General features: G+C 58.7%; 3 protein-coding genes across 3 annotated transcripts in view; 2 read left to right on the forward strand and 1 right to left on the reverse strand.

The window, feature by feature from the left end:
• LOC311158834 (GPI-linked NAD(P)(+)--arginine ADP-ribosyltransferase 1-like) overlaps nucleotides 1–1348 on the forward strand; it is a 7622-nt gene extending 6274 nt beyond the window's left edge. The window contains exon 2 of the mRNA XM_084214483.1: nucleotides 1215–1348. The gene's annotated coding sequence lies outside the window, so the exon portion shown is untranslated. The remainder of the gene's footprint in view (nucleotides 1–1214) is intronic.
• A 35934-nt stretch (nucleotides 1349–37282) lies between these two features.
• Nucleotides 37283–121466, forward strand: CPSF1 (cleavage and polyadenylation specific factor 1). The gene is made up of 39 exons (XM_084215346.1): nucleotides 37283–37473; nucleotides 42364–42430; nucleotides 45816–45949; nucleotides 47425–47505; nucleotides 50778–50929; nucleotides 51008–51154; nucleotides 52337–52476; nucleotides 56652–56762; nucleotides 57826–57919; nucleotides 59640–59727; nucleotides 59822–59947; nucleotides 61214–61265; nucleotides 63180–63274; nucleotides 64398–64472; nucleotides 65523–65603; nucleotides 70192–70281; nucleotides 71195–71314; nucleotides 74091–74126; nucleotides 74827–74968; nucleotides 76556–76734; nucleotides 78786–78916; nucleotides 79609–79780; nucleotides 84649–84846; nucleotides 88626–88715; nucleotides 90077–90250; nucleotides 91698–91811; nucleotides 92725–92763; nucleotides 94049–94165; nucleotides 95596–95686; nucleotides 98557–98641; nucleotides 103193–103334; nucleotides 105954–106106; nucleotides 108767–108943; nucleotides 111694–111760; nucleotides 114435–114482; nucleotides 114565–114720; nucleotides 117171–117300; nucleotides 119559–119697; nucleotides 121214–121466. The coding sequence occupies exons 1-39, from the start codon at nucleotides 37330–37332 to the stop codon at nucleotides 121259–121261; spliced, it is 4425 nt and encodes a 1474-aa protein (XP_084071472.1). The 5' UTR covers nucleotides 37283–37329; the 3' UTR covers nucleotides 121262–121466.
• Nucleotides 121467–126658: 5192 nt separating this feature from the next.
• The window catches only part of ADCK5 (aarF domain containing kinase 5), a gene marked incomplete at both ends in the record, with an annotated part of 30932 nt that continues 23493 nt past the window's right edge, over nucleotides 126659–134097 (reverse strand). The window contains 13 exons of the mRNA XM_084215409.1: nucleotides 126659–126764; nucleotides 126992–127029; nucleotides 128132–128150; nucleotides 129122–129223; nucleotides 130563–130653; nucleotides 131250–131324; nucleotides 132182–132201; nucleotides 132299–132352; nucleotides 132625–132678; nucleotides 132859–132912; nucleotides 133052–133370; nucleotides 133481–133660; nucleotides 134008–134087. Of these exons, the coding sequence (XP_084071535.1) occupies nucleotides 126659–126764; nucleotides 126992–127029; nucleotides 128132–128150; nucleotides 129122–129223; nucleotides 130563–130653; nucleotides 131250–131324; nucleotides 132182–132201; nucleotides 132299–132352; nucleotides 132625–132678; nucleotides 132859–132912; nucleotides 133052–133370; nucleotides 133481–133660; nucleotides 134008–134087 (1192 nt within the window). The remainder of the gene's footprint in view (nucleotides 126765–126991; nucleotides 127030–128131; nucleotides 128151–129121; nucleotides 129224–130562; nucleotides 130654–131249; nucleotides 131325–132181; nucleotides 132202–132298; nucleotides 132353–132624; nucleotides 132679–132858; nucleotides 132913–133051; nucleotides 133371–133480; nucleotides 133661–134007; nucleotides 134088–134097) is intronic.

Raw genomic sequence — 134097 nt, forward strand, 5'->3', positions numbered from 1 at the left:
CATCCCTCTCTAACAATAACACATCCAATATCAATTTGGATATTTGCCAGAAGCCGATACTAAAATTCCTGTTTTTTACACAACATCACTTTGTAACATAACAAATAGAGTTTTAATTTGAATACTTGGGAGAAGCCAATAATAAATTCCTGTTTTTCACCCAGCATCCCTCTCTGACGCAACACATCCAATATCAATTTGGATATTTGCAGAAGCCGACACTGAAATTCCCGTTTTTCACCCAACACATCCAATATCAGTTTGGACATTTGCAGAAGCCGACACTGAAATTCCCATTTTTCACCCATCATCCCTCTCTAACTCAACACATCCAATATCAATTTGGATATTTGCGAGTAGCCAACACTGAAATTCCTGTTTTTCACCCATCATCACTCTCTAACCCAACACATCCAGTATCAATTTGAATATTTGCAGAAGCCGACACTGAAATTCCCGTTTTTCACCCAGCATCCCTCTCTAACCATAAGAAATATAATTTTGAATATTTCTGAGAAGCCGACACTGAAATTCCCGTTTTTCACCCAACACATCTAACATTAATTTGAATATTTGTCGGAAGCCGATACTAAAATTCCCGTTTTCACCCATCATCCCTCTCTAACCCAACACATCCAGTATCAATTTGAATATTTGCAGAAGCCGACACTGAAATTCCCGTTTTTCACCCAACACATCCAGTATCAATTTGGATATTTGCAGAAGCTGACACTGAAATTCCCGTTTTTCACCCAGCATCCCTCTCTAACCCAACACATTCAATATCAATTTGAATATTTGCGAGAAGCCGACACTGAAATTCCCGTTTTTCACCCAACACATCCAGTATCAATTTGAATATTTGCGGGAAGCCGATACTGAAATTCCCGTTTTTCACAGACCATCCCTCTCTAACCATAACAGATATAATATTAATTTGAATATTTGCCAGAAACCGACACTGAAATTCCCGTTTTTCACCCAACACATCCAATATCAATTTGGATATTTGCGGGAAGCCGACACTGAAATTCCCATTTCACCCAGCATCCCTCTCTAACCCAACACATCCAATATCAATTTGGATATTTGCAAGAAGTTGATACTGAAATTCCTGTTTTTCACCCAGCATCCCTCTCTAACCCAACACACCTAACATTAATTTGAGTATTTGCGAGAAGCCGACCCTGAAATTCCCATTTTTCCCCGCGCAGGCGCTGGCAGCCCTGCGGGACGCCCAGGGCCGGCGGTGTCACCGCGTGTTCCGCGGCGTGCGCGGGGTGCGGTTCAGGGCGCGCCGCGGGGACACCGTGCGCTTCGGCCACTTCGCGTCGGCGTCGCTGCGCAACGAGAGCTCCCGGAGCTTCGGCACGGACGCGACCTTCCAGGTGCTCACCTGCCAGGGCGCGGCCATCCGCGAATTCTCCTTCTTCCCGCACGAGGAGGAGGTGCTGATCCCGCCCTTCGAGACCTTCGAGGTCACCGATGTCACCGACCTCACCGAGGGCGGGGACAAGGCGCTCATCCAGCTCCGCTCCACCGGGACCTTCAGCAACTACAACTGCGAGTGGCTGCGAGGTGACAGCACAGGGGACAGTGCTGGGGGGATGGGGACACTCGGTGAGGGGACAGGGACATCCTGTGCTGGGGACAGGGGCATCCTGTGCTGGGGACACTCGGTGAGGGGACAGGGACACCCTGTGCTGGGGACACTCGGTGAGGGGACAGGGACATCCTGTGCTGGGGACAGGGACAGGGACATCCTGTGCTGGGGACACTCGGTGAGGGGACAGGGACACCCTGTGCTGGGGACACTCGGTGAGGGGACAGGGACATCCTGTGCTGGGGACAGAGACATCCTGTGCTGGGGACAGGGACAGGGACATCCTGTGCTGGGGACACTCAGTGAGGGGACAGGGACATCCTGTGCTGGGGACACTCGGTGAGGGAGCAGGGACATCCTGTGCTGGGGACACTCAGTGAGGGGACAGGGACATCCTGTGCTGGGGACAGGGGCATCCTGTGCTGGGGACACTCGGTGAGGGGACAGGGACATCCTGTGCTGGGGACAGGGACAGGGACACCCTGTGCTGGGGACAGGGACAGGGACATCCTGTGCTGGGGACACTCGGTGAGGGGACAGGGACATCCTGTGCTGGGGACACTCGGTGAGGGGACAGGGACATCCTGTGCTGGGGACAGGGGCATCCTGTGCTGGGGACACTCGGTGAGGGGACAGGGACACCCTGTGCTGGGGACAGGGACACCCTGTGCTGGGGGCACTCGGTGAGGGGACAGGGACACCCTGTGCTGGGGACAGGGACACCCTGTGCTGGGGACACTCGGTGAGGGGACAGGGACACCCTGTGCTGGGGACAGGGGCATCCTGTGCTGGGGGCAGGGGCATCCTGTGCTGGGGACAGGGACAGGGACATCCTGTGCTGGGGACACTCGGTGAGGGGACAGGGACACCCTGTGCTGGGGACAGGGGCATCCTGTGCTGGGGACACTCGGTGAGGGGACAGGGACATCCTGTGCTGGGGACACTCGGTGAGGGGACAGGGACACCCTGGGCTGGGGACAGGGACAGGGACACCCTGTGCTGGGGACACTCGGTGAGGGGACAGGGACATCCTGTGCTGGGGACAGGGACAGGGACATCCTGTGCTGGGGACACTCGGTGAGGGGACAGGGACACCCTGTGCTGGGGACAGGGGCATCCTGTGCTGGGGACAGGGACACCCTGTGCTGGGGACAGGGGCATCCTGTGCTGGGGACAGGGGCATCATGTGCTGGGGACAGGGACAGGGACATCCTGTGCTGGGGACACTCGGTGAGAGGACAGGGACATCCTGTGCTGGGGACACTCGGTGAGGGGACAGGGACACCCTGGGCTGGGGACAGGGACAGGGACACCCTGTGCTGGGGACACTCGGTGAGGGGACAGGGACACGCGGGACAGGGACACCCTGTGCTGGGGACAGGGACAGGGACACCCTGTGCTGGGGACACTCGGTGAGGGGACAGGGACACGCGGGACAGGGACACCCTGTGCTGGGGACAGGGACAGGGACACCCTGTGCTGGGGACATTCGGTGAGGGGACAGGGACACCCTGTGCTGGGGACAGGGACATCCTGTGCTAGGGACACTCGGTGAGGGGACAGGGACATCCTGTGCTGGGGACACTCAGTGAGGGGACAGGGACATCCTGTTCTGGGGACAGGGGCATCCTGTGCTGGGGACAGGGACATCCTGTGCTGGGGACAGGGACACCCAGGACAGGGACATCCTGTGCTGGGGACATCCAGTGTGGGCAGAGGGACAAGGACACTCCCTATGGGCATGAGGACAAGGACACTCAGAGAGGGGGAGGGGACAGAGACACACCCACTGTTGGGGACAGGGACAGCCAGTGCTGGGGACAAGGATGGGGACTGCCACACCTGGGACGGGACAGGGACAGGGACAGGCACAAGGACAGGGAGAGGGACAGGGACAGGGACAGGGACAGGAACAGGAACAGGGATGGGACAGGGACAGGGGACAGGGACAGGAGCAAGGACGGGGACAGGGACAGGGACAGGGACAGGGACAGGGACAAGGATGGGGACAGGGATGGGACAGGGACAGGGACAGGGACAGGGACAGGGATGGGACAGGGACAGGGGTGGGACAGGGACAGGGACGGGGACAGGGACAAGGCCACCCCAGCCCTGACGCTGTCCCTCCCCTCACAGAGCAGCGCTGCGGGGACGGGCCCTGTGTGTTCGACACGGGTGAGCTGGGACCCCCCCTCTGTCACCTCCTGTCACCTCCTGTCACCTCCTGTCACCCCTGTGGCACTGCCATCCCTCTGTCACCTCCTGTCACCTCCTGTCACCTCCTGTCACCCCCATGGCACTGCCATCCCTCTGTCACCTCCTGTCACCTCCTGTCACCCCCCATGGCACTGCCATCCCTCTGTCACCTCCTGTCACCTCCTGTCACCCCCCATGGCACTGCCATCCCTCTGTCACCTCCTGTCACCTCCTGTCACCTCCTGTCACCCCCATGGCACTGCCATCCCTCTGTCACCTCCTGTCACCTCCTGTCACCTCCTGTCACCCCCATGGCACTGCCATCCCTCTGTCACCTCCTGTCACCTCCTGTCACCTCCTGTCACCTCCTGTCACCCCCCATGGCACTGCCATCATTCTGTCACCTCCTGTCACCCCCATGGCACTGCCATCCCTCTGTCACCTCCTGTCACCTCCTGTCACCCCCCGTGGCACTGCCATCCCTCTGTCACCTCCTGTCACCCCCATGGCACCGCCATCCCCTCTGTCACCTCCTGTCACCTCCTGTCACCCCCCATGGCACTGCCATCCCTCCTGTCACCTCCTATCACCCCTATTGCCCTTGTCACCTCCTGTCACCCCTGTCACCCTCCCTGTCCCTCTTTGTCCCCCAGGCTGGAGCATCCCCAGGACCCCTCCCCACCTCGGGGGGCTCCTCTTGGCCACCACAGCCTTGGCAGTGGCCACCGGAACCTTCTGAGCCGTGAGGCCACCAAGGCCACCGAGGCCACCAAGGACACCGTGGTCACCATGGTCACCAAGGCCACCGTGGTCACCAAGGACACCGAGGCCACCAAGGCCACCGAGGCCACCAAGGACACAAAGATCACCATGGTCACCAAAGCCACCAAGGCCACCAAGGACACCGTGGTCACCATGGTCACCAAGGACACCATGGTCACGATGGCCACCATGGCCACCAAGGACACCAAGGTCACCATGGTCACCAAAGCCACCAAGGCCACCAAGGACACCGAGGCCACCAAGGCCACCAAGGACATCAAGGTCACCATGGTCACCAAGGCCACCGTGGTCACCAAGGACACCGTGGTCACCGTGGTCACCAAGGTCACCATGGTCACCAAGGACACCAAGGCCACCAAGGACACCATGGTCACCAAGGACACCAAGGCCACCAAGACCACCAAGGACACCGTGGTCATCATGGTCACCATGGTCACCAAGGCCACCAAGGTCACCAAGGCCACCAAGGCCACCAAGGTCACCAAGGCCACCAAGGACACCGAGGCCACCAAGGCCACCATGGTCACCATGGTCACCAAGGCCACCAAGGACACCAAGGCCACCAAGGACACCAAGGACACCGAGGCCACCAAGGACACCGTGGTCATCATGGCCACCAAGTAACACCAAGGACACCGAGGCCACCATGGCCACCAAGGCCACCAAGGACACCAAGGACACCAAGGACACCAAGGTCACCAAGGTCACCAAGGACACCAAGGACACCAAGGAACACCAAGGTCACCAAGGACACCAAGGACACCGTGGTCACCAAGGCCACTGAGGCCACCATGGTCACCATGGTCACCAAGGACACCATGGTCACGATGGCCACCATGGCCACCATGGCCACCAAGGCCACCAAGGACACCAAGGACACAAAGATCACCATGGTCACCATGGTCACCATGGCCATTGAGGCCCCCAAGGACACTGAGGTCACCAAGGCCACTGTGGTCACCATGGCCACCAAGGTCACCAAGGACACCGGGACATCCTGAGCCACAAGGTCACCAAGGCCACCCAGGTCACCATGGTCACCATGGCCACCAAGGCCACCGTGGTCACAATGGCCACCAAGGACACCAAGATCACCAAAGCCACCACGGCCACTGAGGTCACCATGGCCACCAAGGTCACCAAGGCCACCGAGGTCCCCATGGCCACCAAGGACACAAAGATCGCCATGGTCACCACAGTCACCAAGGCCACTGAGGTCACCATGGCCACCAACGTCATCATGGTCACAATGGCCACCAAGGACACCAAGGACACTGAGGCTACTGAGGCCACCAAGGACACTGAGGTCACCAAGGTCACCAAGGTCACCATGGCCACCAAGGTCACCAAGGATGCCAGGACAACCTGAGCCACGAGGTCACCAAGGACACCAAGGACACCAAGGACACCAAGGTCACTGAGGTCACCGTGGTCACCAAGGCCACCAAGGCCACTGAGGTCACCATGGTCACCAAGGCCACCGTGGTCACCAAGGCCACCAAGGCCACCATGGTCACCAAGGCCACTGAGGTCACCATGGCCACCAAGGCCACCGTGGTCACCAAGGCCACCAAGGTCACCATGGTCACCAAGGCCACCAAGGCCACCGTGGTCACCAAGGCCACTGAGGTCACCAAGGCCACCAAGGCCACCAAGGCCACCATGGTCACCAAGGCCACCACAGCCCCTGTGGCCACCAAGGCCAGGATAAGGGGACAATGGCAGGGCCACCGTGCCACCAGGGCGGGGAGGGACCTTGGACGTGTCATGGCCGCCGTTCTTGGCCTTTTGGGGAATTTTCCGTCCCTTTCCAGAAATTTCCATTTTTCTGCCAGATTTTATTAAACTGGAACTGCCTCAATCCATGAAAGGTCTCTGACTTTAACCCAAATTGAGGGGTTTAGGCCCAGTTTAGGAGATTTAGACCCAAATTAAGGGATTTAGGCCTGGTTTAGGGGATTTAGATCTGAATTAAAGCATTTAGGCCTGGTTTAGGACATGTAGACACAAATTAAAGGATTTAGGCCCGGTTTAGGGAATTTAGACCCAAATTTAGGGATTTAGGCCTGGTTTAGGGGATTTAGATCTGATTTAAGGCATTTTGGCCAAGTTTAGGGGATTTAGACACGAATTAAAGGATTTAGGCCTGGTTTAGGGAATGTGAACCCCAGTTGATGGATTTTGACCTGACCTAAGGGAATTAGACCTGGTTTAGGGAAACCAGTCTGGGTTTATGGGATTTAGACCGGGTTTAGGCCTGGTTTGAGAGAGTCAGGTCTGGATTAAGGGGTTTCAACCTGAATTAAAGGGTTTGGGCCTGAATTAAGGGATTTCAACCTAAACAAAGGGATTTCAACCGGTATTAACCGAGGTAGGCCTGGCCTAGGGGATTTCAACCTGAATTAATGGAGTTAGGTCTGACTTAAGGGATTTCAATCAAAATTAAAGGATTTCATCCTGAATTAAGAGGGTTGGGCCTGATTTAGGGGATTTCAACTGGAATTAAGGGATTTCAACCTGGATTAACAGGGTTAGGACTGACTTAAGGGATCTCAACATGAATTAAGGGATTTCATCCTGGATTAATGGGGTTAGGCCTGATTTAGGGGATCTCAACCAGAATTAAGGGATTTCAACCTGAATTTACAGAGTTAGGCCTGGTTTGAGGGATTTCAACCAGAATTAAGGGATTTCAACCTGGATTAACAGGGTTGGGCCTGATTTAAAAGATCTCAACACAAATTAAGGGATTTCAACCTGGATTAGCGGGGTTAGGCCTGATTTAGGGGATTTCAACCAGAATTAAGGGATTTCAACCTGGATTAATGGGGTTAGGCCTGATTTGAGGGATTTCAACCAGAATTAAGGGATTTCATCCTGAATTTACAGGGTTGGGCCTGACTTAAGGGATCTCAACATGAATTAAGGGGTTTCAACCTGGATTAACAGAGTTAGGCCTGGTTTGAGGGATCTCAACCAGAATTAAGGGATTTCATCCTGAATTTACAGGGTTAGGCCTGGTTTGAGGGATTTCAACCTGAATTAAGGGATTTCAACCTGGATTAACGGGGTTAGGCCTGATTTAGGGGATCTCAACCAGAATTAAGGGATTTCAACCTGGATTAACAGGGTTAGGCCTGGTTTGAGGGATTTCACCCAGAATTAAGGGATTTCAATCTGGATTAACGGGGTTAGGCCCGGTTCGAGGGATTTCAACCAGAATTAAGGGATTTCATCCTGAATTTACAGGGTTGGGCCTGATTTAAGGGATCTCAACATAAATTAAGGGATTTCAACCTGGATTAACGGGGTTAGGCCTGGTTTAAGGGATTTCAACCAGAATTAAGGGATTTCATCCTGAATTAACAGGGTTGGGCCTGATTTAGGGGATTTCAACCAGAATTAAGGGATTCCAACCTGGATTAACGGGGTTAGGACTGACTTAAGGGATCACAACACGAATTAAGGGATTTCATCCTGGATTAATGGGGTTAGGCCTGATTTAGGGGATTTCAACCGGAATTAAGGGATTTCATCCTGGATTAATGGGGTAAGGCCTGATTTAGGGGATTTAGACCAGAATTAAGGGATTTCCACCCAAACAAAAGGATTCCAATGGGAAGGGAAGGGCCGGATCCCATCCCACCAAAATGTCCCCTCTGTCCCCTTGTCACCAGTTGTCCCCTCCAGGGCAGTTCGGGGTTAATTACCTTTAATTACCCCTAATTAGGCTCGAGGCACCGTTGAGGGTGTGACAAGGCCCCGCGCTGGTGGCACTTCCTGGTGCCACCTTGGCTGGCGGTGTCAGGGGACAAAGTCCTCGTCCCCCTGTCCCCGTGGGACCGGCCGGGCTGGGCTGGGGTGGGGCCGGACTTTGGACATGGGGAGGGGACGTGGGGACAGGGGGGTGGATGGACAGGGGGACAGGGGGGTGGATGGACAGGGGGACAGGGGATGGATGGACAGGTGGACAGAGGGATGGATGGACAGAGGGACAGGGGATGGATGGACAGGTGGACAGAGGGATGGATGGACAGAGTGACAGGGGATGGATGGACAGAGGGACACGGGGACAGGGGGATGGATGGACAGGGGGACAGGGGGACATGGGGGTGGATGGACAGAGGGACAGGGGGACAGGGGGATGGATGGACAGAGGGACAGGGGGAGAGGGGGATGGATGGACAGAGGGACAGGAGATGGATGGACAGATGGACAGGGGGACAGGGGATGGATGGACAGAGGGACAGGGGGATGGATGGACAGAGGGACAGGGGGACAGGGGGATGGATGGACAGATGGACAGAGGGACAGGGGGATAGATGGACAGATGGACAGAGGGACAGGGGGATAGATGGACAGAGGGACAGGGGGATAGATGGACAGATGGACAGGGGGATGGATGGACAGAGGGATCGATGGACAGAGGGACAGGGGGATGGATGGACAGAGGGACAGGGGGATAGATGGACAGAGGGATGGATGGACAGAGGGACAGGGGGATGGATGGACAGAGGGACAGGGGGATAGATGGACAGATGGACAGAGGGACAGGGGGATGGATGAACAGAGGGATGGATGGACAGAGGGACAGGGGGATGGATGGACAGAGGGACAGGGGGATGGATGGACAGAGGGATGGATGGACAGAGGGACAGGGGGATGGATGGACAGAGGGACAGGGGGATGGATGGACAGAGGGACAGGGGGATGGATGGACAGAGGGATGGATGGACAGAGGGACAGGGGGATGGATGGACAGAGGGATGGATGGACAGAGGGACAGGGGGATGGATGGACAGAGGGATGGATGGACAGAGGGACAGGGGGATGGATGGACAGAGGGACAGGGGGATGGATGGACAGGGGGATGGATGGACAGAGGGACAGGGGGGATGGATGGACAGAGGGATGGATGGACAGAGGGACAGGAGATGGATGGACAGATGGACAGAGGGACAGGGGTATGGATGGACAGAGGGACAGGGGGATGGATGGACAGAGGGACAGGGGGATGGATGGACAGAGGGACAGGGGGATGGATGGACAGATGGACAGAGGGACAGGGGTATGGATGGACAGGGGGACAGGGGGATGGATGGACAGATGGACAGAGGGACAGGGGGATGGATGGACAGATGGACAGGGGGACAATGGGATGGATGGACAGGGGGACAGAGGGACAGTGGGATGGATGGACAGAGGGACAGGGGGACGGGGGACATGGGGACAGGGGAATGGACAGACATGGGGACATGGGGCTATAGGGGCACTGGGATGGACATGGGGACACTGGGACAGATGGACATGGGGACAGAGGGATACGGGGACACGGGGACACGGGGACACTGAGATGGACACGGGGACATGGGGACATGGGGACATGGGGACATGGGGACAAGGGGACACTGAGATGGACACAGGGACACTGAGATGGACACGGGGACACAGGGACATGGGGACATGGGGACATTGGGACACGGGGACACGGGGACACTGAGATGGACACGGGGACACAGGGACATGGGGACACTGAGATGGACACGGGGACACGGGGACATGGGGACACTGAGATGGACACGGGGACATTGGGACATGGGGACACTGAGATGGACACGGGGACATTGGGACATGGGGACACAGGGACATGGGGACACGGGGACACCAGCGAGTGGTGAGGCCGTGGTCGGGCTGTGCTGTCACCCTGAGCCAGGACGTGACGTGACACCTTGTGACACCTTGTGACACCTTGTGACACCTTGTGACATGTCGTGACATCCTGTGACACCCCGTGACACCCAGGTGTGAGCCACCACCCACGGGTGTCCCCAACACCCACAGGTGACACCAAAGGTGTCCCCAACACCCACCGGTGCCACTGACACCCTCAGGTGACACCGACACCCTCAGGTGACACCAACACCCACAGGTGTGCCCAGCACCCACCGGTGACACCGACACCCACAGGTGACACCAACACCCTCAGGTGACATTGGCACCCACAGGTGACACCAACACCCTCAGGTGACACCGACACCCACAGGTGACACCAACACCCACCGGTGCCACTGACACCCACAGGTGACACCGACACCCTCAGGTGACACCGACACCCACAGGTGACACCAACACCCACAGGTGACACCGACACCCACAGGTGACATTGGCACCCCGGGGCGCACCCACCTGTCCCTGCTGGAGCCGAGGGAGTGGCCCTGGGTGACACAGGTGACACCGCCCTGGGCCGCGTGGAGAGAGGGGGTGGCCTTGGGGACAAACTCCAGCCTGGCAGCGTGGCATGGAGTGGCACAGGTGACACAGGTGGCACAGGTGACATGGGTGACACGGGTGATGTGGAGTGGCACTGGGTGGCACCGGTGACACAGGTGGCATGGGTGACACAGGTGACACAGGTGACAGGTGCCAGGACATCGCCTGGGGGGACACGGGGGTCCCTGATGCCACCGGGGGTGCCCAGAAAAGTGCCACAAGTGCCACCTGTGTTGTGTCACACGTGTGCCACAATGTCACCCCTGTGTCACCTGTGCCACCTGTCCCGTGCCCTTGTCCTGGGGAGGCTGTGGGGACAGCCCAGCACCCAGAGGTGACACCGGGGTCCCAAAGGTGACACTGGAGTACCACAGGTGACACCGGGGTCCCAAAGGTGACATCAGCACCCAAAGGTGACACCGGGGTCCCAAAGGTGGCATTGGGGTCCCACAGGTGACATCAACACCCAGAGGTGACACCGGGGTCCCAAAGGTGGCATTGGGGTCCCACAGGTGACATCAACACCCAGAGGTGACACCAGGGTCCCACAGGTGACACCAGGTTCCCACAGGTGACATCAGCACCCAAAGGTGACCACAGTGACCAGAGGTGACATCAGGCTGTCCCCAGCCCCCCCCAGCACCTGGGGGTGTCCATGTCCCAGTCTCTCTGTCCCTGTCCCTCTGTCCCTGTCCCTCTGTCCCTGTCCCTCTGTCCCCTGTCCCTCTGTCCCTGTCCCTGTGTCCCTGTGTCCCTGTCCGTGTGTCCCTCTGTCCCTGTGTCCCTGTCCCTCTGTCCCCCTGTCCCTGTGTCCCTGTCCCTGTGTCCCTGTCCCTGTCCCTCTGTCCCCTGTCCCTGTGTCCCTGTCCCTGTCCCTGTCCCTCTGTCCCTGTCCCTGTGTCCCTCTGTCCCCCTGTCCCTGTGTCCCTGTCCCTGTCCCTGTCCCTCTGTCCCTGTCCCTGTCCCTCTGTCCCCCTGTCCCTGTGTCCCTGTCCCTGTGTCCCTGTCCCTGTCCCTCTGTCCCTGTCCCTGTGTCCCTCTGTCCCCCTGTCCCTGTCCCTGTCCCTCTGTCCCTGTGTCCCTGTCCCTCTATCCCCTGTCCCTGTGTCCCTGTCCCTGTGTCCCTGTCCCTGTCCCTCTGTCCCTGTCCCTCTGTCCCCTGTCCCTGTGTCCCTGTCCCTGTGTCCCTGTCCCTGTGTCCCTGTCCCTGTCCCTCTGTCCCTGTCCCTCTGTCCCTGTCCCTGTGTCCCTGTCCCTCTGTCCCTGTGTCCCTGTCCCTGTCCCTCTGTCCCTGTCCCTCTGTCCCTGTCCCTGTGTCCCTGTCCCTCTGTCCCTGTGTCCCTGTCCCTGTCCCTCTGTCCCTGTCTCTCTGTCCCCTGTCCCTCTGTCCCTGTCCCTGTGTCCCTGTCCCTGTGTCCCTGTCCCTGTGTCCCTGTCCCTGTCCCTGTCCCTGTCCCTCTGTCCCCTGTCCCTCTGTCCCTGTCCCTGTGTCCCTGTGTCCCTGTCCGTGTGTCCCTCTGTCCCTGTGTCCCTGTCCCTCTGTCCCCCTGTCCCTGTGTCCCTGTCCCTGTGTCCCTGTCCCTGTCCCTCTGTCCCTGTCCCTCTGTCCCCCTGTCCCTCTGTCCCTGTCCCTTTGTCCCTGTGTCCCTCTGTCCCTGTCCCTGTCCCCTGTCCCTGTCCCTCACCCAGGGAGGTCCCTGTGCCTCCAGGGATGTCCCAGGAATGTCCTGGGAGTGTCCCAATTGTCCCAGTAATGTCCCAGGTGTGTCCCAGGTGTCCCAGCAATGTCCCAGGGTGTCCCAGGTGTCCCAGGGGTGTCCCAGCTGTCCCAGGTGTGTCCCAGGTGTGTTCCAGGTGTGTCCCAGGGGTGTTCCAGGCATCCCAGGTGTCCTGGGTGTGTCCCAGGTGTCTCAGTAATGTCCCTGGGGTGTCCCAGTGATGTCCCAGGGGTGTCCCAGGTGTGTCCCAGGTGTCTCAGGTGTGTCCCAGGCGTCCCAGGAATGTCCCAGGGGTGTCCCCAGTGTGTCCCAGGTATCCTGGGGGTATCCCAGGTGTATCCCAGGGGTGTCCCAGTGATGTCCCAGGTGTGTCCCAGGGGTATCCCAGGTGTATCCCAGGTGTATCCCAGGTGTATCCCAGGTGTGTCCCAGGTGTATCCCAGCTGTGTCCCAGGTGTGTCCCAGGGGTATCCCAGGTGTATCCCAGGTGTATCCCAGGTGTATCCCAGGTGTGTCCCAGGTGTGTCCCAGGTATCCTGGGGGTATCCCAGGTGTCCCAGGGGTGTCCCAGGTGTGTCCCAGGTGTGTCCCAGGTGTCCCCGGGGTGTCCCAGGAATGTCCCAGTAATGTCCCAGTGATGTCCCAGGTGTGTCCCAGGTGTATCCCAGGTGTCCCAGGTATCCCAGGTGTGTCCCAGGTGTATCCCGGGGGTATCCCAGGTGTGTCCCAGGTATCCCAGCTGTGTCCCAGCTGTGTCCCGGGTGTCCCCCCGCTGTCCCCGCGCTGTCCCCGCTGCGGCGGGGCTGTGGCGGGGCTGTGGCGGGGTGCGGGCCGGGCCCTGCGGGGTGAATGAATCGTTAACCCGGGCCAATCTCAACCCGGGCCAATCAGGGCCGCGGCCCCGGGCGGGTTTTACAGCCCCGCTGTCCCCACGGTGTCCCCACGGCCACCAGCGCCGTCACCCCAGTGCCACCACCGCCGCCACCGCCGCCACCTCGCCATGCCGTGGCCCTGGCTGCTGCTGGCACTGTCGCTGCCCGCCGCGCCGTCCCTGCCCGCGGCGACACCGGCCCGCGGTGGCCCCGGGGTGGCCCTGGTGGCCCTGGAGGCGCTGGTGGCGTCGGGCGAGGGACAATTGTCCCGCGGGGCGCTGGGGGCCCTCGTGGCGCAGGCGGCCGGCCGTGCGCAGTGCCCGGGCGAGCCGTGCGGAGAGGTGAGACCGCGCCCGCCGCGACAGCGACAGCGACAGCGACAGCGGGGACAAAGGGCGGCTGGCACCGCGCGGGGCGGGGGGTGGGGGAGGGGGGGTGGAGGGGACAGGGGGGTCACCGGGGCGCTGGGGGTGTCAGATGGGCTGTGTGTGTGTCACCTGTGTCACCTGTGCTGCGTGTGTTACCTGTGCTGTGTGTGTCACTTGTGTCACCTGTGTCACCTGTGCCACCTGTGCCGTGTGTGGCAGGCCATGGGCACCAAGTGTCCTGAGTGTGCCGTGTGCACCGTGGGTGTCACCTGTGCCACCTCTCCTGTGCGTGTCACCTGTGCTGTGTGTGTCACCTGTGTCACCTGTGTCACCTGTGCTGTGTGTGTCACCTGTGTCACCTGTGTCACCTGTGCCGTGTGTGACGGGCCATGGGCACCAAGTGTCCTGAGTGTGCCGTGTGCACTGTGGGTGTCACCTGTGTCACCTGTGCCACCTCTCCTGTGCATGTCACCTGGGCTGTGTGTCACCTGTGCCACCTGTGTCACCTGTGCTGTGTGTGCCACCTGTGCTGTGTGTGTCACCTGTGTCACTTGTGTCACCTGTGCTGTGTGTGTCACTTGTGCCACCTGTGCCGTGTGTGGCAGGCCATGGGCACCCAGTGTCCTGAGTGTGCCGTGTGCACCGTGGGCGTCACCTGTGCCACCTGTGCTGTGTGTGCCGTGTGCCACCTGTGCTGTGTGTGTGCTGTGTGCCACCTGTGCCACCTGTGCCGTGTGTGCCCGGCCCTTTGTGACATGTCACAGTATGTCACCTGTGCTCTGTGTGTGTCACCTGTGCCACCTGTGCTGTGTGTGTCACCTGTGCCACCTGTGCTGTGTGTGCCACCTGTGCCACCTCTCCTGTGTGTGTCACCTGTGCCGTGTGTGCTGTGTGTCACCTGTGCTGTGTGTGCCGTGGGTGTCACCTGTGCCACCTCTCCTGTGCGTGTCACCTGGGCTGTGTGTGTCACCTGGGCTGTGTGTGTCACCTGTGTCACCTGTGCTGAGTGTGTGCTGTGTGCCACCTGTGCCACCTGTGCTGTGTGCCACCTGTGCCACCTGTGCTGTGTGTGCCACCTGTGCCACCTGTGCTCTGTGTGTCACCTGTGTCACCTGTGCCGTGTGTGCCCGGCCATTTGTGACATGTCACAGTATGTCACCTGTGCTCTGTGTGTGTCACCTGTGCCACCTGTGTTGTGTGTGCTGTGTGTGCCACCTGTGCCACCTGTGCTGTGTGTGCCAGGCCATGGGCACCAAGTGTCCTGAGTGTGCCGTGTGCACCGTGGGTGTCACCTGTGCCACCTGTGCCACCTCTCCTGTGCGTGTCACCTGTGCTGTGTGCTGTGTGTCACCTGTGCTGTGTGTGCCATGTGTGTCACCTGTGCTGTGCCACCTGTGCTGTGCTACCTGTGCTGTGTGTCACCTGTGCTGCGTGTCACCTGTGCTCTGTGTGTCACCCGGGCTGTGTGTGTGTCACCTGTGCTGTGCCACCTGTGCTGTGTGTGTGCCACGTGTGCCACGTCTCCCTGTCACCTTTGTCCCCCCTGTCCCCTGTCCCCCTGACACTGTCCCCATGTCCCCCTATGCCACCCTGTCCCCCCTGTGCCACTCTGTCCCTCCCTGTCCCCCCTGTCCCCCCTGTCCCCTGTCCCCCCTGTGCCACCCTGTCCCCCTGTCCCCCTGACGCTGTCCCTGTCCCCCTGTCCCCCGTGTCCCCCTGTCCCCCTGACGCTGTCCCTGTTCCCCTGTCCCCCGTGTCCCCCTGTCCCCCCTGACGCTGTCCCCTGTCCTCCCTGTCCCCCCGTCCCTCCCTGTGCCACCCTGTCCCCCCTGACACTGTCCCTGTCCCCCTGTCCCCCTGTCCCCCGTGTCCCCCTGTCCCCTCCTGTCCCCCTGTCCCTCCCTGTCCCCTCTGTCCCCCTGTCCCTCCCTGTCCCCCTGTCCCCCTGACGCTGTCCCTGTCCCCCTGTCCCCCCGTGTCCCCCTGTCCCCCTGTCCCCCTGTCCTCCCTGTCCCCCTGTCCCCCTGTCCCCCTGACGCTGTCCCTGTCCCCCTGTCCCCCCCTGTCCCCCTGTCCCCCTGACACTGTCCCTGTCCCCCTGTCCCCCGTGTCCCCCTGTCCCCCTGACGCTGTCCCTGTCCCCCTGTCCCCCGTGTCCCCCTGTCCCCCTGACGCTGTCCCTGTCCCCGCAGTGTCCCTCGGTGCCAGCGCTGCTGGCCCTGGCCGGGAAGGTCCCTGGTGACACCGCGGGGCTCGAGGCCACCGAGCTGTCCTGGCTGGGGGCGGCCGTGGTGGCCACGCTCAGGGACCCCCCGGGCGCCTGCGGGGACATCGATGGGGACACTGATGGGGACATCCATGGGGACATCCATGGTGACACCAATGGGGACATCGCTGGGGACACCGATGGCGACATCCACGGGGACACCCATGGGGACACCGAGGCCACCACGGGGTCCTGGGCCAGCCGTGTCCGTGCCCTGCACCGGGAGTTTGTCACCGATGTCACCAATGCCAGCGATGCCGCCGATGTCACCGGCGATGTCGCTGTCACTGTCGCTGGCCGTGGTGGCCCCGGGCTGCGGGAGGTGGCCGAGCTGCTGGCGGCCATCGAGCCCAACTACCGCGGTGACAACGGCCACCAGGTGAGGGGACACGGGGACACGGGGACACGGGGACACGGGGGGGTGTGCAGGGACAGGGGACACGGGGACACGGGGACACGGGGACATGGGGGGTGTGCAGGGACAGGGGACACGGGGACACGGGGACATGGGGGGTGTGCAGGGACAGGGGACACGGGGACAGGGAACGTGTGAGGGTCGGGGGGGACGTGGGGGGACATGAGGGGACACCAGGGGACATGAGGGGACATGGGGAACAAGGGGACACGGGGGGACACAAGGGACAGGGGAACATGGGGACACAAGGGGACATGGGGACATGAGGGTGGTGGGGGGACATGGGGACATGGAGACATGGGGACACGAGGGTGGCATGGGGACAAGAGGGGACATGAGGGGACATGGGGACATGGGGACATGGGGACACGAGGGTGGCACGGGGAACAAGGGGACACAGGGGGGATATGGGGGACACAGGGGGGACATGAGGGTGGCATGGGGAGGGGCCAGGTGGCCTTGGGGCACAGAGAGGTGACACAGCACGGCCACCTGTCCGTGGGGACACTGTGCCCTCGGGAGGTGACAAATGTCACGCTGTGACACGGGGAGGTGACACGGCTGTCACAGCCCCCGGTGCCACGGTGGCAGCGTCTGGGAGCGGGAGGTGGCACGGTGACATTTGGGTGACCTGAGGGTGACACGGTGACATTTGGGGTCACAGGCCTGCGTGGACGCTCGGGGGGTGCTGGTGGCGGCCACCAGGATGTCCCCAAGGGTGGGGACCGGCCGGGCGCTGGTGGCACTCGGGGTCCTGGTGCTGCGCGGCCACCGCCTCTGCCCTGGGGACATCGGGGACAGCGGGGACACCCCCAGCCCCCGGTGCGGGGACAACAGCTGGCACCTTGGGGACACCGGTGACACTGACACCACCCGCGGGGGCATGGACGCCTGGCACTGTGGGGACACCGGTGACATCAACGCCTCCCGTGGGGACACGGACGGCGGGCACGGTGACATTGCCACCCTCCTTGGGGACACGGACGGCAGGCACGGTGACATTGCCGCCCTCCTTGGGGACACGGACACCTGGCACGGTGACATTGCCGCCCTCCTTGGGGACACGGACACCTGGCGCGGTGACAGCCACCCCGAGGACATCGAGAGCCAGCACAGCCCCACGGCCCCCAGCTCTGGGGACAGCGGTGACAATGTCACCGTCCCCACGGCCACCAACAGCACCGAGACTGAGGAGCAGCTGAGTGTCACCGAGAGTGAGTGGGGACAGGGTGGGGACAGGGACAGGGACAGGGTGGGGACAGGGTGGGGACAGGGATGGGGACAGGGACAGGGGACAGGGACAGGGATGGGGACAGGGACGGAGATGGGGACAGGGATGGGGACAGAGGATAGGGACAAGGGACACTGTCCCTGTCCCTGTCCCCTGTCCCTGTCCCTGTCCCTGACCCCCTGTCCCCTGTCCCTGTCCCTGTCCCCTGTCCCTGACCCGTGTCCCCTGTCGCAGGGTGCCTCCTGGGGACACTGTCCCTGTCCCTGTCCCCTGTCCCTGACCCCGTGTCCCCTGTCGCAGGGTACCTCCTGGGGACACTGTCCCTGTCCCTGTCCCTGTCCCTGTCCCTGACCCGTGTCCCTGTCCCTTGTCGCAGGGTACCTGCTGGGGACACTGACGGCGCTGGCGCTGGCGCTGGTGCCGCTGGTGGCGCTGGCCCTGGTGCTGTGTCCCCGCTGTCCCCTGTGCTCCCGCTGTCCCCACGGGGCCGGATGTCGCCGATGTCGCCTCTGTCGCCTGTGTCCCCGCCGCTGGTGGCGCCCCCTGCTGGACGGGCTGGCGGCCGGGGCGCTGAGCGGGGACGCGCTGCTGCACGTGCTGCCGGAGGTGGGGACAGCGGGGACATCGAGGGGACAGCGGGGACAGCGGGGACAGCGGGGACATCGAGGGGACAGCGGGGGGACAGAGGGGACAGCGGGGACATCGAGGGGACAGCGGGGACAGCGGGGACATCGAGGGGACAGTGGGGACACCGCGGGGACAGCGGGGACATTGGGGACACCGCGGGGACAGCGGGGACACCGCGGGGACACTGGGGACACCGCGGGGACACTGGGGACAGCGGGGACATCGAGGGGACAGCGGGGACAGCGGGGACAGCGGGGACATTGGGGACACCGCGGGGACAGCGGGGACACCGCGGGGACACTGGGGACACCGCGGGGACACTGGGGACAGCGGGGACATCGAGGGGACAGCGGGGACAGCGGGGACAGCGGGGACATTGGGGACACCGCGGGGACAGCGGGGACAGCGGGGACACTGCGGGGACAGCGGGGACATTGGGGACACCGCGGGGACAGCGGGGACAGCGGGGACACTGCGGGGACAGCGGGGACATTGGGGACACCGCGGGGACAGCGGGGACAGCGGGGACACTGCGGGGACAGCGGGGACATTGGGGACACCGCGGGGACAGCGGGGACAGCGGGGACACTGCGGGGACAGCGGGGACATTGGGGACACCGCGGGGACAGCGGGGACATCGAGGGGACAGCGGGGGGACAGAGGGGACAGCGGGGACATCGAGGGGACAGCGGGGACATCGAGGGGACAGTGGGGACATCGAGGGGACAGCGGGGACAGCGGGGACATTGGGGACACTGCGGGGACAGCGGGGACACTGGGGACACCGGGGACATCGAGGGGACATCGGGGACATTGGGGACACCGCGGGGACATCGAGGGGACAGCGGGGACATTGGGGACAGCGCGGGGACAGCGGGGACATTGGGGACAACGGGGACACCGCGGGGACACTGGGGACATTGGGGACAGCGGGGACAGCGGGGACAGCGCGGGGACAGCGGGGACACTGGGGACACCGCGGGGACAGCAGGGACACTGGGGACAGCGGGGACATTGGGGACACTGCGGGGACAGCGGGGACAGCGGGGACACCGCGGAGACATCGAGGGGACAGCAGGGACAGTGGGGACACTGCGGGGACAGCGGGGACAGCGGGGACATTGGGGACACTGCTGGGACAGCGGGGACACTGGGGACACTGCTGGGACACCGGGGACATTGGGGACACTGCTGGGACAGCGGGGACATTGGGGACACTGCTGGGACAGCGGGGACATTGGGGACACCGCGGGGACATCGAGGGGACAGCGGGGACACTGTGGGGACACTGGGGACAGCGGGGACAGCGGGGACATTGGGGACAGCGGGGACAGCGGGGACAGCGGGGGGACGCTGCTGGAACACTGGGGACAGCGGGGACATCGAGGGGACACTGGGGGCATTGGGGACATTGGGGACAGTAGGACATTGAGGGGGCATCGGGGACATTGGGGACATTGGGGACATTGGGGACACACCGGGGGGATGGAGCGACAGGGGACTGGGGACACTGGGGGGACATAAGGGGCACGAGGGGTGACAGTGGGGACATGGTGGGGACACATGGTGGGGGAGGGGACATCGCTGTCACCCGCACGTGTCCCCGGTGTCCCCAACAGGCTCTGGGGGTGCACGGCCACCCTGGGGGGGACACGGGGAGGTGACACCGATGTCACCTCTGTGTCCCCGGTGTCCCCGCAGGCTCTGGGGGTCCCTGGGAGGGACACATGGCACGGGCGGGGAGGTGACACTGATGTCACCACGTGTCACCCGTGTCCCCGCAGGCGCTGGGGGTGCACAGCCACGCCGGGGGGGGGGACACGGGGAGGTGACACCGATGTCACCTCGTGTCCCCGCAGCCTCTGGGGGTCCCTGGGAGGGACACATGGCACGGGGGGGAGGTGACACTGATGTCACTGATGTCACCATGTGTCCCCGCAGACTCTGGGGGTGCACAGCCACTCGGGGGGGGGACACGGGGAGGTGACACCGATGTCACCACGTGTCACCCGTGTCCCCGCAGGCTCTGGGGGTGCACGGCCACCCCGGGGGGGGACACGGGGAGGTGACATCGATGTCACCGATGTCACCAGGTGTCCCTGCAGGCGCTGGGGGTGCACAGCCACTCGGGGGGGTGTGACACTGATGTCACTGATGTCACTCGTGTCCCCGCAGGCGCTGGGGGTGCACAGCCACACCGGGGAGGGACACGGGGAGGTGACACTGATGTCCCCTCTGTGTCCCCGCAGGCTCTGGGGGTCGCAGGGGGGACACATGGCACGGGGGGGAGGTGACACCGATGTCACCAATGTCACTCGTGTCCCCGCAGGCGCTGGGGGTGCACAGCCACTCGGGGGGGGGACACGGGGAGGTGACACCGATGTCACCACGTGTCACCCGTGTCCCCGCAGGCTCTGGGGGTGAACGGCCACCCCGGGGGGGGACACGGGGAGGTGACATCGATGTCACCGATGTCACCAGGTGTCCCTGCAGGCGCTGGGGGTGCACAGCCACTCGGGGGGGTGTGACACTGATGTCACTGATGTCACTCGTGTCCCCGCAGGCGCTGGGGGTGCACAGCCACTCGGGGGGGGGACACCGGGAGGTGACACCGATGTCACTCGTGTCACTCGTGTCCCCGCAGGCTCTGGGGGTGCACAGCCACGCCGGGGGGGACACGGGGAGGTGACACCGATGTCACTGTGTGTCACTTGTGTCCCTGCTGGCTTTGGGGGTCCAAAGCCACTCGGGGGCGGGTGACACTGATGTCACCACGTGTCCCTCGTGTCCCCGCAGGCGCTGGGGGTGCACAGCCACTCGGGGGGGGGCACAGGGAGGTGACACCGATGTCACTCGTGTCACCCGTGTCCCCGCAGGCGCTGGGGGTGCACAGCCACTCGGGGGGGGGACACTCGGAGCACGGGGACAGTCACAGCCCCCCCTGGGAGCTGCTGGCCGTGCTGGGGGGGCTCTACGGGGGCTTCGTCCTGGAGCGGCTGCTGGGGGGGCTGGGAGCGCCCCCCGAGGAGGTGGGGACACCCTGGGACACTTTGGGGACACCCCGGGGACACTGGGGACACCCTGGGGACACCCTGGGGACACCCCGGGGACACCGGGGACACCCTGGGGACACACTGGGGACACCCTGGGGGGATTGGGGACACCCTGGGGGGATTGGGGACACCCTGGGGACACCCTGGGGGGATTGGGGACACCCTGGGGACACCGGGGACACCCTGGGGACACCCTGGGGACACCCTGGGGACACCCTGGGGGGATTGGGGACACCCTGGGGGGATTGGGGACACCCTGGGGACACCCTGGGGGGATTGGGGACACCCTGGGGACACCGGGGGGACACCCTGGGGACACTGGGGACACCGGGGGGACACCAGGAAAACCCTGGGGACACCCTGGGGACACCGGGGGGGGATTGGGGACACCCTGGGGACACCCTGGGGACACCCTGGGGACACCCTGGGGACACCGGGGGGACACCCTGGGGACACCGAGGAAACCCTGGGGACACCCTGGGGACACCGGGGGGATTGGGGACACCGGGGACACCCTGGGGACACCCTGGGGACACCGGGGGGATTGGGGACACCGGGGACACCCTGGGGACACCCTGGGGACACCGGGGGGACACCGGGGGGATTTGGGACACTGGGGGGGACATTGAGGACAGAGGGGACATTCGGGACATTGGGGGGCTGGGAGCCCCCCCCGGGAGCAGGTAGGGATGGGGGGAGGGGACCCTGAACCCCCCCCGGGGGTGGGGTGAAGGTTTTGGGGGGGCTGGGGGGGATTTGGGGGATTTTGGGGGCGTTTTTGGGGTGGGGGCTCCAAGGCCGGGGAGGGGGTTGGGTTTGAATGAGTCTGGGGGCGTCCCCTGCCCATGGGGGAGGGGCGGGGGGCGCTTTTGGGGTACAGAATCCCCCCCTCCCCCCGCAGGTGAAGGACGGAGACCCCGCCCCTGACCCCGCCCCTGACCCCGCCCCCGGCCCCGCCCAGAGCACGCAGGAACTGACCAATCACGGTACGGCCTCGAATCCCCCCCAAACTCCCCAAAATCGGCCCTGAAACCCCCCCAAAAAAACCCCCCAAAATCTGCCCTGAAACCCCCCAAAACTCCCCAAAATCGGCCCCGAAACCCCCCAACCCCCCCCCCCCCAAATCTCCCCAAATTCTGCCCCCAAACTCCCCAAATCCCCCCGAACTCCTCAAATCACCCCAAAAATCCCCAAATCCCCCCCAAAATCCCCCAAATCCCCCCAAACTCCTCAAATCCCCCAAATCCCCCCCAAACTCCTCAAATCACCCCAAAACCCCCCAAAACCCCCCCAACTCCTCGAATCCCCCAAAATTTCTTAGATTCCCCCCCCAAACTCCCCAAATCTCCCCAATCCTCCCAAAACTCCAAATTCCGCCCCAAATTCCAACCCAAACCTCCTTAAATCCCCCCCGAACCCTTCAAATCCCCCCAAACCCCCCCAAAATCCCCGCAAATTCCCCCAAATTCCCCCAAAACTCCCCCAAATCCCCCCAAAACTCCTGAAATCCCCCCAAATTCGCCCCCAAAATTCCACAAACCCCCAAATTTCCCTGAGTCTCCCCAAATTCCCCCAGTGCTCCTCAAATCCCACCCAAATCCCACCCAAACTTCCCCAATTTTCCTGAAACTCCTCGAATTCCCCCCCAAACCCCCTGAAACCTCCCCAAATCCCCCCCAAAACTCCTCAAATCCCCCCAAATTCGCCCCCCAAATTCCTCAAACCCCCAAACTTCCCTGAAACTCCCCAAATCCCCCCAGAGCTCCTCAAATCCCCCCCAAATCCCCCCCAAATCCCACCCAAACCTCCCCCAAAACTCCTCAAATCCCCCCAAATTCCCCCCAAAACCCCTGAAATCCCCCCAAATTCGCCCCCAAAATTCCTCAAATCCTCCCAAATTCGCCCCCAAAATTTTTTTCCCTGAAACTCCTCAATTCCCCCCAAATCCCACCCCAAACCTCCCCCACTTTTCTCGAAACTCCTCGAATTCCTCCCCAAACCCCCTGAAATCCCCCCAAAACCCCTGAAATCCCCCCAAATTCCCCCCAAAACTCCTGAAATCCCCCAAATTCGCCCCCCAAATTCCTCAAATCCCCACCCCCAAAATTTCCCTGAGTCTCCTCAAATCCCCCCAAATCCCCCCCAAACCTCCCCCAAAACTCCTCAAATCCCCCAAATTCGCCCCCAAAATTCCTCAAACCCCCAAACTTCCCTGAAACTCCTCAAATCCCCCCCGAGCTCCTCAAATCCCACCCAAATCCCACCCTAAACCTCTCCCAATTTCCCCGAAACTCCTCGAATCCCCCCCAAACCCCCTGAAACCTCCCCAAATCCCCCCCAAAACTCCTCAAATCCCCCCAAATTCCCCCCAAAATTTCTTTCCCTGAAACTCCTCAAATCCCCCCAGAGCTCCTCAAATCCCACCCTAAACCTCCCTCCCCCAGTTTCCCCGAAACTCCTCGAATTCCCCCCCAAACCCCCTGAAATCCCCCCAAATTCGCCCCCCAAATTTCTCAAACCCCCACCCCCAAATTTCCCTGAAACTCCTCAAATCCCCCCAAATCCCACCCAAACCTCCCCCAAAACTCCTGAAATCCCCCCGAATTCCCCCCCAACATTCCTCAAACCCCCACCCTTCCCTGAGTCTCCTCAAATCCCCCCAGAGCTCCTCAAATCCCCCCAAATCCCCCCCAAACCTCCCCCAATTTTCCCGAAACTCCTTGAATCCCCCCAAGCCCCCTCAAATCCCCCCAAATTCCCCCCCCAAAATTCCTCAAATCCCCCCAAATCCGCCCCCAAAACTCCTCAAACCCCCACCCCCAAAGTTCCCTGAAACTCCTCAAATCCCCCCCGAGCTCCTCAAATCCCCCCAAATCCCCCCCAAATCCCACCCAAACCTCCCCCAATTTTCCCGAAACTCCTCGAATTCCCCCCAAATTCCCCCCCAAATTCCCCCCAAATTCCCCCCCAAAACTCATTAAATCGCCCCAAATTCGGCCCCAAAATTCCTCAAACCCCCACCCCCAAACTTCCCTGAAATCCCCCCAAATCCCCCCGAGCTCCTCAAATCCCCCCCAAATCCCACCCAAACCTCCCCCAAAACTCCTCAAATCCTCCCAAATTCCCCCCAAAACCTTTGAAATCCCCCCAAATTCCCCCCCAAAACTCCTGAAATCCCCCCAAATTCGCCCCCAAAACTCCTCAAATCCCCCCAAATTCGCCCCCAAAATTTCTTTCCCTGAAACTCCTCAATTCCCCCCAAATCCCACCCTAAACCTCCCCCACTTTTCTCGAAACTCCTCGAATTCCCCCAAAACCCCCTGAAACCTCCCCAAATTCCCCCCAAAACTCCTCAAATCCCCCCAAATCCCCCCCAAAACTCCTGAAATCCCCCCAAATTCACCCCTAAAATTCCTCAAACCCCCCCCAAACTTCCCTGAAACTCTTCAAATTCCCCCTGAGCTCCTCAAATCCCCCCCAAATCCCCCCCAAACCTCTCCCAATTTCCCCAAAACTCCTCGAATTCCACCCCAAACCCCCTGAAATCCCCCCAAATCCCCCCCAAAACTCCTCAAATCCTCCCAAATTCCCCCCCCCGAACCCCCTGAAATCCCCCCAAATTCTCCCCTAAAACTCCTCAAACCCCCACCCCCAAACTTCCCTGAAACTCCTCAAACCCCCCCAAATCCCACCCTAAACCTCCCCCACTTTTCTCGAAACTCCTCGAATTTCCCCCCCAAACCCCCTGAAATCCCCCCAAAACTCCTGAAATCCCCCCAAATTCGCCCCCCAAATTCCTCAAATCCCCACCCCCAAAATTTCCCTGAGTCTCCTCAAATCCCCCCAAATCCCCCCCAAACCTCCCCCAAAACTCCTCAAATCCCCCAAATTCGCCCCCCAAATTCCTCAAACCCCCACCCCCAAATTTCCCTGAGTCTCCCCAAATCCCCCCCGAGCTCCTCAAATCCCCCCAAATCCCCCCCAAACCTCCCCCAATTTTCCTGAAACTCCTCGAATTCCCCCCCAAAACTCCTGAAATCCCCCCAAATTCCCCCCCAAGACTCCTGCAATCCCCTCAAATTCGCCCCAAAATTCTTCAATCTCCCACCCCCCAAACTTCCCTGAGTCTCCTCAAATCCCCCCCAGCTCCTCAAATCCCACCCAAACCTCCCCCAAAACTCCTCAAATCCCCTCAAATCCCCCCAAGTTCCCCCCAAAACTCCTGAAATCCCCCCAAATTCGCCCCCAAAATTTCTTTCCCTGAAACTCCTCAATTCCCCCCAAACCCCACCCCAAACCTCCCCCACTTTTCCCGAAACTCTTCGAATTCCCCCCCAAAACCCCTGAAATCCCCCTAAATTCCCCCCAAAACTCCTGAAATCCCCCCAAATTCGCCCCCCAAATTCCTCAAATCCCCACCCCCAAAATTTCCCTGAGTCTCCTCAAATCCCCCCAAATCCCCCCCAAACCTCCCCCAAAACTCCTCAAATCCCCCAAATTCGCCCCCAAAATTCCTCAAACCCCCACCCTTCCCTGAGTCTCCTCAAATCCCCCCAGAGCTCCTCAAATCCCCCCAAATCCCCCCCAAACCTCCCCCAATTTTCCCGAAACTCCTCGAATTCCCCCCCCAAAACTCCTCAAATCCCCCCAAATTCCCCCCCAAGACTCCTGCAATCCCCTCAAACTCGCCCCAAAATTCTTCAATCTCCCACCCCCCAAACTTCCCTGAGTCTCCTCAAATCCCCCCCAGCTCCTCAAATCCCACCCAAACCTCCCCCACTTTTCCCGAAACTCCTCAAATCCCCCCAAATCCCGCCCTAACCCTCCCCCACTTTTCCCAAAACTCCTCGAATCCCCCCCGCACCCCGCGCGGTAAAAGGGGCGCTGCCGACCCAGGTGGGACTCGAACCCACAATCCCCAGCTCCGGAGGCTGATGCCTTGTCCATTAGGCCACTGGGCCGGGCGCGGGCCCGCGGCGCCGGGCGCCACCCAGGGGCGCTCCCGGGGACAGCGGGGACGCGGGGGGACAGCGGGGGGACGTTGGGGGGACACGGGGGGACATTGGGGGGACATTGGGGACATTGGGGAGAGAATGGGGACTTGGGGAGACATTTGGGGACAGCGGGGGGACATTTGGGGACATTGAGGGGATATTGGGGACTTGGGGGGACATTTGGGGACATTGAGGGGATATTGGGGGACACGGAAGGGACACGGGGGGACAGCGGGGGGACATTGGGGGGACATTGGGGGGACATTGGGGAGAGAATGGGGACATTGAGGGGACATTGGGGGGACATTGGGGAGAGAATGGGGACATTGGGGGGACATTGGGGAGAGAATGGGGACTTGGGGGGACATTTGGGGACGTTGGGGACATTGGGGAGAGAATGGGGACTTGGGGGGATATTTGGGGACGTTGGGGGGACATTGAGGGCATTGGGGGACACGGGAGGGACACGGGGGGGGACATTGGGGGGACAGCGGGGAGGGAATGGGGACATTGGGGGAACATTGGGGACATTGGGGGGACATTTGGGGAGGTTGGAGGGTTATTGGGGACATTGGGGGACACGGGAGGGACACGGGGAGGACACGGGGGGACATTGGGAGGACATTGGGGGGACATTTGGGGACACGGGAGGGACACGGGGGGGACACGGGGGGACATTTGGAGGGACATTGGGGAGAGAATGGGGACTTGGGGGGACATTTGGGGACGTTGGGGGGACATTGGGGACATTGGGGGGATATTGGGGGACACGGGAGTGACACGGGGGGGACACGGGGGGACATTGGGGGGACATTTGGGGAACATTGGGGACATTGGGGGGACATTTGGGGACACGGGGGGACATTGTGGGGACATTGGGGACATTGGGGAGAGAATGGGGACATGGGGGGACATTGGGGGGACAATAGGGAGAGAATGGGGACATTGGGGGGACAATGGGGGGATATTGGGGACTTGGGGGGACATTTGGGGACGTTGGGGATATTGGGGGACACGGGAGGGACACGGGGGGGACACGGGGGGACAGCGGGGGGACAATGGGGAGAGAATGGGGACATTGGGGGGACATTGGGGACATTGAGGATATTCGGGGGACATTGGGGGACACGGGAGGAACGGGGGGGGACATTGGGGGGACATTTGGGGACGTTGGGGGGACATTTGGGGACACGGCGAGGACACGGGGGGACATTTGGGGACACGGGCGGGACATTGTGGGGACATTGGGGGGAGAATGGGGGGACATTTGGGGACGTTGGGGGACATTGGGGAGAGAATGGGGACTTGGGGGGACATTGGGGGGACATTTGGGGACACGGAGAGGACACGGGGGGACATTGGGGGGACAATGGGGGGAGAATGGGGACATTGGGGACATTGGGGATATTGGGGAAATTGGGGGACACGGGAGGGACACGGGGGGGACATTGGGGGGGCATTTGGGGACATTGGGGGACATCTGGGGATGCCGGGTGTCCCCAGGTGTCCCCATGGGTGACCCGTGGGTGTCCCCACGTGACCCAGGGCTGTCCCCAGGTGTCCCCAGGTGTCCCCACGTGACTCAGGGCTGTCCCCGGGTGTCCCCATGGGTGACCCGTGGGTGCCTGCGGTGACCCCTGTCTCTCTCCCTGTCTCTCTCCTGTCTGTCCGTCTGTCTGTCCCTCCGTCTGTCCCATGTCCCGTGTCCTGCTGTCTGTCCCCCCTGTCTGTCCCGTGTCTGCCTGTCCATCCCGTGTCTGTGCCCGTGTATCCCGTGTCTGTCTATCCCTGTGTCTGTCCTGTGTCTGTCTGTCCCTGTGTCTGTCCTGTGTGTCCCTGTGTCTGTCCATCCCGTGTCTGTCTGTCCCCGTGTCTATCCCGTGTCTGTCCTGTGTCTGTCTGTCTGCCCCGGTGTGTCCCGTGTCTGTCCTGGTGTGTCCGTGTGTCTGCCCCGTGTATGTCTGTCCCTGTGTCTGTCCCGTGTCTGTCCCTGTGTGTCCGTGTGTCCGCCCCGTGTCTGTCCCGGTGTGTCTGCGTGTCTGTCCCGTGTCTGTCCTGGTGTGTCCGTGTGTCTGCCCCGTGTCTGTCTGTCCCGTGTCTGTCCCGTGTCTGTCCCTGTGTCTGTCCCGTGTCTGTCCCGGTGTGTCCCGTGTCTGTCCGTGTGTCTGTCCGTGTGTCTGTGTGTCTGTCCCCGTGTCTGTCCCGTGTCTGTCCCCGTGTGTCCGTCCCGGTGTGTCCCGTGTCTGTCCGTGCGTCTGTCTGTCCCGTGTCTGTCCCGTGTCTGTCCCGTGTCTGTCCCCGTGTGTCCGTCCCGGTGTGTCCCGTGTCTGTCCGTGCGTCTGTCTGTCCCGTGTCTGTCCCGTGTCTGTCCCGTGTCTGTCCCCGTGTCTGTCCGTGTGTCTGTCCCGGTGTGCCCGTGTCCGTCCCGGTGTGTCTGTCCCCGTGTCTGTCCGTGTGTCGGTCCCGTGTCCGTCCCGGTGTGTCCGTCCGTGTGTCTGTCCGTGTGTCTGTCCGTGTGTCTGTCCCGGTGTGTCTGTCCCGGTGTGTCTGTCGGTGCCAGGCTCGGGCCGCGCGCAGGCGCTGTTGCTGTCGGCAGGGGGCGCCGTTCACCGCCTGGCGGACGGGCTCGCGCTCGGCGCCGCCTTCGCCGCCTCCGGGAGCGCCGGGGCCGCCGCGGGGGCGGGGCTGGCGCTGCACGAGCTGCCCCGCGCGCTGAGTAAGGGGCGGGGCCTCGGGGAGGGGCGGGGTTACTGGTATGGGGGCGGGGCTGGCCCTGCACGAGCTGCCGCGCGCGCTGAGTAAGGGGCGGGGCCTCGGGGAGGGGCGGGGTTACGGCTGTGGGGGCGGGGCTGGCGCTGCACGAGCTGCCGCGGGCGCTGAGTAAGGGGCGGGGCCTCGGGGAGGGGCGGGGTCACGGGTGTGGGGGCGGGGCTGGCGCTGCACGAGCTGCCCCGCGCGCTCAGTAAGGGGCGGGGTTCCGGTGATTGGGCGGGGTTCTGGTGATGGGGCGTGGCTTTATGTGAGGGGCGGGGCTTCCCCAGCGAAAAGAGCCCGGAGTTGCGGAAGGGGCGGGATCTCGGGGAAAGGGGCGGGGCTTGTCCTGAGGGGCGGGGTCTGGGAGATGCGGGGAGGCTGGGGGAGCACGGGGGGCACGGGGCGGGAGGGCGAGGTTTGGGGGCGCAGGGGGTCTCATTGCGGCTGTCCCCGCAGGTGACACCTGTCCTTGGGGACAGTTCTGATCGCGCTGTCCCCGCAGGTGACACCTGGCGCTGAGTTTGGGGACAGTTCTGAGCGCGGCCGTCCCCGCAGGTGACACCTGTCCCTGGGGACAGTTCTGATCGAGGTGTCCCCGCAGGTGACACCTGTCCCGTGTCTGGGGACAGTTCTGATGGCGGTGTCCCCGCAGGTGACACCTGGCACTGTCCCCGTCCCTGGGGACAGTTCTGATGGCGGTGTCCCCGCAGGTGACACCTGTCCTTGGGGACAGTTCTGATGGCGGTGTCCCCGCAGGTGACACCCGTCCCTGGGGACAGTTCTGACGGCGGTGTCCCCGCAGGTGACACCCGTCCCTGGGGACAGTTCTGACGGCGGTGTCCCCGCAGGTGACACCCGTCCCTGTTTGGGGACAGTTCTGACGGCGGTGTCCCCGCAGGTGACACCCGTCCCTGGGGACAGTTCTGACGGCGGTGTCCCCGCAGGTGACACCCGTCCCTGGGGACAGTTCTGATGGCGGTGTCCCCGCAGGTGACACCCGTCCCTGGGGACAGTTCTGATGGCGGTGTCTCCGCAGGTGACACCTGTCCCGTCCCTGGGGACAGTTCTGATGGCGGTGTCCCCGCAGGTGACACCCGTCCCTGGGGACAGTTCTGATGGCGGTGTCCCCGCAGGTGACACCCGTCCCTGGGGACAGTTCTGATGGCGGTGTCCCCGCAGGTGACACCCGTCCCTGGGGACAGTTCTGACGGCGGTGTCCCCGCAGGTGACACCCGTCCCTGTTTGGGGACAGTTCTGACGGCGGTGTCCCCGCAGGTGACACCCGTCCCTGGGGACAGTTCTGACGGCGGTGTCCCCGCAGGTGACACCCGTCCCTGTTTGGGGACAGTTCTGACGGCGGTGTCCCCGCAGGTGACACCCGTCCCTGTTTGGGGACAGTTCTGACGGCGGTGTCCCCGCAGGTGACGCGCTGGTGCTGTCGCAGTCGGGGCTGGGCACACGGCGCACGGTGGCCCTGGCGGCGGCGGGGGCGCTGCCGGTGGTGCCGGGGGTGGTGGCCGGGCTGGCCCTGGGGGCCGCCCCCGCCGCCCGCACCTGGCTCGCCGCCCTGGGCGGGGGCTTCCTGCTGCACCTGGCGCTGTGCCACATGGTGAGGACATTGGGGACACTGGGGACATCGGGGGGATTGGGGACAGTGGGGACATTGGGGACATTGGGGCTTCCTGCTGCACCTGGCGCTGTGCCACATGGTGAGGACATTGGGGACATCGGGGACATGGGGACACTGGGGACATTGGGGACATTGGGGGGATTGGGGACATTGGGGGGATTGGGGACATTGGGGACATCGGGGACATTGGGGCTTCCTGCTGCACCTGGCACTGTGCCACATGGTGAGGGACATTGGGGACATCGGGGACATGGGGACACTGGGGACATTGGGGACATTGGGGGGATTGGGGACATTGGGGGGATTGGGGACATTGGGGACATCGGGGACATTGGGGCTTCCTGCTGCACCTGGCACTGTGCCACATGGTGAGGGACATTGGGGACACTGGGGACATCGGGGGGATTGGGGACATCGGGGACATTGGGGGGATTGGGGACACTCAGGGGGATTGGGGCTTCCTGCTGCACCTGGTGCTGTGTCACATGGTGAGGGACATGGGGACACTGGGGGGATTGGGGACATTGGGGACACTCAGGGGGATTGGGGACACTGGGGGGATTGGGGACGTTGGAGACATTGGGGACATTGGGGACATTGGGGGATTGGGAGGGTTGGGGACATTGGGGAAACTCAGGGGGATTGGGGACAGTGGGGACACAGTGGCATCCAGGGGACACTGGGGTGACCCTCAGGTGACTCTGAGATGTCCCAAGTGCCTCCAGGTGACTCTCAGGTGACAGGTGACTCTCAGGTGTCTCCAGGTGACTCTCAGGTGTCCCCAGGTGACACTCAGGTGACTCTCAGGTGTCCCCAGGTCACTCTCAGGTGACACTCAGGTGACACTCAGGTGACTCTCAGGTGACACTCAGGTGACTCCCAGGTGTTCCCAGGTGACACTCAGGTGACACCCAGGTGACTCTCAGGTGTTCCCAGGTGACACTCAGGTGACACTCAGGTGACACCCAGGTGACACTCAGGTGACTCTCAGGTGTCCCCAGGTCACTCTCAGGTGACACTCAGGTGACACTCAGGTGACTCTCAGGTGACACTCAGGTGACTCCCAGGTGTTCCCAGGTGACACTCAGGTGACACCCAGGTGACTCTCAGGTGTTCCCAGGTGACACTCAGGTGACTCTCAGGTGTCCCCAGGTGACACTCAGGTGACTCTCAGGTGTCCCCAGGTGACTCTCAGGTGTCCCCAGGTGTCCCCAGGTGACTCTCAGGTGTCCCACAGGTGCCGGCCATGCTGTCCATGCGCGCCCCCAGCCCCTGGGCACTGCTGGCGCTGCAGAGCGCGGGGCTGCTCGGGGGGTGGGGCTGCAGGTGACACCCAGGTGACACTCAGGTGACACTCAGGTGACACTCAGGTGACACTCAGGTGACTCTCAGGTGTCCCCAGGTGACTCTCAGGTGTCCCACAGGTGCCGGCCATGCTGTCCATGCGTGCCCCAGCCCCTGGGCGCTGCTGGCGCTGCAGAGCGCGGGGCTGCTCGGGGGGTGGGGCTGCAGGTGACACCCAGGTGACACTCAGGTGACACTCAGGTGACACTCAGGTGTCCCCAGGTGTCCCCAGGTGACTCTCAGGTGTCCCACAGGTGCCGGCCATGCTGTCTATGCGCGCCCCCAGCCCCTGGGCGCTGCTGGCGCTGCAGAGCGCGGGGCTGCTCGGGGGGTGGGGGCTGCTGCTGCTGCTGGCCCTGAACGAGCTGGGGGACGAGCACTGACCCACCTGGGATCGGCACCTGGGCACACCTGGACACACCTGGATACACCTGGAACACACCTGGATACACTTGGGACACACCTGGACACACCTGGATATGCCTGGATACACTTGGAACACACCTGGACACACCTGGACACACCTGGACACAGTTGGAACAGCACCTGGACACACCTGGACACACCTGGACACAATTGGAACACACCTGGACACACCTGGAACACACCTTGACAAAACTGGACACAATTGAAACACACCTGGTTGCACCTGGACACACCTGGACACAACTGGAACACACCTGGACACACCTGGACACAACTGGAACACACCTGGATGGACCTGGGCACAGCTGGACACAATTGGAACACACCTGGACACGATTGAAACACACCTGGGCACACCTGGACACACCTGGACACACCTGGGCACACCTGGGGCCAGCCGGGGGCACCCCCGGACCCCCCCGGGGGGACAATGGGGCAATAAAGGTGGAAATGGAGCTGGAGTGCTGGATCTGGGGTGGGGAACTGGGAGGGACTGGGATGGACTGGGATGGGACTGGGATGGGAGTGGGAGGGACTGGGAATGGACTGGGATGGACTGGGATGGACTGGGATGGACTGGGTTGGGACTGGGATGGGACTGGGATGGACTGGGATGGGACTGGGAGTAACTGGGTTGGGACTGGGATGGACTGGGAATGGACTGGGATGGGACTGGGAATGGACTGGGATGGGACTGGGAAGGACTGGGAGGGACTGGGAATGGACTGGGACAGACGAGGATGGACTGGGAGGGACTGGGAGGGACTGGGATAGACTGGGACAGACTGGGAGGGACTGGGGGGGAACTGGGGTGCAGCCCCTTTTTGGGGGGCTATAGGGTCCCTATGGGAGTCCAGCCCTTTTTGGGGAGTCCTGACTCCCCCCAGCCTCTCCCCATGGCGTCCAGCCCCTTTTTGGGGTGTCCAGGACTCCCCAAATCTCCCCAAATTTCCCCCAAATCCCCACAGAGGGTCGCTGGGGTTTTGGGGGGTCCCCCGGGGGTCCCCGGCTCCGCTGGAGGACCCCGCGTCTCTATGGTCGGTGCGGGAGCGGCCGGAGCGGCCCCAGGAGCGCCTCTCTAGCGCCACTTCCGGCCCCACTTCCGGCATCTCTGTGGTGGCGGCGGCGGCGGCGGGAGCGGGACGGGCCCGGCCCGCGTGGGAGCGGTGAGGATGGGGCGCCAATTTGGGGGGATTTGGCGGGTTTTGAGGAGTTTTTTGGGAGGTTCGGGGGAGGCTTGAGGGGGACTAAGAGGTGGAGGGGGCGGTGGAGGGAGATGGGGGAGTTGAGGCGTCTGAGGGGAGTTTTAGCGGGTCCGTGAGGGGAAAATGGGGGGACTGAGGGGGGAGGTTTTAGGGATGCTTTGGGAGGGGGGTTGAGGGAAAATTCGGGGGGTCCGTGAGGGGAAAAGTGATGGAACTGAGGGGGGAAAACGGGGAGGGTCCTGTGAGGGGTCTGAGGGCATGTTTGGGGGGTCTGTGAGGGGAAAATGGAGGGGGTTGAGAGGGGAGCTTTGGGGTGGTCTGAGGGGAAATTTGGGGGGCTCTTTGGGGTTCATAGAGGATAATTGGGGTTGAGGGGCTTTGAGGGGTCTGAGGGGAAATTTTGGGGGTCCGTGAGGGGAAAATGGGGGGACTGAGGGGAGAGGTTTGGGGGGATTCTGTGAGGGGCTCTGAGGGGTCTCAGGGGGAATTTGAGGGTCTGTGAGGAGAAAATGGGGGCGACTGAGGAGGGGAAATGGGGAGGGTCCTGTGAGGGATCTGAGGGGTGTTTTGGGGTGTCCGTGAGGGGGAAATGGCGGGAACTGAGGGGGGGAGGATTGGGGGAATTTTGTGAGGGGTCTGAGGGGAAATACGGGTGGTCAATGAGGGAAAATGGAGGGGACTGAGGGGGGAACTTCTGGGGGTGGTCTGAGGGGAAATTTGGGGGGGCTCTTTGGGGTTCGTAGGGGATAATTGGGGTTGAGGGGCTTTGAAAGGGCTGAGGAGAAATTTGGGGGGTCCGTGAGGGGAAAATGGGGGCGACTGAGGGGGGAGCCTTGGTGGGGATTTGAGGGGTCCTTTGGGGGTCTGAGGGGAAATTTTGGGGGGACATAGGGTGGGGGGTTGGTGAGAAGAAAATGGGGGGAGATTTGGGGGGAGATTTGAGGGGTCCTTTGGGGGGGTCAGAGGGGAATTTGGGGGGTCTGTGAGGGGAAAATGGGGGGAGATTTGAGGGGTCCTTTGGGGGGTCTGAGGGGGAATTTGGGGGGTCTGTGAGGGGAAAATGGGAGTGACTGAGGGGGGAGATTTGAGGGGTCCTTTGGGGGGGTCAGAGGGGAATTTGGGGGGGTCTGTGAGGGGAAAATGGGGGGAGATTTGGGGGAGATTTGAGGGATCTATGGGGGTCTGAGGGGGAATTTGGGGGGGTCTGTGAGGGGAAAATGGGGGGAGCTTTGGGGGGAGATTTGAGGGGTCTTTTGGGGATTTTTTGGGGGAATTTGGGGGGTCTGTGAGGGGAAAATGGGGGTGACTGAGGGGGGAGGTTTTAGGGGTCTGAGGGGAAAATTGGGGGGTCTGTGAGGGGAAACTGAGGGGGAAAAGTTTGGGGGGCACTTTGAAGGTGTTGAGGGATCCATGGGGATGAGATTTGGGGTGTTCTAAAAGGAAATTTTGGGGGGGCATGAGGAGGAAATGGGGGAGACTGAGGGGGAAGGTTTGGGGGTCCATGAGGGGAAAGTGGGGGGAGATTTGAGGGGTCTTTTGAGGGGTCTGAGGGGAAATTGGGGGGGGGTCTGTGAGGGGAAAGTGGGGGGAGCTTTGGGGGGAGATTTGAGGGGTCCCTTGGGGGGGTCAGAGGGGAATTTGGGGGGTCTGTGAGGGGAAAATGGGAGTGACTGAGGGGGGAGATTTGAGGGGTCCTTTGGGGGGTCTGAGGGGGAATTTGGGGGGTCTGTGAGGAGAAAATGGGGGGAGATTTGAGGGGTCCTTTGGGGGGGGTCTGAGGGGGAATTTGGGGGATCTGTGAGGGGAAAATGGGGGCGACTGAGGGGGGAGGTTTTAGGGGTCTGAGGGGAAAATTGGGGGGCTCTTTGAGGTTCATAGGGAATAATTGGGATCAAGGGGCTTTGAGAGGTATTAGGGGAAATTGGGGGGTCTGTGAGGGGAAACTGAGGGGGAAAAGTTTGGGGGGGCACTTTGAGGGTGTTGAGGGATCCATGGGGATGAGATTTGGGGTGTTCTAAAAGGAAATTTTGGGGGGGCATGAGGAGGAAATGGGGGGGACTGAGGGGGAAGGTTTGGGGGTCCGTGAGGGGAAAGTGGGGGGAGATTTGAGGGATCCTTTGGGGGGGTCAGAGGGGAATTTGGGGGGTCTGAGGGGAAATTGGGGGGAGATTTGAGGGGTCCTTTGGGGGGTCTGAGGGGAAATTGGGGGGGTCTGTGAGGGGAAAATGGGGGGAGATTTGAGGGGTCCTTTGGGGGGGTCTGAGGGGAGTTTAGGGGGGGTCTATGAGGGGAAAATGGGGGTGACTGAGGGGGGAGGTTTGAGGGGTCTGAGGGGAAATTTAGGGGGTCCATGAGGGGGAAATGGGGCGGGGGGGCTGAGGGGGGGGTGTTTGGGGGTTCCTTTTGGGGGGGTCTCGGGGGAAAATGGGGGGGCCTGAGGGGGGGAAAATGGGGAGGGTCCTGTGAGGGGGTGAGGGGAAAATGGGGGGAACTGAGGGGGGAGGGGGTTTGAGGAGCTCTGAGGGGAAATTTGAGGGGTCTGTGAGGGGAAAATGGGGGGAACTGAGGGGGGAAAATGGGGGGGTCCTGTGAGGGTTCTTAGGAGAAATTTGGGGGGTCCATGAGGGGAAAATGGGGGGGACTGAGGGGGGAGGTTTGAGGGGATCTGGGGCTCATTTTGGGGGGCCCATGGGAAGGGGATTATGGCCTTTTGGAGGGGATTGTGTGTCCCTGTTTTTTGGGCTGATTTCTCTCTTTTTTTGGTGGCAATTCCTCCCTCATTTGGGCGTTTTCCTGCCTTTTTTTGAGGATTCATTTTACCTCTTTTAGGCATAATATCCCCTTTTTTTCTCCCAATTTCCCCTTTTTTCAACCCCATTTTCCCTTTTTTAGTGATGATTTTCTTTTCTTTTCCCAATTTCCCCTTTTTTCAACCCCATTTTCCCTTTTTTAGTGATGCTTTTCTTTTTCTTCCTCAATTTCCCCTTTTTTCAGCCCCATTTTCCCTTTCTTAGTGATGATTTTCATTTTCTTCCCCAATTTCCCCCTTTTTCAACCCCGTTTTCCCTTTGTTAGTGATGATTTTCTTCCCAATTTCTCCTTTTTTCAACCCCATTTTCCCTTTTTCAGTGATGATTTTCTTTTCCTTCCCCAATTTCCCCTTTTTTCAACCCCTTTTTCCCTTTGTTAGTGATGATTTTCTCTTTCCACCCCCAATTTCCCCTTTTTTCAACCCCATTTTCCCTTTTTAGTGATGATTTTCTTTTTTTTCCTTCCCCAATTTCCCCTTTTTTCAACCCCATTTTCCCTTTTTTAGCGATGATTTTCTCTTTCCACCCCCAATTTCCCCTTTCCACCCCCAATTCTCCATCTTTTCCACATTTTCCTCCCCCATCTCTTTTTTTCCCCTCACATTCTCCCTTTCCCCCCAATTTCCCATTTTCACCCCGATTTTCCATTTTTCAATTCTCCCTTTTTTCCCCCCGATTCCCCATTTCTCACCCCGATCTCTCTCCTCAGAGCCCCCCAGGACCCCCCAGGCGGATTTGGGGGATTTTGGGGGATTTTGGGGGCCATGTACGCCGTGTACAAGCAGACCCACCCTCCCACTGGGCTGGAATTTTCCCTTTATTGCCATTTCTTCTCGGCGGCCGAGCGGAACCTGGTGGTGGCCGGAACCTCGCAGCTCTTCGTCTATCGCCTCAACCACGAGCCTGAGGTGAGCCCACAGAAATGAACCCCAAAAAACTCAGCCCCAGGGATAAAAACCCCAAAAATCAACTCCAAAAATGAACCCCAAAAAAATGACCCCCCCAGGAGAAATACCCCAAAATCAACTCTGAAATAACTCCCAAAAATGAACCCCAAAAACCTCAGCCCCAGGGAAAATACCCCAAAAACAACTCTGAAATAACTCCCCAAAACCTGACCCTCCCCAGGAAAAACCAACCAAAAATCCTTTCCAAAATCACCCCCCAAAACCTGACCCACCCAGGAAAAAACCCAAGGTCAACTCCAAAATAACCCCAAAAATGAACCCCAAAAACCTCAGCCCCAGGGATAAAAACCCCAAAATCAACTCCAAAAATGAACCCCAAAAACCTCAGCCCCAGGGAAAATACCCCAAAATCAACTCCAAAAATGAACCCCAAAAACCTGACCCTCCTGGAAAAAAAATCCAAAATCAACTCCAAAATCACCCCAAAAATGAACCCCAAAAACATCACCTCCAGGGAAAATACCCCAAAAATCAACTCTGAAATAACTCCCAAAAATGAACCCCAAAAACCTCAGCCCCAGGAAAAAATACCCCAAAAATCAACTCCGAAATAACTCCCAAAAATGAACCCCAAAAACCTCAGCCCCAGGAAAAAATACCCCAAAAACCTGACCCACAGGGAAAATACCCCAAAAATCAACTCCAAAAATGAACCCCAAAAACTTGACTCCCCAGGAATAAAAACAACCAAAAATCAACTCCAAAATCACCCCCTAAAACCTGATCCTGAGGGAAAATACCCCCAAATCAACTCCAAAATCACCCCCAAAAACCTCATCCCCCTGGAAAAAAACAACCAAAAATCAACTCCAAAATCACCCCAAAAATGAACCCCAAAAACCTGACCCTCAGGAATAAAAACAATCAAAAATCTCTTCCTAAATAACCCCCAAAAACCTCATCCCCCTGGAAAAAAACCCAAAAATCAACTCCAAAAATGAACCCCAAAAACCTCAGCCCCTGGAAAAAAAATCCAAAATCAACTCCAAAATAACCCCAAAAATGAACCCCAAAAACCTCACCCCCCAGGAAAAAATACCCCAAAAATCAACTCTGAAATAACTCCCAAAAATGAACCCCAAAAACCTCACCCCCCAGGAAAAAATACCCCAAAAATCAACTCTGAAATAACTCCCAAAAATGAACCCCAAAAACCTCACCCCCCAGGGAAAAAATACCCCAAAAATCAACTCCAAAATAACCCCAAAAATGAACCCCAAAAACCTGACCCTCAGGAATAAAAACAATCAAAAATCTCTTCCTAAATAACCCCCAAAAACCTCATCCCCCTGGAAAAAAACCCAAAAATCAACTCCAAAAATGAACCCCAAAAACCTGACCCACAGGAAAAAACCCCAAAATCAACTCCAAAATCACCCCAAAAATGAACCCAAAAACCTCACCCCCAGGGGAAATACCCCAAAAATCAACTCTGAAATAACTCCCAAAAATGAACCCCAAAAACCTCAGCCCCAGGGAAAATACCCCAAAATCAACTCCGAAATCACCCCCAAAAACCTGACCCACAGGGAAAGTACCCCAAAATCAACTCCAAAATCACCCCCAAAAACCTGACCCCCCCCAGGAAAAAAACCCCAAAATCAACTCCAAAATCACCCCAAAAATGAACCCCAAAAACCTCAGCCCCAGGGAAAATACCCCAAAGTCAACTCCAAAAATGAACCCCAAAAACCTGACCCTCAGGAAAAACACCCCAAAGTCAACTCCAAAAATGAACCCCAAAAATGAACCCCAAAAACCTGACCCCCCAGGAATAATAACAACCAAAAATCAACTCCAAAATCACCCCCAAAAACCTGACCTTCCCCCCTGGAAAAAAACCAAAAATCAACTCCAAAATCACCCCAAAAATGAATCCCAAAAACCTCACCCCCAGGGAAAATACCCCAAAAATCAACTCCAAAAATGAACCCCCAAAACCCTGACCCCCCTGGAAAAAAAATCCAAAAATCAACTCCAAAATCACCCCAGAAATGAACCCCAAAAACCTCACCCCCCAGGGAAAATACCCCAAAGTCAACTCCAAAAATGAACCCCAAAAACCTGACCCTCAGGAAAAACACCCCAAAATCAACTCCAAAAATGAACCCCAAAAATGAACCCCAAAAACCTGACCTACAGGAAAAAACAATCAAAAATCCCTTCCAAAATCACCCCCAAAAACCTGACCCACCCAGGAAAAACAACCAAAAATCAACTCCTAAATAACCCCAAAAATGCACCCCAAATACTGACCCAAAAAAATCCCCAAAATGAGCCCCAAAACCTGACCCACTCACAAAAAACCCCTGAAAATCCTTTCCAAAATAACCCTCCAAAATGACCCCCCCAAAAATCCTCCAAAATAACCCCAAAAGTTATCCCCAGAAACTGCCCCCCCAAAAATCCCCCCCAAAAGTTACCCCCAGAAACTGCCCCCCCAAAAATCCACCCCCCAAATTTTCCTTCCCCCCCAAAAATCCAACCCCCAAATTTTCCTTCCCCCCCAAAATCCAACCCCAAATTTTCCTTCCCCCCCCCAAAATCCAACCCCAAATTTTCCTTCCCCCCAATTTCCCCCCAAATTTCCCCATTTCCCCCAATCCCCCCCAAATTTTCCCATTTTCACCAATTTCCCCCTCAAAATTTCCCCCCAAATTTCCCTCCCCCCTAAATTTCCCAATTCCCCCCCCAATTTTCCTCCCCAAATTTCCCCATTTTCACCCTAAATTTTCCCAATTTCCCCCTCAAATTTCCCAATTTTCCCCCAATTTCCCCCCCAAATTTCCCAATTTTCACCCCAAATTTCCCCATTTCCCCAATTTCCCCCTCAAATTTCCCAATTTTCCCCCAATTTCCCCCCAAATTTTCCAATTTTCCCCCCAAATTTTCCCATTTCTCCCGGTTTTCCTCCCCAAATTTTCCCATTTCCCCCCAAATTTCCCCATTTCCCAATTTTCACCCCAAATTTTCCCAATTTCCCCCCCAAATTTCCCCATTTCCCCAATTTTCCCCCTCAAATTTCCCAATTTTCCCCCAATTTTCCCCCAGATTTTCCCAATTTTTCACCCCAAATTTTCCCATTTCTCCCGGTTTTCCTCCCCAAATTTTCCCATTTCCCCCCAAATTTCCCGATTTTCCCCCCAAATTTTCCCAATTTTTCACCCCAAATTTCCCCATTTCTCCCGGTTTTCCTCCCCAAATTTTCCCATTTCCCCCCAAATTTCCCCATTTCCCAATTTTCACCCCATATTTTCCCCATTTCCCCCCCAAATTTCCCTATTTCCCCAATTTTCCCCCTCAAATTTCCCAATTTTCCCCCAGTTTCCCCCCAAAATTTTCCCAATTTTTCACCCCAAATTTCCCCATTTCTCCCAGTTTTTCTCCCCAAATTTTCCCTCAATTTCTCCCCAAATTTTCCCCATTTCCCCCTCAAATTTCCCAATTTTCCCCCAGTTTTTCACCCTAAATTTTCCCAATTTTTCTCCCCAAATTTTCCCCATTTCCCCCCCAAATTTCCCCTTTCTCCCCAATTTCCCCCCCAAATTTTCCCAATTTTTCACCCCAAATTTCCCCATTTCTCACGGTTTTCTCCCCAAATTTTCCCCATTTCCCACCCCAAAATTTCCACCTCAAAATTTCCCCATTTCCACCCAAATTTCCCCTCAATTTTCTCCCCAAAGTTTCCCCTTTTTCCTCAGTTTTTCCCCCAAATTTTCCCATTTCTCCTCCCATTTCCCCCCAAATTTCCCCTCAGTTTCCCCCCAAATTTTCCCCATTTCCCCCTCAAATTTCCCAATTTTCCCCCAATTTTCACCCCAAATTTCCCCATTTCTCTGGGTTTTTCTTCCCAAATTTTCCCCATTTCCCCCCCAAATTTCCCCTTTCCCCAAATTTCCCCCCAAATTTCCCAATTTTCCCCCAATTTTCCCCCCAAATTTTCCCATTTCTCCCAGTTTTTCTCCCTAAATTTTCCCCATTTCCCCCCAAAATTTCCCCATTTCCACCCCAAATTTCTTCTCAATTTCTCCCCAAATTTTCCCCATTTCCACCCCCAAATTTCCCCATTCCCCCAGTTTTCCCCCCAAAATTCCCCTCAATTTCTCCCCAAATTTTCCCATTTCTCCTCCCATTCCCCCCCCAAATTTCCCAATTTTCCCCCAATTTTCACCCCAAATTTCCCCATTTCTCTGGGTTTTTCTCCCCAAATTTTCCCCATTTCCCCCACAAATTTCCCCATTTCCCCATTTCCCCCCCCAAATTTCCCCCAATTTCCCCCCCAAATTTCCCAATTTTTCACCCCAAATTTCCCCATTTCTCCCAGTTTTTCTCCCCAAATTTTCCCCATTTCCCCCCCAAAATTTCCCCCTCAAAATTTCCCCATTTCCACCCCAAATTTCCCCTCAATTTTCCCATTTCTCCTCCCATTTCCCCCCAAATTTCCCCTCAGTTTCTACCCAAATTTTCCCCATTTCCCCTTCAAATTTCTCAATTTTCCCCCAATTTTTCACCCCAAATTATCCCAATTTTTCACTGCAAATTTCCCCATTTCTCCTACTTTTTCTCCCCAAATTTTCCCCATTTCCCCCCCAAATTTCCCCTCAATTTCTCCCCAAATTTCCCCTCAATTTCTCCCCAAATTTTTCCCATTTCCCCCTCAAATTTCCCAATTTTCCCCCAATTTTCACCCCAAATTTCCCCATTTCTCCCGGTTTTCCTCCCCAGATTTTCCCAATTTCCCCCCAAATTTTCCCCATTTCCCCCCAATTTCCCCCCAATTTCCCCCCAGATTTTTCTCTCTTTTCCCCCATTTTTCCCCAAACCCCCCAGATTTGGGCTCCGTGCTGGAATTTCCATTTTCTCTCTCAGGCCGCAGGAAAAGGCGACAGGAATGGGGGTGAGTGAGCCCAGCTGGGGAATTGGGGATTTTGGGGGGGATTTGGGAATTTTTTGGGGGGATTTTGGGAATTTTGGGCAGAATTTGGGAATTTTGTGCAGGATTTGGGAATTTTGGGGGAATTTTGGGGAATTTTGGGAATTTTTGGGCAGAATTTGGGAATTTTGGGGAATTTTGGGAATTTTTGGGCAGAATTTGGGAATTTTTTGGGAGAATTTGGGAATTTTGGGGGGATTTTGGGAATTTTTGGGCAGAATTTGGGAATTTTTTGGGGGGATTTTGGGAATTTTTGGGCAGAATTTGGGAATTTTTTGGGGGGATTTGGGGAATTTTTGGGCAGAATTTGGAAATTTTTTGGGGGGATTTAGGGAATTTTTGGGCAGAATTTGGGAATTTTTGGGGGGGATTTTGAGAATTTTTGGGGGATTTGGGAATTTTTTGGGGGAATTTGGGAATTCTGCTCTTTTTTCTGGCTGATTTCCCCTTTTGGGGGAGAATTCTCTCCTTTTTTGGGGCGATTTCCTCCTTTTTTCAGCATTCTCCCGTTTTTTGGGGTCATTTCCTCCGTTTTTTGGGGTGATCCTCTCATTTTTGGGGTGGCTCACTCCCTTTTTGTGATGATTTGTTCCCTTTTTTGGGATGATTCTCCCATTTTTGAGGTGAATTCTTCCATTTTTGGGGGGATTCTCTCTTTTGGGGCTGATCCCATTTTTGGGGTCATTTCCTCCCTTTTTTAGGGTGATTTTTTTCCTTTTTGGGTTGATTTTCCCCTTTTTGGGATAATTTCTCCCCTTTTTGGGTTGATTTCTCATTTTTTGGGATGATTTCTCCCCTTTTTGGGTTGATTTCTGCCCTTTTTGGGTTAATTTCCCCTTTTTTGGGAAGATTTCTCCCTTTTTTGGGTTGATTTTCCCCCTTTTTGGGTTGATTTCTCCCCTTTTTGGGTTGATTTCTCCCCTTTTTGGGTCAATTTTCCTCCTTTTGGGATTATTTCCCCCCCTTTTTGGGGCAATTTCCCTTTTTTGGGGGATTTCCTTCCTTTTTTGGGGCAGTTTCCTCATTTTTGAGTTGATTTTCTCCTTTTTGAGTTGATTTCCCTCCTTTTTTGGGACAATTCCCTTTTTTGGGTTGATTTCCCCCCATTTTAGGGTGATTTCCTCCCTTTTTGGGACAATTTCTCCCCTTTTTAGGGTGATTTCCTCCTTTTTGGGGACAGTTTTCTTTGTGGGTTGATTTTCTGCCCATTTGGGGTGATTTTCTTCCTTTTTGGGTTGATTTCTCCACTTTTTGGGTTGATTTTCCCCTTTTTGGGAAGATTTCTCCCCTTTTTGCATTGATTTTCCTCCTTTTTGGGATAATTTCTCCCCTTTTTGGGTTGATTTTCTCCTTTTTGGGATAATTTCTCCCCTTTTTTGGGATGATTTCTGCCCTTTTTGGGTTAATTTCCCCCCTTTTGGGAAGATTTCTCCTTTTTTGGGATGATTTCTGCCCTTTTTGGGGTGATTTCTCCCCTTTTTGGGATGATTTCTGCCCTTTTTGGGTCAATTTTCCTCCTTTTGGGATGATTTTCCCCCCTTTTTGGGGCAATTTCCCTTTTTGGGGGGATTTCCTTCCTTTTTTGGGGCAGTTTCCTCCTTTTTGAGTTGATTTTCTCCTTTTTGAGTTGATTTCCCTCCTTTTTTGGGACAATTTCCTTTTTTGGGTTGATTTCCCCCCATTTTAGGGTGATTTTCTTCCTTTTTGGGACAGTTTTCTTTTTGGGTTGATTTTCTGCCCTTTTGGGGTGATTTTCCCCCTTTTTGGGTTGATTTCCTCCCTTTTTTGAGGTGGATTCCCCTTTTTTGGGCTGATTCCCTCCTTTTTTGGGTTGATTTACTCCCATTTTTGGGGTGATTCCCTCATTTTTGGGTTGATTTCCCCCTTTTTGGGTTGACTTTCTCCCTTTTTAGGGTGATTTCCTTCTTTTTGATCGATTTCCCCATTTTTAGGGTGATTTCTCCCCTTTTTGGGACGATTTCTTTGCTTTTTGGGTTGATTTTCCCCCTTTTTAGGGTGAATTTCTCCTTTCTGTGTTGATTTCCCCCCATTTTTAGGACGACTCTCTCATTTTTAGGGCGATTTCTTCCACTTCTGGCACAATTTCTCCCCTTTTTGGGCTGATTTCCCCTTTTTTGGAGCCATTTCCCCCCTGCTCTCCCCCTCCCTGCCATTCCTACCCCATTTCCCAATTAATACAAAACCATCCAATTAATTTTCACTCCCAATCAACACAAAACCATCCAATAATTCCATTTCATTCCCTTGAACCACAAACACAACAAAAACCACCCACAAAATCCCCCCAATTCCGAAATTCTCCCTTTTGGGGGGTGCAGAACTTTGAGGAAACCCCCAAAAAATCCCCAAAATTTCAATTTTCTCTCTGCAGAGGGCAAAGGGCAGCGGGAGAAGGATTTTTCCCATTCTTGGGTTGATTTTCCCCATTTTTGGGTTGATTTTTCCCATTTTTGGGCTGATTTTTCCCATTTTTGGGCTGATTTTTCCCATTCTTGGGTTGATTTTCCCCATTTTTGGGTTGATTTTTCCCATTTTTGGGCTGATTTTTCCCATTTTTGGGTTGATTTTCCCCATTTTTGTGCTGATTTTTCCCATTTTTGGGTTGATTTTCCCCATTTTTGGGCTGATTTTTCCCATTTTTGGGTTGATTTTTCCCATTTTTGGGCTGATTTTTCCCATTTTTGGGCTGATTTTTCCCATTCTTGGGTTGATTTTCCCCATTTTTGGGCTGATTTTCCCCATTTTTGGGTTGATTTTCCCCTTGTTTAGGCTGATTTTCCCCATTTTTGGGCTGATTTTCCCCATTTTTGGGTCGATTTTCCCCATTTTTGGGTCGATTTTCCCCATTTTTGGGTCGATTTTCCCCATTTTTGGGTCGATTTTCCCCATTTTTGGGTCGATTTTCCCCATTTTTGGGCTGATTTTTCCTATTCTTGTGTTGATTTCTCCCATTCTTGGGTTGATTTTCCCCATTTTTGGGCTTATTTTTCCCATTTTTGGGCTGATTTTTCCCATTTTTGGGTCGATTTTCCCCATTTTTGGGCTGATTTTTCCCATTTTTGGGCTGATTTTCCCCATTTTTGAAACCATTTCCCCCCATTCCTCCCCCTGCTCTCCTCCTCTGTGACATTTCTCCCCAATTTCACTCCCAATCAACCCCAAAACCCCCCAATAATTCCATTTCATCCCCTTCAAACTCCAAAACAACCCAAAAAATCACCTCAAAAATCCCCATAATTTCAAATTTCTCCATTTTGGGGGGTACAAAACTTGAAGAAAACCCCGAAAAAACCCCAAAAATCTGAATTTTTAATTTTTTCCTTTCCAGAGGGCAAAGGGCAGAGGGAGAAGCTGGAGCTGGTGGCCTCATTCTCGTTTTTTGGGAATGTGATGTCCATGGCCAGCGTGCAGCTGGCTGGGGCCAAGAGGGACGCCCTGCTGCTCAGCTTCAAGGATGCCAAGGTAGGGGGGAACTGATTTTGGGGTGCTCTGGATGATTTTGTGGTGCTGTGGATGATTTTGGGGTGCTCTGGATAACTTTGGGGTGCTCTGGATGATTTTTGGGGTGCTGTAACTCAGTTTTAGGGTGCTATAACTCAGTTTTGGGGTGCTGTGCATAATTTTGGGGTGCTCTAACTGATTTTTGGGGTGCTGTAGATAATTTTGGGGTGCTCTAACCGATTTTTGGGGCGCTGTTCCCCCAGCTCTCGGTGGTGGAGCATGACCCCATTTTTGGGTGCTGTAACTCAGTTTTAGGGTGCTGTGGATAATTTTGGGGTGCTGTGGGTAACTTTGGGGTGCTGTAGATAATTTTGGGGTGCTCTAGCTGATTTTGGAGTGCTGTTTCCTCACCTCTCGGTGGTGGAGCACAATCCCATTCTGGGGTGCTGTGACTCAGTTTTAGGGTGCTGTGGATGATTTTGGGGTGCTGTGGGTAACTTTGGGGTGCTGTGGATGATTTTGGGGTGCTGTGGGTAACTTTGGGGTGCTGTGGATGATTTTGGGGTGCTGTAACTCAGTTATAGGGTGCTGTGGATAATTTTGGGGTGCTGTGGGTAACTTTGGGGTGCTCTGGATGATTTTGGGGTGCTGTGGATGATGTTGGGGTGCTGTAACTGATTTTTAGGGTGCTCTAACTGCTTTTTGGGGTGCTGTCCCCCCAGCTCTCAGTGGTGGAGCACAATCCCACTTTAGGGTGCTGTAACTCAGTTTTGGGGTGCTGTAATTCAATTTTGGGGTGCCATAGCTCATTTTTGAGGTGCTGTGGATGATTTTGAGGTGCTGTGGATGATTTTGGGGTGCTCTGGATGATTTTGGGGTGCTCTAACTGATTTTTGGGGTGCTGTAGATAACTTTGGGGTGCTGTGGATAATCTTGGGTTGCTGTGGATGATGTTGGGGTGCTCTGAAGGTTTTTGGGGTGCTCTGAAGGTTTTTGGGGTGCTCTAACTCATTTTTGGGGTGCTGTTCCCCCAGCTCTCGGTGGTGGAGCACGACCCCATTTTGGGGTGCTATAACTCAGTTTTAGGGTGCTGTGGGTAACTTTGGGGTGCTGTGGATGATTTTGGGGTGCTCTAACTGATTTTTGGGGTGCTGTGGGTAACTTTGGGGTGCTCTGGATAACTTTGGGGTGCTGTGGATGATTTTGGGGTGCTGTAACTCAATTTTAGGGTGCTATAACTCAGTTTTGGGGTGCTGTAGATAATTTTGGGGTGCTGTGGATGATTTTGGGGTGCTCTAACTGATTTTTGGGGTGCTGTGACTCATTTTTGGGGTGCTGTTTCCCCAGCTCTCGGTGGTGGAGCACGACCCCATTTTGGGATGCTGTAACTCAGTTTTGGGGTGCTGTGGGTAACTTTGGGGTGCTCTGGATAATCTTGGGGTGCTCTAACTGATTTTTGGGGTGCTGTGACTCATTTTTGGGGTGCTGTTTCCCAGCTCTCGGTGGTGGAGTACGACCCCGGCACGCACGACCTCAAGACTCTGTCCCTGCACTACTTCGAGGAGCCGGAGCTGAGGGTGAGCCTGGGACCCCAAAATCCCCAAATTTATCCCCAAAAAGGGTTTGGGGGTTCCCTCGAATCCCAAACACCCCAAAATCCTGAATTTATCCCCAAAATGGATTTGGGGGATCCCTCAAACCCCAAACACCCCAAAATCCCTGAATTTATCCCCAAAATGGATTTGGGGGATCCCTTAAACCCCAAACACCCCAAATCCCTGAATTTATCCCCAAAATGGATTTGGGGGATCCCTCAGATCCCAAACACCCCAAAATCCCTGAATTTATCCCTAAAGGGGATTTGGGGGATCCCTCAAACCCCAAACACCCCAAAATCCCTGAATTTATCCCCAAAATGGATTTGGGGGATCCCTCAGAACCCAAACTCCCTCAACTTCCCCCCAAAAGGGATTTGGGGGATCCCTCAAACCCCAAACACCCCAAAATCCCTGAATTTATCCCCAAAATGGATTTGGGGGATCCCTCAAACCCCAAACACCCCAAAATCCCTGAATTTATCCCCAAAATGGATTTGGGGGATCCCTCAAACCCCAAACACCCCAAAATCCCGGAATTTATCCCCAAAATGGATTTGGGGGATCCCTCAAACCCCAAACACCCCAAAATCCCTGAATTTATCCCCAAAATGGATTTGGGGGTTCCCCAGATCCCAGGGTCATCCCAGAACCCCAAATTCCCTGAATTTCCCCCCAGATTTTGGGGTTCCCTTAAATCCCAGGGTTCTCCAGCATCCCAAATTCCCAATTTTCTCTCCAAAAATGGATTTTGGGGTTCCCTAAAATCTCAGGGTGATCCCAAAATCCCTGAATTTCCCCCAGAAAGGGATTTTGGGGTTCCCCTGGGTGCATTTTGGGGTTCCCCAGATCCCAGGGTTATCCCAGAACCCCAAAATCCCTGAATTCCCCCCAGAAAAGGATTTTGGGGTTCCCTCAGATCCCAGGGTTATCCCCCAATCCCAAATTCCCTGAATTCCCCCATAAAAGGATTTTGGGGTTCCCCAGATCCCAGGGTTATCCCAGAACCCCAAAATCCCTGAATTTTGCCCCAAAATGGATTTTGGGGTTCCCCAGATCCCAGGGTCATCCCAGAACCCCCCAATTCCCTCATTCCCCCCCAGATTTTGGGGTTCCCTCAGATCCCAGGGTTCTCCAGCATCCCAAATTCCCAATTTTCTCCCCAAAAATGGATTTTGGGGTTCCCTAAAATCTCAGGGTGATCCCAAAATCCCTGAATTTCCCCCAGAAAGGGATTTTGGGGTTCCCCTGGGTGCATTTTGGGGTTCCCTCAGATGCCAGGGTTATCCCAGAACCCCAAAATCCTTTTCTGGGGGGAATTCAGGGATTTTGGGGTTCCCCAGATCCCAGGGTTATCCCCCAATCCCAAAATCCCTGAATTCCCCCCAGAAAAGGGTTTTGGGGTTCCCTCAGATCCCAGGGTTATCCCAGAACCCCAAAATCCCTGAAATTCCCCCCAGAAAGGGATTTTGGGGTTCCCCTGGGTGCATTTTGGGGTTCCCTCAGATCCCAGGGTTATCCCCCAATCCCAAATTCCCTGAATTTCCCCCAGGATGGATTTTGGGGTTCCCTGGCTCTGGGGTCTCTGCCACCATCCCAAAATCCCTGATTTTCCCCCAGGATGGATTTTGGGGTTCCAGAGCCCCCCCAAATTCCCATTTTTTCAGGATGGTTTTCTGCAGACCGTGCACATCCCCCCCTGTGTGTTTGTGGGGTCACTCTGGGATGGATTTTGGGGTTCCCAAATCCCATTTTTTCAGGATGGCTTCGTGCAGAATGGGGCTGTGGGATGGATTTTGGGGTTCCAGAGCCCCCCAAATCCCATTTTTCAGGATGGCTTCGTGCACAGTGGGGCTGTGGGATGGATTTTGGGGTTCCCAAATCCCATCTGGGGTTCCCAAATCCCATTTTTCAGGATGGCTTCGTGCAGATCCTGCCCACAGGGCTCTGGGATGGATTTTGGGGTTCCAGCCCCCCAAACCCCCGGTTTTTCAGGATGGCTTTGTGCCCACAGAGCTCTGGGATGGATTTTGGGGTTCCCAAATCCCATTTGGGGTTCCCAGATTCCCATTTTTCAGGATGGCTTCGTGCAGAATGGGGCTCTGGGATGGATTTTGGGGTTCCCAAATCCCATCTGAGGTTCCCAAACCCCCTGTTTTTCCAGGATGGCTTCGTGCAGAACGTGCACATGGGGCTCTGGGATGGATTTTGGGGTTCCAGCCCCCCAAACCCCCTGTATTTTCCAGGATGGCTTCGTGCAGAACGTGCACACGCCCCATGTGGCTTTGGGGTCACTCTGTGATGGATTTTAGGGTTCCAGCCCCCCCAAACCCCATGTTTTCCAGACAGCTTCGTGCAGAACATTCACAGAGGGATCTAGAATGGATTTTGGGGTTCCAGCCCCCCTAAACCCTCTGTGTTTTCCAGGATGGCTTCGTGCAGAACGTGCACACACCCCTGTGTGTTTGTGGGGTCACTCTGGGATGGATTTTGGGGTTCCAGCCCCCCCAAACCCCCTGTATTTTCCAGGATGGCTTCGTGCAGAACGTGCACACAGGGATCTAGGATGGATTTTGGGGTTCCAGCCCCCCTAAACCCCCTGTTTTTCCAGGATGGCTTCGTGCAGAACGTGCACACACCCCCGTGTGTTTGTGGGGTCACTCTGGGATGGATTTTGGGGTTCCAGCCCCCCTAAACCCCCCCTGTTTTCCAGGATGGCTTCATGCAGAACATTCACAGGGTGATCTAGGATGGACTTTGGGGTTCCAGCCCCCCAAACCCCATGTTTTCCAGGACAGCTTCATGCAGAACATTCACAGGGGGCTGTGGGATGGATTTTGGGGTTCCCAAATCCCATCTGAGGTTCCCAAACCCCCTGTTTTTCCAGGATGGCTTCGTGCAGAATGTGCACACTCTCTGTGTGTTTGTGGGGTCCCTCTGGGATGGATTTTGGGGTTCCAGCCCCCCCAAACCCCTCGTTTTTTCCAGGATGGCTTCGTGCAGAACGTGCACACAGGGCTGTGGGATGGATTTTGGGGTTCCAGCCCCCCAAACCCCCTGTATTTTCCAGGATGGCTTCGTGCAGAACGTGCACACAGGGCTGTGGGATGGATTTTGGGGTTCCAGCCCCCCCAAACCCCCGTGTTTTCCAGGATGGCTTCGTGCAGAACGTGCACACACCCCTGTGTGTTTGTGGGGTCACTCTGGGATGGATTTTGGGGTTCCAGCCCCCCTAAACCCCTCGTTTTTTCCAGGATGGCTTCGTGCAGAACGTGCACACGCCGCGCGTGCGCGTGGACCCCGACGGGCGCTGCGCGGTGATGCTGATCTACGGCACCCGCCTGGTGGTGCTGCCCTTCCGCCGCGACTCCCTGGCCGACGAGCACGAGGGGCTGGTGGGAGAGGGGTGAGAGAGACCCCCCAGACCCCCCTTGGGCACCCCAAAACCCGGGCAGCCCCCCCTGAACCCCCCTCATCTCCGCAGGCAGAAGTCGAGTTTCCTGCCCAGCTACATCGTCGACGTGCGGGAGCTGGACGAGAAACTGCTCAACATCATCGACATGCAGTTCCTGCATGGCTACTATGAGCCCACCCTGCTGATCCTCTTCGAGCCCAACCAGACCTGGCCTGGGTCAGTTTTGGGGTTCCAGGGGGATTTCAGGGGGTTTGGGGTGTTTTGGGGGGGTTTCAGGGGCTTTGGGGTGGTTTCAGAGGGTCCCAGCCCATGCAGTTCCTGCATGGCTACTATGAGCCCACCCTGCTCATCCTCTTCGAGCCCAACCAGACCTGGCCCGGGTCAGTTTTGGGGTTCCAGGGGGATTTCAGGGGGTTTTGGGGCATTTTGGGGGAGTTTCAGGGGGTTTTGAGGGGGTTTCAGGGGGTTTTGGTGGTCCCAGCCCATGCAGTTCCCCCATGGCTACCATGAGCCCACCCTGCTCATCCTCTTCGAGCCCAACCAGAGCTGGCCCGGGTCAGTTTTGGGGTTCCAGGGGGATTTCAGGGGGTTTGGGGTGTTTTGGGGGGGTTTCAGGGGCTTTGGGGTGGTTTCAGAGGGTCCCAGCCCATGCAGTTCCCCCATGGCTGCTCTGGTCCCACCCTGCTGATCCTCTTCGAGCCCAACCAGAGCTGGCCCGGGTCAGTTTTGGGGTTCCAGGGGGATTTCAGGGGGTTTTGGGGCATTTTGGGGGAGTTTCAGGGGGTTTTGAGGGGGTTTCAGGGGGTTTTGAGGGGGTTTCAGGGGGTTTTGGTGGTCCCAGCCCGTGCAGTTCCCCCATGGCTGCCGTGAGCCCACCCTGCTCATCCTCTTGGAGCCCAACCAGAGCTGGCCCGGGGCAGTTTTGGGATCCCAGGGAGATTTGGGGCACTTTTGGGGTGTTTTGGGCAGGTTTCAGGGGGATTTGGGGTAGTTTGGGGGGTTTCAGGGGGTTTTAGGGTGCCCTGGGGGGGGTTTCAGGGTGTCCCAGCCCATGCAGTTCCCCCATGGCTGCTGTGGTCCCACCCTGCTCATCCTCCTGGAGCCCAACCAGAGCTGGCCCGGGGCAGCTTTTGCGTTTGGGGGGGGTTTTGGGGCATTTTAGGGCGTTTTGGGAGGGGTCAGGCTGTGTCTGTCACCCCCCCAGGTGACACAGAGGTGACAGAGGTGTCCCCACAGGAGGGTGGCAGTCCCACTGGGGGGGTCAGGCTGTGTCTGTGACCCCCAGGTGACACAGAGGTGACAGAGGTGTCCCCACAGGAGGGTGGCAGTGCCATGTGAGGGGTCAGGCTGTGTCTGTGACCCCCAGGTGACACAGAGGTGACAGAGGTGTCCCCACAGGAGGGTGGCAGTGCGACAGGACACCTGCAGCATCGTGGCCATCTCGCTGAACATCCTGCAGCGCGTCCACCCCGTGATCTGGTCCCTGAGCTCGCTGCCCTTCGACTGCACCCAGGCACTGCCCGTGCCCAAACCCATCGGTCAGTGACAGGGACACAGTGACAGGGACACAGTGACACAGTGACACAGTGACAGTGACACAGTGACAGTGACAGTGACACAGTGACAGTGACACAGTGACACAGTGACACAGTGACAGGGACACAGTGACAGGGACACAGTGACACAGTGACAGTGACACAGTGACAGTGACACAGTGACACAGTGACACAGTGACACAGTGACAGTGACACAGTGACACAGTGACAGTGACACAGTGACAGTGACACAGTGACACAGTGACACAGTGACACAGTGACACAGTGACAGTGATCTGGTCCCTGAGCTCGCTGCCCTTCGACTGCACCCAGGCACTGCCCGTGCCCAAACCCATCGGTCAGTGACAGGGACAGGGACACAGTGACACAGTGACACAGTGACACAGTGACACAGTGACACAGTGACACAGTGACACTGATCTGGTCCCTGAGCTCGCTGCCCTTCGACTGCACCCAGGCACTGCCCGTGCCCAAACCCATCGGTCAGTGACAGGGACAGGGACACAGTGACACAGTGACACAGTGACACAGTGACACAGTGACACAGTGACACAGTGACACTGATCTGGTCCCTGAGCTCGCTGCCCTTCGACTGCACCCAGGCACTGCCCGTGCCCAAACCCATCGGTCAGTGACAGGGACAGGGACACAGTGACACAGTGACACAGTGACACAGTGACACAGTGACACAGTGACACAGTGACACTGATCTGGTCCCTGAGCTCGCTGCCCTTCGACTGCACCCAGGCACTGCCCGTGCCCAAACCCATCGGTCAGTGACAGGGACAGTGACAGTGACACAGTGACAGTGACAGTGACACAGTGACACAGTGACACAGACACAGTGACAGTGACACAGTGACACAGTGACACAGACACAGTGACACAGTGACAGTGACACAGTGACAGTGACACAGTGACACAGTGACACAGTGACAGTGACAGTGACACAGTGACAGTGACAGTGACACAGTGACACAGTGACACAGTGACACAGTGACACAGTGACACAGTGACAGTGACACAGTGACAGTGACACAGTGACACAGTGACAGTGACACAGTGACACAGTGACACAGTGACACAGTGACAGTGATCTGGTCCCTGAGCTCGCTGCCCTTCGACTGCACCCAGGCACTGCCCGTGCCCAAACCCATCGGTCAGTGACAGGGACACAGTGACAGGGACACAGTGACAGTGACAGTGACACAGTGACACAGTGACAGTGACACAGTGACAGTGACACAGTGACAGTGACACAGTGACAGTGACAGTGACACAGTGACAGTGACACAGTGACAGTGACACAGTGACAGTGACAGTGACACAGTGACAGTGACACAGTGACAGTGACACAGTGACAGTGACAGTGACAGTGACACAGTGACAGTGACACAGTGACACAGTGACACAGTGACACAGTGACAGTGACACAGTGACAGTGACACAGTGACACAGTGACAGTGACACAGTGACACAGTGACAGTGACACAGTGACAGTGACAGTGACACAGTGACAGTGACACAGTGACAGTGACACAGTGACACAGGGACAGTGACACAGTGACAGTGACACAGTGACAGTGACACAGTGACAGTGACAGTGACACAGTGACAGTGACAGTGACACAGTGACAGGGACAGTGACACAGTGACAGTGACACAGTGACAGTGACACAGTGACAGTGACACAGTGACACAGTGACAGTGACACAGTGACAGTGACACAGTGACACAGTGACAGTGACAGTGACAGTGACACAGTGACACAGTGACACAGTGACAGGGACAGGGACACAGTGACAGTGACACAGTGACAGTGACACAGTGACAGTGACACAGTGACACAGTGACAGTGACAGTGACAGTGACACAGTGACAGTGACACAGTGACAGGGACAGGGACACAGTGACAGTGACACAGTGACAGTGACACAGTGACAGTGACACAGTGACACAGTGACAGTGACACAGTGACACAGTGACACAGTGACACAGTGACAGTGACACAGTGACACAGTGACACAGTGACACAGGGACAGTGACACAGGGACAGGGACAGGGACACAGTGACAGTGACACAGTGACAGTGACACAGTGACAGTGACACAGTGACAGTGACAGTGACACAGTGACAGTGACACAGTGACAGTGACACAGTGACAGTGACAGTGACACAGTGACACAGTGACACAGTGACAGTGACAGTGATGCAGTGACAGTGACACAGTGACAGTGACACAGTGACACAGGGACAGTGACACAGGGACAGGGACACAGTGACAGTGACACAGTGACAGTGACACAGTGACACAGTGACAGTGACACAGTGACACAGTGACAGTGACACAGGGACAGTGACACAGTGACAGTGACAGGGACACAGTGACAGTGACAGTGACACAGTGACACAGTGACACAGTGACACAGTGACACAGTGACAGTGACACAGTGACACAGTGACAGTGACACAGTGACAGTGACACAGTGACAGTGACACAGTGACACAGTGACAGTGACACAGTGACAGTGACACAGTGACACAGTGACACAGTGACAGTGACAGTGACACAGTGACACAGTGACAGTGACACAGTGACAGTGACACAGTGACAGTGACACAGTGACACAGTGACACAGTGACAGTGACACAGTGACAGTGACAGTGACACAGTGACAGTGACACAGTGACAGTGACAGTGACACAGTGACAGTGACAGTGACACAGTGACACAGGGACAGTGACACAGTGACACAGTGACAGTGACACAGTGACACAGTGACACAGTGACACAGTGACACAGTGACAGTGACAGTGACACAGTGACACAGTGACAGTGACACAGTGACAGTGACACAGTGATCTGGTCCATGAGCTCGCTGTCCTCGCTGACCATGACGTTGTCCCCATGTCACAAGGGGTGTGGTGATGGTGACCATGCTGCTGTCCCCATGACACCAATGTCCCCATGTCACAGGAGTGGGGTGACAATGACACTGACACTGTCCCCAATGTCCCCAATGTCCCCATGTCCCAGGGGGTGTGGTGACACTGACACTGTCCCCATGTCCCAGGGGGTGTGGTGATAGTGTGATGATGGTGACACTGTCCCCATCCATGTCCCCAATGTCCCCGGGGGTGTGTTGATGGTTTGGTGACACTGACACTGTCCCCATGTCCCAGGGGGTGTGGTGACACTGTCCCCAATGTCCCCATGTCCCAGGGGGTGTGGTGATGGTGTGGTGACACTGACACTGTCCCCAATGTCCCCAATGTCCCCGTGTCCCAGGGGGTGTGGTGATGGTGTGGTGACACTGACACTGTCCCCAATGTCCCCATGTCCCAGGGGGTGTGGTGATGGTGTGATGATGGTGACACTGACACTGTCCCCAATGTCCCCAATGTCCCCATGTCCCAGGGGGTGTGGTGATGGTGTGATGATGGTGACACTGACACTGTCCCCAATGTCCCCAATGTCCCCAATGTCCCCAATGTCCCCGTGTCCCAGGGGGTGTGGTGACACTGACACTGTCCCCAATGTCCCCATGTCCCAGGGGGTGTGGTGATGGTGTGATGATGGTGACACTGACACTGTCCCCAATGTCCCCAATGTCCCCATGTCCCAGGGGGTGTGGTGATGGTGTGATGGTGGTGACACTGACACTGTCCCCAATGTCCCCAATGTCCCCAATGTCCCCAATGTCCCCGTGTCCCAGGGGGTGTGGTGACACTGACACTGTCCCCAATGTCCCCATGTCCCAGGGGGTGTGGTGATGGTGTGATGATGGTGACACTGACACTGTCCCCAATGTCCCCATGTCCCAGGGGGTGTGGTGATGGTGTGATGATGGTGACACTGTCCCCAATGTCCCCATGTCCCAGGGGGTGTGGTGATGGTGTGATGATGGTGACACTGTCCCCGTGTCCCCAATGTCCCCAGTGTCCCCGTGTCCCAGGGGGTGTGGTGATGGTGTGATGGTGGTGACACTGACACTGTCCCCAATGTCCCCAATGTCCCCGTGTCCCAGGGGGTGTGATGATGGTGACACTGACACTGTCCCCAATGTCCCCAATGTCCCCAATGTCCCCGTGTCCCAGGGGGTGTGGTGACACTGTCCCCAATGTCCCCAATGTCCCCAATGTCCCCATGTCCCAGGGGGTGTGGTGATCTTCGCCGTGAACTCGCTGCTGTACCTGAACCAGAGCGTGCCCCCGTACGGGGTGGCCCTGAACAGCCTCACCTGCGGCACCACCGTCTTCCCGCTGCGTAAGGACACACCTGGCACTGGCACTGTCCCTGTCCCCTGTCCCTGATCCTGTCCCTGTCCCCTCTCACTGTCCCTGATCCTGTCCCTGTCCCCTGTCACTGTCCCTGTGTCCTGTCACTGTCCCCGATCCCGTTCCCTGTCCCTGTCCCTGTCCCCGTACGGGGTGGCCCTGAACAGCCTCACCTGCGGCACCACCGTCTTCCCGCTGCGTAAGGACACACCTGGCACTGCCACTGTCCCCTGTCCCTGTCACTGTCCCTGTCCCCTGTCCCTAATCCTGTCACTGTCCCTGATCCCATTCCCTGTCCCTGATCCTGTCCCCTGTCCCTGTCCCCGTACGGGGTGGCGCTGAACAGCCTCACCTGCGGCACCACCGTCTTCCTGCTGCATAAGGACACACCTGGCACTGGCACTGTTCCCTGTCACTGTCCCTGTCACTGTCCCAGTGCCCTGTCACTGTCCCTGATCCTGTCCCCATCCCATCCCCTGTCCCTGTCCCCATACGGGGTGGCCCTGAACAGCCTCACCTGCGGCACCACCGTCTTCCCGCTGCGTAAGGACACACCTGGCACTGTCCCCTGTCCCTGTCACTGTCCCTGTCACTGTCCCATGTCCCTGATCCTGTCCCTGTCCCCTCTCACTGTCCCTGTCCCTGTCCCCATCCCTGTCCCCTGTCCCTGTCCCCATACGGGGTGGCCCTGAACAGCCTCACCTGCAGCACCACCGTCTTCCCGCTGCGTAAGGACACACCTGGCGCTGTCCCTGTCCCCTGTCACTGTCCCTAATCCCATCCCCTGTCCCCATCCCTGTCCCTTTCCACATCCCTGTCTCTGTCCCCATCCCTGTCCCCATCCCTGTCCCTGTCCCTGTTCCCATCCCTGTCCCTGTTCCCATCCCTGTCCCCGTCCCCATCCCCATCCCTGTCCCCATCCCCATCCCTGTCCCCATCCCTGTCCCCACCCCTGTCCCTGTCCCCATCCCTGTCCCTGTCCCCATCCCTGTCCCTGTCCCCATCCCTGTCACTGTCCCCATCCCCATCCCTGTCCCCATCGCTGTCCCCAGGGATCCAGGAGGGCGTGAGGATGACTCTGGACTGTGCCCAGGCCACCTTCATCTCCTATGACAAGATGGTCATCTCGCTCAAGGGGGGAGAGATGTGAGTCTGGGGGTGTCCCCAAGGGTTTGGAGTGTCCCCAAGGGTTTGGGGTGTCCCCAAGGGTTTGAGATGTCCCCAGGGTTTTGGGGCTGTCCCCCCAGATTTGGGAGTGTCCCCAGGGTTTTGGGGTGTCCCCAGAGATTTGGGGTGTCCCCAGGAATTTGGGGGTGTCCCCAGGGATTTGGGGGTGTCCCCAAGGATTTGGGATGTCCCCAGGAATTGGGGTGTCCCATGTCCCCGCCAAGGTGCCACCCCCCGTCCCAGCCGTGTCCTGGCACTGATCAGGGATGGCGTTTGCTCTGTCCCCTCCTTCCCTGGGACAAGAGTGGGGGTCCCTGGGGGTCTTGGGTTTTCTGGGGGTGTCCCCAGGGATTTGGGGGTGTCCCCAAGGACTCGGGGTGTCCCCAAGGGTTTGGGGTGTCCCCCAGGGATTTGGGGTGTCCCCAAGGGTTTGGGGTGTCCCCTGTTCCCCCTGAGCTGTCCCTTTGCTGTCCCAGCTCCGTGCTGACCCTGATCACGCACGGGATGCGCTCTGTCTGTGGGACAATGGGGGTCCCTGGGGGTGTCCCCGGGGATTTGGGGGTGTCCCCAAGGACTCAGGGGTGTCCCCAAGGACTCAGGGGTGTCCCCAAGTGTTTGGGGGTGTCCCCGAGGGTTTGTCACCCCCCTGAGCTGTCCCTTGCTGTCCCAGCTCCGTGCTGACGCTGATCACGGATGGGATGAGCTCTGTCCCTGGGACAAGGGGGGGGGTCCCTGGGGGTGTCCCCAAGGGTTTGGAGGTGTCCCCAAGGACTTTAGGGTGTCCCCGGGGATTTGGGGGTGTCCCCAAGGACTCAGGGGTGTCCCCAAGGGTTTGGGGGTGTCCCCAAGGGTTTGGGGGTGTCCCCGAGGGTTTGTCACCCCCCTGAGCTGTCCCTTTGCTGTCCCAGCTCCGTGCTGACGCTGATCACGGATGGGATGAGCTCTGTCCCTGGGACAAGGGGGGGGGTCCCTGGGGGTGTCCCCAGGGATTTGGGAGTGTCCCCAAAGACTCAGGGGTGTCCCCAAGAACTTTGGGGTGTCCCGAAGGGTTTGGGGGTGTCCCCCAGGCTTTGTCACCCCCCCTGAGGTGTCCCTTTGCTGTCCCAGCTACGTGCTGACCCTGATCACGGACGGGATGCGCTCTGTCCCTGGGACAATGGGGGGTCCCTGGGGGTGTCCCCAAGGACTTTAGGGTGTCCCCAAGGGTTTGGGGGTGTCCCCAAGGACTCAGGGGTGTCCCCAAGGGTTTGGAGGTGTCCCCAAGGACTCAGGGGTGTCCCCAAGGGTGTGTCACCCCCCTGAGGTGTCCCTTTGCTGTCCCAGCTCCGTGCTGACGCTGATCACGGATGGGATGAGCTCTGTCCCTGGGACAAGGGGGGATTTTTTGGGGGGTGTCCCCAAGGACTTTGGGGTGTCCCCAAGGACTCAGGGGTGTCCCCAAGGACTCAGGGGTGTCCCCAAGGGTTTGGGGATGTCCCCAGGGGTTTGTCACCCCCCCTGAGGTGTCCCTTTGCTGTCCCAGCTCCGTGCTGACGCTGATCACGGACGGGATGAGCTCTGTCCCTGGGACAATGGGGGGTCCCTGGGGGTGTCCCTAAGGACTTTGGGGTGTCCCCAAGGACTCAGGGGTGTCCCCAAGGGTTTGGGAGTGTCCCCAAGGGTGTGTCACCCCCCCTGAGGTGTCCCTTTGCTGTCCCAGCTACGTGCTGACGCTGATCACGGACGGGATGCGCTCCGTGCGCTCCTTCCACTTCGACAAAGCGGCCGCCTCCGTCCTCACCACCTGTGTAAGCACCTGGGGACACCTGGGCACACTTGGGGACACTCAGGGGACACTCAGGTGACACTCAGGGGACACTCAGGTGACACCTGTGTCCCCAGATGGTCCCTCTGGAGCCGGGTTATCTCTTCCTGGGCTCCCGCCTGGGCAACTCCCTCCTGCTCAGGTACACGGAGAAGCTGCAGGAGCCCCCGGCCGGGCCGGGCAAGGAGGGGCCTGACAGACAGGTGAGACCCCAAACACACCTGGGGATCCCCAAAACACACCTGGGCACCCCAAAACTCAGCTGGGGATCCCCAAAACTCACCTGGGCACCCCAAAACTCACCTGGGCACCCCAAAACTCACCTGGGGATCCCCAAAACTCACCTGGGCACCCCAAAACTCAGCTGGGGATCCCCAAAACTCACCTGGGCACCCCAAAACTCACCTGGGCACCCCAAAACTCACCTGGGGATCCCCAAAACATACCTGGGCACCCCAAACCTCACCTGGGCACCCCAAACCTCACCTGGGGATCCCCAAAATTCACCTGGGGATCCCCAAAACTCACCTGGGCACCCCAAACCTCACCTGGGCACCCCAAAACTCACCTGGGGATCCCCAAAATTCACCTGGGCACCCCAAACCTCACCTGGGCACCCCAAAACTCACCTGGGCACCCCAAACCTCACCTGGGGATCCCCAGAACTCACCTGGACACCCCAAAACTCACCTGGGCATCCCAAAACTCACCAGAGAACCCCAAATCACACCTGGGCACCCCAAACCTCACCTGGGGATCCCCAAACCTCACCTGGGGATCCCCAAAATTCACCTGGGGATCCCCAAAACTCACCTGGGCACCCCAAAACTCACCTGGGGATCCCCAGAATCCTCCCCAGGAACCCCAAACCCTTCCCAACATCCCAAATCCCCATCCCAGAGCCAGGGGGGCAGCGAGGGGCCTGACAGACAGGTGAGACCCCAAACCTCACCTGGGCACCCCAAAACTCACCTGGGGATTCCCAAAACTCACCTGGGCACCCCAAACCTCACCTAGGCACCCCAAAACTCACCTGGGGATCCCAAAACTCACCTGGGGATCCCCAAAACTCATCTGGGCACCCCAAAAATCACCTGGGGATCCCCAGAATTCACCAGGGGATCCCCAAAACTTACCTGGGCACCCCAAATCTCACCTGGGAATCCCAAAAATCACCTGGGCACCCCAAAGTTCACCTGAGGATCCCCAAAACTCACCAGAGAACCCCAAAACTCACCTGGGCACCCCAAAATTCACCTTGGGACCCAAAAATCCCCATCCCAGATCTCCTGGCAGGTGAGACCCCAAATCACACCTGGGGACCCCAACCTCACCTGGGGACCCCAAAACTCACCTGGGGACCCCCAGAATTCACCTGGGCACCCCAAAACACACCTGGGGATCCCCAGAATTCACCTGGGCACCCCAAATCACACCTGGGCACCCCAAACCTGTCCCTGTCCCCCCAGGAGGAGCCCCCGGTGAAGAAGAAACGCTCGGAGCCATCGGGGCCGTGGGCAGGTGGGGACACCTGGGGACACCTGGGACACCTGGGGGACACCTGGGGGACACCTGGGGGATACCTGGGGACACCTGGGATACACCTGGGGGACACCTGGGGACACCTGGGACACCTGAACACACCTGGGGACACCTGGGACACCTGGGACACCTGGGGGACACCTGGGATACACCTGGGGGACACCTGGGGACACCTGGGGGACACCTGGGACACCTGAACACACCTGGGGACACCTGGGGGACACCTGGGACACCTGGGGACACCTGGGGGACACCTGGGGGACAGTGGAGACACCTGGGGACAGTGGAGACAGTTGGGGACAGTGGAGACACCTGGGGGACAGTGGGGACACCTGGGACACACCTGGGGGACACCTGGGGACAGTGGAGACACCTGGGGACAGTCTGGGGATGCCTGGGGACACCTGGGGACACCTGGGGGACACCTGGGGGATACCTGGGACACACCTGGGGACACCTGGGGGACACCTGGGGACACCTGGGATACACCTGGGGGACACCTGGGGGACACCTGGGGGACAGTGGAGACAGTTGGGGACAGTGGAGACACCTGGGACACACCTGGGGGACACCTGGGACACACCTGGGGGACACATGGGGGACACCTGGGGACAGTGGAGACACCTGGGGACAGTCTGGGGATGCCTGGGGGACACCTGAGGACACCTGGGGGGGCACTGGAGGCACCTGGGGGATGCCTGGGGACAGTCTGGAGACACCTGGGGACAGTCTGGGACACCTGGGGGACACCTGGGGACAGTCTGGAGATACCTGGGGACAGTCTGGGACACCTGGGGGACACCTGGGGACAGTCTGGGACAGCTGGGTACACCTGGGGACAGTCTGGGACGCCTGGGGACACCTGGGGGATGCCTGGGGACAGTCTGGAGACACCTGGGGACAGTCTGGGGGGAACTGGGGACACCTAGGGAAACCTGGGGACACACCTGGGGACAGTCTGGGACACCTGGGGGACAGTGGGGACAGTGGGGGCACTGGGGGACATACCTGGGGACACTTGGGGACATGCCTGGGGATACCTGGGGACAGCTGGGGGACAGCTGGGGAACAGTCTGGGGGCAGTCTGGGACACCTGGGAGGCAGTGGGGACACCTGGGGACACTTGGGGACACCTGGGGGGTGCCACCGGGTGACAGATGGGTGACAGAGGTGGCATGGGGCCATGGGGGTGGCCCTGGGGTGGCAGGGGACACGTGGGGACATGGGAGGGTGGCAGGGGGGTGACAGTGACAGCACAGTGGTGGCAGAGGGTGACAGTGATGGTGGCGGCAGGGTGGGGGTGACACCGGGGGTGACACAGGGGTGACACAGGTGGTGGGTGTGTCCCTGTCCCAGGGGGGGTGACACAGGGGTGACACAGGTGACAGCAGGTGACAGTGGGTGACAGTGGGTGACACAGGTGTGTCCCTGTCCCAGAGGGGATGACAGTAGGTGACAGCAGGTGACAATGGGTGACACAGGTGACACATGACAGGTGTGTCCCTGTCGCAGGGGGGTGACAATGGATGACACAGGTGACACATGACAGGTGTGTCCCTGTCGCAGGGGGGTGACAGTGGGTGACACAGGTGGCACAGGTGACAGGTGTGTCCTTGCACAGGGGGGGTGGCAGTAGGTGACACAGGTGACACAGGTGACAGGTGTGTCCCCGCGCAGGGGGGTGTGACACAGGGGGGTGGCAGTGGGTGGCACAGGTGACACAGGTGGCACAGGTGTGTCCCCTGCAGGGGGGTGTGACACAGGGGGGGTGGCAGTGGGTGACAGGTGACACAGGTGACAGGTGTGTCCTCGCGCAGGGGGGTGTGACACAGGGGGGGTGGCAGTGGGTGACACAGGGGGGTGACACAGGTGACACAGGTGTGTCCCCTGCAGGGGGGAAGCCGCAGGCCCAGGACGAGGTGGACGAGATCGAGGTGTACGGCAGCGAGGCGGCCTCGGGGACACAGCTGGCCACCTACTCCTTCGAGGTACTGTCACCTGTCTGTCACCTGTGTGTCACCTGTCTGTGACCCCCACCTGGCCACCTACTCCTTCGAGGTACTGTCACTGTCACCTGTGTGTCACCTGTCTGTCACCTGTGTGTCACCTGTCTGTCACCTGTGTGTCACCTGTCTGTGACCCCCACCTGGCCACCTACTCCTTCGAGGTACTGTCACCTGTCACTGTCACCTGTCACTGTCACCTGTCTGTCACTGGTGTGTCGCCTGTGTGTCACCTGTCTGTGACCCCTACCTGGCCACCTACTCCTTCGAGGTACTGTCACCTGTGTGTCACCTCCCTGTCACCTCCCTGTCACCTGTCTGTCACCTCCCTGTGACCCTCACCTGGCCACCTACTCCTTCGAGGTACTGTCACCTGTCTGTCACCTGTGACCTGTGTGTCATCTGTGTGTCACCTCCCTGTCACCTGCCTGTGACCCCCACCTGGCCACCCACTCCTTCGAGGTGCTGTCACCTGTCTGTCACCTGTCTGTCACCTGTGTGTCACCTCCCTGTCACCTGTCTGTCACCTGTCTGTCACCTCCCTGTCACCCCCTCCTGGCCACCTACTCCTTCGAGGTACTGTCACCTGTGTGTCACCTGTCTGTCACCTGTGTCATCTCTGTCACCTGTCTGTGACCTGTCTGTCACCTGTCTGTGACCCCCACCTGGCCACCTACTCCTTCGAGGTACTGTCACCTCTGTCACCTGTGTGTCACCTGTCTGTCACCTCCCTGTGACCCCAAGCTGGCCACCTACTCCTTTAAGGTGCTGTCACCTGTGTCACCTCCTTGTCACCTGTGTGTCACCTCCCTACCACACCCAGCTGGCCACCTGCTCCTTCGAGGTGCTGTCACCTGTGTGTCACCTCCCTGTCACCTGTCTGTCACCTCCCTGTGACCCCCACCTGGCCACCTACTCCTTCGAGGTACTGTCACCTGTGTGTCACCTCCCTGTCACCTGTGTGTCACCTGTCTGCCACCTCCCTGTCACCTCCCTGTGACCCCCACCTGGCCACCTGCCCCTTTGAGGTACTGTCACTGTCACCTGTCAGCTGTGTGTCCCTGGTGTCACCTGTGTCACCTGTGTCCCCTCCCTGTCCCTGTGCCAGGTGTGTGACAGCATCCTCAACATCGGGCCCTGCGCCAACGCCGCCATGGGGGAGCCGGCCTTCCTGTCTGAGGAGGTGAGCAAACAAAAACACCCCAAAAACCCCAAAAACACCCCAAAAACCACCCCAAAAACCACCCCAAACCCGGCCTTCCTGTCTGAGGAGGTGAGGGACCTAAAAACCCCAAATTCACCCCAAAACCCACCCCAAAAACCACCCCAAAAACCACCCCAAACCCGGCCTTCCTGTCTGAGGAGGTGAGCAAACAAAAACCCCAAAATCTACCCCAAAAACACCCCAAAAACCCCAAAATTCACCCCAAAAACCCCCCCAAACCCGACCTTCCTGTCCGAGGAGGTGAGGCACCAAAATCCACCCCAAAATCCACCCCAAAAACACCCCAAAAACCCCAAAATCCACCCCAAAAATCACCCCAAAATCCACCCCAAAACCACCCCAAAATCCACCCCAAACCCGGCCTTCCTGTCCAAGGAGGTGAGGGACCAAAAACACCCCAAAATCCACCCCAAAAACACCCCAAAAAACCCAAAATCCACCCCAAAAACACCCAAAAACCACCCTAAACCTGGCCTTCCTGTCCGAGGAGGTGAGGGACCCAAAAACACCCCAAAAACCCCAAAATTCACCCCAAAAACCACCCCAAACCCGGCCTTCCTGTCCGAGGAGGTGAGGGACCAAAAACCCCAAATGCACCCCAAAACCACCCCAAAATGTACCCCAAATTCACCCCAAACCCGGCTTTCCTGCTCAAAGGGGTGAGGGGGGAAAACCCCCAAAATGCACCCCAAAATGCACCCCAAACACCCCAAATGCACCCAAACACCCCAAATGCACCCCAAACACCCCAAATGCTCCCCAAACACCCCAAAAACCCCAAAATGCACTCAAACACCCCAAATGCCCCCCAAACACCCCAAATGCACCCAAACACCCCAAATGCACCCCAAACACCCCAAATGCTCCCCAAAAACCCCAAAATGCACCCAAACACCCCAAATGCTCCCCAAACACCCCAAATGCTCCCCAAAAACCCCAAATGCACCCAAACACCCCAAACACCCCAAACACCCCAAACCCCGCCCTGACCCCGCTGTCTCTCCGCAGTTCCAGAACAGCCCCGAGCCCGACCTGGAGATCGTCCTGTGCTCGGGGTACGGCAAGAACGGGGCCCTGACCGTGCTGCAGGTACCCCAAAATCCACCCCAAAAACCCCAAACCACCCCAAAAACCCCAAACACACCCCAAAAACCACCCCTGAACCCTAAAACCATCCCTGCACCCCAACCCTGCCTGTGCTCAGGGTACGGCAAGAACGGGGCCCTGACCGTGCTGCAGGTACCCCAAAAACCCCAAAAACCACCCCAAAAACCCCAAACACACCCCAAACCCCTCCTGAACCCTAAAAACACCCCATAACCCCAACCCCTGCCTGTGCTCGGGGTACGGCAAGAACGGGGCCCTCACCGTGCTGCAGGTACCCCAGAAACCCCAAAAACCACCCCAAACACACCCCAAACACACCCCTGCACCCCAAAACCATCCCTGCACCCCAAACCCTGCCTGTGCTCGGGGTACGGCAAGAACGGGGCGCTCACCGTGCTGCAGGTACCCCAAAAACCCCAAAAACCACCCCAAAAACCCCAAACACACCCCAAAAACCCCAAACACACCCCAAAACCAGCCCTGCACCCCAAAACCATCCCTGCACCCCAAACCCTGCCTGTGCTCGGGGTACGGCAAGAACGGGGCGCTGACCGTGCTGCAGGTACCCCAAAAACCCCAAAACCACCCCAAACACACCCCAAACACACCCCAAAAACCCCAAACACACCCCTGAACCCTAAAACCATCCCTGAGCCCCAACCCCTGCCTGTGCTCGGGGTACAGCAAGAACGGGGCGCTCACCATGCTGCAGGTACCCCAAAAACCACCCCAAAAACTCCAAACACAGCCCAAAAACCCCAAACACAGCCCAAAAACTTCCCATAACCCTAAACACACCCTAAAAACCACCCCTGAACCCTAAAAACATCCTATAACCCCAACCCCTGCCTGTGCTCGGGGTACGGCAAGAACGGGGTGCTCACCATGCTGCAGGTACCCCAAAAACCCCAAACACACCCCAAAAACCCCAAACACACCCCAAAAACCAGCCCTGAACCCTAAAAACATCCCTGAACCCCAACCCCTGCCTGTGCTCGGGGTACGGCAAGAATGGGGCGCTCACCGTGCTGCAGGTACCCCAAAATCCACCCCAAAAACCACCCCAAACACACCCCAAAAACCCCAAACACACCCCTGAACCCTAAAAACACCCCATAACCCCAACCCCTGCCTGTGCTCGGGGTACGGCAAGAACGGGGCGCTCACCATGCTGCAGGTACCCCAAAAACCATCCCAGAAACCCCAAACACACCCCAAACACACCCCTGCACCCCAAAACCATCCCTGCACCCCAAACCCTGCCTGTGCTCGGGGTACGGCAAGAACAGGGCCCTGACCGTGCTGCAGGTACCCCAAAATCCACCCCTAAAACCACCCCAAAAACCCCAAACACACCCCAAAAACCTCAAACACACCCCAAACACACCCCAGAACCAGCCCTGGGACCCCAAAACCCCAAACACACCCAAAAAACTCCAAATACACCCCAAAACCACCCATGAACCCTAAAACCATCCCTGAACCTTACAAACCCCCCCCCGAACCCCAAAACCCACAAAGCCTCAAACCCCAACCCCCCCCGAACCCCAAAAATCCCTAACCCCCCCTGAGCCCCACAAACCCCAAAACCATCTGAACCCCCAAAACCCCAAACCCCCCTGAACCAAAAAACCCACAATTTCCCCCTGGACCTCAAAAACTCCCAACACCCCAGAACGCCCCTGAACCCCAATTCCCCCCCGAACCCCAAAATCCCAAATTCCCCTTGGACCCCATCAACCCCAAAACCCCCCTGAACTCACAAACTCCACAAACCCCCCTGAACCCCACCAACCCCGAATCCCCCTTGGACCCCAAAACCCCCCTGAAACCCCAAACCCCCCTGAACCCCACAAATCCCCCCTGAACCCCAAAACCCCAAACCCCGCATAACCCCAAACCCCCCTGAACCCCACAAACACCCCTGAAACCCCAAACCCCCCTGAACCCCACAAATCCCCCCTGAACCCCAAAACCCCAAACCCTGCATAACCCCAAACCCCCCTGAACCCCACAAACACCTCTGAAACCCCACAAATCCCCCCTGAACCCCAAACCCCCCTGAACCCCACAACCCCACAAACCCCCTGAACCCCCAAATCCCCCGGAACCCCACAAACCCCCCTGAACCCCCAAACCCCCCTGAACCCCAAAACCCCAAACCCCCCTGAACCCCAAACCCCCCTGAACCCCAAATCCCCCCTGAACCCCAAATCCCAAAACCCCCCTGAACCCCACAAACCCCCCTGAACCCCAAATCCCCCCTGCACCCCAAAACCCCAAACCCCCTGAACCCCAAACCCCCTTGAACCCCAAATCCCCCCTGCACCCCAAAACCCCACACCCCCCTGAACCCCAAACCCCCCTGAACCCCACAACTGCCTTGAAGCCCCAAATCCCCCTGAACCCCACAAATCCCCCCCGCACCCCAAACCCCAAAACCCCCCTGAACCCCAAACCCCCCTGAACCCCAATCCCCCCTGCACCCCCAAACCCCAAAACCCCCTGAACCCTACAAATCCCCCTGAACCCCCAAACCCCCCTGAACCCTACAAATCCCCCTGAACCCCAAATCCCCCCTGCACCCCCAATCCCCCCTGCACCCCAAAACCCCAACCCCCCCCGCACCTCCGAGTCCCCCGCGGGAGGATCCCGGGGGCCGATCCCGGTGCCAGAGCAGGGCTGGGGTGAACCAGGGTGACCCCAAAGGCTGGGGAGCGCCTGTACCCCCCCAGCGACACCCCAAAACCTGTGGGGCACCCCAAAACTGCCTGTACCCCCCCAGCGACACCCCAAAACCTGTGGGGTACCCCAAAACCCACCTGTACCCCCCCAGCGACACCCCAAAACCCGTGGGGTACCCCAAAACTGCCTGTACCCCCCAACGACACCCCAAAACTGCCTGTACCCCCCAGCGACACCCCAAAACCTGTGGGGTACCCCAAAACTGCGTGTACCCCCCAGCGACACCCCAAAACTGCGTGTACCCCCCAGCGACACCCCAAAACTGCCTGTACCCCCAGGGACACCCCAAAACCTGTGGGGTACCCCAAAACCCACCTGTACCCCCCAGCGACACCCCAAAACCTGTGGGGTACCCCAAATCCATGGGGCAGCGCCCCATAAAGCTGAAACTGTCCCCTGATGGCTTTGCCTGCTCCCTGTCCCTCTGTGACCGCTGTCCCTGTCCCCATCCCTGTCCCCGTCCCTGTCCCTGTCCCCATCCCTGTCCCCATCCCTGTCCCTGTCCCCATCCCTGTCCCTGTCCCCATCCCTGTCCCTGTCCCCTGTCCCCATCCTTGTCCCGTTCCCTGTCCCTGTGACTGCTGTCCCCTGACCTCTGTCCCCTATCCCATTCCCCTGTCCCTGTCCCCATCCCTGTCCCTCTGTGACCACTGTCCCCGTCCCCATCCCTGTCCTTGTCCCTGTCCCCTGTCCCCATCCTTGTCCCCTGTTCCCTGTCCCTGTGACCACTGTCCCCATCTCTGTCCCTGTCCCTGTCCCCATCCCTGTCCCCTGTCCCCATCCCTGTCCTTGTCCCTGTCCCCATCCTTGTCCCGTTCCCTGTCCCTGTGACCGCTGTCCCCTGACCTCTGTCCCCTATCCCATTCCCCTGTGACCGCTGTCCCCCCGTGACTGCTGTCCCTGTCCCCATCCCTGTCCCCCTGTGACTGCTGTCCCTGTCCCCATCCCTGTCCCCCTGTGACTGCTGTCCCTGTCCCCATCCCTGTCCCCCTGTGACTGCTGTCCTTGTCCCATTCCCCTGTCCCCCCTCTGTCCCTGTCCCCTCTCCGTGTCCCCGTCTCCATCCCTGTCCCATGACTGCTGTCCCTGTCCCTCTGTCCCCTGTCCCTGTCCCCTGGTGGCTGTCCCTGTTCCCCTGTCCCTGACTGCTGTCCCCTGGCCCTGTCCCCATCCCTGTCCCCTGACCATTGTCCCCATCCCTGTCCCTCTCCCTGTCCCCATCCCTGTTCCTGTGACCGCTGTCCCCTTGACCCCTGTCCCCATCCCTGCCCCTGTTCCCTTATGGCTGTCACTGTCCCCATCCCTGTCCCTGTCCCCTTGACCCCTGTCCCTGTCCCTGTCCCTGCCCCCCTGTGATGGCTGTCCCCCTGTCCCCCTGACTCCTGTCCCTGTCCCTCATCCCCTGTCCCCACCCATCTCCCTGACTCCTGTCCCTGTCCCCCATCCCTGTCCCCCAACCACTGTCCCTGTCCCCATCCCTGTCCCCTGACTCCTGTCCCCACCTGTGTCCCCATCCCTGTCCCGCGACCACTGTCCCTGTCCCCATCCCCCTGACTCCTGTCCCTGTCCCCCCATCCCCCTGTCCCCTGTCCCCATGGCTGTCCCCCTGTGGCAGCTGTCCCCACGGCTGTCCCCTGTCCCCATCCCCCTGTCCCCTGTCCCCATGGCTGTCCCTCTGTGGCGGCTGTCCCCACGGCTGTCCCCTGTCCCCGTCCCTGTCCCCTGACTCCTGTCCCTGTCCCCTGTCCCCATGGCTGTCCCCTGTCCCCATGGCTGTCCCCCTGTGGCGGCTGTCCCCACAGCTGTCCCCTGTCGGTGTCCCCAGCGCAGCATCCGGCCGCAGGTGGTGACAACCTTCGAGCTGCCCGGCTGTTACGACATGTGGACGGTCACCGCGCCCCCCCCGCGGGAACAGGTGCGTCCCTGTGTCACCCCGTGTCACCCCGTGTCCCTGTGTCACCCTCCTGTGGCACCTGTGTCACCCCTGTGTCCCTGTGTCACCCCTGTGTCACCCCAGTGTCACCTGTGTCACCCTGTGTCCCTGTGTCACCCTCCTGTGTCACCTGTGTCACCCTCCTGTGTCACCCCAGTGTCACCTGTGTCACCCTGTGTCACCCCGTGTCCCTGTGTCACCCTCCTGTCACCCCTGTGTCACCTGTGTCACCCCTGTGTCACCCCAGTGTCCCTGTGTCACTCTCCTGTGTCACCGTGTCACCCTCCTGTGTCATCTGTGTCACCCCTATGTCACCTGTATCCCTGTGTCACTGTCCCTGTGTCACCCCCATGTCACCTGTGTCACCGTGTCCCCATCCATGTCTCTGTGTCCCTTCATGTCCCCGTGTCACCTGTGTCCTCACGTCCACCTCCCTGTGTCACCGTGTCCCCATCCATGTCCCTGTGTCCCCATCCATGTCCTTGTGTCCCCTTTTCCCCCACCCCCCCCGTCCCTGTGTCCTTCTGTTCTCTCATATCCCTGTGTCCCCATGTCCCCCTGTCCCTGTGTCCCCATGTCCCCATGTCCCTGTGTCCCCATGTCCTCTGTGTCCCCATGTCCCCATGTCCCTGTGTCCCCATGTCCTCTGTGTCCCCCTGTGTCCCCTCATCCTGTGTCCCCATGTCCTCTGTGTCCCCATGTCCTCTGTGTCCCCCTGTGTCCCCTCATCCTGTGTCCCTGTCCCCTCATGTCCCCCTGTCCCTCTGTGTCCCCCTGTGTCCCCCTGTGTCCCCCTGTATACCCACGTGTCCCTGTCCCCTCTTGTCCCCCTGTCCCTCTGTGTCCCTCTGTGTCCCCTGTGTCCCCTGTCCCCAGCGAGGCTCTGTCCCCACAGCCCGAGGTGGCCCCGGGGACCAGCGCGGAGCCCGAGGCGGCGACGGCGGCTCCGGAACCTTCCGAGGAGGACGGGGAACGGCACGGCTTCCTGATCCTGAGCCGGGAGGACTCCACCATGGTGAGGGGACATTGGGGACACTGGGGACATTGGGGACATCATGGGGACAGGGCTTCCTGATCCTGAGCCGGGAGGACTCCACCATGGTGAGGGGACATTGGGGACACTGGGGACATCATGGGGACATTGGGGACATCCCAGGGACAGGGCTTCCTGATCCTGAGCCGGGAGGACTCCACCATGGTGAGGGGACATTGGGGACACTGGGGACATTGGGGACATCATGGGGACAGGGCTTCCTGATCCTGAGCCGGGAGGACTCCACCATGGTGAGGGGACATTGGGGACACTGGGGACATCATGGGGACATTGGGGACATCCCAGGGACAGGGCTTCCTGATCCTGAGCCGGGAGGACTCCACCATGGTGAGGGACATTGATTGGGGACACTGGGGACATCATGGGGACATTGGGGACATCCCAGGGACAGGGCTTCCTGATCCTGAGCCGGGAGGACTCCACCATGGTGAGGGACATTGATTGGGGACACTGGGGACATCATGGGGACATTGGGGACATCCCAGGGACAGGGCTTCCTGATCCTGAGCCGGGAGGACTCCACCATGGTGAGGGACATTGACTGGGGACACTGGGGACATCATGGGGACATTGGGGACATCCCAGGGACAGGGCTTCCTGATCCTGAGCCGGGAGGACTCCACCATGGTGAGGGACATTGATTGGGGACACTGGGGACATCATGGGGACATCATGGGGACATCATGGGGACAGGGCTTCCTGATCCTGAGCCGGGAGGACTCCACCATGGTGAGGGACATTGGGGACACTGGGGACATCATGGGGACACTGGGGACATTGGGGACATCCCAGGGACAGGGCTTCCTGATCCTGAGCCGGGAGGACTCCACCATGGTGAGTGACATTGGGGACATTGGGGACATTGGGGACATCATGGGGACAGGGCTTCCTGATCCTGAGCCGGGAGGACTCCACCATGGTGAGGGACATTGGGGACACTGGGGACATTGGGGACATCATGGGGACATCATGGGGACAGGGCTTCCTGATCCTGAGCCGGGAGGACTCCACCATGGTGAGGGGACACTGGGGACATTGGGGACATTGGGGACATCATGGGGACATCATGGGGACAGGGCTTCCTGATCCTGAGCCGGGAGGACTCCACCATGGTGAGGGACATTGGGGACACTGGGGACATTGAGGACATCATGGGGACATTGGGGACATCATGGGGACACTGGGGACATCATGGGGACAGGGCTTCCTGATCCTGAGCCGGGGACACTGGGGACATTGGGGACATTGGGGACATCATGGGGGCACGGGTTCCTGATCCTGAGCCGGGAGGACTCCACCATGGTGAGGGACATTGGGGACACTGGGGACATTGAGGACATCATGGGGACATTGGGGACATCATGGGGACACTGGGGACATCATGGGGACAGGGCTTCCTGATCCTGAGCCGGGGACACTGGGGACATTGGGGACATTGGGGACATCATGGGGGCACGGGTTCCTGATCCTGAGCCGCGAGGACTCCACCATGGTGAGGGACACTGGGGACATTGGGGACATCATGGGGACATCATGGGGACATCATGGGGACAGGGCTTCCTGATCCTGATCCGGGAGGACTCCACCATGGTGAGGGACACTGGGGACATTGGGGACATCATGGGGACATCATGGGGACATCATGGGGACATCATGGGGACAGGGCTTCCTGATCGTGAGCCAGGAGGACTCCACCATGGTGAGGGACATTGGGGACATTGGGGACATTGGGGACATCATGGGGACATCATGGGGACAGGGCATCCTGATCGTGAGCCGGGAGGACTCCACCATGGTGAGGGACATTGGGGACATTGGGGACATCATGGGGACATTGGGGACATTGGGGACATCCCAGGGACAGGGCTTCCTGATCCTGATCCGGGAGGACTCCACCATGGTGAGGGACATTGGGGACACTGGGGACATCATGGGGACATTGGGGACATCCCAGGGACAGGGCTTCCTGATCCTGAGCCAGGAGGACTCCACCATGGTGAGGGACATTGATTGGGGACACTGGGGACATCATGGGGACATTGGGGACATCCCAGGGACAGGGCTTCCTGATCCTGAGCCGGGAGGACTCCACCATGGTGAGGGACATTGATTGGGGACACTGGGGACATCATGGGGACATTGGGGACATCCCAGGGACAGGGCTTCCTGATCCTGAGCCGGGAGGACTCCACCATGGTGAGGGACATTGATTGGGGACACTGGGGACATCATGGGGACATTGGGGACATCCCAGGGACAGGGCTTCCTGATCCTGAGCCGGGAGGACTCCACCATGGTGAGGGACATTGGGGACACTGGGGACATCATGGGGACATTGGGGACATCCCAGGGACAGGGCTTCCTGATCCTGAGCCAGGAGGACTCCACCATGGTGAGGGACATTGGGGACACTGGGGACACTGGGGACATCATGGGGACATCATGGGGACAGGGCTTCCTGATCCTGAGCCGGGAGGACTCCACCATGGTGAGGGACATTGATTGGGGACATTGGGGACATTGGGGACATCATGGGGACATTGGGGACATCATGGGGACATCATGGGGACAGGGCTTCCTGATCCTGAGCTGGGAGGACTCCACCATGGTGAGGGGACACTGGGGACATTGGGGACATCATGGGGACATCATGGGGACAGGGCTTCCTGATCCTGAGCCGGGAGGACTCCACCATGGTGAGGGGACATTGGGGACATTGGGGACATCATGGGGACAGGGCTTCCTGATCCTGAGCCGGGAGGACTCCACCATGGTGAGGGACACTGGGGACATTGGGGACATCAAAGGGACATGGGGACACAGACACTCCTTGCTCTCACCTGGTGTACTCATGTCCCCAATGGGGACAGTGCTCGTGTCCTGGAGGCTTCCTGCAGGATCTGTCCTGATGTCCCCCTGGTGTCCCCCAATGTCCCCCTGATGTCCCCAATGTCACCTTTAGAGACAGTGACCTGCATTTGGGGTCACCTGGGGGCTGGCCCTGACCAGTGTCCCCTCAGATCCCCATGTCCCACTTTGGGGACAGCACCCCTGTTCTGGTGGCTCTGTGGGTGCCTTGTCCCCAGTGTCCCCTGATGTCCCCAGTGTCCCCGTATGTCCCCTCAAGGGTCAGTGACCTGGATGTGGGCTCACCTGGGCCTGGCCCTGCCCACTGTCCCCTCGTCGTCCCCATGTCTCTCCCTGGGGACAGCAGCCCTGTTCTGGTGGCTCTGTGGGTGCCGTGTCCCCAGTGTCCCCTGATGTCCCCAATGTCCCCTGATGTCCCCAGTGTCCCCTCAAGGGTCAGTGACCTGGGTTTGGGCTCACCTGGGCCCGGCCTTGCCCAGTGTCCCCTCAGTGTCCCCATGTCCCTCCCTGGGGACAGCAGCCCTGTTCTGGTGGCTCTGTGGGTGCCGTGTCCCCAGTGTCCCCCGCTGTCCCCTGATGTCCCCCGCTGTCCCCGCTGTCCCCAGATCCTGCAGACGGGCCAGGAGATCCTGGAGCTGGACACGAGCGGCTTCGCCACGCAGGGCCCGACCGTGTTCGCGGGGAACCTGGGCCAGGGCCAGTTCATCGTGCAGGTGTCACCGCTGGGGCTGCGCCTGCTGCAGGGCGGTGAGTGACACACCTGGGGACACCTGGGGACACACCTGGGGACAGGGACACACCTGGGGACACACCTGGGGACAGGGACACACCTGGGGACAGGGCCAGTTCATCGTGCAGGTGTCACCGCTGGGGCTGCGCCTGCTGCAGGGCGGTGAGTGACACACCTGGGGACACACCTGGGGACAGGGACACACCTGGGGACACACCTGGGACACACCTGGGGACAGGGACACAGCTGGGGACAGGGACACACCTGGGACACAGCTGGGCCAGGGCCAGTTCATCGTGCAGGTGTCACCGCTGGGGCTGCGCCTGCTGCAGGGCGGTGAGTGACACACCTGGGGACACAGCTGGGGACACACCTGGGGACAGGGACACACCTGGGGACACACCTGGGGACAGGGACACACCTGGGGACAGGGACACACCTGGGGACACACCTGGGACACACCTGGGGACAGGGACACACCTGGGACACACCTGGGGACAGGGCCAGTTCATCGTGCAGGTGTCACCGCTGGGGCTGCGCCTGCTGCAGGGCGGTGAGTGACACACCTGGGGACACACCTGGGGACAGGGACACACCTGGGGACACAGCTGGGACACAGCTGGGGACAGGGACACACCTGGGGACAGGGACACACCTGGGGACAGGGACACAGCTGGGGACACCTGGGACACACCTGGGGGCACCCCTAGGGTGACATCAGGGGCTCACACGGGCCCAGGTGTGTCCCCAGGTGTGCCATCGAGGGGATGGCGCAGGAAGAGGTGACACCTGGGGGTGGCACCAGGGTGACACTACTGTGTCATTCTTGGCGGTGCAGTGACAGTGAGGTGACATTGGCAGGTGACACAGGAGGAGACACAGGGAGTGTGACAGGGCTGTGACCCTGCTGTCCCCACAGTGACCCAGCTGCACTTTGTCCCCGTGGGTTTGTGGTCACACAGGGGTGTGACAGTGAGGTGACACTGCTGTGACCCCCTGGTGACACGGCTGTCCCCTGACAGTGACCCAGCTGCACTTTGTCCCCGTGGGTTTGGGGTCACACAGGGGGTGTGACAGTGAGATGACACTGCTGTGACACTGCTGTCCCCACAGTGACGCAGCTGCACTTTGTCCCCGTGGACCTGGGCTGGCACAGGGGTGTGACATTGCTGTGACCCCCTGGTGACACTGCTGTCCCCTCACAGTGACCCAGCTGCACTTTGTCCCCGTGGGTTTGGGGTCACACAGGGGTGTGACAGTGAGGTGACACTGCTGTGACCCTGCTGTCCCCTCATCACAGTGACCCAGCTGCACTTTGTCCCCGTGGACCTGGGATCACACAGGGGGTGTGACAGTGAGGTGACACTGCTGTGACCCCCTGGTGACCCTGCTGTCCCCACAGTGACCCAGCTGCACTTTGTCCCCGTGGGTTTGGGGTCACACAGGGGTGTGACAGTGAGGTGACACTGCTGTGCCCCCCTGGTGACGCTGCTGTCCCCACAGTGACCCAGCTGCACTTTGTCCCCGTGGGTTTGGGGTCACACAGGGGTGTGACAGTGAGGTGACCCTGCTGTGACCCCCTGGTGACACTGCTGTCCCCACAGTGACCCAGCTGCACTTTGTCCCCGTGGACCTGGGCTCTCCCATCGTGCACTGCGCCGTGGCCGATCCCTTCGGGGTGCTGCTCAGCGCCGACGGCCACCTGGCCACCTTCACGCTCAAGGGGGACACCTACGGCGGCCGCGCCCCGCGCCTGGCCCTGCTGCGGCCACCCGTGTCACACGTGAGTGTCACCAACTGTCCCCAACCATCCACATCCCTGCCTGGCCCTGCTGCGGCCGCCCGTGTCACACGTGAGTGTCACCAATGTCCCCAACCCTGCCGGGCCCTGCTGCGGCCGCCCGTGTCACACGTGAGTGTCACCAATGTCCCCAACCATCCCCAACCCTGCCTGGCCCTGCTGCGGCCGCCCGTGTCACACGTGAGTGTCACCGTGTCACCAACTGTCCCCAACCCTTCCCAACCATCCCCAACCCTGCCTGGCCCTGCTGCGGCCACCCGTGTCACACGTGAGTGTCACCGTGTCACCTGTGTCCCCTAACATCCCCAACCCTGCCTGGCCCTGCCTGGCCCTGCTGCGGCCACCCGTGTCACACATGAGTGTCACCGTGTCACCTGTGTCCCCAACCATCCCCAACCATCCCCAACCCTGCCTGGCCCTGCCTGGCCCTGCTGCGGCCACCCGTGTCACATGTGAGTGTCACCTGTGTCCCCAACCATCCCCAACCATCCCCAACCATCCCCAACCCTGCCTGGCCCTGCTGCGGCCACCCGTGTCACACCTGAGTGTCACCTGTGTCCCCAACCCTGCCTGGCCCTGCTGCGCCCGCCCGTGTCACACGTGAGTGTCACCGTGTCACCTGTGTCCCCTAACATCCCCAACCCTGCCTGGCCCTGCCTGGCCCTGCTGCGGCCACCCGTGTCACACGTGAGTGTCACCTGTGTCACCTGTGTCCCCAACCATCCCCAACCATCCCCAACCCTGCCTGGCCCTGCTGCGGCCACCCGTGTCACACGTGAGTGTCACCGTGTCACCTGTGTCCCCTAACATCCCCAACCCTGCCTGGCCCTGCCTGGCCCTGCTGCGGCCACCCGTGTCACACATGAGTGTCACCGTGTCACCTGTGTCCCCAACCATCCCCAACCATCCCCAACCCTGCCTGGCCCTGCCTGGCCCTGCTGCGGCCACCCGTGTCACACGTGAGTGTCACCTGTGTCACCTGTGTCCCCAACCATCCCCAACCATCCCCAACCCTGCCTGGCCCTGCTGCGGCCACCTGTGTCACACGTGAGTGTCACCAATGTCCCCAACCCTTCCTAATCCTGCCTGGCCCTGCTGCGGCCGCCCGTGTCACACGTGAGTGTCACCTGTGTCCCCAACCCTGCCTGGCCCTGCTGCAGCTGCCCGTGTCACACGTGAGTGTCACCTGTGTCACCTGTGTCCCCAACCATCCCCAACCATCCCCAACCCTGCCTGGCCCTGCTGCGCCCGCCCGTGTCACACGTGAGTGTCACCAATGTCCCCAATATCCCAATGTCCCCAATATCCCAATGTCCCCCCAGTGTCCCCGGTGATGTCCCCATTGCTGTCCCCTGCAGCCGTCGCGGGTGACAGCGCTGTGCCTGTACCGAGACCTTTCCGGAATGTCCCCAATGATGTCCCAGTGTCCCCAATCCCCCAATGTCCCCAGTGGTGTCCCCAGTGATGTCCCCATTGCTGTCCCCTGCAGCCCTCACGGGTGACAGCGCTGTGCCTGTACCGGGACCTTTCCGGAATGTCCCCAGTGATGTCCCCAATGTCCCAGTGATGTCCCCAATGTCCCCAGTGTCCCAATGATGTCCCCATGTCCCTGCAGCCTTCACGGGTGACAGCGCTGTGCCTGTACTGAGACCTTTCCGGAATGTCCCCAGTGATGTCCCCAATGTCCCCAGCGATGTCCCCAGTGATGTCCCCAGTGATGTCCCCAATGATGTCCCCAATGATGTCCCCATGTCCCCATTGCTGTCCCCCGCAGCCCTCGCGGGTGACAGCGCTGTGCCTGTACCGGGACCTTTCCGGAATGTCCCCAGTGATGTCCCCAATGATGTCCCCAGTGATGTCCCCATTGCTGTCCCCCGCAGCCCTCGCGGGTGACAGCGCTGTGCCTGTACCGGGACCTTTCCGGAATGTCCCCAATGTCCCCAGTGATGTCCCCAATGTCCCCAGTGATGTTCCCAGTGATGTCCCCAGTGTCCCCAGTGTCCCCAGTGATGTCCCCATTGCTGTCCCTGCAGCCCTCGCGGGTGACAGCGCTGTGCCTGTACCGGGACCTTTCCGGAATGTTCACCACCGAGAGCCGCGCCCCCCGCGAGGAGCCCCCGCCCCGCCCCCACGCCGAGGCCGAGACCCTCATCCAGGACCTCAGGTGGGTCACAGGTGTCCCCAGGTGTCCCCAAGGTGTCCCCAGATGTCCCCCAGGTGTCCCCAGGTGTATCCTCAGATGTCCCCAGATGTCCCCAAGGTGTCCTGAGTCTCCAGGTGTTCCCAGCTGTGTGTCTAAGGATGTTCTCAAGTGGGTCCAGGTGTCCCCAAGTGTCCCCAGGTGTCCCCAAGGTGTCCCCAGGTGTCCCCAAGGTGTCGCCAGGTGTATCCACAGGTGTCCCCAGATGTCCCCAAGGTGTCCCCAGTTGTCCCCAGATGTATCCACAGGTGTCCCCAGGTGTCCCCAGGTGTCCCCAAGGTGTCCCGAGTCTCCAGGTGTTCCCTGCTGTGTGTCTAGGGATGTTCTCAGGTGTCCCCACTGGTGTCCCCGCATGTCCCCAGGTGTGCCCAGGTGTATCCCAGGTGTATCCCAGGTGTGCCCAGGTGTATCCCAGGTGTGCCCAGGTGTATCCCAGGTGTATCCCAGGTGTATCTCAGGTGTATCTCAGGTGTGCCCAGGTGTCTCAGGTGTCCCCATGTCCCCGCAGTGGCTCAGTGGACGACGAGGAGGAGATGCTCTACGGGGACTCGGGGGGTTTGTTAGGTGTGCCCAGGTGTATCCCAGGTGTGCCCAGGTGTATCCCAGGTGTGCCCAGGTGTATCCCAGGTGTCTCAGGTGTCCCCATGTCCCCACAGTGGCTCGGTGGACGACGAGGAGGAGATGCTCTACGGGGACTCGGGGGGCTCGGGCCGCTCCCCGCCCCGGGAGGAGCCGCGGCGGGCGGGACCCCCCGAGAGAGACCCGGCCCCGCTGAGCCCCGAACCCTCGCACTGGTGTGTGCTGGCCAGGGAGAACGGCAACATGGAGGTACTGGGGATACTGGGATATACTGGGATATACTGGGAATGGCACTGGTGTGTGCCGGCCAGGGAGAACGGCAACATGGAGGTACTGGGGATACTGGGAGGGACTGGGAATGGCACTGGTGTGTGCTGGCCAGGGAGAACGGCAACATGGAGGTACTGGGATGGACTGGGATGGACTGGGAGGGACTGGGAATGGCACTGGTGTGTGCTGGGAATGGCACTGGTGTGTGCTGGGAATGGCACTGGTGTGTGCTGGCCAGGGAGAACGGCAACATGGAGGTACTGGGGATACTGGGATATACTGGGATATACTGGGAATGGCACTGGTGTGTGCTGGCCAGGGAGAACGGCAACATGGAGGTACTGGGGATACTGGGAGGGACTGGGATGGACTGGGAATGGCACTGGTGTGTGCTGGGAATGGCACTGGTGTGTGCTGGCCAGGGAGAACGGCAACATGGAGGTACTGGGGATACTGGGATATACTGGGATATACTGGGAATGGGGCTGGTGTGTGCTGGCAAGGGAGAACGGCAACATGGAGGTACTGGGGATACTGGGAGGGACTGGGATGGACTGGGAATGGCACTGGTGTGTGCTGGGAATGGCACTGGTGTGTGCTGGCCAGGGAGAACGGCAACATGGAGGTACTGGGGATACTGGGATATACTGGGATATACTGGGAATGGGGCTGGTGTGTGCTGGCAAGGGAGAACGGCAACATGGAGGTACTGGGGATAGTGGGAGGGACTGGGAGGGACTGGGAGGGACTGGGATGGACTGGGAATGGGGCTGGTGTGTGCTGGCCAGGGAGAACGGCAACATGGAGGTACTGGGGATACTGGGAGGGACTGGGAGGGACTGGGAGGGACTGGGATGGACTGGGAATGGGGCTGGTGTGTGCTGGCCAGGGAGAACGGCAACATGGAGGTACTGGGATGGACTGGGAGGGACTGGGAATGGCACTGGTGTGTGCTGGCCAGGGAGAACGGCAACATGGAGGTACTGGGGATACTGGGATATACTGGGAATGGCACTGGTGTGTGCTGGCCAGGGAGAACGGCAACATGGAGGTACTGGGGATACTGGGATATACTGGGAATGGCACTGGTGTGTGCTGGCCAGGGAGAACGGCAACATGGAGGTACTGGGGATACTGGGAGGGACTGGGAATGGGGCTGGTGTGTGCTGGCCAGGGAGAACGGCAACATGGAGGTACTGGGATATACTGGGAGGGACTGGGAGGGACTGGGAATGGGGCTGGTGTGTGCTGGCCAGGGAGAACGGCAACATGGAGGTACTGGGGATACTGGGATGGACTGGGAATGGCACTGGTGTGTGCTGGCCAGGGAGAACGGCAACATGGAGGTACTGGGATGGACTGGGATGGACTGGGAATGGCACTGGTGTGTGCTGGGAATGGCACTGGTGTGTGCTGGCCAGGGAGAACGGCAACATGGAGGTACTGGGGATACTGGGGATACTGGGATATACTGGGAATGGGGCTGGTGTGTGCTGGCCAGGGAGAACGGCAACATGGAGGTACTGGGGATACTGGGGATACTGGGATGGACTGGGAATGGCACTGGTGTGTGCTGGCCAGGGAGAACGGCAACATGGAGGTACTGGGATGGACTGGGAGGGACTGGGAGGGACTGGGAATGGCACTGGCGTGTGCTGGGAATGGGGCTGGTGTGTGCTGGCCAGGGAGAACGGCAACATGGAGGTACTGGGATATACTGGGATATACTGGGAATGGCACTGGTGTGTGCTGGCCAGGGAGAACGGCAACATGGAGGTACTGGGGATACTGGGATATACTGGGAATGGGGCTGGTGTGTGCTGGCCAGGGAGAACGGCAACATGGAGGTACTGGGGATACTGGGATATACTGGGATATACTGGGAATGGCACTGGTGTGTGCTGGGAATGGCACTGGTGTGTGCTGGCCAGGGAGAACGGCAACATGGAGGTACTGGGATGGACTGGGAGGGACTGGGAGGGACTGGGAATGGGGCTGGGGATGGCACTGGTGTGTGCTGGCCAGGGAGAACGGCAACATGGAGGTACTGGGGATACTGGGAGGGACTGGGAGGGACTGGGAATGGTGGTGGGGATAATGGGAATGGCACTGGTGTGTGCTGGCCAGGGAGAACGGCAACATGGAGGTACTGGGATGGACTGGGGATACTGGGATATACTGGGAGGGACTGGGATATACTGGGAATGGGGCTGGTGTGTGCTGGCCAGGGAGAACGGCAACATGGAGGTACTGGGATGGACTGGGATATACTGGGGATACTGGGGATACTGGGAATGGGACTGTGGATACTGGGATGGACTGGGATGGACTGGGATATACTGGGAATGGGGCTGGGATGGACTGGGAATGTTTTCTTGCTGCAATTCCCCTCGTTTCCCTTCACAGTTCCCATTTCCCTCCTGAACTCTGCTGGCTTTCCCCCACAATCCCCATTTTATCCCCATAATCCCTTTTTTTCCATTTTTTCCCATTTTTTTCCATTTTTCACCATTTTTCCCATTTTCCCCATTTTTCCCCCAGATCTCCCAGCTCCCCGAGTGTCCCCTGCTGTTCCTGGTGAAGAACTCCCCTTGTTTTCCCTCTATAATCCCCATTTCTCCCCCCATAAATCCCATTTCCCCCCCATAATCCGCATTTTTCTCCCCCATAATCCCCATTTTTTCCCCACAATTCCCATTTTTTTTCCATTTTTCCCATTTTCCCCATTTTTCCCCCCAGATCTCCCAGCTCCCCGAGTGTCTCCTGCTGTTCCTGGTGAAGAATTCCCATTATTTTCCCCCCACAATCCCCATTTTATCCCCATAATCCCTTTTTTTCCATTTTTTCCCATTTTTTCCCATTTTTCACCATTTTTCCCATTTTCCCCTTTTTTCCCCCCAGATCTCCCAGGTCCCCGAGTGTCCCCTGCTGTTCCTGCTGAAGAACTCCCCTTGTTTTGCCCCCATAATCCCCATTTTTTTCCATTTTTTTCCATTTTTTTCCATTTTTTTCCATTTTTTTTCCATTTTTTCCCATTTTTTCCCCACAATTCCCATTTTTTCCATTTTTCCCATTTTCCCCGTTTTTCCCCCCAGATCTCCCAGGTCCCCGAGTGGTGCCTGGTGTTCCTGGTGAAGAACTCCCCTTGTTTTCCCCCCATAATCCCCATTTTTTTCCATTTTTTTTTCCATTTTTTCCCATTTTTTTCCCACAATTCCCATTTTTCACCATTTTTCCCATTTTCCCCGTTTTTCCCCCAGATTTACCACGTCCCCGAGTGGCGCCTGGTGTTCCTGGTGAAGAACTCCCATTATTTCCCCCCCATAAATCCCCATTTTATCCCCATAATCCCCATTTTTTTCCATTTTTTTCCCATTTTTTTCCCATTTTTTCCCCATAATTCACATTTTTCACCATTTTTCCAATTTTCCCCATTTTTCCCCCCAGATCTCCCCAGTCCCTGAGTGTCCCCTGCTGTTCCTGGTGAAGAACTCCCCTTGTTTTCCCCCTTATAAATCCCCATTTCTCCCCCAATAATCCCAATTTTTACCCAATAATTCACTTTTTTTTCCCCACAATTCCCATTTTTCACCATTTTCCCCGTTTTTCCCCCCAGATCTACCAGCTCCCCGAGTGTCCCCTGCTGTTCCTGGTGAAGAACTCCCCTTGTTTTCCCCCATAAATCCCCATTTTTTTCCATTTTTTTCCCATTTTCCCCCTTTTTCCCCCCAGATCTACCATGTCCCCGAGTGTCCCCTGCTGTTCCTGCTGAAGAACTCCCCTTGTTTTCCCCCCTATAAATCCCTATTTCTCCCCCAATAATCCCAATTTTTACCCAATATTTCACTTTTTTTCCCCATAAATCCCATTTTTTCACCATTTTTCCCATTTTCCCCTTTTTTCCCCCAGATCTACCAGGTCCCCGAGTGTCCCCTGCTGTTCCTGGTGAAGAACTCCCCTTGTTTTCCCCCCATAATCCCCATTTTTTTCCATTTTTTTTCCATTTTTTCCCATTTTATCCCACAATTCCCATTTTTCACCATTTTTCCCATTTTCCCCGTTTTTCCCCCCAGATCTACCAGGTCCCCGAGTGTCCCCTGCTGTTCCTGCTGAAGAACTCCCCTTGTTTTCCCCCCATAATCCCCATTTTACCCCCATAATCCCCATTTTCCCCCCAATAAATCCCCATTTTTACCCCATAATCCCCATTTTTTTCCCATTTTTTTCCCCATAATCCCCATTTTTTTCCATTATTTTCCATTTCTTCCCCACAATTCCCATTTTTCACTGTTTTTCCCATTTTCCCCATTTCCCCCCAGATCTCCCAGGTCCCCGAGTGTCCCCTGCGGTTCCTGGTGAAGAACTCCCATTGTTTCCCCCCACAATCCCCATTTCTACCACCATAATCCCCATTTCTCCCCCCATAAATCCCTATTCTCCCCCCATAATCCCCATTTTTTCCCATTTTTTTCCATTTTTTTCCATTTTTTTCCATTTTTCCCATTTTCCTTATTTCCCCCCAGATCTCCCAGGTCCCCAAGTGTCCCCTGCTGTTCCTGGTGAAGAACTCCCATTGTTTGCCCTGCACAATTCCCATTTTCCCCCCAATAATCTCCATTTTTTTCCCCACAATTCCCATTTTTCCCATTTTCCCCATTTTTCCCCCCAGATTTACCATGTCCCCGAGTGTCCCCTGCTGTTCCTGGTGAAGAACTCCCCTTGTTTTCCCCCCATAATCCCCATTTTTTTCCATTTTTTTTCCATTTTTTTTCCATTTTTTCCCCTTGTTTTCCCCCATAATCCCAATTTTTTCACCATTTTCCCCATTTTCCCCGTTTTTCCCCCAGATTTACCATGTCCCCGAGTGGCGCCTGGTGTTCCTGGTGAAGAACTTCCCGGTGGGGCAGCGGGTGTTGGTGGATTCGTCCTTCGGGCAGCCGCCGGCCGAGCCCCGCAAGGACGAGAGGGGAGAGCGGGAACTGCCCCACGTGCGGGAGCTGCTGCTGGTGGGGCTGGGCCGCGCCCAGAGCCGCCCCTTCCTGCTGGTACTGGGAGCACTGGGAGCACTGGGAGTGATGGGAGTGATGGGAATGGCCAAACTGGGAGCACTGGGAGTGATGGGAATGGTCTGGGAATGGCCAAACTGGGAGCACTGGGAGCTGCCCCACGTGCGGGAGCTGCTGCTGGTGGGGCTGGGCCGCGCCCAGAGCCGCCCCTTCCTGCTGGTACTGGGAGCACTGGGAGCACTGGGAGTGATGGGAGTGGTCTGGGAATGGCACTGGGAATGGCCAAACTGGGAGCACTGGGAATGGCCAAACTGGGAGCACTGGGAGTGATGGGAGTGATGGGAGTGATGGGAATGGTCTGGGAATGGCACTGGGAATGGCCAAACTGGGAGCACTGGGAATGGCCAAACTGGGAGCACTGGGAGCAATGGGAGTGATGGGAATGATGGGAGTGATGGGAATGGCCAAACTGGGAGCACTGGGAATGGCCAAACTGGGAGCACTGGGAGCTGCCCCACGTGCGGGAGCTGCTGCTGGTGGGGCTGGGCCGCGCCCAGAGCCGCCCCTTCCTGCTGGTACTGGGAGCACTGGGAGCACTGGGAGCACTGGGAGTGATGGGAGTGATGGGAGTGATGGGAATGGCCAAACTGGGAGCACTGGGAATGGCCAAACTGGGAGCACTGGGAATGGCCAAACTGGGAGCACTGGGAATGGCCAAACTGGGAGCACTGGGAATTGCCAAACTGGGAGCACTGGGAGGGGCACTGGGATGGGCACTGGGAATATCACTGGGCGGATTTTTGGACAGGTTTTTGGGGTTCCCAGGTGGGTTTTTGGGGTCCCCTGATCCATTTTTGGGGTTCCCAGGTGCACGTGGAGCAGGAGCTGCTCCTGCACGATGGGTTTGGGGTTTGGGGATAGATTTTGGGGTCCCCTGACCATTTTTGGGTTCCCAGGTGCATTTTTGGGGTTCCCTGACCCTTTTGGGGTTGCAGGTGCACGTGGAGCAGGAGCTGCTCCTGTACGAGGGGTTTGGGGTTCTGGGGTGCATTTTTGGGGTTCCTGGGATGGATTTTTGAGGTTCCCTGGCCGTTTTTTTGGTGTTCCCAGGTAGATTTTTGGGGTTCCCTGACTGTTTTTTGGTGTTTCCCAGGTGGATTTTGGGGTTCCCTGACCGTTTTTGGGGTTTCCCAGGTGTATTTTTGGGGTTCCTTGACCGTTTTTGGGGGTTCCCAAGGGGATTTTGGGGTTCCCAGGTGCATTTTTGGGGTTCCCAGGTGCATTTTTGGGGTTCCAGGTGCACGTGGAGCAGGAACTGCTCCTGTACGAGGAGTTTGGGGTTTCCCAGGTGGATTTTGGGGTCCCCTGACCATTTTTGGGGTTCCCAGGTGGATTTTGGGGTTCCAGGTGCATTTTTCAGATTCTCAGGTGGATTTTTGGGATTTCCCAGGTGCATTTTTGGGGTCCCCTGATCCGTTTTTGGGGTTCCAGGTGCACGTGGAGCAGGAGCTGCTCCTGCAGGAGGGGTTTGGGGTTCTGGATGGATTTTTGGGGTTCCTGGGATGAATTTTTGGGGTTTTGGGATGGATTTTGGGGTCCCCTGACCATTTTTGGGGTTTCAGGTGCACGTGGAGCAAGAGCTGCTCCTGTACCAGGGGTTTGGGGTTCTGGGATGAATTTTTGGGTTCCCAGGTGCATTTTGGGGTCCCCTGACCGTTTTTGGGGTTGCAGGTGCACGTGGAGCAGGAGCTGCTCCTGTACGAGGGATTTGGGGTTCCTGGGATGGATTTTGGGGTTCCTGGAATGGATTTTGGGGTCCCCTGACCCATTTTTGGGGTTGCAGGTGCACGTGGAGCAGGAGCTGCTCCTGTACGAGGGGTTTGGGGTTCTAGGATGGATTTTTGGGGTTTCCCAGGAGGATTTGGGGTTTCCCAGTTGGGTTTTGGGATTCCCAGGTAGATTTTGGGATTCCCAGGTAGATTTTGGGGTTCCCAGTTGGATTTTGGGGTTGCAGGTGTATTTTTGGGGTTCCCTGACCATTTTTTGGGGTTTCCCAGGTGGATTTTGGGTTCCCTGACCATTTTTTGGGGTTGCAGGTGCACGTGGAACAGGAGCTGCTCCTGTACGAGGGGTTTGGGGTTCCCCAGGTGGATTTTGGGGTTCCCTGATCCGTTTTTGGGGTTCCAGGTGGATTTTGGGGTTCCAGGTTCATTTTTCAGATTCTCAGGTGGATTTTTGGGATTTCCCAGGTGTATTTTTGGGGTCCCCTGATCCGTTTTTGGGGTTCCAGGTGCCCGTGGAGCAGGAGCTGCTCCTGTATGAGGGGTTTGGGGTTCCTGGGATGGATTTTGGGGTTCCCAGTTGCATCTTTGGGGTTCCCTGACCATTTTTGGGGTTCCAGGTGCACGTGGAGCAGGAGCTGCTCCTGTACGAGGGGTTTGGGGTTTTAGGATGGATTTTTGGGGTTCCCAGGTGCATTTTTGGGGTTCCCTGACCGTTTTTGGGGTTCCAGGTGCACGTGGAGCAGGAGCTGCTCCTGTACGAGGGGTTTGGGATTCCTGGGATGGATTTTGAGGTTCCCAGGTGCATTTTTGGGGTTCCAGGTAGATTTTTCAGTTTCCCAGGTGGATTTTGGGGTTTTCCAGGTGCATTTTTGGGGTTCCCTGACCGTTTTTGGGGTTGCAGGTGCACGTGGAGCAGGAGCTGCTCCTGTTCAAGGGGTTTGGGGTTCCCAGGTGCATTTTGGGGTTCCTGGGGTGGATTTTGGGGTTCTCCAGGTGCATTTTTGGGGTTCCCTGACCATTTTTGGGGTTCCAGGTGCACGTGGAGCAGGAGCTGCTCCTGTATGAGGGGTTTGGGGTTTTAGGATGGATTTTTGGGGTTCCCAGGTGCATTTTTGGGGTTCCCTGACCCGTTTTTGGGGTTGCAGGTGCACGTGGAGCAGGAGCTGCTCCTGTACCAGGGGTTTGGGGTTCTGGGATGAATTTTTGGGGTTTCCCAGGTGGATTTGGGGTTTCCAGGTGCATTTTTGGGGTCCCCTGACCGTTTTTGGGGTTGCAGGTGCACGTGGAGCAGGAGCTGCTCCTGTACGAGGGGTTTGGGGTTTTGGGATGGATTTTGGGGTCCCCTGACCATTTTTTGGGGTTCCAGGTGCACGTGGAGCAGGAGCTGCTCCTGTACCAGGGGTTTGGGGTTCTGGATGGATTTTTGGGGTTCCTGGGATGGATTTTGGGGTTCCCTGACCCATTTTTTGGGGTTGCAGGTGCACGTGGAGCAGGAGCTGCTCCTGTACGAGGGGTTTGGGGTTCTAGGATGGATTTTGGGGTTCCCAGGTGCATTTTTGGGGTTGCAGGTGCACGTGGAGCAGGAGCTGCTCCTGTACGAGGGGTTTGGGGTTCTGGGATGAATTTTTGGGGTTTCCCAGGTGGATTTGGGGTTTCCCAGTTGCATTTTTGGGGTCCCCTGACCGTTTTTGGGGTTCCAGGTGCACGTGGAGCAGGAGCTGCTCCTGTACGAGGGGTTTGGGGTTCTGGGATGAATTTTTGGGGTTTCCCAGGTGGATTTGGGGTTTCCCAGTTGCATTTTTGGGGTCCCCTGACCGTTTTTGGGGTTGCAGGTGCACGTGGAGCAGGAGCTGCTCCTGTACGAGGGATTTGGGGTTCCTGGGATGGAGTTTGGGGTTCCCTGGGATGGATTTTGGGGTTCCCTGACCGTTTTTGGGGTTCCAGGTGCACGTGGAGCAGGAGCTGCTCCTGTACGAGGGGTTTGGGGTTCTGGATGGATTTTGGGGTTCCCAGGTGCATTTTTTGGGGTTGCAGGTGCACGTGGAGCAGGAGCTGCTCCTGTACGAGGCCTTTGCCCACGACTCCCAGCTGGGCCAGAGCAACCTCAAGGTTCGGTTCCGCAAGGTGAGAGCGGGGCTGGGGGAGTGGGGGGATCTGGGGGGCTCTGGGGGGATTTTGGGGGGCTCTGGGGGGATTTTGGGGGGCTCTTGGGGCATTTTGGGGGGCTCCAGGGTCATTTTGGGGGGCTCTGGGGAGATTTTGGGGGGATTTTGGGGGCTCTTGGGGCATTTTGGGGGGCTCTGGGGAGATTTGGGGGGGATTTGGGGGAATATTGGGGTGATTTTGGGGGGCTCTGGGGAGATTTTGGGGGGCTCTGGGGAGATTTTGGGGGGATTTGGGGGTGATTTTGGGGGGCTCTGGGGGCATTTTGGGGGCTCTGGGGAGATTTTGGGGGGATTTTGGGGTCTCTGGGGGCATTTTGGGGGCTCTTGGGGCATTTTGGGGGGCTCCAGGGTCATTTTGGGGGGCTCTGGGGAGATTTGGGGGGGGATTTTGGGGGGCTCTCGGGGCATTTTGGGGGGCTCTGGGAGATTTTGGGGGGCTCTGGGGGCATTTTGAGGGGCTCTGGGGGCATTTGGGGGGCTCTGGGGGCATTTTGGGGGGCTCTGGGGGCATTTTGGGGGCTCTGGGGAGATTTTGGGGGTTCTGGGAAGATTTTAGGGGCTCCAGGGGAATTTGAGAGGATTTGGGGAGAATTTTGGGGGGTTTAGAGAGGATTTGGATGGGTTTTTTGGGGGGGGATTTGGGGAGGATTTTTTGGGACTTCAGGGGGATTTGGGAGGATTTTGGAGGGGATTTGGGAGGGATTTTTTGGGGGGCTCTGGGGGGATTTGGGGGGGAGTTGGGGAGGATTTTTTGGGAGGGGTTTGGGGGACATTTGGAGAGGATTTTCAGGGGGAATTTGGGGAGGATTTTGGGGGGCTTCAGGAGGATTTGGGAGGGGATTTGGGAGGGATTTTTTGGGGGGCTCTGGCAGAATTTGGGGAGCTCTAGGGGGGGTTTTCAGGGGGATTTGTGGAGGATTTTTTTGGGGGTTTGGGGAGGATTTTTGGGGGGATTTGGGGAGGATTTTGGGGGTTCCAGGAGGATTTGGGGAGGATTTTTGGAGGGATTTGGGGAGGATTTTGGGGGTTCCAGGAGGATTTGGGGAGGATTTTTGGGGGGATTTGGGGAGGATCTGGGGGGCTCCAGGGGGATTTGGGGAGGATTTTTGGGGGGATTTGGGGAGGATTTGGGGGGACTCCAGGGGGATTTTGGGGGGCTCCGGGGGGATTTGGGGAGGATTTTTAAGGGGAGATTCTGGGAGAATTTTTGGGGGTGATTTGGGGACGATTTTTCAGGGGCCATTTGGGGTGGATTTTGGGGGTCTTTAGGGATATTTTTGGGGGTCCCACCCCCTAAACCCCCCCGTCCCTGCCCCCCAGGTGCCCCACGGGATCAATTTCCGGGAGAAGAAGCCGAAACCGTCGCGGAAGAAGCCGGAGGGACCGGGGGGGGCTCCCGGGGGGGCTCCGGGCGCGACCCCCGAGGAACCGGGGGGACCCCGAGGCCGCGTGGCGCGGTTCCGGCCCTTCCACGACATCTACGGCTACTCGGGGGTGAGGCACCCCAAAAACGGCCCCGGGGACCCCAAAAACGGCCCGGGGGGACCCCAAAAACGGCCCGGGGACCCCAAAAACGGCCCGGGGACCCCAAAATCCATCAGGGACCCCAAATCTATGGGGGAGAGACCCCAAATCTGGGGAGTGGGACCCCAAATCTGCCCCTTCCACGACATCTACGGCTGCTCGGGGGTGAGGCACCCCAAAAACGGCCCCGGGGACCCCAAAAACGGCCCGGGGACCCCAAAATCCACCAGGAACCCCAAAATCCATCAGGGATCCCAAATTTGCCCCTTCCACGACATCTACGGCTGCTCGGGGGTGAGGCACCCCAAAAACGGCCCGGGGACCCCAAATCCCACCAGGGACCCCAAAAACGGCCCGGGGACCCCAAAAACGGCCCGGGGGGACCCCAAAATCCACCAGGGACCCCAAAATGCATCAGGGACCCCAAAACCCACCAGGGACCCCAAAATGCATCAGGGACCCCAAATCCGCCCCTTCCACGACATCTACGGCTACTCGGGGGTGAGGCACCCCAAAAACGGTTGGGGGGACCCCAAAATCCACCAAGGACCCCAAAACCTTGGGGTGGGACCCCAAATCTGTCTGCACTCCCAGGTGTCCCTCACCTGTCCCTCCCCTGTCCCTCCCCTGTCCCTCACCTGTCCCTCACCTGCCCAGGTGTTCATCTGCGGCCCCTCCCCGCACTGGGTGCTGCTGACGGGCCGGGGGCCTCTGGGTGTCCCCAGGTGTCCCCAGGTGTCCCCGGGTGTATCTCACCTGTCCCCAGGTGTCCCTCACCTGTCCCTCACCTGTCCCAGGTGTTCATCTGTGGCCCCTCCCCGCACTGGGTGCTGCTGACGGGCCGGGGGGCTCTGGGTGTCCCTGTCCCCAGCTGTCCCCATCCCCAGGTGTCCCCAGGTGTCCCTCACCTGTCCCCAGCTGTCCCCAGGTGTATCTCACCTGTCGTTTACCTGCGCAGGTGTTCATCTGCGGCCCCTCCCCGCACTGGGTGCTGCTGACGGGCCGGGGGGCTCTGGGTGTCCCTGTCCCCAGCTGTCCCCATCCCCAGGTGTCCCCAGGTGTCCCTCACCTGTCCCCAGGTGTCCCCAGGTGTATCTCACCTGTCGTTTACCTGTCCCAGGTATTCATCTGCGGCCCCTCCCCGCACTGGGTGCTGCTGACGGGCCGGGGGGTGCTGGGTGTCCCTGTCCCTCCCCTGTCCCTCACCTGTCCCCAGGTGTCCCCAGGTGTCCCTCACCTGTCCCTCCCCTGTCGTTTACCTGTCCCAGGTGTTCATCTGCGGCCCCTCCCCGCACTGGGTGCTGCTGACGGGCCGGGGGGTGCTGGGTGTCCCTGTCCCTCCCCTGTCCCTCACCTGTCCCCAGGTGTCCCCAGGTGTCCCTCACCTGTCCCTCCCCTGTCGTTTACCTGTCCCCAGGTGTTCATCTGCGGCCCCTCCCCGCACTGGGTGCTGCTGACGGGCCGGGGGGCGCTGCGGCTGCACCCCATGGGCATCGACGGCCCCGTGGAGTCCTTCGCACCTTTCCACAACGTCAACTGCCCCAAGGGCTTCCTGTACTTCAACCGCCAGGTGAGCACACCTGGGCACACCTGGGGGGGCACCTGGGCACACCTGGGCACACCTGGGCACAGCTGGGGCAGGGTCTGAACTGCCCCAAGGGCTTCCTGTACTTCAACCGCCAGGTGAGGCACCTGGGCACACCTGGGCACACCTGGGGGGGCACCTGAACTGCCCCAAGGGCTTCCTGTACTTCAACCACCAGGTGAGACACCTGGGCACACCTGGGCACACCTGCAGGGGCACCTGGGCACACCAGGGCACACCTGGGTACACCTGGATACACCTGGGGCAGGGTCTGAACTGCCCCAAGGGCTTCCTGTACTTCAACCGCCAGGTGAGACACCTGGGCACACCTGGGCACAGCTGGGCACAGCTGGGGGGGCACCTGAACTGCCCCAAGGGCTTCCTGTACTTCAACCGCCAGGTGAGGCACCTGGGCACACCTGGGCACAGCTGGGCACAGCTGGGGGGGCACCTGAACTGCCCCAAGGGCTTCCTGTACTTCAACCGCCAGGTGAGGCACCTGGGCACACCTGGGCACACCTGGGGGGGCACCTGGACACACCTGGGCACACCTGGGGCAGGGTCTGAACTGCCCCAAGGACTTCCTGTACTGCAACCGCCAGGTGAGACACCTGGGCACACCTAGGGGGGCACCTGGGCACACCTGGGGGGGCTCCTGAACTGCCCCAAGGGCTTCCTGTACTTCAACCGCCAGGTGAGAGCACCTGGGCACACCTGGGCACAGCTGGGGGGGCACCTGGGCACACCTGGGCACACCTGGGCACAGCTGGGGCAGGGTCTGAACTGCCCCAAGGGCTTCCTGTACTGCAACCGCCAGGTGAGCACACCTGGGCACACCTGGGCACACCTGGGGCAGGGTCTGAACTGCCCCAAGGGCTTCCTGTACTTCAACCGCCAGGTGAGCACACCTGGGCACACCTGGGCACAGCTGGGCACAGCTGGGGCAGGGTCTGAACTGCCCCAAGGGCTTCCTGTACTGCAACCGCCAGGTGAGCACACCTGGGCACACCTGGGCACACCTGGGGGGCACCTGAACTGCCCCAAGGGCTTCCTGTACTGCAACCGCCAGGTGAGCACACCTGGGCACACCTGGGGGCACACCTGGGCACACCTGGGGGCACACCTGGGCACAGCTGGAAATGGCCCTGACCCATTTTGGGGCAATTTTGGGGTGTTTCAGGCTGAGTTAAGGATCAGGATCCATTTTTGGGGTGATTTTGGGATATTTTGGGTTAATTTTGGGTTTTTTGGGGTCAGGGTAAGCTGAGGATCAGCGTGCTCCCGGCCTACCTGTGCTGTGACACACCTGAGCCATTTGGGTTCATTTTGGGGTATTTTGGGTTTTTTGGGGTCAGGGTGAGCTGAGGATCAGCGTCCTCCCAGCATACCTGTCCTGTGACACACCTGAGCCGTTTTGGGATATTTTGGGTTCATTTTGCGGTTTTTTGGCTGTTGCAGGGTGAGTTAAGGATCAGCGTGCTCCCAGTGTACCTGTGCTGTGACACACCTGAGCCATTTTGGGTTAATTTTGGGTTAATTTTGGGGTTTTTTGGGGTCAGGTGAGCTGAGGATCAGCGTGCTCCCGGTGTACCTGTCCTGTGACACACCTGAGCCCTTTTGGGTTAATTTTGGGTTCATTTTGGGATATTTTGGCTGTTGCAGGGCGAGTTAAGGATCAGTGTCCTCCCGGCGTACCTGTCCTGTGACACACCTGAGCCATTTGGGATATTTTGGGTTAACTTTGAGTTAATTTTGGGGTATTTTGGCTGTTCCAGGATGAGCTGAGGATCAGCGTCCTCCCGGCGTACCTGTCTGTGACACACCTGAAACATTTTGGGTTAATTTTGGGTTTTTTTGGGGTCAGGGTGAGCTGAGGATCAGCGTGTTTCCGGCGTACCTGTGCTGTGACACACCTGAGCCATTTGGGATGTTTTGGGTTCATTTTGGGGTTTTTTGGCTGTTCCAGGGTGAGCTGAGGATCAGCGTCCTCCCGGCGTACCTGTGCTGTGACACACCTGAGCCATTTGGGATATTTTGGGTTAACTCTGGGGTATTTTGGGTTAATTTTGGGATATTTTGGGCTGTTCCAGGGTGAGTTAAGGATCAGTGTCCTCCCGGCGTACCTGTCCTGTGACACACCTGAGCCCTTTTGGGTTAATTTTGGGGTATTTTGGCTGTTGCAGGGTGAGTTAAGGATCAGCGTCCTCCCGGCGTACCTGTCCTACGACGCGCCCTGGCCGGTGCGGAAGATCCCCCTGCGCTGCACCGCCCACTACGTGGCCTACCACGTGGAGTCCAAGGTGGGCGGGGCCGGGTCACACCTGGGCACACCTGGGTATGGGCAGGACACACCTGGGAATACCCAAAGCACACCTGGGCACACCTGGGCACGGCCGGGACACACCTGGACACACTTGGGCACGGGCAAAACACACCTGGGCATACCCACAACACACCTGGGCACACCCACAATACACCTGGGCACACCTGGGCACAGCCACAACACACGTGGGCACACCTGGGCGAGGTCGGGACACACCTGGGCACAGGCACAACACACCTGGGCACAGGCACAACACACCTGGGCATGGGCGGGACACACCTGGGCACACCTGGGTACAGGCACAACACACCTGGGCACGGCCACAACACACCTGGGCATGGGCGGGACACACCTGGGCACAGCCACAACGCACCTGGGTACAGCCAGGACACACCTGGGCACAGGCAAAACACACCTGGGCACAGGCACAACACACCTGGGCACACCCACAATACACTTGGGCACAGCCACAACACACCTGGGCACACATGGGCACAGCGACAACACACCTGGGCACACCTGGGTATGGGCAGGAGACACCTGGGCACACCCACAACACACCTGGGCACATCTGGGCACGGGCAGGACACACCTGGGCACACCCAGAACACACCTGGGTACACCTGGGTACAGGCAGGACACACCTGGGCACAGCCACAACACACCTGGGTACACCTGGGCACGGCCAGGACACACCTGGGCACAGCCACAACACACCTGGGCACGGGCAGGACACACCTGGGCACATCTGCATATGATCAGGGCACACCTGGACACACCTGGGTATGGGCAGGACACAGCTGGGCACACCCAGAACACACCTGGGCACACCTGGGGACACTCAGCGCACACCTGGGCACAGCCAGGGCACACCTGCATATGGTCAGGATACAGCTGGGCACACCTGGGTATGGCCAGAGTATACCTGGGCACACCTAGGTGTGGTCAGGACACACCTGGGCACACCCACAACACACCTGGACACACCCACAACACACCTGGACACACCTGGGTACAGTCAAGGCACACCTGGGCACACCCTGGACATATGTGGGCACACCCACAACACACCTGGGCACACCTGGGTACAGGCAGGACACACCTGGGCATGGCCAGGACTCACCTGGGCACACCTGGGCACACCTGGGAGCTGCCCAGAACTCCCCAGGGGATTCTGGGGGTCCCTGGGGGGGTCCTGGGGGATTTTGGGGGCTCGGGGGGGTGCTGGGGGGTCCTGAGGGGCTGTGGGGATTTTGGGGGGTCCTGGGGGGGTCTCGGGGGATTTTGGGGGGTCCTGGGGGGGTCTCAGAGGTGCCCCTCCCCCCCAGGTGTACAGAGGGGATTTTGGGGGGTCCGGGGGGGTCTCAGGGGGTTTTGGGGGGGTCTCAGCGTCGCCCCTCCCCCCAGGTGTACGCGGTGGCCACCAGCTCCCCCCACCCCTGCACGCGGATCCCGCGCATGACGGGGGAGGAGAAGGAGTTCGAGAGCATCGAGAGAGGTGAGGGCACCTGGGCACACCTGGGGACACCTGAGATACACCTGGGCACACCTGGGCACACCTGGGATACACCTGGGGACACCTGGGCATACCTGGGGATACACCTGGGATACACCTGGGCATACCTGGGTGAACCTGGGGACACCTGGGCATACCTGGGTGAGCCTGGGGGCACCTAGGCACACCTGGGTACAGCTGGGATGGACCTGGGCACACCTGGGTACACCTGGGCACATCTGGGTACACCTGGGCACATCTGGGGACACCTGGGATACACCTTGGGACACCTGGGATACACCTTGGGACACCTGGGATACACCTTGGGACAGCTTGGGACAGCTTGGGCACACCTGGGATGGACCTGGGCACACCTGGGGGTGTAACTGTCACACCTGGGGACACCTGGGTGAACCTGGGATACACCTTGGGACAGCTTGGGGACACCTGGGGGCACCTGTGCACACCTGGGGACACCTGGGCACACCTGGGATGGACCTGGGCACACCTGGGGTGTGTAGGTGTCACACCTGGGGACACCTGGGTGAACCTGGGATACACCTTGGGGCACCTGGGCACACCTGGGATACACCTGGGCACACCTGGGGACACCTGGGATACACCTTGGGACACCTGGGCACACCTGGGGACACCTGGGCACACCTGGGGACACCTGGGATACACCTTGGGACACCTGGGCACACCTGGGGGGTGTAACTGTCACACCTGGGGGCACCTGGGTGAACCTGGGATACACCTTGGGATAGCTTGGGACACCTGGGCACACCTGGGATGGACCTGGGCACACCTGGGGGTGTAACTGTCACACCTGGGGGCACCTGGGTGAACCTGGGATACACCTTGGGACACCTGGGGACACCTGGGGGCACCTGGGATGGACCTGGGCACACCTGGGATGGACCTGGGCACACCTGGGGGGTGTAGGTGTCACACCTGGGGACACCTGGGTGAACCTGGGATACATCTTGGGACAGCTTGGGGACACCTGGGGGGCACCTGGGGGGTGTAACTGTTGCACCTGGGCACAGCTTGGCACAGCTTGGGGACACCTGGGCACACCTGGGGACACCCGGGGTCACCCCCAAATCTCTCTGTGTCCCCCCAGTCCCAATCCCAGTGTGCCCAGTGTCCCAATCCCAGTGTCCCCAATCCCAGTGTCCCCAATCCCAGTGTCCCCAATCCCAGTGTGCCCAGTGTCCCCAGTCCCAGTGTCCCCAATCCCAGTGTCCCCAATCCCGTGTCCCCAGTGTGCCCAGTGTCCCCAGTGTGCCCAGTGTCCCCAATCCCAGTGTGCCCAGTGTCCCCAATTCCAGTGTCCCCAATCCCAGTGTCCCCAGTGTCCCCAATCCCGTGTCCCCAGTGTGCCCAGTATCCCCAATCCCAGTGTCCCCAGTTCCAATGTCCCCCAGTGTCCCCAGTCCCAAGTGTCCCAATCCCAGTGTCCCCAGTGTTCCCAATGTTCCCAGTAGCACTGTCCCCAATCCCATTGTCCCCAGTGTCCCCGCTGTCCCCAGTCCCAACCCCAATGTCCCCAGTGTCCCCGCTGTCCCCAGTCCCAACCCCAATGTCCCCAGTGTCCCAGCTGTCCCCCCAACCCGCTGCCCCTATTCCCAGTGTCCCCAGTCCCAAGTGTCCCAATCCCAGTGTCCCCAGTGTCGCCATTCCCAGTGTCCCCGCTGTCCCCCTGACACGCTGTTCTCAGTGTCCCCAGTGTCCCCAGTGTCCCATTCCCAGTGTCCGTGCTGTCCCCAGTGTCCCCAGTCCCAGTGTCCCCGCTGTCCCTGCTGTCCCCCTGACGCACTGTCCCCACTGTCCCCATTCCCAGTGTCCCCATTCCCAGTGTCCTCAGTGTCCCCACTGTCCCCAGTGTCCCCATTCCCACTGTCCCCAGTGTCCCCGCTGTCCCTGCTGTCCCCGCTGTCCCCAGTGTCCGTGCTGTCCCCAGTGTCCCCAGTACCAGTGTCCCCAGTGTCCCCGCTGTCCCCATTCCCAGTGTCCCCATTCCCAGTGTCCCCAGTCCCAGTGTCCCCAGTGTCCCCGCTGTCCCCCTGACGCGCTGTCCCCGCTGTCCCCAGTGTCCCCATTCCCAGTGTCCCCACTGTCCCCGCTGTCCCCAGTGTCCCCAGTGTCCCCGCTGTCCCCGCTGTCCCCATTCCCAGTGTCCCCATTCCCACTGTCCCCAGTACCAGTGTCCCCACTGTCCCCGCTGTCCCCAGTGCCCCCAGTGTCCCCAGTGCCCCCAGTGTCTCCATTCCCACTGTCCCCGCTGTCCCCTCTGTCCCCACTGTCCCCAGTGTCCCCGCTGTCCCCGCTGTCCCCATTCCCAGTGTCCCCATTCCCAGTGTCCCCACTGTCCCCAGTGTCCCCGCTGTCCCTGCTGTCCCCAGTGTCCCCAGTGTCCCCGCTGTCCCTGCTGTCCCCGCTGTCCCCAGTGTCCCCATTCCCAGTGTCCCCGCTGTCCCCAGTGTCCCCGCTGTCCCCGCTGTCCCCAGTGTCCCCAGTGTCCCCGCTGTCCCTGCTGTCCCCGCTGTCCCCAGTGTCCCCATTCCCAGTGTCCCCGCTGTCCCCAGTGTCCCCGCTGTCCCCGCTGTCCCCCTGACACGCTGTCCCCACTGTCCCCGCTGTCCCTGCTGTCCCCAGTGTCCCCGCTGTCCCCGCTGTCCCCAATGTCCCCCCTGTCCCCGCTGTCCCCGCTGTCCCCAATGTCCCCCCTGTCCCCGCTGTCCCCGCTGTCCCCAATGTCCCCCCTGTCCCCGCTGTCCCCGCTGTCCCCGCTGTCCCCAATGTCCCCCCTGTCCCCGCTGTCCCCGCTGTCCCCGCTGTCCCCTGACGCGCTGTCCCCCTGTCCCCAGACGAGCGCTACGTCCCCCCCCAGCAGGAGGCCTTCAGCATCCAGCTCATCTCACCTGTCAGCTGGGAGGCCATCCCCAACACCAGGTGGGACCCCAAAACCCCAAACCCCCCTGTGACCCCATCCCCAACACCAGGTGGGACCCCAAAATCCTTCAGGGACCCCAAAAACCCCTCAGGGACCCCAAAAACCCCAAACCCCCAGTGACCCCATCCCAAACACCAGGTGGGACCCCAAAACCCCAAACCCCCCCAGTGACCCCATCCCCAACACCAGGTGGGACCCCAAAAACCCCAAACCCTGCAGTGACCCCATCCCCAACACCAGGTGGGACCCCAAAAACCCCTGGGAACCCCAAAAACCCCAAACCCCCCCAGTGACCCCATCCCCAACACCAGGTGGGACCCCAAAACCCCTCAGACACCCCAAAAACCCCAAACCCCCAATGACCCCATCCCAAACACCAGGTGGGACCCCAAAACACCAAACCCCCCAGTGACCCCATCCCCAACACCAGGTGGGACCCCAAAAACCCCTCAGGAACCCCAAAAATCCCAACCCCCCCCAGTAACCCCATCCCCAACACCAGGTGGGACCCCAAAAACCCCAAACCCTCACAGTGACCCCATCCCCAACACCAGGTGGGACCCCAAAAACCCCTGGGAACCCCAAAAACCCCAAACCCCCCAGTGACCCCATCCCCAACACCAGGTGGGACCCCAAAACCCCAAACCTACAGTGACCCCATCCCCAACACCAGGTGGGACCCCAAAACCCCTCAGGGACCCCATCCCAAACACCAGGTGGGACCCCAAAAACCCCTCAGGGACCCCAAAAGCCCTCAGGAACCCCAAAACCCCCTCAGGGACCCCAAAAACCCCTCAGTGACCCCATCCCCAACACCAGGTGGGACCCCAAAAGGTCCTAAACATCTCTGGGAACCCCAGAATTCCTCCTGGGAACCCCGAAATCCAACCAGGAACCCTAAAAAATCTCATCAGGAACCCAAAAAACCTTTCAGGAACCCCAGAAATCCCTTCAGGAACCCCAAAAATCCCATTCAGAACCTGCAGGAACCCCAAAGATCCCATCAGGAACCCCAAAAATTCCATCGGAAACCCCAAAAATCCCATCAGGAACCCCAAAATCCCACTGAGAACGCCAAAGATCCAGTCAGGAACCCCAGAAATTCCACTCAGAACCTGCAGGAACCCCAAAAAAACCCTTCAGGAACCCCAAAAATCCTCTCAGGAACCCCAGAAATCCCATCAGGAACCTGAAACACCTTTCAGGAACTCCAATAAACTCTCTGGGAACCCCAAAAATCCCATCAGGAACCCCAAAATCCCACTGAGAACCCCAAAGATCCAGTCAGGAACCCCAAAAATCCCATTCAAAACCTGCAGGAACCCCAAAAATCCTCTCAGGAACCCCTAAAATCCCATCAGGAACCCCAAAAATCCCATCAGGAACCCCAAAAACTCCATCAGGAACCCCAAAAATCCCATCAGGAACCCCAAAAATCCCACTCAGAACCTGCAGGAACCCCAAGTATTCCACGGAGAGCCCCAGAAATCCAACCAGGAACCCCAAAAATTCTCATCAGGAACCCTAAAAATCCTTCAGGAACCTCAGATATCCCATCCAGAACCCCAAGATCTCTGCAGGAACCACAACAATTCCATCAGGATCCCCAAATATCCCCCTGGGAACCTCAAATTCCCGTCAGGGACCCCAAAAATCCCATCAGGAACCCCAGAAATCCTTTCAGGAACCCCAAAAATCCCACTCAGAACCTGCAGGAACCCCAAAATCCCATCAGGAACCCCAAAATCCCACTGAGAACCCCAAAAAACCCTTCAGGAACTCAAAAAATCCTTCAGGAACCCCAGAAATCCCACCAGGAACGCCCAGAAATTCCACTGGGAACCCCAGAAATCCCACCAGGAACCCCAAAAACTCCATCAGGAACACCAAAAACTCCATCAGGAACCCCAAAAATCCCATTCAGAACCTGCAGGAACCCCAAAGATTCCATCAGGAACCCCAAAAATTCCATCGGAAACCCCAAAATACCTTTCAGGAACCTGAAGAACCTTTCAGGAACTCCAATAAACTCTCTGGGAACCCCAAAAATCCCACTCAGAACCTGCAGGAACCCCAAAGATCCCACAAGAACCCCAAAATCCCATGGAGAGCCCCAGAAATCCAATCGGGAACCCCAAAAAACCCTTCAGGAACTCAAAAAATCCTTCAGGAACCCCAGAAATCCCATCAGGAACCCCAAAAATCCCACTCAGAACCTGCAGGAACCCCAAAAATCCCTTCAGGAACCCCAAAAACTCCATCAGGAACCCCAGAAATCCCATCAGGAACCTGAAAAACCTTTCAGGAACTCCAATAAACTCTCTGGGAACCCCAAAAATCCCTTCAGGGACCCCAAAAATCCCACTCAGAACCTGCAGGAACCCCAAAAATCCCATCAAGAACCCCAGAAATCCCACAAGAACCCCAAAAATCCTCTCAGGAGCTCCAAAAACTCCTTCAGGAACCCCAGAAATCCCACCAGGAACCCCCAGAAATTCCACCGGGAACCCCAAAAATTCCACTGGGAATCCCAGAAATCCCACCAGGAACCCCAAAAACTCCACCAGGAACCCCAAAAACTCCATCAGGAACCCCAAAAAATCCTTTCAGGAACCCCAAAGATCCTCTCAGGAACCCCAGAATTTCCATCAGGAGCCCCCAAAATCCCATCAGGAGCCCCCAGAATTCCTTCAGGAACCCCCAAAATTCCATCGGGAATCCCAAATTCCAAACGCCCCAATCCCACCTGTGCCCACCTGTGCCCACCTGTGCCCAGGATCGCCCTGCAGGAGCGGGCACACGTCACCTGCACGCGGTGACCTGAGACCCCCGGGGTGCCCCCCCGACCCCACCTGTGCCCACCTGGTCTCACCTGTGCCCACCTGATCTCACCTGTGCCCATCTGTGCCCACCTGGTCACACCTGTGCCCACCTGTGCATGGAGGAGCGGGCACACGTCACCTGCATGTGGTGATCTGAGGCATCACCTGAGCCCCCTGGGGAGCCCCTCTGACCCCACCTGTGCCCACCTGTGCCCAGGATTGCCCTGCAGGAGTGGGCACACGTCACCTGCATGAAGTGATGTGTCCCTGGGGCACCACCTGAGCCCCACCTGGGGAGCCCCTCTGACCCCCCACCATGTCTCACCTGTGCCCACCTGTGCCCACCTGGTCTCACCTGTGCCCACCTGGTCTCACCTGTGCCCACCTGGTCTCACCTGTGCCCACCTGTGCAGGATCGCCCTGGAGGAGTGGGCACACGTGACCTGCATGTGGTGATCTGAGGCATCACCTGAGCCCCATAGCCCCACCTGGGGAGCCCCTCTGACCCCCTCCCATGTTTCACCTGTGCCCACCTGGTCTCATCTGTGCCCACCTGGTCTCACCTGTGCCCACCTGTGCCCAGGATCGCCCTGCAGGAGTGGGCACACGTCACCTGCATGAAGTGATGTGTCCCTGGGGCACCACCTGAGCCCTACCTGGGGCATCACCTGAGCACCCTGGGGAGCCCCTCTGACCCCCCTTTGTCTCACCTGGTCTCACCTGTGCCCACCTGTGCAGGATCGCCCTGGAGGAGTGGGAGCACATCACCTGCATGTGGTGATCTGAGGCATCACCTGAGCCCCACAGCCCCACCTGGGGAGCCCCTCTGACCCCCCCCCCCCCATGTCTCACCTGTGCCCACCTGGTCTCACCTGTGCCCACCTGTGCAGGATTGCCCTGCAGGAGCGGGCACACATCACCTGCATGAAGTGATGTGTCCCTGGGGCACCACCTGAGCACCCTGGGGTGCCCCTCTGACCCCCCTTTGTCTCACCTGTGCCCACCTGGTCTCACCTGTGCCCACCTGTGCAGGATCGCCCTGGAGGAGTGGGCACACGTCACCTGCATGTGGTGATCTGAGGCATCACCTGAGCCCCACAGCCCCACCTGGGGAGCCCCTCTGACCCCCCCCCCATGTCTCACCTGTGCCCACCTGTGCTCACCTGTGTTGGGCCACCCTGGAGGAGTGGGCACACGTCACCTGCATGGGGTCACCTGAGACCTCTGGGGCATCACCTGACAGCCCCACCTGGGATGCCCCCCTGACCCCACCTGTGCCCACCTGGTCTCACCTGTGCAGGGTTACCCTGCAGGAGCGGGCACACCTCACCTGCATGAAGTGATGTGTTCCTGGGGCATCACCTGAGCACCTTGGGGCATCACCTGAGCCCCACCTGGGGTGCCTCTCTGATCCCCCCGTGTCTCACCTGTGCCCACCTGTGCAGGATCACCCTGGATGGGGGGGCACACCTCACCTGCATGGGGTCACCTGAGCATCCGGGGGTGCCCCTCTGACCCTACCTGTGCCCACCTGGTCTCACCTGTGCCCACCTGTGCCCAGGATTGCCCTGCAGGAGTGGGCACACGTCACCTGCATGAAGTGATGTGTCCCTGGGGCACCACCTGAGCCCCACCTGGGGCATCACCTGAGCGCCCTGGGGTGCCCCTCTGACCCCACCCCATGTCTCACCTGTGCCCACCTGGTCTCACCTGGTCTCACCTGTGCAGGATCGCCCTGGAGGAGTGGGAGCACGTCACCTGCATGAAGACGGTGTCGCTGCGCTCCGAGGAGACGGTGTCGGGCCTCAAGGGCTACGTGGCCGTGGGCACCTGCCTGATGCAGGGCGAGGAGGTCACCTGTCGGGGCAGGGTACGTACCTGGGCACACCTGGGCACACCTGGGCACACCTGGGGTGTCACACCTGCCTGATGCAGGGCGAGGAGGTCACCTGTCGGGGCAGGGTACGTACCTGGGCACACCTGGGCACACCTGGGCACACCTGGGGTGTCACACCTGCCTGATGCAGGGCGAGGAGGTCACCTGTCGGGGCAGGGTACGTACCTGGGCACACCTGGGCACACCTGGGCACACCTGGGGTGTCACACCTGCCTGATGCAGGGCGAGGAGGTCACCTGTCGGGGCAGGGTACGTACCTGGGCACACCTGGGCACACCTGGGCACACCTGGGGTGTCACACCTGCCTGATGCAGGGCGAGGAGGTCACCTGTTGGGGCAGGGTACGTACCTGGGCACACCTGGGCACACCTGGGCACACCTGGGGTGTCACACCTGCCTGATGCAGGGCGAGGAGGTCACCTGTCGGGGCCGGGTACGTACCTGGGCACACCTGGGCACACCTGGGGGGTCACACCTGCCTGATGCAGGGCGAGGAGGTCACCTGTCGGGGCCGGGTACGTACCTGGGCACACCTGGGGGCACACCTGGGCACACCTAGGGGCACACCTGGGCACACCTGGGGGTGTCACACCTGCCTGATGCAGGGCGAGGAGGTCACCTGTCGGGGCAGGGTACGTACCTGGGCACACCTGGGGGCACACCTGGGCACACCTGGGGGGCACACCTGGGGTCACACCTGGGCACACCTGGGCACAGCTGGGGATGTCACACCTGCCTGATGCAGGGCGAGGAGGTCACCTGTCGGGGCCGGGTACGTACCTGGGCACACCTGGGGGCACACCTGGGGGGCACACCTGGGGTCACACCTGGGCACACCTGGGCACACCTGGGGGTGTCACACCTGCCTGATGCAGGGCGAGGAGGTCACCTGTCGGGGCTGGGTACGTACCTGGGCACACCTGGGGGTGTCACACCTGCCTGATGCAGGGTGAGAAGGTCACCTGTCGGGGCAGGGTACGTACCTGGGCACACCTGGGCACACCTGGGGGTGTCACACCTGCCTGATGCAGGGCGAGGAGGTCACCTGTCGGGGCAGGGTACGTACCTGGGCACACCTGGGGGCACACCTGGGCACACCTGGGTACACCTGGGGGTCACACCTGGGGTCACACCTGGGCACACCTGGGGGTGTCACACCTGCCTGATGCAGGGCGAGGAGGTCACCTGTTGGGGCCGGGTACGTACCTGGGCACACCTGGGGGTCACACCTGGGCACACCTGTGGGCACATGGGGGACAGCTGAGGGCACCTGGGCACACCTGGGGCATTTTCTGAGGACCCTGGGGACCCTTTGGGACACCTGTGGGGCTCTGAAGGTGTTCTGGGGGAACACCTGGAGGGTTCCAGGACACACCTGGAGGGTGCCAGGGCTCACCTGGTCTGTCCATTCCTCACCTGGTCTGTCTCACCTGGTCTGTCCATGGCTCACCTGGTCTGTCCATTCCTCACCTGTCCGTGTCTCACCTGTCCCAGATCCTGATCCTGGACATGATCGAGGTGGTGCCGGGGGGATCTGGGGTGACACCTGGTCTGTCCATGACTCACCTGGTCTGTCCATGACTCACCTGGTCTGTCCGTGACTCACCTGGTCTGTCCATGACTCACCTGGTCTGTCCGTGACTCACCTGGTCTGTCCATGACTCACCTGGTCTGTCCATGACTCACCTGGTCTGTCCGTGACTCACCTGGTCTGTCCATGACTCACCTGGTCTGTCCATGCCAGATCACCTGGGGGGGTCTGAGGTGACACCTGGGCTCTCCCTGTCTCACCTGTCCCAGATCCTGATCCTGGATGTGATCAAGGTGGTGTTGGGGAGTTCCTCTCCACGTCTCACCTGTCTGTGTTGCACCTGTCCGTGTCGCACCTGTCTGTGTCTCACCTGTCAGATCATGATCCTGGATGTGATCGAGGTGGTGCCAGGGTGGTACCTGCTCTCTCCATGTCTCACCTGTCCACGTCTCTCACCTGTCCATGTCTCACCTGTCTCACCTATCCGTGTCTCACCTGTCAGATCCTGATCCTGGACGTGACCGAGGTGGTGCTGGGGAGTTCCTCTCCACGTCTCACCTGTCCGTGTCTCACCTCTCCACATCTCACCTGTCTCACCTGTCCATGTCTCACCTGTCAGATCCTGATCCTGGACGTGATTGAGGTGGTGCTGGGGGGTCCATGACTCACCTGTCCATGTCTCACCTGTCTCACCTGTCTCACCTGTCTCACCTGTCAGATCCTCATCCTGGATGTGATCGAGGTGGTGATGGGGGTCCATGACTCACCTCTCCATGTCTCACCTGTCCGTGTCTCACCTGTCAGATCCTGATCCTGGACGTGATCGAGGTGGTGCTGGGGGGTCCATGACACCTGTCCATGTCTCACCTGTCTCACCTGTCTCACCTGTCAGATCCTGATCCTGGACGTGATGGAGGTGGTGCTGGGGGTCCATGACTCACCTGTCCATGTCTCACCTGTCTCACCTGTCTCACCTGTCAGATCCTGATCCTGGACGTGATCGAGGTGGTGCTGGGGATCCATGACTCACCTGTCCATGTCTCACCTGTCTCACCTGTCAGATCCTGATCCTGGACGTGATCGAGGTGGTGCCTGAGCCGGGGCAGCCGCTGACCAAGAACAAGTTCAAGGTGCTCTACGAGAAGGAGCAGAAGGGACCCGTGACCGCCCTGTGCCACTGCCACGGCTACCTGGTGTCAGCCATCGGGCAAAAGGTACACCTGGGCACACCTGGGGGCACCTGGGTACACCTGGGTACAGCTGGGTACACACCTGGGCATACCTGGGTACACCTGAGTACACCTGGGCACAGCTGGGTACACACCTGATCACACCCGTGACCGCCCTGTGCCACTGCCACGGCTACCTGGTGTCTGCCATCGGGCAAAAGGTACACCTGGGCACACCAGGGCACACCTGGGTACACACCTGATCACACCCGTGACCGCCCTGTGCCACTGCCACGGCTACCTGGTGTCTGCCATCGGGCAAAAGGTACACCTGGGCACACCTGGGCACACCTGGGTACAGCTGGGCACTCACCTGAGTACACCTGGGCACACCTGGGCACTCACCTGGGTACACACCTGATCACACCCGTGACCGCCCTGTGCCACTGCCACGGCTACCTGGTGTCTGCCATCGGGCAAAAGGTACACCTGGGCACACCTGGGGGCACCTGGGACACCTGGGCACACCTGGGCACTTACCTGAGTACACCTGGGCTCACCTGGGTACACACCTGATCACACCCGTGACCGCCCTGTGCCACTGCCACGGCTACCTGGTGTCTGCCATCGGGCAAAAGGTACACCTGGGCACACCTGGGCACACCTGGGCACTCACCTGAGTACACCTGGGGGCACCTGGGTACAGCTGGGTACAGCTGGGTACACACCTGATCACACCCGTGACCGCCCTGTGCCACTGCCACGGCTACCTGGTGTCTGCCATCGGGCAAAAGGTACACCTGGGCACACCTGGGGGCACCTGGGTACACCTGGGCACACCTGGGCACACCTGGGTACAGCTGGGTACAGCTGAGCACACCTGGGTACACACCTGATCACACCTGTGACCGCCCTGTGCCACTGCCACGGCTACCTGGTGTCTGCCATTGGGCAAAAGGCACACCTGGGCACACCTGGGCACACCTGGGTACACACCTGATCACACCTGTGACCACCCTGTGCCACTGCCACGGCTACCTGGTGTCTGCCATTGGGCAAAAGGTACACCTGGGCACAGCTGGGCACACCTGGGCACACCTGGGTACACACCTGATCACACCTGTGACTGCCCTGTGCCACTGCCACGGCTACCTGGTGTCTGCCATCGGGCAAAAGGTACACCTGGGCACACCTGGATACACCTGGGCACACCTGGGCACACCTGGGTACAGCTGGGCACTCACCTGGGCGCACCTGGGTACACCTGGGCACAAACCCATGACCGCCCTGTGCCACTGCCATGGCTACCTGGTGTCTGCCATCGGGCAAAAGGTACACCTGGGCACACCTGGGCGCTCACCTGGGGGACACCTGTGGTGACCTGGGGGTGTCCCTGTGTCCCCTCAGATCTTCCTGTGGAGCCTCAGGGACACTGAGCTGGCCTTGGTGGCCCCTCAGCTTTGGTTGGGATCAGATTGGTGACCTGGGATGTCACCAAGGAGGTGTCAGAGGCCACCTTGAGGTCAAGGACCTCCACTGTGACCTGGGGGTGTCCCTGTGTCCCCTCAGATCTTCCTGTGGAGCCTGAAGGACCAGAGCTGACCTTGGTGGTCACTCAGTGTCAGTTGGGTTTGGGCTGGGATTGCCACCAAGGAGGTGTCAGAGGCCACCATGGGGTGGAGGGCTGCCATGGTGACCTGGGGGTGTCCCCTGTCCCCTCAGATCTTCCTGTGGAGCCTGAAGGACAATGAGCTGACCTTGGTGGCCTCTTGCCATTGGTTGTGATCAGATTGGTGACCTGGGATGTCACCAGGGACATGTCAGAGGCCACCACAGGGTGGAGGGCCACTATGGTGACCTTGGTGTGTCACTGTCCCCTCAGATCCTCCTGTGGAGCCTGAAGGACCAGAGCTGACCTTGGTGGCCACTCAGCTTTGGTTGGGTTCGGGTTGGTGACCTGGGATGTCACCAGGGAGGTGTCAGAGGCCACCACAAGGTCAAGGGCCACCATGGTGACCTGGGGGTGTCCCTGTGTCCCCTCAGATCTTCCTGTGGATCCTGCAGGACACCGAGCTGACCTTGGTGGCCCCTCAGCTTTGGTTGGGTTTGGGTTCAGATTGGTGACCTGGGATGTCACCAGGGAGGTGTCAGAGGCCACCACAAGGTCAAGGACCTCCATGGTGACCTGGGGGTGTCACTGTCTCCTCAGATCCTCCTGTGGAGCCTCAGGGACAACGAGCTGACCTTGGTGGCCTCTTGCCATTGGTTGGGATCAGATTGGTGACCTGGGATGTCACCAGGGAGGTGTCAGAGGCCACCACGGGATGGAGGGCTGCCATGGTGACCTGGGGGTGTCCCTGTGTCCCCTCAGATCCTTCTGAGGAGCCTCAAGGACCAGAGCTGACCTTGGTGGTCACTCAGTGTCAGTTGGGTTTGGGTTCAGATTGGTGACCTGGGATGTCACCAAGGAGGTGTCAGAGGCCACCACAGGGTCAAACATCGCCATGGTGCCCTTGAGATGTCCCTGTGTCCCCTCAGATCCTCCTGAGGAGCCTGAAGGACACTGAGCTGACCTCGGTGGCCACTCAGCTTTGGTTGGGTTTGGGTTGGGATTGGTGACCTGGGATGTCACCAGGGAGCTGTCAGAGGCCACCACAGGCTCAAACATCTCCATGGTGACCTGGGGGTGTCCCCTGTCCCCTCAGATCTTCCTGTGGAGCCTGAAGGACAACGAGCTGACGGGCATGGCCTTCATCGACACGCAGCTCTACATCCACCAGATGATCAGCGTCAAGAGCTTCATCCTGGCCGCCGACCTGATGAAGAGCATCTCGCTGCTGCGCTACCAGGAGGAGAGCAAGACCCTGTCCCTCGTCAGCCGGGTCAGCCAGCGGGCCACCAGACCTGCTGTGGGGCTAGCAAACTGCTGTGGGGCTAGCAAACCTGCCATGGGGCTAGCAAACTGCTGTGGGGCTGGCAAATTGCCGTGGGGCTAGCAAACCTGCCGTGGGGCTGGCAAACTGCTGTGGGGCCACCAGACCTGCTGTGGGGCTAGCAAACCTGCTGTGGGGCTAGCAAACTGCCATAGGGCCACCAGACCTGCTGTGGGGCTAGCAAACCTGCCAGGGGGCTAGCAAACTGCTGTGGGGCCACCAGACCCGCCGTGGGGCTAGCAAACCTGCTGTGGGGCTAGCAAACTGCTGTGGGGCTAGCAAACTGCTGTGGGGCTAGCAAACTGCTATGGAGCTAGCAAACTGCCATGGGGCTAGCAAACTGCCATAGGGCCACCAGACCTGCTGTGGGGCCACCAGACCTGCTGTGGGGCTAGCAAACTGCTGTGGGGCTAGCAAACTGCTATGGGGCCACCAGACCTGCCGTGGGGCTAGCAAACTGCTGTGGGGCTAGCAAACCTGCTGTGGGGTCACCAGACCTGCTGTGGGGCTAGCAAACTGCTGTGGGGTCACCAGACCTGCTGTGGGGCTAGCAAACCCACTGTGGGGCTAGCAAACCTGCCGTGGGGCCACCAGACCTGCTATGGGGCTAGCAAACTGCTGTGGGGCTAGCAAACCTGCTGTGGGGCTAGCAAACTGCCATGGGGCCACCAGACCCGCCGTGGGGCTAGCAAACTGCCATAGGGCCACCAGACCCACCGTGGGGCTAGCAAACTGCTGTGGGGCTAGCAAACCTGCCGTGGGGCTAGCAAACTGCTATGGGGCTAGCAAACCTGCTGTGGGGCTAGCAAACTGCCATGGGGCCACCAGACCCGCCGTGGGGCTAGCAAACCTGCCGTGGGGCTAGCAAACTGCCAGGGGGCCACCAAAACTGCCATGGGGCCACCAAACCCACCGTGGGGCTAGCAAACCTGCTGTGGGGCTAGCAAACCCGCCGTGGGGCTACCAAAGTCACCATGGGGCTAGCAAACTGCCATGGGACCACCAAACCTGCCGTGGGGCTAGCAAACTGCCATGGGGCTAGCAAACCTGCTGTGGGGCTAGCAAACTGCCATGGGGCTAGCAAACTGCTATGGGGCTAGCAAACTGCTGTGGGGCTAGCAAACCTGCTATGGGGCTAGCAAACTGCTGTGGGGCTAGCAAACTGCTGTGGGGCTAGCGAACCTGCTGTGGGGCTAGCAAACTGCTGTGGGGCTAGCAAACTGCTATGGGGCCACCAAACCTGCCGTGGGGCTAGCAAACCTGCTGTGGGGCTAGCAAACTGCTATGGGGCCACCAGACCCGCCGTGGGGCTAGCAAACTGCTGTGGGGCTAGCAAACCTGCTGTGGGGCTAGCAAACTGCTGTGGGGCCACCAGACCCGCCGTGGGGCTAGCAAACTGCTATGGGGCTAGCAAACTGCCAGCGGGCCACCAGACCCGCCATGGGGCTAGCAAACCTGCTGTGGGGCTAGCGAACCTGCTGTGGGGCCACCAGACCCGCCGTAGGGCTAGCAAACCTGCCATGGGGCTAGCAAACCTGCCATGGGGCCACCAAATTGCCATGGGGCTAGCAAACTGCTGTGGGGCTAGCGAACCTGCTGTGGGGCTAGCAAACTGCCATAGGGCCACCAGATCCGCCGTGGGGCTAGCAAACTGCTGTGGGGCCACCAGACCTGCCATGGGGCTAGCAAACCTGCTGTGGGGCTAGCAAACTGCTATGGGGCCACCAGACCTGCCATGGGGCTACCAAACCTGCTGTGGGGATAGCAAACTGCCAGGGGGCCACCAGACCTGCTGTGGGGCTAGCAAAGTGCTGTGGGGCTAGCAAACCTGCCATGGGGTCACCAAATTGCCATGGGGCTAGCAAACTGCTGTGGGGCTAGCGAACCTGCCGTGGGGCCACCAGACCTGCTGTGGGGCTAGCAAACCTGCTGTGGGGCTAGCAAACCTGCTGTGGGGCTAGCAAACCTGCCGTGGGGCTAGCAAACCTGCTGTGGGGCTAGCAAACTGCTGTGGGGCCACCAAACATGCCATGGGGCTAGCAAACCTGCCATGGGGCTAGCAAACCTGCCATGGGGCCACCAAATTGCCATGGGGCTAGCAAACTGCTGTGAGGCTAGCAAACTGCTGTGGGGCTAGCAAACTGCCAGGGGGCCACCAGACCTGCTGTGGGGCTAGCAAAACTGCTGTGGGGCTAGCAAACTGCTGTGGGGCTAGCAAACTGCCATGGGGCTAGCAAACCTGCTGTGGGGCTAGCAAACTGCCATGGGGCCACCAGACCCGCCGTGGGGCTAGCAAACATGCCATGGGGCTGCCAAACCTGCCATGGGGCTAGCAAACCTGCTGTGGGGCCACCTGGAGAACTTCCAGGGGACACCTGAGGGTCTTGGGGGACACCTGAGGGTGCTTGGGGACATTGCTGGGGGACACTTGAGGACACTGGGGGACACCTGAGGGTCCTGGGGGACACCTGAGGGACACTGGGGGACACCTGAGGGACACCGGGGGACACCTGAGGGTCCTGGGGGACACCTGAGGGACACTCAGAGCTCTTGGAGGACTCTTGGGGCTCTCAGGGGACCCTCGGAGGTGGCAGCCCAAGGGTCTGGAGGACACTCGGGGTCACCTGGGGGGTCTCAGGGGTTGCCCAGGTGCCACCCCCGGGGCGGTGACGGGGACGGTGACAGGGGTGTCCCCGCAGGACGCCAAGCCGCTGGAGGTCTACAGCGTGGACTTCATGGTGGACGGCAGCCAGCTGGGATTCCTGGGTACGGCACGGCCAGCGCGGGGCGGGGCGGGTGGGGTGGGGCGGGCTGGGTGGGGTGGGGCGGGGTGGGTGGGTTGGGTTTGGTTGGGTTGGTTGAGTTGGGTTGGGTTGGGGTTTAGATTGGGTTGGGGTTGGGTTGGTTGAGTTGGTGGGGTTGGGTTGGGTTGGGTTGGTTGGGTTGAGTTGGGGTTGAGTTGGTTGGGTTGGTCTGGGTTGGGTTGGGTTAGGTTGGTGGGGTTGGGATTGGGTTGGGTTGGTGGGGTTGGGCTTGGGTTGGGTTGGGTTGGTGGGGTTGGGGTTGGGGTTGGGTTTGGGTTGGGTTGGGTTGGTGGGGTTGGGGTTGGGTTTGGGTTGGGGTTGGGCTTGGGTTGGGTTGGGTTGGTGGGGTTGGGGTTGGGTTTGGGTTGGGTTGGGGTTGGGTTGGTGGGGTTGGGGTTGGGTTTGGGTTGGGTTTGGGGTTTGGTTGAGTTGGGGTTGGGTTGGGTTGGGTTGGTTGGGTTGGGTTGGTTGGGTTGAGTTGGGGTTGAATTGGTACGGTTGGGTTGGTGGGGTTGGGGTTGGGTTGGGTTGAGTTGGTAGGGTTGGGTTGGTTGAGTTGGGCTGGGGTTGGGTTGGGTTGGTGGGGTTGGGGTTGGGTTGGTGGGGTGGGTTTGGTTGGGTTGGTTGGGTTGGGTTGGTTTGGTTTAGGTTGGGATGGGTTGGGTTGGTTGGGTTGGGTTGGGTTTGGGTTGGGTTGGTTGAGTTGGGGTTGGGTTGGGTTGGGTTGGATTGGGTTGGTTGAGTTGTGGTTGGATTAGGTTGGGTTGGGTGTGGGTTTTGGTTGAGTTGGGGTTGGGTTGGGTTGGTTGGGTTGGGTTGGTTGGGTTGGGTTGGGCTTGGGTTGGTGGGGTTGGGGTTGGGTTGGTTGGGTTGGGTTGGGTTGGTTGGGTTGGTTGGGTTGGGTTGGTTGAGTTGGGCTTGGGTTGGGGTTGGGTTGGGTTGGGGTTGGGTTGGTGGGGTTGGGGTTGGGGTGAGTTTGGGTTGGGTTGGTTGGGTTGGTTGGAGTTGGGTCGGGTTGGGGTTGGTTGGGTTGGTGGGGTTGGGGTTTGGGTTGGGTTGGGTTGGTGGGTTGGGGTTGGTTGAGTTGGGTTTGGGTTGGGTTGGTTGAGTTGGTTGGGGTTGGGTTGGGTTGGTGGGGTTGGGTTGGGTTCGCTTGGTTGGGTTGGATTGGATTGGGTTGGGGTTGGGTTTGCTTGGATGGTTGAGTTTGGGTGGTTTTGGTTGAGTTTGGGTAGGTTCAATTGAATTCAGTTGGGTTTGGTTCAGTTGGTTTTGGTTGGGTTTGCTTGAGTTTGGGTGGATGTGATTGAGTTTAGATTGGGTTTGGTTGACAATAGTTGGGTTTGGTTGGGTTTGGTTGAGTTTGGATGGTTTGGGTGGAGTTTGGGTTGGGTTTAGGTGGGTTTGGTTTAGTTGGGTTTGGCTGAGTTTAGTTGGGTATGGGTTGAGTTTGGTTGGATGTGGTTGAGTTGGGTTGAGTTTGGTTGGGTTGGGTTTCATTGGGTTCAGTTGGGTTTGGATGGGTTTGTTTTGGTTTGGTTGAGTTTGGGCTGAATTTAGTTGGGTTTGGGTTGGGTTTGGATGGGTTTGGGTGGAGTTTGCATTGGTTAGGTTGGATTTCGGTTGGATTTGGTTGAGTTCAGTTGGGTTTAGATGGGTTGAGTTTGGTTTGGTTGGGCTTGGGTTGAGTTTGGGTTGGGCTTGGGTTGAGTTTGGGTTGGGTTAGGTTGGGTTTAGGTGGGTTTGGTTTGATTGCATTTGGTTGAGTTATGCCTCAGTTTGCCTGACTTTAGTTGGGTTTGGGTTGAGTTTGCGTTGGGTTTGGTTGGGCTTGGGTTGGGTTTGGGTGGGTTTGGTTGAGTTTGGGTTGGGTTTGGGTGGGTTTGGATTGAGTTTGGGTGGGTTTGGTTGGGTTTGGGTTGAGTTTGGGTTGGGTTTGGGTGGGTTTGGATTGAGTTTGGGTTGGGTTTGGTTCGGTTTGGGTTGGGTTTGGGTGGGTTTGGTTTGGTTTGGGTGGATTTGGTTGAGTTTGAGTTGGGTTTAGTTGGGTTTGTGTTGGGTTTGCTTGAGTTTGAGTGGGTTTGGTTGAGTTCAGTTGCATTTGGGATGGGTTTAGTTGAGTTTGGTCAAGTTTGGGTTGGGTTTAGGTGGACTTGGTTTAGTTGGGTTTGGGTGGGTTTGGATGGATTAGTTGGGTTTGGGTTGGGCTTGGATTGAGTTTGGGTTGGGTTTAGGTGGGTTTGGTTTGATTGCATTTGGTTGAGTTATGCCTCAGTTTGGCTGACTTTAGTTGGGTTTGGGTTTGGGTTGGGTTTGGTTGGGCTTGGTTGAGTTTGGATGGGTTTGGTTGAGTTTGAGTTGGGTTTAGTTGGGTTTGGGTGGGTTTGGATGGATTAGTTGGGTTTGGGTTGGGTTTGGGTTGAGTTCAGTTGTGTAAACTTGGATAAATCTGGGCAAATTTGGACAAATTCGGTTAAATTTGCGTTGAATTTTGGTCAAATTTTGCTAAATTCGGGTCGAGTTGGGGCAAATCTGGGTAAATTTGGGTTGAGTTTGGGTAAATTTGGGTTGAGTTTGGGTAAATTTGGGTAAATTTGTGTTGACTTTACCCAACCCAACCCTTCCCATCCCCGCAGTGTCGGACCGCGACCGGAACCTGCTGGTGTACATGTACCTGCCTGAAGGTGAGCGGGGCGGGGCCGGGTGAGCCTGGGCGGGGCCAGGTGAGCCCAGGTGAGCCCAGGTGAGCCCTCGGTGTCCCCCCAGCCAAGGAGTCCTTCGGGGGGCTGCGGCTGCTGCGCCGCGCCGACTTCCACGTGGGGGCGCACGTCAACACCTTCTGGCGCACGCCGTGCCGCGGGCACGCCGAGGGACCCAACCGGCGCAGCAGCACCTGGGAGAACAAACACATCACCTGGTTCGGTGAGTGCACACCTGGGACACACCTGGGACACACCTGGGGACAACTGGGACACACCTGGGGACACCTGGGGACACCTGGGACACACCTGGGGACACCTGGGGAGGGGTGGGGCACACCTGGGCACACCTGGGAGAACAAACACATCACCTGGTTCGGTGAGCGCACCTGGGACACACCTGGGGAGGGGTGGGACACACCTGGGACACACCTGGGACACACCTGGGAGAACAAACACATCACCTGGTTCGGTGAGCGCACCTGGGACACACCTGGGACACACCTGGGGAGGGGTGGGACACACCTGGGGAGGGGTGGGACACACCTGGACACACCTGGGAGAACAAACACATCACCTGGTTCGGTGAGCGCACCTGGGACACACCTGGGACACATCTGGGACACACCTGGGGACACCTGGGACACACCTGGGGACACCTGGGGACACCTGGGACACACCTGGGGAGGGGTGGGACACACCTGGGACACACCTGGGGACACCTGGGGAGGGGTGGGACACACCTGGACACACCTGGGAGAACAAACACATCACCTGGTTCGGTGAGCGCACCGGGGACACACCTGGGACACGCCTGGGGAGGGGTGGGACACACCTTGGGAGGGGTGGGACACACCTGGGACACACCTGGGGACACCTGGGAGAACAAACACATCACCTGGTTCGGTGAGCGCACCGGGGACACACCTGGGACACGCCTGGGGAGGGGTGGGACACACCTGGGGATGGGTGGGACACACCTGGGACACACCTGGGCACACCTGGGAGAACAAGTACATCACCTGGTTTGGTGAGCACACACCTGGGGACACACCTGGGACACACCAGGGGACACCTGGGGAGGGGTGGGGCACACCTGGGGAGGGGTGGGGCACACCTGGGACACACCTGGGCACACCTGGAGACACACCTGGGCACACCTGGGGAGGGGTGGGGCACACCTGGGACACACCTGGGCACACCTGGAGACACACCTGGGCACACCTGGGGAGGGGTGGGGCACACCTGGGACACACCTGGGCACACCTGGAGACACACCTGGGCACACCTGGGACACCTAGGAGAACAAGCACATCACCTGGTTCGGTGAGCGCACCTGGGACACAACTGGGGAGGGGTGGGACACACCTGGGAGGACAAGCACAGCACCTGGTTCGGTGAGCACACCTGGGGACACATCTGGGGACGCCTGGGCACACCTGGGGACACACCTGGGACACACCTGGGAGAACAGGCACATCACCTGTTTCGATGAGCACACCTGGCCTTCGGGGTGCAGGATCCAGGTGTGGCCCTGACTGCGGGGGTTGGGGAGCTGAAATTGGGATTTGGGGGTTTGGGATTTGGGGGTTTGGGATTTGGGATTTTTGGGATTTGGGGTTTGGGGTGGAATTCGGTGTTTTTGGGATCAATGTGGAATCTGGGGTTCTAGATTTGGGGGTTTGGGATTTGGGGGTTTGGGGAGCTGGGAATTGGGATTTGGGGGTTTGGGATTTTAGATTGGGGTGGGATTTGGGGTTTCTGAGATTTGGGGTGGGATTCGGTGTTTCTGGGATCGATGTGGAATTGGCGGTTCTGGGATTTGGGGGTTTGAGGAATGGGATTCTCGGATTTGGGGGTTCTGGGATTTGGGGTGTTTGGGATTTGGGGTTTTGGGATTTGGGGTTTTGGGGATTGGGGTGGGATTTGGGGTTTCTGGGATTTGGGGTGGGATTTGGGGTCTTTGGGCTTTGGGTTCCAGGATTTCAGGGTGCGATTTGGGGTTGAATTTGGGGGTTTGGGATTGGGGTGGGATTTGGGGTTCTGGGATTTGGGGTTTCTGGGATTTGGGGTTTCTGGGGTTTGGGATTGGGGTGGGATTTGGGGTTTCTGGGATGTGGGGTGGGATTCAGTGTTTCAGGGATCAATGTGTAATCTGGGATTCTGAGATTTGGGGGTTTGAGGATTGGGGTTCCTGGATTTGGGGTTTCTGGAATTTGGGGTTTTGGAATCTGGGGTTCTGGGATTTGGGGGTTTGGAGATTGGGGTGGTATTTGGGATTTCTGGAATTTGGGGTTTTGGAATTTGGGGTTGCTGGGGTGGGGATGGCAGGATTTGGGATTTCTGGAATTTGGGGGTTTGGGGTTTATGGAATTTGGGGTTTTGGGGTTTTGGGATTTCTGGAATTTGGGGTTCTGGAATTTGGGGTTTTTGGGTTTAGGGTTTCTGGAATTTGGGGTTTATGGAATTTGGGGTTTTGGGATTTCTGGAATTTGGGGTTCTGGAATTTGGGGTTTTTGGGTTTCTGGGATTTGGGGTTTTGGGGTTTCTGGGATTTGGGGTTTTGGGGTTTCTGGAATTTGGGATTTCTGGAATTTGGGGTTTCTGGAATTTGAGGTTTTGGGGTTTCTGGGATTTGGGTTTTTGGCTGCCCTGACGATTCCGTCCCCGCAGCAACGCTGGACGGGGGCCTGGGGCTGCTGCTGCCGATGCAGGAGAAAACCTACAGGAGATTGCTGATGCTGCAGAACGCGCTCAGCTCCGCCCTGCCGCACCTGGCCGGGCTCAACCCGCGGGCCTTCAGGTGAGGGCACACCTGGACACACCTGGAAACAGCTGGGGTACACCTGGGCACACCTGGGGTATACCTGGGCACACCTGGACACACCTGGGTACACCTAGGGCACACCGGGGTACACCTGGATACACCTGGGCACACCTGGGGTACACCTGGGCACACCTGGGCACACCTGGGGTACACCTGGATACACCTGGGCACACCTGAGATACACCTGGGCACACCTGGGGTACACCTGGGTTATGCCTGGAAACACCTGGGCACACCTGGGGTATGCCTGGGTACACCTGGGTACACCTGGGGTACACCTGGGATACACCTGGGCACACCTGGGCACACCTGGGATACACCTGGGATACACCTGGGCACACCTGGGATACACCTGGGCACACCTGGAAACACCTGGGCACACTTGGGACACACCTGGGCACACCTGGGATACACCTGGGCACACCTGGACATACCTGGGCACACCTGGGATACACCTGGAAACACCTCGGCACACCTGGGATACACCTGGGCACACCTGGGGCACACCTGGGCACACTTGGGATACACCTGGGCACACCTGGACATACCTGGGCACACCTGGGCACACCTGGGCACACCTGGGCACACCTGGCATTCACCTACACACACCTGTACACACCCCAGGCATTTGGGTGCCGTCACCTGCCGCACACCTGTCCTAGCGTTGTCTCACCTGTCGCAGTCTCACCCATCCCAGCATTGTCCCTCACCTGTCCCAAATGTCCCTTCTGCCTCACCTGTGCCACCTGTTCCCATCTCACCTGTCCCATCTGCCTCACCTGTCCCAGCTGTGTCCCACACTGGTCCTTCACCTGTCCTTCATCCATCACCTGTCTCACCTGCCTCTCACCTGTCTCACCTGTCTCACCTGTCTCACCTGTCTCTCACCTGTCTCACGTTCCCCTCACCTGTCTCACCTGCCTCTCACCTGTCTCACCTGTCTCACCTGTCTCACCTTCCCCTCACCTGTCTCACCTGCCCCTCACCTGTCTCCTGTCCCACTTGTTCTTCCTCCATTCTACTCCTATTCCTCATTTCTCCTTCACCTGTCCCACCTGTCTCACCTGCTCCTCACCTGTCCCACCTGTCCCCTCTCCCTCCCCTCACACCTGTCCCAGCTGTGTCCCACACTTGTTCCTCACCTGTCCTTCATCCGTCCCTCACTTGTCCTTCACCTGTCCCACCTGTCCCACCTCACACCTGTCTTACCTATCCCTCACCTGTCTTACCTGTCCCTCACCTGTCTCACCTGTCTCACCTATCTCTCACCTGTCCCTCACCTCTCACCTATCCCTCACCTGTCCTTCACCTGTCCCTCACCTATCTCTCACCTGTCCCTCACCTGTCTTACCTGTCCTCCACCTGTCCCTTCTCCTTCAGCTGTCTCACCTGTCCCACCTGTCCTATCTCACCCGTTTCATCTGTCCCTCACCTGTCCCCCTGTCCCTCACCTGTCCTCCTGTCCATCACCTGTCCCACCTGTCACCTGTCCCCCTGTCCCTCCCCTGTCCCCCACCTGTCCCACCTGTCCCTCACCTGTCCCCCTGTCTCACCTGTCTCACCTGTCTCACCTGTCCCTCCCCTGTCCCTCCCCTATCCCTCACCTGTCCCTCCCGTCTCACCTGTCTCACCTGTCCCTGCCCTATCCCTCACCTGTCCCTCATCCATCCCACCTGTCCCTCACCTGTCCCCCCGTCCCTCACCTGTGCCCCTGTCCCTCACCTGTCCCTCTGTCCCTCACCTGTCTCACCTGTCCCTCCCCTATCCCTCACCTGTCCCTCATCCATCCCACCTGCCTTACCTGTCCCATCTGTCCCTCACCTGTCCCATCTGTCCCTCACCTGTCCCCCTGTCCCTCACCTGTCCCACCTGTCCCCCTGTCCCTCACCTGTCCCCCTGTCCCTCACCTGTCCCACCTGTCCCCCTGTCCCACCTGTCCCCCTGTCCCTCACCTGTGCCCCTGTCCCTCACCTGTCCCTCACCTGTCCCCCTGTCCCTCACCTGTCCCACCTGTCCCCCTGTCCCTCACCTGTCCCCCTGTCCCACCTGTCCCCCTGTCCCTCACCTGTGCCCCTGTCCCTCACCTGTCCCACCTGTCCCCCTGTCCCTCACCTGTCCCCCTGTCCCTCACCTGTCCCACCTGTCCCCCTGTCCCTCACCTGTGCCCCTGTCCCTCACCTGTCCCTCACCTGTGCCCCTGTCCCTCACCTGTCTCACCTGTCCCACCTGTGCAGGTTGCTGCAGTCCGAGCGCCGCCTGCTGCAGAACGCCGTGCGCAACGTCCTGGACGGGGAACTGCTGGGCAGGTTCCTGTACCTGAGCGCCATGGAGAGGGGGGAGCTGGCCAAGAAGATCGGCACCACACCTGACATCGTGAGTCACACCTGGGACAGGTGTGGGACAGGTGTGGGGCTGGGACAGGTGTGGGGCTGGGCAGGTGTGGGGCTGGGCAGGTTCCTGTACCTGAGCGCCATGGAGAGGGGGGAGCTGGCCAAGAAGATCGGCACCACACCTGACATCGTGAGTCACACCTGGGACAGGTGTGGGACAGGTGTGGGACAGGACAGGTGTGGGGCTGGGACAGGACAGGTGTGGGGCTGGGACAGGACAGGTGTGGGGCTGGGACAGGACAGGTGTGGGGCTGGACAGGTGTGGGACATGTACAAGAATTGGACAGGTGAGGTTTTGGCCAGGTGAGGCTTGGGCAGGTGAGGTTCAGGGCAGATGAGGTTTGGACAGGTGAGGTTTGGGATGGGACAGGTGAGGTTTCGACAGGTGAGGTTGGGCCAGGTGGGTTTTAGGTAAATTTGGGGACAGGTGAGGTTTGGGCCAGGTGAATTTGGGACAGGTGAGGATTGGACAGGTGAGTTTGGGACAGGTGAGATTTGGACAAGTGAGGATGGGACAGGTGAGGTTCAGGGCAGGTGAGGTTTGGACAGGTGAGTTCTGGACAGGTGAGGATTGGACAGGTGAGTTCTGGACAGGCGAGGTTTGGGATGGGACAGGTGAGGTTTCGACAGGTGAGGCTTGGACAGGTGAGTTTGGGCCAGGTGAGTTTGGGACAGGTGAGTTTTGGACAGGTGAGGATGGGACAGGTGAGGTTCAGGGCAGGTGAGGATTGGACAGGTGAGTTCTGGACAGGTGAGGTTTGGGATGGGACAGGTGAGGTTTCGACAGGTGAGGTTGGGCCAGGTGAGTTTTAGGTAAATTTTGGGCCAGGTGAGTTTGGGGCCAGGTGAGGATTGGACAGGTGAGTTTGGGACAGGTGAGATTTGGACAGGTGAGTTCTGGACAGGTGAGGATGGGACAGGTGTTTGGGCCAGGTGAAGATTGGACAGGTGAGTTTGGGCCAGGTGAATTTGGGGTCAGGTGAGGATTGGACAGGTGAGTTTGGGACAGGTGAGATTTGGACAGGTGAGGTTCAGGGCAGGTGAGGCTTGGACAGGTGAGTTCTGGACAGGTGAGGTTTCGCCAGGTGAGTTTGGGGCCAGGTGAGGATTGGACAGGTGAGTTCTGGACAGGTGAGGATTGGGATGGGACAGGTGAGGTTTCGACAGGTGAGGTTGGGCCAGGTGAGTTTTAGGTAAATTTTGGGCCAGGTGAGTTTGGGGCCAGGTGAGATTTGGACAGGTGAGTTTGGGCCAGGTGAGTTTGGGCCAGGTGAGTTTGGGCCAGGTGAGATTGGGACAGGTGAGATTTGGACAGGTGAGTTCCAGACAGGTGAGTTTGGGCCAGGTGAGTTTGGGCCAGGTGAGGATTGGACAGGTGAGTTTGGGCCAGGTGAGTTTGGGGCCAGGTGAGGATTGGACAGGTGAGTTTAGGCCAGGTGAGTTTGGGCCAGGTGAGTTTGGGACAGGTGAGGCTCTGACCTCTCTCCCCTCCCCCACAGATCCTGGACGACCTCCTGGAGATCGACCGAGTCACCGCCCACTTCTGAGGGACCCAAAACCCCCCGAAATCCCCCCAAAAAATCCCCAAAATTAACAACAAAAAAATCCCCCCCACAAAATTCCCAAATTTCAAAAAAAATCCCCCCAAAAATCCCCAAAAAACCCCAAAAATTCCCCCCAAAAAACCCCAAAAATTCCCCCCAAAAATAAAAAAAAAATCCCCAAAAAATCCCCCCCAAAAATCCCAAAAAACCCAAAAAAATCTCACCAAAAATTCCCCAAATTTCAAAAAAAATCCCCCCAAAAATCAAAAAAAAACCCCCAAAAAATCCCCAAAAAATCCCCCCCAAAAAAACCCAAAAAATCCCCCAAAAAATCCCAAAAAACCCCAAAAAAATCTCCCCAAAAATTCCCCAAATTTCAAAAAAAATTCCCCCCAAAAAAACCCAAAAAAATTCCCCCAAAAAATCTCAGCAAAAATCCCCCCAAAAAGCCCCAAAATCCCCCCAAAAATCCCAAAAAATCCCCCCCCAAAATTCCCCAAATTTCAAAAAAAATCCCCCCAAAAATCCAAAAAAACCCCAAAAAACCCCAAAAAAATCCCCAAAAAATCCCCCAAAAAATCCCAAAAAAACCAAAAAAATCTCACCAAAAATCCCCCAAAAAACCCCAAAATCCCCCCCAAAAAAATCAATCTCCATAAATTCCCAAAAATCCCCCAAATTTTTTTACATCCCCCCAAGATCCCCAAAAAAATCCCCCCAAAAATTCCCCAAAATTAACAAAAAAAAAAAATCCCCCCAAATATTCCCCAAATTTCAAAATAATCCCCAAAAAAATCCCAAAAAATCTCACCAAAAATCCCAAAAAAAGCCAAAAAAAACCCCAAAATCCCCCAAAATAAAACAAACCCCCACAAATTCCCTAAAATCCCCCAAATTTTTTTACATCTCCCCAAGATCCCCAAAAAAATCCCCCCAAAAATTCCCAAAAAGAAGAAAAAAAAAAAATCTCAAAAAAAATCCAACCAAAAATTTTTTTAAATCCCAAAAAAAACGCCAAATTTTTTTTAAATTCCACAAGAATTTGCTAAAATCAAAAAAAATTCCCCAAAAATTCCCAAAAAACCCCAAAAATCCCCCACATTCCCCAAATTTTGTTACAAATCCCCCCCAAAAACCCCCGAAAAATTTAAAAAACCCAAAAAATTCCCAAAAACTTCCCCAAAAAATCCCACCCCCCCCCAAATCCTCGTTTGTAATAAAACACAATTTTCAACTCCGGTTTTGGGGTTTATTTGGGGGAATTTGGGGGATTTGGGGGAATTTTAGGGAAATTTGGGGGAATTTTAGGGAAATTTGGGGAATTTTAGGGAAATTTGGGGAATTTTGGGGAAATTTGGGGGAATTTGGGGGAATTTTGGGGGATTTTGGGGTTCACAGTGCCTTGGGGTTGTTCACAGTGAATTTTGGGGAGGGGGTTTTGGGATTTTTGGTATTTTTGGGGAGATTCTTGGGGGTTTTGGGGGCAATTTTTGGGATTTTGGGGGCGATTTTGGGGGGTTTTGGGGGCGATTTTGGGTTTTTTTTCAGGTATTTTTGGGGCTGGATTTTTCTTTTCCGGCTGGATTTTTTTTTGGGTGGTTTTCACTCGGGTTTGGGAATTTTTTTTCTTTCCTTTTCCTGAGTTTTGGGTGTTTTGTGGCTTTCTGCTTTTCCAGGTGGTTTTTTTTTTGTGGTTTTCAGAATTTTTTTCCGGTGTTTTCGGCTCAATTTCGCTTCTTTTTGGGGGATTTGGGGCAATTTTTGGGTGTTCCCAGCTGATTTTTGGGACATTTTGGGTGTTCCCAGTCGGTTTTTGTGGCATTTTGGGTGTTCCCAGCTGGATTTTGGGTGTTCCCAGCAGATTTTTGGGGTATTTTGGGTGTTCCAAGCCGATTTTGGGGACATTTTGGGTGTTCCCAGCAGATTTTTGGGGACATTTTTGGGTGTTCCCAGCCGGATTTTGGGGCATTTTGGGTGTTCCCTGCAGATTTTTGGGGCATTTTAGGTGTTCCCAGCTGATTCGGGGGACATTTTGGGTTTTCCCAGCTGCATTTTGGGGTATTTTAGGTGTTCCCAGCCCATTTTTGTGGCATTTTGGGTGTTCCCAGCTGGATTTTGGGGCAATTTTTGGGTGTTCCAAGCCGATTTTGGGGACATTTTGGGTGTTCCCAGCAGATTTTTGGAGCATTTTGGGTGTTCCCAGCTGGATTTTGGGGTATTTTGGGTGTTCCCAGCTGATTTTTGTTGTTTTTCAGGTGTTCCCAGCTGGTTTTTGGGGCGGGTTTCAGATTTCTTCTGCTGTTTTTGCCTGAATTTTGGGCTATTTTGGGCTATTTTGGGCTTTTTTCATTGTTTTTCAGGTATTTCCAGCTGCTTTTTACCGGTCCTGGCTGCTTTGGGGCTATTTTTGGTTCTTTTGGGCGTTTCCAGCTGCTTTTCAGAAGTTTTCAGGTGTTTTTTGGTGTTTCCAGCTGTTTTTTGGGGCATTTTGGCTGTTCCCAGCTGTTCCCAGCTGATTTTTAGCATTTCCAGCTGTTTTGAGGGGAATTTCGGGTGTTTCCAGCAGCTTTTCAGGTATTTTTTGTGGTTTTCAGACGTTTTTCCTGCTGGTTTTGGCTGCATTTTTCTCCTTTTTGGGGGCATTTTGGGTGTTCCCAGCTGTTTTTTGCTGATTTTCGGGTATTTCCAGCTGTTTTTTACCATTTCTGGCTGGTTTTGGGGTATTTTTGGCTCTTTTTCCAGGTGTTTCCAGCTGCTTTTGGCCGTTTTTCAGCCGTTTTCAGGTGGTTTTTGGTGTTCCCAGCTGATTTTTGGGATATTTTGGGTGTTCCCAGCTGCTTTTGGGCTCTTTTCAGGTGTTCCTGGCTGGTTTTGGGTTATTTTTTGGTGGTTTTGGCTGTTTCTGATTGTTTCTCAGGTGTTCCCAGGTATCTCCAGCTGATTTTGGGGTATTTTTCAGGTCTTCCCAGCGGTTTTTGGGGTATTTTGGGTGTTCCTGGCCAGGTTTTTTTGGTGTTTTCAGGTGGTTTGGGTGTTTCTGGTTCTTTTTCAGGCGTTCTCAGGTGTTCCCAGCCCATTTTTGGGGTATTTTCAGGTGTTTCCAGCCAATTTGGGGGTAATTTCTGGTGCTTTTGGGTGTTTCTGGTTCTTTTTCAGGTGTTCTCAGGTGTTCCCAGCCGATTTTGGGGGCATTTCCAGGTGTTTCCTTCTGGGTTTGGGGATATTTTCAGCATTCCCAGCCGATTTTTGGGGTCTTTTGGGTGTTCCCAGCTGATTTTTGGGGCATTTTTAGCATTCCCAGGTGGTTTTGGGGGTATTTTTGGGTGTTCCCAGCCAGTTTTTGAGGTGTTTTGTGGTGATTTTGATGTTTCCAGTTGTTTTTCAGATGTTCTCAGGTGTTCCTGGCCGGGTTTTGGGGTATTTTGGGAGTTCCTAGCTGATGTCTGGGATATTTTGGGTGTACCCATCGGATTTTTGGGCTGTTTTCAGTTGTTCCCAGCAGATTTTTGGGGTGGTTTGGGGTAATTTTTGTTGCTTTTGGGTGTTCGTGGTTGTTTTCCAGATGTTCCCAGGTGTTCCCAGCCCATTTTTGGGGCATTTCCAGCTGTTCCATCTGGGTTTGAGGATATTTTCAGCATTCCCAGCCAATTTTTGGGGTCTTCTGGGTGTTCCCAGCCGGTTTTTGGGGCATTTTTGGTGCCTTTGGCTGTTTCTGGTTGTTTTTCAGGTGTTCCCAGCCCATTTTTGGGGTATTTTGGGTGCTCCCAGCTGATTTTTGGGTGTTCCCAGTCCATTTTGGGGTATTTTCAGGTATTTCCAGCCGATTTTGGGGTATTTTTGAGTGTTCTCCACCGGTTTGGGGGGATTTTTGGGTGTTTCCATCCAATTTTTCGGGTATTTTCAGGTATTTGCCGTTGTTTTTCAGGTCTTCTCAGGCGTTTCCAGCCCATTTTTGGGGGATTTTGGGTGTTCCCAGCCCATTTTTTAGGTGTTTTCAGCATTCCCAGCCGATTTTTGGGGTATTTTCAGGCGTTTCCAGCCGATTTTGCGGTATTTTGGATGTTCCCAACCGTTTTTTGGGGTATTTTGGGTGTTTCCATCTGATTTTGGGGGTATTTCTCAGGCGCTCCCAGCTGGTTTTGGGGGTATTTCGGGTGTTCCCAGCTGATATTTGGGGTATTTTCGGTGTTCCCAGCCGATTTCATGCTATTTTGGATGTTCCCAGCCGATATTTGGGGTATTTTAGGTGTTCCCAGCTGATATTTGGGGTATTTTCAGGCGTTTCCAGCAGTTTTTCGTGCTATTTTGGGGTGTTTCCAGCCGGTTTTTGGGGTATTTTTGGTGTTCCCAGCCGATTTTGTGCTATTTCGGGTGTTACCAGCCGATTTTGGGGATATTTTTGATGTTCTCAGCCCATTTTTATGTATTTGGGGTGTTCCCAGCCGATTTTTGGGGGTATTTCAGGTGTTCCCAACTGGTTTTTGGGGTGTTCTCAGCCCATTTTTGGGGTATTTTGGGTGTTCTCAGCCCATTTTTGTGGTACTTTTCAGGAGTTCCCAGCCGGTTTTTGGGGTATTTTCGGGTGTTCTCAGCCGATTTTTGGGGTGTTCCCAGCCGATTTTTGGGGTATTTTGGATGTTCCCAGCCGGTTTTTGGGGTATTTCGGGTGTTCCCAGCCGATTTTTGGGGTATTTTGGATGTTCCCAGCCGGTTTTGAGGTATTTTCGGGTGTTCCCAGCCGATTTTGGGGTATTTCGGGTGCTCCCAGCCGATTTTTGGGGTGTTCCTAGCCGGTTTTTGGGGTATTTCAGGTGTTCTCAGCCGATTTTTGGGGTATTTCAGGTGTTCCCAGCCAATTTTTGGGGTATTTTCGGGTGTTCCCAGCTGGTGTTTGGGGTATTTTGGGTGTTCCCAGCCGGTTTTGCAGTATTTTGGATATTCCCAGCCGATTTCGTGCTATTTTGGGGTGTTCCCAGCCGGTTTTTGGGGTATTTTCAGTGTTCCCAGCCGGTTTTTGGGGTGTTCCCAGCCGATTTTGGGGGTATTTCGGGTGTTCTCAGCCCATTTTGGGGGTATTTTTCAGGTGTTCTCAGCCGGTTTTTGGGGTATTTCGGGTGTTCCCAGCCGGATTTTTGGGTATTTCAGGCGTTCCCAGCCGATTTTTGTGGTATTTTTCAGGAGTTCCCAGCCGATTTAGTGCTATTTTGGGATGTTCCCAGCTGATTTTTTGGGGTATTTTGGATGTTCCCAGCCGATTTCGTGCTATTTTGGGGTGTTCCCAGCCAGTTTTTGGGGTATTTTCAGTGTTCCCAGCCGGTGTTCGGGATCCTCCCCGCGCTCCGGGCCGGTTTTTGGGGCTGTTTCGGGGTTTTTGGGCAGTTTGGGTCTCTGGCGCCCCCCTCAGGCGCGCAGCAGGTGCTGCAGGTGCTCCCCCAGCGGCAGCGCCCCCCAGCGGCTCAGCAGCCGCAGCGCAGCCGCCGCCACCCGGAACCGGAGCCACTCCAACCTGCGGGGACAGGTGGGGTCACCTGGGGGACAGGTGGGGTCACCTGGGGGTCACACACACCTGGGGGGGTCACACACACACACCTGGGGGGACAGGTGGGGTCACCTGGGGGGACAGGTGGGGTCACCTGGGGGGGTCAGACACACACCTGGGGGGGGGTCACACACACCTGGGGGGGTTACAAACACCTGGGGGGACAGGTGGGGTCACCTGGGGGTCACACACACCTGGGGGGGTCAGACACACCGGGGGGGGTCAGACACACCTGGGGGGACAGGTGGGGTCACCTGGGGGGGTCAGACACACCTGGGGGGGTCACACACACCTTGGGGTCACACACACCTGGGGGGACAGGTGGGGTCACCTGGGAGGGGTCACACACACCTGGGGGTCACACACACCTGGGGGGACAGGTGGGGTCACCTGGGGGTCACACACACCTGGGGGGGTCAGACACACCTGGGGGGGTCACACACACCTGGGGGGGTCACACACACCTGGGGGGACAGGTGGGGTCACCTGGGGGTCAGACACACCTGGGGGGGTCACACACACCGGGGGGGGTCAGACACACCTGGGGGGGTTACAAACACCTGGGGGGACAGGTGGGGTCACCTGGGGGGGGTCACACACACCTGGGGGGGTCACACACACCTGGGGGGGTCACACACACCTGGGGGGACAGGTGGGGTCACCTGGGGGGGGTCACACACACCTGGGGGGGTCACACACACCTGGGGGGGTCACACACACCTGGGGGGACAGGTGGGGTCACCTGGGGGTCACACACATCTGGGGGGGTCACACACACCTGGGGGGGTCACACACACCTGGGGGGACAGGTGGGGTCACCTGGGGGTCACACACACCTGGGGGGGTCACACACACCTGGGGGTCACACACACCTGGGGGGACAGGTGGGGTCACCTGGGGGGACAGGTGGGGTCACCTGGGGGTCACACACACCTGGGGGGGTCAGATACACCTGGGGGTCACACACACCTGGGGTGACAGGTGGGGTCACCTGGGGGGACAGGTGGGGTCACCTGGGGGTCACACACACCTGGGGGGTCACACACACCTGGGGGTCACACACACCTGGGGTGACAGGTGGGGTCACCTGGGGGGGTCACACACACCTGGGGGGGTCAGATACACCTGGGGGGGGTCACACACACCTGGGGGGACAAGTGGGGTCACCTGGGGGGGGTCATGCACACCTGGGGGGACAGGTGGGGTCACCTGGGGGTCAGACACACCTGGGGGGGGGGTCACACACACACACACACGCCACACCTGAGCCCTCCTCCCACACCTGAACCTCTTCCCCACACCTGGACCCCCCCAAATACCTGAGTCCCCCTCACCTGAGCCCCTCCCCCACACCTGAGCCCCACACACACCTGAGCCCCTCCCCCACACCTGAGCCCTTTCCCCTCCCACCTGAGCCCCTCCCCCACCTGGGCACCCCCAAACACACCTGAGCCCCTTCCCATAACACACCTGAGCCCCTCCCCCCACCTCAGCCCCTCCCCCACACACTTCAACCCCTTCCCCTCCCACCTGAGCCCCTCCCCCAAACACACCTGAGCCCCTCCCCCCACCTGGGCACCCCAAACACACCTGAGCTCCTTCCCATAACACACCTGAGCCCCTGCCCCCCGTGCCCCTCCCCCTCACCTGAGCCCCTCCCCCGTGCCCCTCCCCCTCACCTGAGCCCCTCCCCCGTGCCCCTCCCCCCGTGCCCCTCCCGCCATGCCCCTCACCTGAGCCCCTCCCCCTCACCTGAGCCCCTCCCCCCACCTGAGCCCCTCACCTGAGCCCCTCCCCCTCACCTGAGCCCCTCCCCTCCACCTGAGCCCCTCCCCCTCACCGGAGCCCCTCCCCCCTCACCTGAGCCCCTCCCCCCTCACCTGAGCCCCTCCCCTCCACCTGAGCCCCTCCCCCCCACCTGAGCCCCTCCCCCGCACCTGAGCCCCTCCCCCCGTGCCCCTCCCCCCCACCTGAGCCCCTCCCACCTGAGCCCCTCCCCCCACCTGAGCCCCTCCCCTCTCCCCTGAGCCCCTCCCCCCGTGCCCCTCCCCCCTCACCTGAGCCCCTCCCCTCCACCTGAGCCCCTCCCCCCCACCTGAGCCCCTCCCCCCCCACCTGAGCCCCTCCCCCTCACCTGAGCCCCTCCCCCCCACCTGAGCCCCTCCCCCCCACCTGAGCCCCTCCCCCTCACCTGAGCCCCTCCCCTCCCCCCCACCTGAGCCCCTCCCCCTCACCTGAGCCCCTCCCCCCGTGCCCCTCCCCCTCCCCCGTGCCCCTCCCCCTCCCCCGTGCCCCTCCCCCCCACCTGAGCCCCTCCCCCTCACCTGAGGGCCAGCTCGAACTTGAGGCTCTCCCAGCCCAGGTGCAGCCGCTGCCTCAGGGACCCCCCGGGACCCCCCCGGAGGCGGCTCCAGCTGCGCACGGCGCTGCGGGGGAGGGGCGCGGTCAGAGGGGCTCACCTGGGCTCACCTGGGCTCACCTGGGCCCACCTGAGCTCACCTGAGCTCACCTGGGTGCCCAACACCCCCCAACACCCCCCAGAGCTCACCTGGGCCCAGCTGGGCCCACCTGGGCTCACCTGAGCTCACCTGAGCTCACCTGGGTGCCCCCCCACCCCCCAACACACCCCAGAGCTCACCTGAGCTCACCTGGGCTCACCTGGGCAGCCCCGGGCTCACCTGAGCTCACCTGAGCTCACCTGGGTGCCCAACATCCCCCAGAGCTCACCTGAGCTCACCTGAGCTCACCTGGGTGCCCCCCCACCCCCCAACACACCCCAGAGCTCACCTGAGCTCACCTGGGCACACCTGGGCTCACCTGGGTGCCCCAACATCCCCCAGAGCTCACCTGAGCTCACCTGGGATCACCTGGGCAGCCCCGGGCTCACCTGGGCTCACCTGGGCAGCCCCGGGCTCACCTGGGCTCACCTGGGCTCACCTGGGTGCCCCAACATCTCCCAGAGCTCACCTGAGCTCACCCGGGCACACCTGAACTCACCTAGGTACCCAACACCTCCCAACACCCCCCAGAGCTCACCTGAGCTCACCTGGGCAGCCCCAGGCTCACCTGAGCTCACCTGCTCAGGTGTGCCCAACACGCCTCCGGGGCTCACCTGAGCTCACCTGAGCTCACCTGGGTGCCCAGCATCCCCCAGAGCTCACCTGAGCTCACCTGGGCACACCTGAGCACACCTGGGTGCCCAACACGCCCCCGGGGCTCACCTGAGCTCACCTGAGCTCACCTGGGTGCCCCAGCACCCCCCAACACCCCCCAGAGCTCACCTGAGCTCACCTAGGCAGCCCCAGGCATACCTGAGCTTACCTGGGCACACCTGAGACACACCTGAGCACACCTGAGCACACCTGTCACACACACACACAGACACACAGACACACCTGGGCACACCTGGGTGCACCTGAGCACACCTGAGCACACCTGGGCACACCTGGGCACACACATATACAGACACACAGACACACCTGAGCACACCTGGGCACACCTGGGCACACCTGTCACACACACATACAGACACACAGGCACACCTGAGCACACCTGGGCACACCTGGGCACACCTGGGCACACACATATACAGACACACAGACACACCTGAGCACACCTGGGCACACCTGTCACACACATATACAGACACACAGACACACCTGAGCACACCTGGGCACACCTGTCACACACACATACACACACACAGACACACCTGGGCACACCTGGGCACACCTGAGCACACCTGGGCACACCCTGAGCTCTCACCTGCGGGCCATGATGCCGTACCTGTCCGCAGGTGCGCCCAGCGCGCCGTGCACGCTGCGGACGGTGTTGATGTTGCGGAAGACGAGCAGCGCTCACCTGGGCACACCTGGGCACACCTGTCACACACACATACCGACACACAGACACACCTGAGCACACACACACCTGCCATACAGACACAGACACACCTGGGCACACCTGAGCACACCTGTCACACACATACCGACACACAGACACACCTGGGCACACCTGAGCACACCTGTCACACACACATACAGACACACAGACACACTTGGGCACACCTGAGCACACCTGAGCACACCTGAGCACACCTGGGCACACCTGGGCACACCTGTCACATAGATACAGACACACAGACACACCTGGGCACACCTGGGCACACCTGTCACACACATACACACAAACACACCTGGGCACACCTGGGCACACCTGGGCACACCTGGGCACACCTGTCACACACACATACACACACACACAGACACACCTGGGCACACCTGGGCACACCTGTCACACACACATACAGACACATAGACACACCTGGGCACACCTGAGCTCACCTGTCACACACATATACAGACACACAGACACACCTGAGCACACCTGTCACACACACATACACACACACAGACACAGCTGGGCTCTCACCTGCGGGCCATGATGCCGTACCTGTCCGCAGGTGCGCCCAGCGCGCCGTGCACGCTGCGGACGGTGTTGATGTTGCGGAAGACGAGCAGCGCTCACCTGGGCACACCTGGGCACACCTGTCACACACATACAGACACACAGACACACCTGGGCACACCTGGGCACACCTGTCACACACACATACAGACACACAGACACACCTGGGCACACCTGGGCACACCTGGGCACACCTGTCACACACATATACAGACACACAGACACACCTGGGCACACCTGGGCACACCTGTCACACACATATACAGACACACAGACACACCTGAGCACACCTGGAAACACCTGTCACACACACAGACACACAGACACACCTGGGCACACCTGTCACACACACATACAGACACACACAGACACACCTGGGCACACCTGGGCACACCTGTCACACACATATACACACACACAAACACACCTGGGCACACCTGGGCACACACATACAGACACACAGACACACCTGCACACACCTGGGCACACCTGAACATACCTGTCACACACATATACAGACACACAGACACACCTGGGCACACCTGGGCACACCTGGGCACACCTGTCACACACACACAGACACACCTGGGCACACCTGAGCACACCTGTCACACACATACAGACAGACACATCTGGGCACACCTGAGCACACCTGAGCACACCTGTCACACACACATACAGACACACAGACACACCTGGGCACACCCGGGCACACCTGGGCACACCTGTCACACACACATACAGACACACAGACACACAGACACACCTGGGCACACGTGTCACACACACACACACAGACACACCTGAGCACACCTGGGCACACCTGTCACACACATATATACAGACACACAGACACACAGACACACCTGAGCACACCTGGGCACACCTGAGCACACCTGTCACACACACAGACACACCTGAGCACACCTGGACACACCTGTCAGACACATATAGACACAGACACACCTGGGCACACCTGTCACACACACATACACACACACAGACACACCTGAGCTCCCCCAGCGGTGTCTCACCTGCGGGCCATGATGCCGTACCTGTCCGCAGGTGCGCCCAGCGCGCCGTGCACGCTGCGGACGGTGTTGATGTTGCGGAAGACGAGCAGCGCTCACCTGGGCACACCTGGGCACACCTGAACACACCTGTCACACACACATACAGACACACAGACACACCTGAGCACACCTGGGCACACCTGAGCACACCTGTCACACACACATACACACACACAGACACACCTGAGCACACACACACCTGCCATACAGACACAGACACACCTGGGCACACCTGAGCACACCTGTCACACACACATACACACACACAGACACAGCTGGGCTCTCACCTGCGGGCCATGATGCCGTACCTGTCCGCAGGTGCGCCCAGCGCGCCGTGCACGCTGCGGACGGTGTTGATGTTGCGGAAGACGAGCAGCGCTCACCTGGGCACACCTGAGCACACCTGGGCACACCTGTCACACACACATACAGACATACAGACACACCTGGGCACACCTGGGCACACCTGAGCACACCTGTCACACACACATACACACACACAGACACACCTGAGCTCTCACCTGCGGGCCATGATGCCGTACCTGTCCGCAGGTGCGCCCAGCGCGCCGTGCACGCTGCGGACGGTGTTGATGTTGCGGAAGACGAGCAGCGCTCACCTGGGCACACCTGGGCACACCTGAGCACACACATACAGACACACAGACACACCTGGGCACACCTGGGCACACCTGAGCACACACCCTGAGCTCTCACCTGCGGGCCATGATGCCGTACCTGTCCGCAGGTGCGCCCAGCGCGCCGTGCACGCTGCGGACGGTGTTGATGTTGCGGAAGACGAGCAGCATGGGGCGGGGCAGCGCCCGCAGCACCTGCACGATGTGCGGGAAGCGCCGCGCCGCCATGCTCTGCATGTACTCCCGCTCCTCGGCGCTCAGGTGACCCTCGGGTGCGCCCCGCAGGTGAGCCCCGGCCGGCTCCAGGTGAGCGCCCAGGTGAGAGCCGGGCGGGCCCAGCAGGCGCGAGTCGCGGCCCAGGGGGCGCTGCAGCAGCATCTCCGAGAAGAGCAGGTAGTCTGGGGGGACAGGTGAGGCACAGGTGAGCTCCAGGTGAGCTCCAGGTGACCCTCAGGTGACCCTCAGAACCCCCAGGTGACCCCAGGTGATCCCAGGTGTGCCCAGGTACCCCCAGGTAACCCCAAAGCTGCATCAGCATCTCTGAGAGGAGCAGGTAGTCTGGGGGGACAGGTGAGGCGCAGGTGAGATACAGGTGAGCTCCAGGTGATCATCAGAACCCCCAGGTGTACCCCAGGTACCCCCAGGTAACCCCAGAGGTGCATCAGCATCTCCGAGAAGAGCAGGTAGTCTGGGGGGACAGGTAAGGCACAGGTGAGCTCCAGGTGACCCCAGGTGACCCCAGGTGATCCTCAGAACCCCCAGGTGATCCCAGGTGTGCCCAGGTAATCCCAGAGGTGCATCAGCATCTCTGAGAGGAGCAGGTAGTCTGGGGGGACAGGTGAGGCACAGGTGAGCTCCAGGTGACCCCAGGTGATCCTCAGAACCCCCAGGTGATCCCAGGTGTGCCTAGGTGACCACAGGTGAGCTCCAGGTGAGCTCCAGGTGACCCTCAGAACCCCCAGGTAACCCCAGAACCCCCAGGTGATCCCAGGTGTGCCCAGGTGACCCCAGGTAACGCGAGATGTCCCAGGTGACCCCCAGGTGACCCCAGGTGAACCCAGGTGATCCCAGGTAACCCCAGAGCTGCATCAGCATCTCTGAGAAGAGCAGGTAGTCTGAGGGAAC

The sequence above is a fragment of the Fringilla coelebs genome, assembly GCF_963513975.1.
Source record: "Fringilla coelebs genome assembly, chromosome: 1".
NCBI classification, from domain to species: Eukaryota; Metazoa; Chordata; class Aves; order Passeriformes; family Fringillidae; genus Fringilla; species Fringilla coelebs.

Excerpts from the sequence above, each read along its gene's own strand:
- CPSF1 (XM_084215346.1), top strand. The coding sequence starts at position 37,330 with ATGTACGCCGTGTACAAGCAGACCCACCCTCCCACTGGGCTGGAATTT. Across the intron at positions 74,969-76,555 it reads GCTGCGCCTGCTGCAGGGCG|TGACCCAGCTGCACTTTGTC; the intron begins GTGAGTGACACA and ends CTGTCCCCACAG. Across the intron at positions 88,716-90,076 it reads TCAAGGTTCGGTTCCGCAAG|GTGCCCCACGGGATCAATTT; the intron begins GTGAGAGCGGGG and ends CCTGCCCCCCAG.